Below are 144,179 nucleotides of genomic sequence, written 5' to 3' on the forward strand. Positions count from 1 at the left end.
GCACCAAAACAAGAGTCCTGCGATCCAATCAAAAACCTCTACTAGAAGTGACTAAAGACAGTAATTTTGCAGGTACGTCCCTCTATAGCAATATTATTGCTAAACAATGGAACAGCCTTCCCCCCAGTATCCCAGCCACAACTCCCACTGCCTTCTTCAAAACAGCTCTAAAGTCGCACCTACTGAACTCAAGCCTCTGTAACTGTGACAGCCCTGGGTAGTATTTCACAAATCCTACTGCTGTCTCTAACTCCTTCTCAACTAGCACATTTCCTACCCCGTCTTACTAACTCTTATTCATAGGTTTATAGGTTCATAGGTGTGTACTAGGCTAATTGCCCTGGAGCCTTTTCAAGCCTAGCCCATAGAAGTGCCCTGGCATTGTGCCACCTGATTTTAGTTACCAGTGCCTCTATCAATTAAAGTCACTGGAGTGATCCCGAGGTGAACTTTCTATTTCCCATCCACTCATCAAGATTTCTCTTGAAGAGGGCTGCTTGAAGTGTATGGGAAGTCTATTCCAGAGCATGGGCAGTCTCTGGGCTATGAATCTTTCCCTCCAGCACGTTCTGTTGATTGTGGCAATGAGATTGAGGTCTCTGGAGCGTTTGGTGTGGTGGGATTGGGATTTCTTTAGATGTAGCATTTCTAACAGAGCTGGGTCAGACATGGCTTTGTAAGCAAAGCAGAGATTGCCTCTTAGTAAATGATATGAGACAGAGAATAGCTGGATTTTTTTGAGTCTGTCTGTGTAGGACATGTGTTTAAGGCCTAGGATCCTCTTCGTGAGGTACTTTTGTGGCCTTTTGTGAGGTACTTTTGTGGCCTTCTCTTAACTCCTTTAACCCTTCATTCCACCTTTATTCATAGGTAGGTACTAGGCTATTGGCCCTAGGGCCTGTATAAGCCTAGCCAAAAAGGTATCCTGGCTTTTGTCACCCAAGAAAATTATTTTCCTGTGCCCCTGTCGAGCAGAGAAACAGAAGTGATCCCCAGGGTGAATTTCTTATCTCCCATGCAATCATCAAGATTATTCTTGAAGAGTGCTAATGAGGAGCTTTGTTTGATATAGATAGGTAGTTTGTTCCAGAGTATGGGAAATCTCTGGGATAGGAATCTATCCCTCCAGCATGTTCTGTTTATTGTGGTGACAAATTTTAGGTCCCTAGAGCATGTAGCTTGGAGGGATTGGGATTTCTTTAAGTGGAGCATGTCCAACAGCTCTGGGTTTGACATAGCTTTGTATGTTAGGCAGAGATCACCTCTGAGTAGGCAATATGAGACAGAGTAAAGCTGGAGTTTTTTGAGACAGTCTGCATAGGGCATCTGATTGAGGCCAGTAATCCTCTTAGTGAGGTATTTCTGTGGCCTTTCCAGTTGTTGTAGATGTCTTGTGAAGTGCATACCAAAAGGGGTGCTGTATTCTATAATGGGTCTAATGAGTAACAAACAGAGGGGAACAATGACCGCTTTTTTCCTGGATGAGAAACCTTTTGTGATGAGGTGTGCCATGTAGAAGAATTTCCTGACTACTATGGTGATATGATTATCAAAAGAGAGACTACTGTCTACCTGTGTCCCAAGGTCTCTTATCATACTTTTGGTGTTAAGTAGACTACCGCCAATGTGGTAGTTCATAGCGGATGAAAATGCACTTTTTGGCATTGAGCTTGAGGCCATGGCTTTGACACCAGGCATCTGTCTCAGTGAGGCCCTTTTGTATGATGTCCACATCGTTAGAAGTTTTGATTATGGCTCCTAGTTTGCGGTCATCTGTGAACTTCATTAGCCAAAGACCTTCTGTGTTAGCCTGTACTTCAGAGAAGTAGATACCAAACAGGAGAGGACCCAGGACTGAACCCTGTAGTACTCCTCTTGTCACTGGTCTGAAGTCAGATTTGGAGTCTGTTACTTTCACAGTGTGGGTTCTGTCAGTGAGCCAGTTGGCAACCCATCTTGTGACATAGGGATTTATACCTAGATTAGTGGGTTTATCTAAAATTCCAGGGTGGGAGATGGTGTCAAAAGACTTGGCGAAATCTAGACAGGCTGTGTGAACCGCCTTACCCTCATCTACGGCTTTGGTGACCGCTTCAAAAAAGTTTATCAGGTTTAGGAGACATGATCTGCCTTTTACAAACCCTAACTGAGTGGGGGTCCAGATTTTGGAGATTACCAATGTCATTGTTTATAAGTTCCATGATTATACATTCCATAGCCTTGCAGAACAGGCTTGTCAGGCTAATGAGGTGGTAGTTCCGGGGTCTGTGGTGGCTCCCCCTTTGTTGAGTGGGATAACTGTCACTGTGCGCCATTCAGTGGGCACAAAGCCTGAGGTAAGGCTATGATTGAACATGGTACTTAGGTGGGGTTCCAGTTTGTGTTGTAGTTAAGTAGAACGCAGCCTGGGATATTGTCAGGTCCCATGGATGCTGTGTTCTTGGCTTTGGAGAGTGTAGTTTTTACCTGTGCAGCCATGATTACAGGAACTTTGCATTCTTCCGGTTTAGAGATGGGCCCTTTAGGGGGTGAGAGGGGGGTAAAGTTAGCACTGAACCTATCTGCCAGGATGTTGGCAATATCAGTTTGTTCTGCATATTTAGTGCCATTGTGCTGTAACTCAGAGCAGATCTGAGTGTTGCCATTGAGATTCTTGACATAGATATAGGATGCTTTGTATTCTTTAGAAACAGTGGCATTTTTTTTTCATAACTAGCTTTGGAGAATTTAAGAGGGATCTCAGCTTCTTACTGAGGCTGACCATGGAGTTCCACAATTATGGGATTTTACTCTTTTTTTTGCAACAGTTTCTTTTTTCTGTTGTAGAGTTTTTTATGGCAGGGGACCACCAGATTCGCTCCCTTTTTTTGGAGGATAGCATCTTGGTTCTGTTAGGGATTGCACTATCCATGCATTTGTGTAAGTGCCTATAAAGTGCATTTGTGTAGGATTCAGCAATCGTACCTCTATTGTCCGTCTGCATGGGTGTCGTGAAGTTTGCCACTTCAGTCTTAAGAAGCGTGAAGTTGGCTTTGGAGAAAGTTTTTTACCGTGGTTTCCCTAACTGGGGGTGGAGTGGGATGTGAATGTCTAGGGTGATTAGCTTGTGGTCGGATATGACCAATGAGGAATTGACTTCTGGTGTGGGACTGGTTGCCCATGTTGTTAATGACCAGGACTAGGATATTGCTGCCCCTGGTGGTGATGTGGATAAGTTGATCTAAGGCATTGGAATTTATGAATTCCAGAAAATGTTGAGCAAAAGAGTTGGTACATGAGTACTTTTCCCAGTTAATGGTGGGGTAGTTGAAATTGCCCATTATTAGGGTGTTAGGATGTACCCTAATATTTTCCAGTGTATCAAGTAATGAGGAGTGGGAATCCTGGGGCATGGTGGGGAATCTGTAGCAAGCTACAATTTGGATTGCGGTCTTGCCCTGATTTAGTTGCACTTGGATAAACTCGGATGCATTATGCTGAGCAACTTGCCTGGAGGTGTGGATATCCTTAATGAATATGGACACACCTCCACCTTTAGTGTTTCAGTCCAGGTTAGGTTGCCGAAATGTGTGGTATGAATTATAGCCTGGTAATGCAGGAGTGCTCTCTGGAGCCTTGAACCAGGTCTCTGTCACTGCACAGATGTCGATGTTCTCCATTTTAAGGAGTGCCTCAAGTGAGTGATTTTGAGGTTTAGACTTCTAGCATTGAGTAGCATTACCCTCAGATTTTGATTGCTTATACCTGTTATGGTGGTGAATTTTGTCATTCGAACCTTGCCTAAAAAAGGCACTATAGCGGTGGCAAGAGCCTTAGCCAGTATCCAGAATCCCAAGGGTGATAGGTTCATGCCATCTCTGGCAAAGCATCGTGGTCTGTCGATCATTTCATCCCAGGCAGACAGATACTGGAACTCCTTAAAATGACACCAGAAGCTTAACAAATTGTTGAAGTCAATCATTTTGTCCTTGTACTGTGGTATAATTCTGAGTGATGGCAGGATGCTACTCAGGGTTAGGGTCATACCTGCCTGGGCTACAAGATCAGACAGCTCCTTCATGTCTCTTTTCATGTAGCCCAGGGAGGTATGTCTCAGGTCATTCACACCAACATGGACAATGACAGAGTCATATTAGTACTTGTTGTGGAGTGACCTGAGTGCATGCATTATGTGGTGGATCCTGGCACCCAACAGGCAGCTGACAGTAACTTTCTCCTTGTTTAGCCTGGTGAATGGGACATCAGTGTGCCTGAGTATAGAGTCATCTATGGCTAGAGTGTTGGGTACGTTGTTATGCCTTATGGGCTGTGGTTGAGTGTCACACTGAGTTTGTGGGCTATGTGTTATTTTGGTTGTTTTGGGAGGTGGAGGTTGCTTGCATTTCTGCTTTGTAGGTCATGTTGCTTGGGCAGATTTTTATTGAGAGCCTCCGTGAATGTATGTGTGTGTTTTGTGTTTCTATGTGTGTGTTTTGGTGGTGTAGGTTTTGAGGGAGTATGTGATGAGTGTGGTGTGGTGCAAGTGTTTACCTTCTCCTCTTGACTGTCTAGTCCAGTCTTGGGTGAAGAGAGCTTTGATTCCAGTTTGGCCATATAAGTGCATCTCTCACAGGTTGTAGTGTTGGGTGGTAGGAGGAGAGGATTGTCTGTGTACATGAGGCAATTGCTGCATTGCCCCAAGATGCCAAGATTCATCAGGTAGACAAGAGAAAACACCAGGAGCTGACCCTTAGACATGCCTGGATGGGTGCTTATTTGTTAAGTACTAAAAACTGTTTTCCTCTAGATAAGTGAGGAACGTTGAGTGCTGTAGTAATTTGTAGCTTATTTAGTGTTTACAATGAGTTCTGAACAAGTGCTGAGCTCAAAAATACAAATTTGATTGCTAAAACTAAAAAACTGGTTAGTTCTAAGGGAAAATTTGAAGAGCAGACTTTATGGTGCTGGGAATAGTTTAACCCTAGCTAAGCCATGATGCATAAAGTGTTTTTTTTTTTTTTTTTTTAGATAAGCTACTTAGTGCTTACCACTCCCACTTATAAGCTAGAAGGCTTCCCTCCAACATAGAAAGGCTTGGGAGCTCAGAACCTTACAAACAGTCCTACATACAGCAAATCTGTATCTGGACTAGACTACTTACAGGAAAGGCAGGAAACAAGCTTAGATTTTTTTTATAAAGTGGAAAGGGAGAATGGAGGAACAGAAGATAATTCAAGGTTAAGAAACTAAGTGGGTTGACCTTCTCAAATATTCTCAATGTATTAGGTAGAATGAGGTAATGACACTAGACTGGGAGGGGTGTCCCAGATCAAATTTGCAGTAGAGGTGGGCAACTGCAAATCCACCATGTATAAGAACAGGATACCAACAGGGAGGGAGGGGTGGGAAACAAAAATCAGAACAAACAAACCCAAACAGATGCTTAACAAATGTAAAACATTTCCAGTTAGTACCTCACGCATAGTGAAACTAGCTAGAAACGTATGCAGCAGATAATAAAAGTGCCATAAATAACTCGGAAAAATAAGCAAAACAGGATACTTAATGTTATATATCACAGATCAGTTTGCTCAGTGCCCTTCCTCCGATTAGCTCAGTGTGAAATGGCAGAAACAGTAACAAATTAACTTCTTAAGTAACAGAAAGTTGAAACCTGTAACAACTTTAAAAAAAAAAACTTGAAAGAACAAATGAGGTGCTTACTCCAAGCCGTAGTTCAGGTAACCCCAATCAGCCAATGACCATAAACACTTCCCTCTCACTGAAATGCAAGACTTGCTTTGGCTAAACTAAGATGGCCTGGAACATGTGTTCAGACACACAGCCTCTACCAACAAACAACTAGGCCCAAAACACAAGCCTGAATATGGACAATGCTACAACTACCCACACTACTTAGGTAGAAAAAACTGCAGAAAGGTTTATCACAGCAGAAAGGCAGCAGTGAGCCTTTAAATGAAAGTTTTAAACAGATAAATGATCAAGGAGACACTAGAGAATGCTTTTAACTGCAAACAAATAAGTTGCATGATACACTCCTTGGCAGGAAATCAGAACAAACAAACCCAAACAGACGCTTAACAAATGTAGAAAATTTTCAGTTAATACCTCACACACAGTTTAAATAGCTAGAAAAGTATGCAGCAGACAATAAAAGTGCTATAAATAACTCGTAAAAATAAGCAAAAACAGGATACTTAATGTTATATATTACAGATCAGTTTGCTCAATGCTCTTCCTCTGATTACCTCAGTGTGAAATTCATGATAGTTTTGCCTAAATTCTTATCTTTACAATCTTGTTTTTTTTTTATTTCTCCATGGCATACCTAAAAATGTAACTTGAAAAAACAACAAATATACATATTATAATTACTTCATGTAAGTGTATTATATTTATGAGTCGTATGTTCTATCATGTGTATACTAAAGTGTACTGCTTTATGTATACCAAATTGTCTTATGTATACCAGATATTCATTTTGTAATGGAATAGTGTTGTATGTGAAGCTTTTCTCCCCGGGCCTCTGCTGAAAAAGGACCTGTGTCCAGTCAAACTTTCCTGGTAAACATATGTAAAATAAATAATAATTATACCAGTGTGTCTGGGACTTCAGAATGCCATGCTGGAATCTTTCCTCATCGTCAGCTTCTTCTCAACTATCTACTGTAAACATTGGGCTAGTTGTTCTGTATCCTGATCTGAATTTGAATCTGAACTGCTCTTCTCCCATCTTGCATATATGGTCATCTCAGATTCTGCTGTGATGGAAATGCTGCACACTCAAAAGTCAAATGTTACACGATGCACTCACTCTAGGGATATCAACATAGTATGGGACATCGACAGGACTTGCTGGAGATACTGCTATGTTTCACAGAGGTTATCTTTTCTCTGGAACAGACTTGTAATTCAAGTGAAACAGAGCCCCTCATTGATCCAATTTAAGAGTAATTTAGATGATTGGATGGGAAACCACAAATTCACCCCGGGAGTTTCACCCGTGTCTTTCTTGGATAGGGGCAGTAGTTGTTTGTTTAGTTCTGCTTGATACATTGATATCCTAGGGAAGAGCAGTTAAACTTGGCTAGGCTTTTAATGGCCCTAAGGCCATTAGCCTAGTAACCTCCTAAGGATCCTATGATCCTTGCTCTCTACTATTTCTGTATACTTATTTATCAGTCATCCTCTCCAGAACTTTTATGCAGAGTCTGATACCTTTATACTGACCACAGTTGTGAATGTCCTGTTTCTTTTTGCATACTGGCACCAAAATCTAGGATATACCATTTCTCTCTATACAACTATGAGTACCCCGTGGAGCCATTTCTATCCTAACTCAGCCAACATCTTGAGCATATCTGCTGTGACCTCATTTGAGCCTGCTCCTTTCCCTAGCACCATTTCCTTAGTGCTGTTCTTACTTCTCGTAGCTTGAACTCCTCTTCTTTTTTCAGTGTAGGCTTTTTCTGGGGCAGTGCAGCTTCTGTTGGGATTTCTTCATTCAGAAATTGCTGGAAGTAATTTTAATGTCTTTAATGTTGTGCAGACTGGTAAGCAGGTTGCTGCTGGCATCCCTTATATAAGAAGTCTGACTATCTTCTTTATCTTTTTGTGTTTGCCTTGCAACCTAATACTTTCCAGAAGTTGGTAGAGTTTCTCTGATGCCTTATTCCTTGCTTCTGTAACTGCTTTCTTAGCCTCTCTGTTAGGCAACCAGTAGTCCTTTTTAGCCTGGTCCATCTTTTCTATCCCACACTCTATTTCTGCACTCCTTCCTTTTGGTGACTCCCTGGACTTCCACATTACACCACCAGCTCTTCTTATATCCCTTATTATCATGCCTGGCTAGGCTGGATATATGCTCTATAGTCCTCACACTTGTTTTGAGGCATTACTATGTTCTTTACCTCCACCTGTTTCCTCTTCTTCCTGAAGCACTACAGCCCTGAGTATTTCCTTGAACTTTTGCATACATATGTCCATATTTATGTGTGCATTTATTTGTTGTGTGACTGAACATGTGCACAGATTTAGTGCATGCTTTTTAGTCATGACTTGACCCGTTATATTTATAGTTAATGAGAAAGAAGTGGCAGAAAAATTAGGTTCAGCTTTGTATTCATCATCTGTGAGTGGATGTTGTCCTCTGTGCTTCTTAAACTCTTAGCACAAGAAATCTGGACAAAGCCAAAATTAATGGGGGGGGGGGCAAAGGCCCAAAAATAGAGAGAGAGAATTTAAATATTGTTTTTATTAAAAAAAAAGTTGTGACAGTAACATGATTTGCATGCATTTTTTCTGAAGAATATAAAGTCTTTATCTCAAATGTTATGTCATCATTTAATGTCTTCAATCCTCAGTGAATTGCCAGAAAACCACACGTTTTATGAGGAACAAACCAAAACAACAACAACAAAAAAAGATCTGCGAAAATCTAGACAGTTGAAAGGCATGATGTCCTGTTCTTGCAGAAGAGCAATTCTGGTATTGCAGTGCCGTCTTCAGAGTTCCATGGCTGGATGTTAAACATGAAATGATGTTTTGTATTGTGCATGGGAAGATGATGTAAGAGATAAAAATTAATCTGTAAATATGCAGGAAGGTAGCCGGTCATTACTAAATAAGCCATGAGTGGAATGTGCAGTGGTATGTCCTTAACTCTGGATTTAGCATTAATGAACACTGGTGTAGAATATGTCTCTAGTATACCTTCTGAATCGATACTGGGCATGTACTTCTTTTCAATTCAATGGCATTTGTTAAAGGATGGTAGGCCATGGCTGCAGCTTATGATTCATCTGTTCTGTCAGCTGCCAAAATATATATTTCTTTAATAATTGTTCCATGAAGCACTGTGATTCTTCTCATTGTAAAAGGGATCAAGCTACATGTATGTGGGGTGACATTGTAAAAGGGATCATGCTACATGTATGCAGGGTGATCATAAGCTTGACCAGTAATCAGGCTACAAATACAGAGTCATAACCATTCCTTCAAATGATGTCCACATGAGTGGTGAAAATGCATTTTCTTAAATAGACCTAAAGGCTGCTTAGCAGCAAAAATTATACATTCAGAGGTCAATAGGTTTGCTTAACAAACTGAAGGCCTCTCAGACCTTGACAGGTTTGATGCCCTGGATCAAATTTAAAACTTGTAGATACTTACACAGTCCCACAATTCCTTCATGAAACCTTCAACTGATGGGCTCATTTTAACTTGAGAGAGGGAGCCTATTTCAGTGCTGTTTAATGGTCCAGTTGAAATTAAACTTTTATTGAGCATTCAAGTCAACAGGTGGGTATTTTAAGCAAAGCCTTTCAAATGTTAAGGGGTCCATCAATGCTCTGTATGTGAAGCATAGGTCCACTCTAAGAAGGCAGTGAAACACAGAGAAGATATCTTGTTGCTGTAGTTCTTTGTTATAAGACAAGCTTTGAAGCCTTCTGATTCTATTTGTGGGGAATATTTGTAGTCTTTGTATCTTCTGTACTAGCTTGCAAGTGTGAAGGTTCAGTACAAGGCATAGTATTCTATAACTGGCATAATAATAGCTGCATAAAGGGGGGAAATTACCTCTCTGGTATGGCTCTCAACTCCATGGATGATGAAATGGACAATTCTGTACACTTTTTATATGTCCTGTTCAAGGACTTCAATATCTTTTCCTATGCTACTATTAGCTAAAGACAACTGTAACATTCAATTGACAGTAAAGAGTTCTGTTTCGTGCATAACAGATTGCCTTTCTGTGCGAGGTCCATACCATTGTATTTTCAAAGAACAAAGGAATCATTCCAGGATGAGAGTACAAGTTTAGTACTTGGATAAATATGTGATTGACAGAAAGTGAACATGTCAGTAACTATCACAGTTTGTTACATTTCTGAGACTATGGACTGAGATTTAAAAAAATCAAAATACGTGTTTGGTAAATCTCAGTCTGACTAAAGTGGATATATTCCAGAAAGAAAGAAGGTAAAATCCATTCAAAATGCTCCTGCCACATGTATGAAAGTACTACAGATATTTCTTGATAGGATTATTACAGAAAGTTCATGCTTAACAAAAGTACAATGTTTGCACCAGTGTCTAGGGTTATGAAAATGTGTCAGGGCAATGACTTGAGCAATGCACATTTTAGAAAATGTAAACAAATGTCACAGTGATAAAATAGGGGCATTCACAGACATGTAGCAATATTTGCAGCATGTTCTTGTATCAGAAATGAGAATGTGCAGCTACAGACAGTGGACAAAAGTATAGAGTTTAATGGCATACAAATGAAGATATGCAAATAAAGATAATGGAATTTAAGCCCTAATTCCTGGTTATCATTTGTGAAATGGAGCAGCTCGGTGTGTCTGAATATAATGGTAAATAGCACATCCAGAAAATTGTGGTGAATCCAGTATAATGTTGGCAGCAGCAGTGAGTTGTGTTAAACAGCATCTCCTAATCTTAAGTGACAGTTTCCCTGATGCAAAACACGGTCACTCAAAAAGCAGAAAGCAGTACAACCAGAAGATTACTCCCCTCTAGTTGACTGACCAGTAGGTCCAGAACTGGCTGTGTATTGACAGATACATTATACTGGCATTGGATGACACGTATGGCCCACAGACTACAACTTGAGGAAGGCATGGAGTTCCTACTAAAGCATGAATAACATTTATCACATGAAGCTTTTCAGAGACAGACTGGTGACACCTTGGCTATATTACAAGCATCAGTCTATAGCATACTGAAGACACTCCCTGATACATTGCATCTATATATGAAGAGCACGTTTGCTTTCCTAATACAACAGGGAAAAGAGCCATCACCACCATGTGTGGCTTCTGTGATATCATCCTCATCACTGAAATTTCTCGAGCCATTGATTACACCCATGTGGCAGTAAAGGCTCTAACTACCACACATGAACAGAATTGCATTAATAGGAAGGGCTATGAAGCCATCAAATGTCAGGTAGTGGGTGATGTACAGGAGCTAATAACCCATGCGTCTGTACAGCACCATGGCAGTGCTCAAGATTTACACATATATGACATACCAGTCATCTGTGATGTCACTTCTTCCATTAAGATATCCTATAGTGTCAGCTAGTAGACAGGCACAGGCAGAGTGCTGCACCTGCATATCCACTGTCACATGCTTATCATGCACGATACTAAATCTTCATCTGCCATCCCGAATGTGTTACAGATGATGAAGATAAACTTGCATTACTGGCTGATGACACTGCATTGAACCAACAAGGCAGGCCTAGCTGAACAACTATATAACATCACCTGCACTCAAAGCAAATCTGTGGCAGTATGAGTGTATATTGGTTGTCTGAACTCCCAGTTGCATTGCTTTGAGAAGTCTAGGAGTGATACTAAGGATTTATAACATGTGCATGCAGTATGGCACCAAGGCAACCTGCCTAATATTTATAGCATGTGCATGCAGTACGGCACCAAGGCAACCTGCCTGATATTTATAACATGTGTATGCAATATGGCTCCAAGGCAACCTGCCCGATATTTATAACATGTGCATGCAGTCCAACCTGCCTGATATTTAGAACACATGCATGCAGTATGGCACCAAGGCACCCTGCCTGATATTTATAACGTGCATGCAGTATGACATCAAGGCAACCTGTCTGATATTTATAATGTGTATGCAGTATGGCACAAAGGCAACCTGCCTGATACTTATAACATGTGCATGCAGTATGACATCAAGGCAACCTGCCTGATATTTATAAGGTGCATGCAGTACTGCACCAAGGCAACCTGCCTGATTTTTATAACATGTGAATGCAGTATGGCACCAAGGCAACCTGCCTGATATTTATAGCATGTGCATGCAGTATGGCATAAAGGCAACCTGCCTGATATTTATAACATGTGCATGCAGTATGGCACCAAGGCAAACTGCCTGATATTTATAGCATGTGCATGCAGTACGGCATCAAGGCAACCTGCCTGATATTTAGAACACATGCATGCAGTATGACATCAAGGCAACTTAGAATATGTGCATGCCAGTATGGCACCAAGGCAAACTGCCTGATATTTATAACATGTGCATGTGGTATGGCATCAAGGCAACCTGCCTGATATTTAGAACACATGCATGCAGTATGACATCAAGGCAACCTGCCAGATATTTTTAACATTTCAATTTTTTTTATTTAAAATTTGTTAACCAGGAAAGTCCAACATGGAACAAAGCCAGTTTTCAGCAAAGGCCCGGGGAGAAAGGCTCCAGATGCATTTCATTGTAACGAGGGGGGAAACAGGAGCACCCAGAGAAAACCCGCACGAGTGCAGGGAGGACAAGCAGACTCCACACAGAAGGAACCCCAACCGAGAATCGAACCAGAGAAATTCTTGCTGTGAGGCAACAATGCTACCACTGCACCACTGTGTCGTCCATTTGCATGTAGTATGGTATAAAGGCAACCTGCCTCATATTTATAACATGCGCTTGCAGTATGGCATCAAGGCAACCTGCCTGATATTTATAATGTGCCTGCAGTATGGAACCAAGACAACCTGCCTGATATTTAGAACACGTGCATGCAGTATGGTACCAAGGCAACCTGCCTGATATTTATAACATGTGCATGCAGTATGGTACCAAGGCAACCTGCCTGATATTTAGAACACGTGCATGCAGTATGGTACCAAGGCAACCTGCCTGATATTTATAACATGTGCATGCAGTTTGGCACTAAGGCAACCTGCCTGATATTTATAATGTGCATGCAGTATGGTACCAAGGCAACCTGCCTGATATTTAGAACACGTGCATGCAGTATGGTACCAAGGCAACCTGCCTGATATTTATAACATGTGCCTGCAGTATGGAACCAAGACAACCTGCCTGATATTTATAACATGTGCATGCAGTATGGTACCAAGGCAAACTGCCTGATATTTAGAACACGTGCATGCAGTATGGTACCAAGGCAACCTGCCTGATATTTATAACATGTGCATGCAGTTTGGCACTAAGGCAACCTGCCTGATATTTATAATGTGCATGCAGTATGGCACCAAGGAAACCTGCCTGATATTTATAACATGTGCCTGCAGTATGGAACCAAGACAACCTGCTTGATATTTATAACATGTGCATGCAGTTTGGCACTAAGGCAACCTGCCTGATATTTATAATGTGCATGCAGTATGGCAGCAAGCAAACCTGCCTGATATTTATAACATGTGCCTGCAGTATGGAACCAAGACAACCTGCCTGATATTTATAACATGTGCATGCAGTATGGTACCAAGGCAACCTGCCTGATATTTAGAACACGTGCATGCAGTATGGCACTAAGGCAACCTGCCTGATATTTATAATGTGCATGCAGTATGGCACCAAGGAAACCTGCCTGATATTTATAATATGCATGTAGTATGGCACCAAGGCAACCTGCCTGATATTCATAACATGTACATGCAGTATGGCATCAAGGCAACCTGCCTGATATTTATAACATATGCATGCAGCATGATATCAAGGCAACCTGCCTGATATTTATAACATGCGCATGCAGTATGGCACCAAGACAACCTGCCTGATATTTAGAACACGTGCATGCAATATGGCACCAAGGCAACCTGCCTGATATTTATAACATGTGCATGCAGTATGGTATCAAGGAAACCTGCCTGATATTTATAACATGTATGCAGTATGGCACCAAGGCAACCTGCCTGACATTCATAACATGTACATGCAGTATGGCATCAAGGCAACCTGCCTGATATTTATAGCATGTGCATGCAGCATGATAGCAAGGCAATCTGCCTGATATTAATAACATGTGCATGCAGTATGGCACCAAGGCAACCTGCCTGATATCTAGAACATGTGCATGCAGTATGGCAACAAGGTAACCTGCCTGATATTTATAACATGTGCATGCAATATGGCAGCAAGGCAAACTGCCTGATATTTATAGCATGTGCATGCAATATGGCAGCAAGGCAACCTGCCTGATATTTATAATGTGCATGCAGTATGGCACCGAGGCAACCTGCCTCATATTTATAATGTGCATGCAGTATGGCATCAAGGCAATCTGCCTGATATTTAGAACACATGCATGCAGTATGGCACCAAGGCAACCTGCCTAATATTTATAACATGTGCATGTAGTATGGCACCAAGGCAACCTGCCTGATATTTAGAACATGTGCATGCAGTATGACACCAAGGCAACCTGCCTGAAATTTATAAAATGTGCATGCAGTATGGCATCAAGGCAACCTGCCTGATATTTATAATGTGCATGCAGTATGGCACCAAGGCAACTTGCCTGATATTTATAACATGTGCATGCAGAATGCCATCAAGGCAACCTGCCTGATATTTATAATGTGCATGCAGTAAGGCACCAAGGCAACCTGCCTGATATTTATAACATGTGCATGCAGTATGGCACCAAGGCAACCTGCCTGATATTTATAGCATGTGCATGCAGTATGGCATAAAGGCAACCTGCCTGATCTTTATAATGTGCATGCAGCATGGCACCAAGGCAACCTGCCTGATATGTAGAACATGTGCATGCAGCATGGCACCAAGGCAACTTGTCTGATATTTAGAACATGTGCATGCAGTATGGCACGAAGGCAACCTGCCTGATATTTATAACATGTGCATGCAATATGTTATCAAGGCCACCTGCCTGATATTTATAACATGTGCATGCAGTATGGCACCAAGGCAACCTGATTGATATTTATAACATGTGCATGCAGTATGGCATCAAGGCAACCTGCCTGATGTTTAGAACACATGCATGCAGTATGGCACCAAGGCAACCTGCCTGGTATTTATAACATGTGCATGCAGTATGGCACCAAGGCAACCTGCCTCATATTTATAACATGTGCATGCAGTATGGCATCAAGGCAACCTGCCTGATATTTATAACATGTGCATGCAGCATGATAGCAAGGCAACCTGCCTGATATTAATAACATGTGCATGCAGTATGGCACCAAGACAACCTGCCTGATATTTATAATGTGCATGCAGTACGGCACCAAGGCAACTTGCCTGATATTTAGAACATGTGCATGCAGAATGCCATCAAGGTATCCTACCTGATATTTATAAGGTGCATGCAGTATAGCACCAAGGCAACCTGCCTGATATTTATAACATGTGCATGCAATATGGCACCAAGGCAACCTGCCTCATATTTATAACATGTGCATGCAGTATGGCACCAAGGCAACCTGCCTTATATTTATAACATGTGCATGCAGTATTACACCAAGGCAACCTGCCTGATATTTATAATGTGCATGCTGTATGGCATCAAGGCAACCTGCCTCATATTTATAACATGTGCATGCAATATGGCACCAAGGCAACCTGCCTCATATTTATAACATGTGCATGCAGTATGACACCAAGACAACCTGCCTGATATTTATAATGTGCATGCAGTATGGCATGAAGGCAACCTGCCTCATATTTATAACATGTGCATGCAGTATGGCACCAAGGCAACCTGCCTTATATTTATAACATGTGCATGCAGTATGGCATCAAGGCAACCTGCCTGATATTTATAATGTGCATGCAGTATGACACCAAGGCAACCTGTCTGATATTTATAGCATGTGCATAAGTAATATGTTTCAATATCACAAAGCAGGCCAGCCAGCATTCATGGATCCCTTCAGCAGTGTATCAGCAGGAGCCACTGTGACCACCACCACATCCACCAGCACCATCATCCACCTTTTTTTTCTATTTTCTATATGGGGTTGAGGTGTCAGGTAAACTGTCACTATCTTTCTGAATTCAGTGCCACTCTCCTACCTTCTTCCATAGTCATGCCTTTCATTCACAAGACTTCCCTCATACAATTCTTTCACCCTTTTGTTGGACACCCTTGTTTCCTCTTGCCTTCTTCCTGTCTGTCCCAAATCTTCTTCACTAGACTGTTCTCTGCCTTCCTGCTCATGTGATAAATCTAATATGTACTGTTTGATCTTCTTTGTAATTTGGACTACTTTAGCTTTTGCTGTAATGTACCTTTTTCCTCTTCTGTTCCACAGTGTCCATTTTGCTATCCATCTCAGGCACTTCATTGTTATCACCTCCAGCTTCCTTAGTTCTCTGCCTTCACTGCCCTTCACTATCCAATTTTCTGTACCACAAAGTAGTACTGGTCACACCACTGCTTTGTACACCTTTCTTTTCAGCATCTTTGGCATTCTTCTGTCATATATGACACCTGATACTCTGTGCCTGTTGGCTGTAGCCTATGATTCTAGCTTTGACCTCCTCATTCAGACTTCCCTTCTCCTTAACACCCCTCCCAGATACTTGAAACTGTTCTCCTGCTCCACTATTTTCCCTTCTATCTCAGTTTTCATCTTCTTCTGATTTCCTCGTTTGCTGCCATGAATGCTGACTTGTCTGTGCTCAGTTTCATCTAATGTGCCTTGAACTGTGCATTCCAGATTCCTGTCATTTGCTGAAGCTCTTGCTCAGAGTGTGCCTGTTATGTCACATCACCTGTATACAGCAACTTTGTTAACTTGTCCCCTTCAGCCTGATTGCAACTGTAGTCCATCACCAGTATGTATAGCAGTGAGCTCAGAGCTGAACCTGATACACACCCACTCCCACTGGAAACCTCTGTATACTTTGTACTTTGTACTTGTGTCGCGGGATCCTTGCACATAGCCTGTACTAATTCTATCAGTGTTTCTGGGACTTCAGATCTTTGCAGGACTGGCCATGTATTATTTCTTGGGACTTTAGCATATGCTTCCAAGTCTTGGAATGCCCATTTGGACTCCTTCCTCATCTGTAGCTTCTTCTCAACTATCACTGCAAACATTGGGTCATTTGTGCCACAGCCACCATGAGTGACACAGATATCAGTGACCATTTGGCACAGTTGACTGTTTCATTTTGCACTCATCTACCTCTACCAGTGGCTGTGAAATCAAGCAAAGTGTATCCCCCACAGACTGGGTTAGCAGTACACCATGCTGTGCAGTTTATCGGATGTCGGTTGGGAAGGCTACAGCATCATCCCAGACAGTGGGTGCACAGCCACGCAGGATTGAAGCAGACAGTGTGAATGTGCCCTGAGACTGTGACTCAATCTGCCTATTGACTTCATCATCAGACCCTGGAAGTGGGCTGGACTCAGCTTGTTCCTCTTGCCTACCTTACACTTTATGTGCAGTATACTTCATATTCTGGCTACTCTAAAAAAGAAATGAGTGCAATTAAGACTTATCACAGTACACTGAATGGCATACATTGTTTTGCATATTTATATAGTGAGAATTCAAAGACAGATTAGAAATAGCAGCCAGTTTCTAATCACACAGCAAAAAGTCACCCATACATAGTCTGTAATAACTATCATAGAGACCATAGAGATTCAAATGTCCTGCTGTTTATAAGAAAAAATACTCAACAGGGTTTCTCCTTTTGTGAGAATTTGTTTAGTCCTTTGCAGTTTTTGAAAAGGCAACCCAGTATTCCATAAGAGGGGTACATTACGGAAACATCTAAACACACCACACAAAACTATCTGCCTTCCTAGAATTTAAAAGATATATTGTACATACATCTTTTTTATGAATACTTTGTGCACAAAATTCGAAAGAGAAGTCCTAGCTCATTATATTTCCTAGATCTTAAATGATGGCTTGAAATAAGAAGACAACATGTTCCATTCAACAGTTACCTTCATCATTCACAAACCTTTAACCAATGGAGTAGGGGGCAATGGTTTAATGTTATGTATTCAGTGAAAAAAATATTGTTTATGCATCAAGACCTCTTTTTTGTGTAGAAAAAAAAATGTATGTTTCTTACAGGCTTATGTTAAAGCTGTTTCTTTAATTTCTTATGCATCCTTGTTGCTATTTTTTGTCTTGGGGGCCGTATCTGCTTGCAGCACTGGCAAAGGAAATTATGCAGCTACATAAGTTAAATAAATTTAAAGAACTAAAACTGAAATAGTAAGGAACAACTTGTTTTAATTTTGGGGGGGAAAGAATTTCCATCAGTACTCCTGGGGTAGAAAATCTAACTTGTTTACAGACAATAAGCCTTTAATGATGTTATTTGGTGAGCCTAGGAATTTTTTTAACAAAGCAGTTGCAAAAATGCAAGATGTACTGTAATAGTGGAGCCTGTATTAACTGATGTGCAAAGCCACTAAGGCTTACAACAATGATAATTTCAAGATAATACGCAGGAGGAGTCACGTGAATGCTTTGACTGAATAATGCTTTCAGGGAATTCCTGAGTAAGCCAACTTGACAGCCCATATAAGAGGAAATGAATCTGAAAAGCAAAAAGTGTTAAGGTTTGTAATACCAGCTGTAATTGCAGGAACACAAAATGCTGATGAGGCTTTAGAACTGTTTTGTATAAAGATAAACACTTTCAATAGAAGAAAGTTGCGTCTTCGGGTAGTTCATTTGTATTCTTTGTTAGTTGAGAGGGTTTGTATTGGAAAAACTCTCTATTGGTCACCCACATGTAAAATCTGCTGTCTAAGGCAAGATGAAGACAAAAAGAAAGCATACAAGACTTAACTGCTACAGCAATATGTCAACTGGAGCAGAAGATACCAAAACAAATGATTTTATATTAAAGGCAACCTATTAGTCAATGTTGCAAAGACAACAAATGTATTCCTCTGGGTCACTTGTTGATATTGTATTGATAATGGTCATGAACACATAATCAAAATGAATAAAAATATTTTGTTTCCTTAAAAGCACATTTCAGGCTACCAAAATCATTTAGAAAGAATTTTCACTGTTAATAGCCTATCTAATCATACAGTCACTGAAAGTGGAACCCACATTTCCTCAGAAAAAAGGTTGATACTTCATTATGCAAAATGTCAAATCAAAGTCCATTAGTGCATGAGAGCACCCATCAATAAATGGGTTAGCAGATGCACTCATACAAAGTTTTAAGGGAGGTGACAAGCCAGGGAAATGCCAGGCTAAATAAAAACAGTTGTGAAGCTGGGGTAATGGCAGGCTAATTGTGTCAGTTGGCACTGTGTAGTACTAGTGTCAGATTTGGCCTTAGTCATTTATTTATTTTTTTTTCCATAAGCAGTGCTACTGGTACATTTCTGAATGTAGTGTAGTTAAGCAGCATAAAATGGTGGTCTGTAGGATGACGTTGGTGATCAAGAAGAGGAGGAGGAGTGTGAAAGCAGTGCCAAGGATTAAATGGTGGAAGTTAAAAAAGGGTGATTGTGAGGTGGAGTTCAGGGAAGAGTTAAGGCAGGCACCGGGAGGCAGTGAAGAGTTACCAAATAGCTGGTTAACTACAGCAGAGCTAGTAAGGGAGACTGCTAGAAAGGTGCTTGGTGTGACAGCTGGACAGAGGAAGGAGGACAAGGAGACCTGGTGGTGGAATGAGGAAGTACATGAGAGTATACAGAGGAAGAGGCTGGCGAAGAAGAAGTGGGATTGTCAAAGAGATGAAGAAAGTAGACGTGTATAAGGAGATGAGGCGCATGGCAAAGAAAGAGGTGGCGAAGGCTAAGGATAAGGCATATGGAGAGATGTATGAGAGATTGGACACTAAAGAGGGAGAAAAGGACCTGTACCGATTGGCTAGACAGAGGGACAGAGCTGGGAAAGATGTTCAGCAGGTAAGGGTGATAAAGGATAGTGAGGGAAAGGTACTCAGAAGTGAGGAGAGTGTGTTGAGTAGATGGAAAGAGTACTTTGAAGGGCTGATGAATGAAGAGAATGAGAGAGAGAGAAGGTTGGATGATGTGCGGATAGGGAATCAGGAAGTGAAACAGATTAGCAAGGAGGAAGTAAGGACAGCTATGAAGAGGATGAAGAATGGAAAGGCTGTTGGCTCAGATGACATACCAGTGGAAGCATGGAGGTGCTTAGGAGAAATGGCAGTGGAATTTTTAACCATAATGAAATTTTGGAAAGTCAGAGGATGCCTGAGGAGTGGAGAAAAAGTGTTTTGGTACCTATCTTTAAGAATAAGGGTGATGTGCAGAGCTGCAGTAACTACATAGAGATAAAACTGATCAGTCACAGCTTGAAGTTATGGGAAAGAGTAGTGTAAACTAGGTTAAGAAGGGAGGTGATGATTAGTGATCAGCAGTATGGTTTCATTCCAGGAAAGAGCACTGCAGATGCAATATTTGCTCTGAGGGTGTTGTTGGAGAAATACAGAGAAGGTCAGAAGGAGTTGCATTGTGTCTTTGTGGACTTTGAGAAAGCATAAGACAGGGTGCCTAGAGAGGAGTTGTGGTATTGTATGAGGAAGTCGGGAGTGGCAGAGAAGTATGTAAGAGTGGTACAGGATATGTACGAGGGTAGTTTGACAGTGGTGAGGAGTGCGGAGGGATTGACAGATATGTATAAGGTGGAGGTGGGATTACATCAAGGATCTGCTCTGAGTCCTTTCTTATTTGCAATGGTGATGGACAGGTTGACAGATGAGATCAGACAGGAGGCCCCGTGGACTATGAAGTTTGCAGATGACATTATGATCTGTAGTGAGAGTAGGGACCAGGTTGAGGAGACCCTGGAGAGGTGGAGATATGCTTTAGAGAGGAGAGGAATGAAGGTCAGTAGGGCTAAAACAGAATATATGTGTGTAAATGAGAGGGAGGATAGAGGAATGGTGAGGATGCAGAGAGTAGAGTTGGTAAAGGTGGATGAGTTTAAGTACTTGGGATCAACAGTTTTGAGTAATGATGAGTGTGGAAGAGAGATGAAGAAGAGAGTACAGGCAGGATGGAGTGGGTGGAATGTCAGGAGTGATTTGTGACAGACGGGTACCAGTAAGAGTGAAAGGGAAGGTCTACAAGAGGGTAGTGAGACCAGCTATGTTATATGGGTTGGAGACAGTGGCATTGACGAAAAGGCAGGAGTCAGAGCTGGATGTGGCAGAGTTAAAGATGTTAAGATTTGCACTGGGTGTGACAAGGATGGACAGGGTTAGGAATCAGTATATTAGAGGGTCAACTCAGGTTGGACAGTTTGGAGACAAAGCAAGAGAGGAGAGATTGCGTTGGTTTGGACATGCGCTGAGGAGTGATGCTGGGTATATTGGGAAAAGGATGCTAAGGATGGAGCTGTCAGGTAAGAGGAAAAGAGGAAGGCCTAAGATAAGGTTTATGGATGTGGTGAGAGAGGACATGCAGGCGGTTGGTGTGAAAGAGCATAATGCAGAGGACAGGAAGAAATGGAAACAGATGATCTGCTGTGGCGACCCCTAACAGGAACAGCTGAAAGAAGATGTTGATGATGACTGGTACATTTCTGAATACCGTGGTGCCTTAAACTGTAGTAGAAGTTCAATAGTGAGGGACCTGTCTCTGCTTCAGTTTGTGATTCACTCCTTTTATATTCTGCTTACCATCTGCCTGCTTAGCATTCTGTGTCTGCCCCATCCCCCACTAAAGCATAAAGCTAACATATCTGAAAGCACTCCAATATCACCTTTATTTGACTGGATGCCTCTCTAGCTAGCCTGTTATTTCCAGCACAGGGCTACACTGACCCAGGGTCTTTTATACAGACTTAGAGAGGTGTGGAACTGTAAGTACCTAGCCTTTTATCAAAAATAAAGAAAATTAAATTAGTTCATTTATTTTAATGGGACCTTCATCATGCATTTTATTTAACAGTTGTGGGAAGATTGTGTTCCTGCGTTATTCTGCACTTCTATCACCACAAGTGGAATTACTTCTAAAAGCCATTTATTTGAATTTAAACCATGCTGGACCCATTGTCTTATAGATTAATTCACAACTGTGACAGAATTGCGTACTATTATTTCAAGATTTGAGCCTTAGTCATTTATTTCTTCATTTTTCCATAAATAGTATTACAAGTACATTTCTGCATACTCTGGTGCCTTAAACTGTAGTACAACTTCAGTAGCGAGGGCTCCAGTTTGTGCTTCACTGTTTTTATATTCTATTTATCATTTACCTGCTTAACATTACATTCTGTGTGTGCCGCATCCCCCACTAACACATTAAGCTAAAGTTTCTAAAAGATCTCTAATCTTGCCTTTATTTGATTGGATGCCTCTCTAGCTAGCCTGCTTGTTCTTGAAAATTTTGCACAAGCCTCCCACCCTTTTGCTGTGATGGTTTTATAAGGCTGTGTCTCTAGCCTCTGCACTTTATGGTAGCCTCATTTCCAAAATTCCTCACTCTCCTCCTTCATTGCCATTGTCTGTCGACTAAGCTATTTATGTGCTCTTCCCATACATTGTTTTTCATAGCTCCATGATATTGAGTGTCCAGCCAACAAACCAGTATTGCCATTAAGTAAACCTCTTTTACTACATATTGTCTCGTACTTATTTTTGGGGAGCTTAGCAAAACTTACAGTCCTAGTGTATATTCTAGAAGCAAAGTTAAGTACCTTTGATTGTTAAATTCCACTTGCTTAAGTTATTCTGAGTGATTGCTACTGTTTGCTGCTTTTATGTGTGCATTTGACTGAATTTTTGGAAAGGAATTGCTCTCCTTCTCGTTGTTATTGCTGTAAGACTGTCTCAAAATTGCCTTCAGCACAGGGTTTTCAGTTGTCTATTTAATTTGTTGGTAGTAGCGTTGCATTCGTGGATCTCTTTTATTGCGTTTTTACATTAGGAATACTGGGTTTATTCATCTAGTGGCAGGAGGTTTTTGCCTGGTCTATCTGAGTTGGGAAATACACAAAAGCACTCATACTATAGTAATTTTATTGGCAATAGGATTCATTAATTAGTTTTCCGTTTTTCTGTGTTGTTATAAAATTTGCACATTTGCACGAGTTTTTATTTATTTTATTTTTAATTAACATTTGTTTGCCAGTATAGTCAGACTGGACAACAAGTGTCCATTTTCAGCAGAGTCCTGGGGAGAAAAACTCCATAAGTTTACAGAGAGAAGAAAAATGTACAAAAAGAGACATCACAGAGTAGTAGCATACAGATTGTAGACTTTACAGTTGTTAGTATACAATAAGAGGATATTCCCTCTTTTGGTTGAAAATACAAGTGTACAGAATATACAATGAGAGTAGATGAGAACCTGGTAGAGCATTGCAAGATATTTCTCAATTGAATAAGAGTATATAAATGTTTAAGTTTTCCATATATACATTCAACCAAATATACATGCAAGAGTATACATACATATATATGCATACACATACATACACACATGCACACACACACACACACACACACACACACACACACACACACACACACACACACACGCACACGCACATGCACACACACACACACACACACACACACACACACACACACACACACACACACACACACACACACACACACACACGTGTACATACACTCATATATAAGTTATTGCTCAGACATAGATAGGTATAGTTAGATGGTGTTGTTAGTGTTGTCCAGGGCCAATGGGGTGCAGAAACAGTAAGTGGACGAGGCTTCAAGGGGTCAATTACAGGTGCATAGATGGTTGATGAAGAGGTATGTTTTAAGTAGGCTTTTGAAGGAGGGTGTGGAGTTACCAGTGCCTATACAGTAGCAAACAACTAGAAAGAAAATTCTCCTGCAGAAAAGTCCATAAAAATGAACCCTGTAAAGCAGCAATATAGATCATATACTTTGTGTGCTGACAAGCTTAGAGCAACTAGTTGGGTACTGAGTGACAATACCTACAGATCTAATAGAATTCAGTATTGTGTAAACATTAACATTAGTAGAATTTAGTATTGTTTATCATAATATGCCCCAATAGAGCACCTTTATTAGTCTACACTAAAAAGCACCATTAATAGCCTTCTAGCATCATTAATAGCCTTCTAACTCCAATATACCACCCACTCAAGCTCACAAATCAAATGACTGGACATTATGGATATGCAATTTCCTAATTTCTCAGTAGCCAGCTTGGTGAATATGGGCATCTTGAGACAATAGTAATTGTCTCATGTTTACTGAAAAACACTTAATCCTTATAGAAGGAGACACAATAGGGGAGAGGTGTACCTACACAATGACCCTGGAGGTTAAACTATTGCATACGAGTGCACATCAAGTTGTTGAAACCAAGCAGACAACCCCCACTTTACATAGTACATGATCGATGTATACACCAATGTATGCTGAGGAACTTGAAGCAACTTTCCTAAACAACAAAGATTGCCTAGACAGCCCATTGTGAAGGCTATGCCATAGCAAGCCCAAAGGTACACAAAAGAAACAACACCTAACACTACACATATTCTCACTCTTGGTGCAGCCTCAAACACAAAGCTTCAAAGACAAGCAATTACACTTCCCAGGACTCTCGTCGTAGGGGGCTCCATTGTAAGATATACTGATGCCCCTCTAACCAGACTGAACAAGGAGAAGATAATGGTTCATCATAGGGGACTCCATTATAAGAGGTACTGATGTCCCTCTAAACAGGCTGAACAAGGAGAAGATAATGGTTCATCATAGGGGATTCCATTATAAGAGGTACTGATGTCCCTGTAACCAGGCTGGACAAGGAGAAGATAATGGTTCATCATAGGGGACTACATTGAAGAGGTACTGCTGTCCCTCTAACCAGGCTGAACAAGGAGAAGATAATGGTTCATCATAGGGGACTCCATTATAAGAGGTATTGATGTCCCTCTAACCAGGCTGAACAAGGAGAAGATAATGGTTCATCATAGGGGACTCTATTATAAGAGGTACTGATGTCCCTCTAACCAGGCTGAACAAGGAGAAAATAATGATTAATCATAGGGGACTCCATTATAAGAGGTACTGATGTCCCTCTAACCAGGCTGAACAAGGAGAAGATAATGGTTCATCATAGGGGACTCCATTATAAGAGGTAGAGATGTCCCTCTAACCAGGTTGAACAAGGAGAAGATAATGGTTCATCATGGGGGACTCCATTATAAGAGGTACTGATGTCCCTCTAACCAGGCTGAACAAGGAGAAGATAATGGTTCATCATAGTGGGACTCCATTATAAGAGGTACAGATGTCCCTCTAACCATGCTGAACAAGGAGAAGATAATGATTCATCATAGGGGACTCTATTATAAGAGGTACAGATGTCCCTCTAACCAGGCTGAACAAGGAGAAGATAATGGTTCATCATAGTGGGACTCCATTATAAGAGGTACAGATGTCCATCTAACCAGGCTGAACAAGGAGAAGATAATGGTTCATCATAGGGGACTCCATTATAAGAGGTACTGATGTCCCTCTAACCAGGCTGAACAAGGAAAAGATAATGGTTCATCATAGGTGACTCCATTATAAGAGGTACCGATGTCCCTCTAACCAGGCTGAACAAGGAGAAAATAATGATTAATCATAGGGGACTCCATTATAAGAGGTACTGACCTCTAACCAGGCTGAACAAGGAGAAGATAATGGTTCATCATAGGGGACTCCATTATAAAAGTTACTGATGTCCCTCTAACCAGGCTGAACAAGGAAAAGATAATGGTTCTTCATAGGGGACTCCATTATAAGAGGTACTGATGTCTCTCTAACCAGGCTGAACAAGGAGAAGATAATGGTTCATCATAGTGGGACTCCATTATAAGAGGTACAGATGTCCCTCTAACCAGGCTGAACAAGGAGAAGATAATGGTTCATCATAGGGGACTCCATTATAAGAGGAACATATGTCCCTCTAACCAGGCTGAACAAGGAGAAGATAATGGTTCATCATAGAGGGACTCCATTATAAGAAGTGCTGATGTCCCTCTAACCAGGCTGAACAAGGAGAAGATAATAGTTCATCATAGGGGACTCCATTATAAGAGGTACTGATGTCTCTCTAACCAGGCTGAACAAGGAGAAGATAATGGTTCATCATAGGGGACTCCATTGTAAGATGTACTGATGTCCCTCTAACCAGGCTGAACAAGGAGAAGAGAACTGTTAGCTGCTTATCAGCAGCCAGGGTCAGTAATAACCACACATGCACTCAAGGAATTATGCCACAGTTTCCAGTATAATTCCATTGTAGTCCATGTAGTTATAAATGAACTGAGATGTGCCTCCCTGGACTATATAAAGACAGATATTATGGAGCTTTTAGGCTATGTATCTCAGGCTAGTAAGTTCCATTATTGAGCAGCATATTACCATCACTGAGGATGATACGATATAACAATATAATGTATCACTGAGGATGATGTCACAGTGCACTGAGCAGCATATTACCATCACTGAGGATGATACAATAATACAATGATACAATGTATCACTGAGGATGATGTCACAGTGCATTGAGCAGCATATTACCATCTCTGAGGATGATACAATGATACAATGTATCACTGAGGATGATGTCACAGTACACTGAGCAGCATATTACCATCACTGAGGATGATACAATGATACAATGTATCACTGAGGATGATGTCACAGTGCATTGAGCAGCATATTACCATCACCGGGGATGATACAAATAATACAATGATACAATGATACAATGTACCACTGAGGATGATGTCACAGTGCATTGAGCAGCATATTACCATCACCGAGGATGATACAATGATACAATGTATCACTGAGTATGATGTCACAGTGCACTGCGCAGCATATTACCATCACCAAAGATAATATAATGATACAATGATACAATGATACAATGTATCACTGAGGATGATGTCACAGTGCACTGAGCAGCATATTACTATCACCGAGGGTGATACAGTTATACAATGATACAATGTATCACTGAGGATGATGTCACAGCACACTGAGCAGCATATTACCATCACCGAGGATGATACAATGATACAATGATACAAATTATCACTGAAGATGAGGTCACAGTGCACTGAGCAGCATATTACCATCACCAAGGATGATACAATAATACAATGATACAATGTATCACTGAGGATGATGTCACAGTGCACTGAGCAGCATATTACCATCAGCGAGGATGATACAATGATAAAATGTATCACTGAAGATGATGTCACAGTGCACTGAGCAGCATATTATCATCACTGAGGATGATAGAATGATACAATGATACAATGATACAATGTATCACTGAGGATGATGTCACAGTGCACTGAACAGCATATTACTATCACTGAGGATGACACAATAATACAATAATACAATGATACAATGTATCACTGAGGATGATGTCACAGTGCACTGAGCAGCATATTACCATCACCAAAGATGATACAATGATACAATGTATCACTGAGGATGATGTCACAGTACACTGAGCAGCCTATTACCATCACCGAGGATGATACAATGATACAATGTATCACTGAGGATGATACAAAGATACAATATATCACTGAAGATGGTGTCACAGTGCAATGAGCAGCATATTACCATCACTGAGGATGATACAATGATGCAATGTATCAATGATGATGATGATACAATGCTACAATGTATCACTGATGATGGTGTCACAGTGCAATGAGCAGCTTATTACCATCACTGAGGATGATATAATGACACAATGTATCAATGATGATGATGATACAATGCTACAATGTATCACTGATGATGATGCCACAGTGCAATGAGCAGTTTATTACCATCACTGGGGATGATACAATGATACAATGTATTTCTGAAGATAATGTCACAGTGCACTGAGCAGCATATTACCATCACTGAGGATGATACAATGATATAATGATACAATGTATCACTGAGGATGATGTCATACTGCACTGAGCAGCATATTACCATCACTGAGGATGATACAATGATACAATGATACAATGTATCACTGAGGATGATGTCATACTGCACTGAGCAGCATATTACCATCACAGAGGATGATACAATGATACAACGATACAATGTATCATTGAGGATGATGCCAGAAATTGAGCATAAAATGACTGAGTTCAACAACTTTCAGTGTTTCTGGTGTCATTTTAAGGGGATCCACTATTTAACAACTTGGGAGATTGTTAACAGACCACATTGCTTTGCCAAGAATGGTCTACACCTTTCACCTCAAGGCTTTCAAATACTGGCTAAAACTTAATCCATGTCTATAGTACCTTTTTAGGCAATGCCAAATTGACAAAGCTACTGATGTAGCAAAATCAACTCAAAGGAACATCAAGGTGTTAGTGTTCATATGTTCATAGGTGTGTAATAGGCTAATGGCCCTGGAGCCTTTACAAGCCTACCCCATAGAAGTGCCCTGTCATCATGCCACCCGATGTTAGTTTCCAGTGCCTCTTTCAAGTAGAGCCACTGCAGAGATCTCCAGGGTAAACTTTCTATTTCCATGCATGCATCAAGATTTCTCTTGAAGAGGCCAGTGAGGTTCTCTGCTTGACATGTATGGGAAGTCTATTCCAGAGCATGGGCAGTCTCTGGATTATGAACCTGTCCTTCCAGCATGTTCTGTTGATTGTAGTAGTGACGTCGAGGACTCTGGAGCATGTGGTGCAGAGGGGTTTGGATTTCTTTAGATGTAGTATTTCTAACAGAGCTGGGTCACACATGGCTTTGTAAGTCAAGCAGAGATCGCCTCTTAGAAGATGATAGGAGACAGAGAGTAGCTGGAGTTTTTTGAGTCTGTCCATGTAGGACATGTGTTTAAGGCCTAAAATCCTCTTTTTGAGGTACTTTTGTGGCCTTTCCAGCTGTTGCAGGTGTCTAGTGAGGTACATACCAAATGGGACATTATACTCGATGACTGGTCTAATGAGGGAAGAGTAGAGAGAGATGATGACCTCTTTCTTCCTGGATGCAAAACCCTTGGTAATGAGATGTGCCACATCGAAGGACTTTCTGACCACAGTGGCAATGTGGTGGTTGAAGGAGAGGTTGCTGTCAACCTGTGTCCCCAAATTTCTTATAACACCTTCAGTGTTCAGTGGGCTCCCATCAATGTGGTAATTAGTGGGAACTGAGTTTTTCCCAAAGGGGGTGACAATGCATTTTTTGCATTAGGCTTAAGGCCATGGTTTTGACACCAGTCATTGGTCTCAGTGAGAGCTTTCTGTAGGATGTCCACATCACTTGGAGAGTTAATAATGGCTCCCAGCTTACAGTCATCTGAGAACTTGGTCAGCCAGAGTCCCTCCATGTTGGCCTGGACTTCTGAGAAGTAGATGCCAAACAGGAGAAGACCCAGGACCAATCCCTCTGGGACTCCACTCATGACTGTTCTGCAGTCTGACTTGGAGTCCACTACTTTCACACTGAGGGATCTATCTATGAGCCAGTTTGCAACCCATCTAGTGATATAGGTGCTGATGCCTAGTTTGGTGAGTTTATCAATAACTCCTGAGTGGGGAATAGTACCAAAGGCCTTGGCCAAATCAAGGTAGGCTGTATGAACTCCCTTGTCCTTATCCTCAGCTCTGGTGACTGACTCAAAGAAGTCAACCAGGTTGAGGAGGTGTGACCTACCTTTCATAAAACCAAATTACATGTGATCTAGAGTTTGGAGATTTACTATATCCTTGTTAATTAGATCCATAATGATGTCCTCCATAGCCTTACATATCAGACTCATCAGGCTAATGGGGCGATAATTCCCAGCATCTGTAATCACTCCCCCTTTATGGAGAGGGATGACTGTAGCAGTGTACCATTCGGTAGGAACAAAGCCTGAGGTGAGGCTGTGACTGAACAGGGCACACAGATGTGGTGCCAGTTCACTTTGTAGTTCATGTAGAACACATCCAGGGATATTGTCGCGTCCCATGGAAGCTGTATTATTGGCTTTGAACAATGCAGCTTTAATCTTTGGTGCAGCAATGCTGGGTGCCTGGCATTCCTCTGGTATTGTGATTGGTCCTTTTGGGGGGAGAGAGGGGTAAAGTTGGCACTGAATCTGTTGGCCAGTATGTTGACAATATCTGTTGGCTCAGTATAGGAGGTACAATTGTGCAATAACTCAAAGCAAACCTGGGTATTGCCATGGAGATTCTTGATATACCTATAGAAGGCTTTGTGGTTGTTTTTAGTGTCTGCCACAATTCTGCCTTAATAGCTAGCTTTAGAGGATTTGATGAGCTATCTCAACTTTTTATTGAGGCTAATAAGGGAGTTTTTCCAGTCTTGGGACTTCACCTTTTTCTGCAACAGTTTCTTCCTTCTGATGTAGAGTTTATTAATGTCAGGGGGCCACCAGACTGGCTTCCTTTTTATGGAGGAGAGCATCTTGGTTCTGTTCATTATGGCTAGTTCCATGCATTTATGTACGTTTTCATACAGTGCATTGGTGCATGATTCAGTAGTCATGCATCTATTTTCCATTGACATGGGTGCCGTGAAGTTAGCCTCCTCTGTTTTTAGGAGCCCTAAGCCTGCTTTGGAGAAGTTTCATGGTGGTTACCTTTGCGGGGGGTGTGGCTGAGATATGGATTTCCATGGTGATTAGTTTGTGGTCGGAGCTAACCAGGGAGGAACTGACTATTGATGTAGAGCAACGGTTGCCCATGTTAGTAATAACCAGGTCAAGGATGATGGGTAGATAGTGGGGGTAAGAATGAGCTGGACCAGGGCATTGGAATTGATGAAATCCAGGAAGCGTTGGGACAATGTATTGGTACATGAATAGTTTTCCTAGTTGATGGAGGGATAGTTGAAGTTACCTAGTATGAGAGTGTTGGGTTGGACCCTAATAATTTCCGGGGTGCTTAGGAATATAGAGTGCAAGTCTTGGGACATGGTTAGGACCTATAGCAGGTTATGACCTGAATCACTGTCTTAACCACTGTTAGTTGTCCCTGAAGTATCTCAGATGCATTATGCTGGGGTACTAGTCTGGAAGTGTACATATCCTTTATGAATATGGAGACATCACTGCCATTGAAGCTTCAGTCATTGTTCTGGGGCCGAAAGGTGTAGAATAAGTTATAGCCTGGTAGCGCTGGGATGCTTTCTTCTGCTTTAAACCAGGTTTCCATTACAGCACAAATGTTAAGGTTTTCCATTTTGAGGAGTGCTTCAAGCAAATGCATCTTGATGAGACTTCTCATGTTGAGCAGCATGACCCTCAGATTGCATTTATTTCTAGCTGTTATGGTGGTAATTTGGTCTTTGGAACATCACCTAAAATGGCACTATAGGGGTGGCAAGAGCCTTAGCCAGTATCCGGAAACCCAGGGGTGACAGATGTAGGCCATCTCTAGCAAAGCATCAAGGTCTGTCAATCATGCCATCCCAAGAAGACAGATACTGGATCCCCTTAGAATGACACTAGAAACTTAGCCAATTGTTGAAGTCAGTCATTTTCGGCTTGTACTGCGGTATCATTCTGGCCAATGGTAGGATGCTGCTCAGGACTAGGGTCATAACTACCTGGGCCACATAATCCAAGAGCTCCTCCATGTCTCTTTTCATGTAGTCCAGGGAGGTGCATCTCAGTTCATGCTCAACCAAATGGACATTGACAGAGTCATACTTGCACTTGTTTTGGAGTGACCTGAGTGCGTGTGTTATGTGTTGGATTCTGGCACCTGATAGACAGTTGACTGCTACCTTCTTCTTATTCAAACTAATGCATGGGACATCAGTGTGCCTTGTTATCGAGTCACCTATAATTAGTGTATTGGGCAAGCTGTTTTGTCTTAGGGGCTTAGGTTGAGAGGCACACTGTGTAGGTGAGTTATGTGTATTGTGGTTTGGGCTGTGTTGTGGTGGTAAATTGCATTTCTGCCTTGGAGGTCTCTGCTGTTTGGATAGATTTCTATTGAGAGCCTCCATGAAGGTGGGTGTGTGGTTTGTGTTTTTATGTGAGGGCTGTGATGGTGGGTGTTCTGGAGGGCTATGTGTTGCATGTGGTGTGGTGCAGGTGTTGACCTTCTCCTCTTGACCAGCTATTCTGGTCTTGGCTTGAGAGTGCATGGCTTCCAGTTTGGATATATAAGTGCATCTCTCACAAGTCTGAGTTTTGGGAGGTAAGAGGAGAGTGTTGTCTGTGTACTACACTGCCTCAGAATGCCCAAGTTCACCAGGTTAATAGGAGAAAGCACAGGGAACTGACCTTTAGACATGCCAGGAGGGATGGTCATTATTACTAAGTACTGGAGCTGTTTCTTTATATATTCCTTTTACAGGAAAAATGTCACTTTAGATGTCTGAGCCTGTACAGAGCACTGCCAAACACTTGAGGGGAAACTAATAAGTAGACCCTGAAAATTTAAGGATGAAGTATTTAGGCAGATATTCTGAAGTTAGGAAGAAATCAAGCAGTACTTACTGAAAACAAAGAATTAGCTTGTCAAGATTGATTAAAAGAGGGGAGTCACATGAATGGCTACTGCCTGGCTACTATTAATGCTGGTCTCAGCACACCTTCACTTTGTTGGGATGCAATACTACTTTGCTTCTTCGCTCATCAGAAGCAAAATGTTAGCACCAATCCCAAGAAGAGAAGCAGGCCACGACCTCTTTGTTGATCCACAGTTTTGCCCCAGATGTTGCATGGGTCTGCAGGCTTGTAGCTTTTTCTGGTAGATGCCTCCAATAGCAACCAGACTAATCAGGTACGTTAAGCACAGACACTCACTGTCCAACCAGAAAGAGTCAGGAATCAATGCACTCTGCTCCTACTCTCACCAGGATCAGAATACAAGGACAGATTCCAAGCTGTCACCTGTAAAGCAGTTACTAAGCTTTCTGCTGATTAGCAATCTCCAGGAAATAATGTAACTGCAACCATTCTCTCTCCAGGGGAAAACAGAAGCACTAATCCCAAGATGACTACAGAGAGGCAGAATATGGACTCTCCAATAACTGGCAGTCTTGCAATAGATGCTTAAAGGTAAGATAAAAAAATGGTTTATCCTAAACACTGCAGTGCGCAATAGAGGAGTTAGATGTGAAAGTAGGTAACATAAGTTTTACCTGTCTAAAAAGTTAAGTTTTAGTGGAGAGTCACTATTTTTAAAACAGCAAGATAGATTGAAAGGGGGTGGTCACTTTTGTATTCTGGTACTATGGAATAAAGTAAGATGGCCAATAAATTTAAATAGTTGAAGGGAAGTGATTTCACAAAATTATAATTCTGTGCTTACTCACACCAGCCAGCAAAACAGAGAGGAAATGAGACATATGGTCAAATTAACATAAGGAGCAGGCAACTAGAAAGACAGTGGTGTTTAAGAACACAACAGTAACCTGGTGGCAGGGTGGGAACATTTCTGTCTGACTCACAAGAGACAGAGCTGTGGTCTCTTTTCAAGTTTTAATATACAGTTAAAACCAGAATACAAGTAAAGCACAGTGTAAAGAAAACAAATCACAGTAAACAAAATAGAAAAAGGCAATAAAGTAATACAAAATACAGCAAATAAAAAGCAAACTAACCTTTCCCTCACAGCAAACTGTAGCAGAGTCCAGGTGAGCCTTTCCTGGAAAGTCAGGAACCTAAATAAAAAACAACACTCCCTCTAAGCCCTCCTCACACTCAAGAATATAGACATCTGTGCAGTCAATACCCCAGCCATGCAAGGTGTCAGTGGCTACCACAGTTTTAGACCAGTAGCTGCACAGGCAGGGGTTAAAGGTGGAGATGCCTCAATACACATCAGTAACAAGCGTACATCTAGGGTTGTCAAACAGGATGATGTGATGATGACCACAGACAAACTCATATGCCACATCCTAGCCAGCTACAAGTCCATGTAACAAGAAGCTCACAATGCATACTTAGATCCACACATCCTAGCCAGCTACAAGTCCATGTAACAAGAAGCTCACAATGCATACTTAGAGCCACACATCCTAGCCAGCTACAAGTCCATGTAACAAGAAGCTCACAATGCATACTTAGATCCACACATCCTAGCCAGCTACAAGTCCATGTAACAAGAAGCTCACAATGCATACTTAGAGCCACACATCCTAGCCAGCTACAAGTCCATGTAACAAGAAGCTCACAATGCATACTTAGAGCCACACATCCTAGCCAGCTACAAGTCCATGTAACAAGAAGCTCACAACGCATACTTAGATCCACACATCCTAGCCAGCTACAAGTCCATGTAACAAGAAGCTCACAACGCATACTTAGATCCACTGCAGACACTTACCATCTAACCTAACACCCTAGTAATGGCAGAACTTGAGTATTCCTCTATAGACTAGGAATTCTATATGGCCTTAAATCAGTTGGCAGAGAGATTCCTAGTCTTTGTAAATACAAACACCCTTGACCAAATAGTGAATATGCCCACTAGAGGCTCCAACATACTGGATCGCTTGCTCACAAATATGGAAGAATGTTGTAACCCCAATATGTTTTCCTCCATGTTAAGGTATGACTATGAAGCAGTCTCCTTCGAAATCAAAATCATCCCTGTAATCCCATTAAAACCAGTAACATTTAGGAACTATTCTAAGGCAAATTACCTTTTATTATGTAATTGTTCCTCAAAATTCAATGCCCCTCCAAGCCCCAAGAACACAGCAGCCAGCACTGAATTGCTCTCGGAAACTCTGTATAACCATGCCAGTGGCTCCATAGCAGCTGCTGTACCTACTAGAAGTTTGCCCAGGACTAGCTCCAAAACAAACTGCCATGGTGGCATCCCAAATCAAACAGGATATACAACAAAAGAAAAAAAATATATGGCAAAACTCAGGAAGGGTAATTCCCATAAAGATAAAAACTGTCTTATCAAAGTAAATTGGTAACTAAGAGGGCTAATTAGGTGAAGCAAAGCCAAATTTCAGGTTAAGATAGCCTCCCAGGTCAAAGATTACCACATATACTTCTGCAGTTTTGTCAAAAACATCAAGGCAGCACACAGCAATGTGCTGAACTAGTGGTTAATGGTGCCACATTCACTAACCCTGGTGATGCTACATTCACTGAGCCTGGTGACGTACTTAATGTGTTAGAGGACAAATTAAATTCCAACTTTTCCCCCATATTACCTGCAACCATCCCCCAAAAAATACCCTCAAACATAACCCCTTCAACTATAACTAAGGAACATGTAGTGGCTGCACTCACTAAAGCCAAGAAGACTACTTTAATGAGCCCTAATTACATCAAAGGATACCTCAAGAACAGTCTAATACATGACTGGAGTCACTATTTAACTATTGTCTTAAAACAAGCTTGTGTTACATGAATGGAGGACTGCACTGGTCGTCCCCCTTCATTAGTCTGACTAGTTTTATTAGCAAACTCATGGAGGGAATTATCATGGAAATTTTCAACAAGGACTTGTGAGACCTCTAGATACTGGATCCATCCCAATTTCACTTTCTCAATGTATTTATTTATTATTTTATTTTATAAATTATTTTTATATATGATTACTGGGTTGGTCTGACTGGGTATTCAGGTGCCTGTTTTCAGCAGAGATCCGGGGAGAAAAGCTTCACATACATGACAATCATAAAAATACAAAATACAAAAATATAACAGCTCCACATGCATGATAAAAATACGAAAGTCAGAGATGAATACAAATTAACAGAGCAAACAAATGGAGTAAACAATAGTATATCATGGCATAGTATGATGAGAATTTACAGAAATATACAATATATAGATTGTACAGTAATAAAGCAGAAATGATGATGTATTTGACTAAGAAGGTGCAATAATACTATATGCAGTTCTATGTGTTCATTTAAAATGTGTTTATATGTTTGACCTTTAAGTAGTGCCAGAGGAAGATTTCTCTGAATGGTGGTAGTAGGGCTAGCCATGGTCAGTACAGGTACATTGCCAGATGAGATTGAGGTGGGCTTTTAATAGGGTTTTAAAGATAGGATTGCTGTTTTGCAATCTGATATCTGGTGGAAGAGAATTCCAGATTTTAGCAGCTGTATAGGAGCAGAGGGATTCACCAGCACTGTTTCTACACTTAGTTACTTCAAGAAGGGCTTTGTTTAAGGATCTTAGCTGGTGAGCAGAATTGTGAAAGCTGAGTAAGCCTGTGAGCTCAGGAATCATGTTTGGGTGGTACAGCAAGTAATGAGCCATGGTGAGTTGGTTATAGTTTAGTAAGTTAGGGAGTTCTATCCAACCTGGTTGTTTTAATGAGTGACAGTGGTGGGTGCGGAAATTAGAGTTGGTTATGAATCTAGCTGTTTTATTATAGCACATGGACAATTTGTCTAGGTCTGTTTTGTTAAGGTTTATTAATACAGGAGATGTATTCAGCAATGTAGAGAGTAGGATGGATTTGAATATAGTAATTCTGGTGTCTTTGGTTAGATAGTTTTTGCAGTGGTATAGGGTTCCAAGTTTTTATGGACTTTGGATATGGTTTGTGCTATATATTTGTCAAACTTTAGGTTTTGGTCAAGTATTACACCAAGAAGTTAAGCTTGTGATACTGGGGAGATTTGGGTGAAGGTCATGCATAATGAATCTGATGGACTTCTTTGAAAGGGTCACTAAGGCAAGGCATGGAAGGAAATGATGCATAATGCCTACCTTCATCTGGTTAAAGCATTTGATACAATACCCCACTCAGGCATCATCAACAATCTTATGGAATTAGTTAGAACCCTATTTATAACACACTGGATAGCTGGCTGACTCACTGATAGGACCCAGGAGGTTTGAAGTAGTGAGGCTACTTCCACAAAGAGGCTGGTCACCAATGGAGTCCCTGAGGCATCTGTGCTAGGCCCACTCCTCTTGGCCATTTATTTTTCAGATATCAAAACTGGTGTGAAAGGCCTTTGGCTAACCAAGTTCACATATGACTGCAAACTGGGAGCAGTCACTGAATCCTCAGAAGATGAGAACACTCTTCAGGAAGGTCTAGGACAGACAAAAGCTTTGTGCCAAAGTCATGGCTTAAAACTCAGTACCAAGAAATGCATTATAGTACCTTTTGGGAAGTCTACCACCCCAGGTAACTACATCATCAATAAAATATGCTTAAAAGTTGATTCACTACTCAGGGATCAGAGAACTCACGTACATAGTAACCTAGCCTTCAACCAACATGTGTCCAGGGTAGTAAGAAAATCCTTCTTAGTTGCAAGAGCATGGCATCAAGGTCCACAGTTGTCATCATACCACTGTAGTCATCCCTTATTCACTCCCTGCCATAACAGACCAATAATAACCTCTTCAGTATGTACCTAGCCAGACACGTGCAGCAAATGGAATATCCACAAATGTTCTCTACAAAAATACATGGGGTAAACACAATGTCTTACTCTGATCACTGCAAAGCCCTTTCTCTTTGCTTAGTATCATACAGACTTCTGAGAGGTGATATTTGCATGAAATACAGGGCATCTGGGGACCCAGTTTTGATCAAACATCTGCACATCTGCAAAACAAACAGCATCAGGATTACTAGATTCAAAGATCTAAATTTTGCTTGCAACATAAATAGGAGATGTTGCAGAGACAGATATGCTTCTCAGAGAATTCCCATTTTCTGGAGTAGGCTCCCCATTCATGTGAAGCAGAGTTTCTCCTATCCCGACTTAGGCACAACTTGGACCAGTGAATGGGTAGTTGGAAAATTCCTGGTTTGACACTTATGTCTCTGATGGACAGAAGCAGTCAGTAAATCATCCCCAGTATAAATTAAATTTGTGGGTCCCATTTGGGTTGCACAGTGAGACTCATAAGGGTGGTTGTTAGCTTAGTATACACCTATGAAGCTATGAACTTATAAATGTAACTGAAATAAAAATATGTAAAAATGTATTTTCTTCTTCCTCTCCTCAGTTGTTCATCTTATATCAGGGTGTTGTTTCATAGCAAGAAGAATGTGTGTCTTTTGTATTTCTGAATATAAAAGAACAAGGAAGGTCTTTTGAAGTGTGTTAGATCTCCAGACTTGCTCTCACCTCATTTTGATACAGCAAACAAAGATAAAAAACTTGGAACTGTCCTTCTCCTTGGATTTAATTGCTGCAATGGCTGATAAAATTAATGTCTGACATTTCATTAAGGCATTAGAGTGGATTCAAAGGAAAGGAAACAGAATTAGATGAGTATTGGTTAACTTGTTTCAGTGACAATTGCAAAATTATTTTACTGCATGTTTCCTTCTCAGCTTAATTTCTTCAAGTATTTTGGGTTTCTATTACCATGATGGGACTGTACCCCATTCCTAACACAGGGTATGATTAGAGTTTGTGAAATTAGTATTGTTCAGTCTTTGATGCTAGCCAAGATTGCTCTACACAGCACCCGCAATGTGCACAGAATTGCCTCCTTCTTTAATTCATAAGGGCTTTACATGTATTGGTAGCCTACTTAAGTATCACTCATAAGGGCTTTACATGTATTGCTAGCGTACTTAAGTGTCACTCATAAGGGCCTTACATGTATTGGTAGCGTACTTAAGTATCACTCATAAGGGCTGTTAAGTATCACTCATAAGGGCTTTACATGTATTGATAGCATACTTAAGTGTCACTCATAAGGGCTTTACATGTATCGTTAGCGTACTTAACTATTACTCATAAGGGCTTTACATGTATTGGTAGCGTACTTAAGTATCACTCATAAGGGCTTTACATGTATCGTTAGCATGCTTAAGTATTACTCATAAGGGCTTTACATGTATTGGTAGCGTACTTAAGTATCACTCATAAGGGCTTTACATGTATTGGTAGCGTACTTAAGTATCACTCAAAAGGGCTTTACATGTATCATTAGCGTACTTAAGTATCACTCATAAGGGCTTTACATGTATCGTTAGCGTACTTAAGTATCACTCATAAGGGCTTTATATGTATTGGTAGCGTACTTAAGTATCACTCATAAGGGCTTTATATGTATTAGTAGCGTACTTAAGTATCACTCATAAGGGCTTTACGTGTATTGGTAGCGTACTTAAGTATCACTCATAAGGGCTTTACGTGTACCGTTAGCGTACTTAAGTGTCACTCATAAGGGCTTTACATGTATTGGTGGCGTACTTAAGTACCACTCATAAGGGCTTTACATGTATTGGTAGCGTACTTAAGTATTACTCATAAGGGCTTTACATGTATTGGTAGCATACTTAAGTATCACTCATAAGTGCTTTACATGTATCGTTAGCATACTTAAGTATTACTCATAAGGGCTTTACATGTATTGGTAGCATACTTGAGTATCACTCATAAGGACTTTACATGTATCGGTAGCATACTTAAGTATCACTCATAAGGGCTTTACTTGTATTGGTAGCGTACTTAAGTATCACTCATAAGGGCTTTACATGTATTGGTAGCGTACTTAAGTATCACTCATAAGGGCTTTACATGTATTGGTAGCATACTTAAGTATCACTCATAAGGGCTTTACATGTATCGTTAGCATACTTAAGTATCACTCATAAGGGCTTTACATGTATTGGTAGCGTACTTAAGTATCAGTCATAAGGACTTTACATGTATCATTAGCATACTTAAGTATCACTCATAAGGGCTTTACATGTATTGGTAGTGTACTTAAGTATCACTCATAAGGGCTTTACATGTATTGGTAGTGTATATAAGTATCAATCATAAGGGCTTTACATGCATTGGTAGCGTACTTAAGTATCACTCATAAGGGCTTTACATGTATGGGTAGCGTACTTAAGTATCACTCATAAGGGCTTTACATGTATCATTAGCGTACTTAAGTATCAATCATAAGGGCTTTACATGTATTGGTAGCATACCTAAGTATCACTTACATGTATTGGTAGCATACTAAAGTTTCAATCATAAGGGCTTTACATGTATTGGTAGCGTACTTAAGTATCACTCATAAGAGCTTTACATGTATCGTTAGCATACTTAAGTATTACTCATAAGGGCTTTACATGTATTGGTAGTGTACTTAAGTATCACTCATAAGGGCTTTACATGTATTGGTAGCGTACTTAAGTTTCACTCATAAGGGCTTTACATGTATTGGTAGCATACTTAAGTATCACTAATAAGGGCTTTACATGTATTGGTAGCATACTTAAGTATCACTCATAAGGGCTTTACATGTATCGTTAGCGTACTTAAGTATTACTCATAAGGGCTTTACATGTATTGGTAATGTACTTAAGTATCACTCATAAGGGCTTTACATGTATTGGTAGGTTACTTAAGTGTCACTCATAAGGACTTTACATGTACTGGTGGCGTACTTAAGTATTACTCATAAGGGCTTTACATGTATTGGTAGCATACTTAAGTATTACTCATAAGGGCTTTACATGTATTGTTAGCGTACCACTCATAAGGGCTTTACATGTATCATTAGCGTACTTAAGTATTACTCATAAGGGCTTTACATGTATTGGTACCGTACTTAAGTATCACTCATAAGTGCTTTACATGTATCGTTAGCGTACTTAAGTATTACTCATAAGGGCTTTACATGTATTGATAGCGTACTTAAGTATCACTCATAAGGGCTTTACATGTATCGTTAGCGTACTTAAGTATTACTCATAAGGGCTTTACATGTATTGGTAGCGTACTTAAGTATCACTCATAAGGGCTTTACATGTATGGTTAGCATACTTAAGTATTACTCATAAGGGCTTTACATGTATTGGTAGTGCACTTAAATATCACTCATAAGGGCTTTACATGTATTGGTAGCGTACTTAAGTTTCACTCATAAGGACTTTACATGTATTGGTAGCGTACTTAAGTATCACTCATAAGGGCTTTACATGTATTGGTAGCATACTTAAGTATCACTCATAAGGGCTTTACATGTATCGTTAGCGTACTTAAGTATTACTCATAAGGGCTTTACATGTATTGGTAATGTACTTAAGTATCACTCATAAGGGCTTTACATGTATTGGTAGCGTACTTAAGTGTCACTCATAAGGGCTTTACATGTACTGGTGGTGTACTTAAGTATTACTCATAAGGGCTTTACATGTATTGGTAGCCTACTTAAGTATTACTCATAAGGGCTTTACATGTATTGGTAGCGTACTTAAGTATCACTCATAAGGGCTTTACATGTATCGTTAGCGTACTTAAGTATTACTCATAAGGGCTTTACATGTATTGGTAGCATACTTAAGTATCACTCATAAGGGCTTTACATGTATCGTTAGCATATTAAGTATTACTCATAAGGGCTTTACATGTATTGGTAGCGTCCTTAAGTATTACTCATAAGGGCTTTACATGTATTGGTAGCGTACTTAAGTATCACTCATAAGGGCTTTACATGTATTGGCAGCGTACTAAAGTATCAATCATAAGGGCTTTACATGTATTGGTAGCATACTTAAGTATCACTCATAAGGGCTTTACATGTATTGGTAGCATACTTAAGTATCAATCATAAGGGCTTTACATGTATTGGTAGCATACTTAAGTCACACTCATAAGGGCTTTACATGTATTGTTAGCGTACTTAAGTATTTCTCATAAGGGCTTTACATGTATTGGTAGCGTACTTAAGTATCACTCATAAGGGCTTTACATGAATTGGTAGCGTACTTAAGTATCACTCATAAGGGCTTTACATGTATTGGTAGCGTACTTAAGTATCACTCATAAGGGCTTTACATGTATCATTAGCATACTTAAGTATCACTCATAAGGGATTTACATGTATCGTTAGCGAACTTAAGTATCACTCATAAGGGCTTTATATGTATTGGTAACGTACTTAAGTATCACTCATAAGGGCTTTACATGTATTGGTAGCATACTTAAGTATCACTCATAAGGGCTTTACATGTATTGGTAGCGTACTTAAGTATCACTCATAAGGGCTTTACATGTACCGTTAGCGTACTTAAGTGTCACTCATAAGGGCTTTACATGTATTGGTGGCGTACTTAAGTATCACTCATAAGGGCTTTACATGTATTGGTAGCGTACTTAAGTATTACTCATAAGGGCTTTACATGTATTGGTAGCATACTTAAGTATCACTCATAAGGGCTTTACATGTATCGTTAGCATACTTAAGTATTACTCATAAGGGCTTTACATGTATTGGTAGCATACTTGAGTATCACTCATAAGGACTTTACATGTATCGGTAGCATACTTAAGTATCACTCATAAGGGCTTTACTTGTATTGGTAGCGTACTTAAGTATCACTCATAAGGGCTTTACAAGTATTGGCAGCATACTTAAGTATCACTCAAAAGGGCTTTACATGTATCATTAGCGTACTTAAGTATCACTCATAAGGGCTTTACATGTATTGGTAGCGTACTTAAGTATCACTCATAAGGGCTTTACATGTATCGTTAGCATACTTAAGTATCACTCATAAGGGCTTTACATGTATTGGTAGTGTACTTAAGTATCACTCATAAGGGCTTTACATGTATTGGTAGCGTACTTAAGTATCAATCATAAGGGCTTTACATGCATTGGTAGCGTACTTAAGTATTACTCATAAGGGCTTTACATGTATCGGTAGCGTACTTAAGTATCACTCATAAGGGTTTTACATATATCGTTAGCATGCTTAAGTATCAATCATAAGGGCTTTACATGTATTGGTAGCATACCTAAGTATCACTTACATGTATTGGTAGCATACTAAAGTATCAATCATAAGGGCTTTACATGTAATGTTAGCGTACTTAAGTATCACTCATAAGAGGTTTACATGTATTGTAAGCATACTTTAGTATTACTCATAAGGGCTTTACGTGTATTGGTAGTGTACTTAAGTATCACTCATAAGGGCTTAACCTGTATTGGTAGCGTACTTAAGTTTCACTCATAAGGGCTTTACATGTATTGGTAGCATACTTAAGTATCACTCATAAGGGCTTTACATGTATTGGTAGCGTACTTAAGTGTCACTCAAAAGGGCTTTACATGTACTGGTGGCGTACTTAAGTATTACTCATAAGGGCTTTACATGTATTGGTAGCATACTTAAGTATCACTCATAAGGGCTTTACATGTATCGTTAGCGTACTTAAGTATTACGCATAAGGGCTTTAAATGTATTGGTAATGTACTTAAGTATCACTCATAAGGGCTTTACATGTATTGGTAGCGTACTTAAGTGTCACTCATAAGGGCTTTACATGTACTGGTGGCATACTTAAGTATTACTCATAAGGGTTTTACATGTATTGGTAGCATACTTAAGTATTACTCATATGGGCTTTACATGTATTGTTAGCGTACCTAAGTATCACTCATAAGGGCTTTACATGTATCATTAGTGTACTTAAGTATTACTCATAAGGGCTTTACATGTATTGGTAGCGTACTTAAGTATCACTCATAAGTGCTTTACATGTATCGTTAGCATACTTAAGTATTACTCATAAGGGCTTTACATGTATTGGTAGCCTACTTAAGTATCACTCATAAGGGCTTTACATGTATCGTTAGCGTACGTAAGTATTACTCATAAGGGCTTTACATGTATTGGTTGCGTACTTAAGTATCACTCATAAGGGCTTTACATGTATGGTTAGCATACTTAAGTATTACTCATACGGGCTTTACATGTATCGGTAATGTACTTAAGTATCACTCATAAGGGCTTTACATGTATTGGTAGCGTACTTAAGTGTCACTCATAAGGGCTTTACATGTACTGGTGGTGTACTTAAGTATTACTCATAAGGGCTTTACATGTATTTGTAGCCTACTTAAGTATTACTCATAAGGGCTTTAGATGTATTGGTAGCGTACTTAAGTATCACTCATAAGGGCTTTACATGTATCGTTAGCGTACTTAAGTATTACTCATAAGGGCTTTACATGTATTGGTAGCATACTTAAGTATCACTCATAAGGGCTTTACATGTATCGTTAGCGTACTTAAGTATTACTCATAAAGGCGTTACATGTATTGGTAGCGTACTTAAGTATCACTCATAAGGGCTTTACATGTATCGTTAGCGTATTAAGTATTACTCATAAGGGCTTTACATGTATTGGTAGTGTACTTAAATATCACTCATAAGGGCTTTACATGTATTGGTAGTGTACTTAAGTTTCACTCATAAGGACTTTACATGTATTGGTAGCATACTTAAGTATCACTCATAAGGGCTTTACATGTATTGGCAGCATACTTAAGTATCACTCATAAGGGCTTTACATGTATTGGTAATGTACTTAAGTATCACGCATAAGGGTTTTACATGTATTGGTAGCGTACTTAAGTGTCACTCATAAGGGCTTTACATGTACTGGTGGTGTACTTAAGTATTACTCATAAGGGCTTTACATGTATTGGTAGCCTACTTAAGTATTACTCATAAGGGCTTTACATGTATTGGCAGCATACTTAAGTATCACTCATAAGGGCTTTACATGTATCGTTAGCGTACTTAAGTATTACTCATAAGGGCTTTACATGTATTGGTAGCATACTTAAGTATCACTCATAAGGGCTTTACATGTATCATTAGCGTACTTAAGTATTACTCATAAGGGCTTTACATGTATTGGTATCGTACTTAAGTATCACTCATAAGCGCTTTACATGTATTGGTAGCGTACTTAAGTATCACTCATAAGGGCTTTACATGTATTGGCAGTGTACTTAAGTATCAATCATAAGGGCTTTACATGTATTGGTAGCATTCTTAAGTATCACTCATAAGTGCTTTACATGTATTGGTAACATACTTAAGTATCAATCATAAGGGCTTTACATGTATTGGTAGCATACTTAAGTCACACTCATAAGGGCTTTACATGTATCGTTAGCGTACTTAAGTATTTCTAGTAAGGGCTTTACATGTATTGGTAGCGTACTTAAGTATCACTCATAAGGGCTTTACATGTATTGGTAGCGTACTTAAGTATCACTCATAAGGGCTTTACATGTATTGGAAGTGTACTTAAGTATCAATCATAAGGGCTTTACATGTGTTGGTAGCATACTTAAGTATCACCATAAGGGCTTTACATATATCGTTAGCGTACTTAAGTATTACTCATAAGAGCTTTACATGTATTGGTAGCGTACTTAAGTATCACTCATAAGGGCTTTACATGTAATGGTAGCATACTTAAGTATTATTCATAAGGGCTTTACATGTATTGGTAGCGTACTTAAGTATCACTCATAAGGGCTTTACATGTATCGTTAGCGTACTTAAGTATCACTCATAAGGGTTTTACATGTATTGGTAGCGTACTTAAGTATCACTCATAAAGGCTTTACATGTATTGGTAGAGTACTTAAGTATTACTCATAAGGGCTTTCCATGTATCGTTAGCGTACTTAAGTATCACTCATAAGGGCTTTACATGTATTGGTAGTGTACTTAAGTATCACTCATAAGGGCTTTACATGTATTGGTAGCATACTTAAGTATCACTCATAAGGGCTTTACATGTCTTGGTAGCGTACTTAAGTATCACTCATAAGGGTTTTACATGTATTGGTAGCATACTTAAGTATCACTCATAAGGGCTTTACATGTAACGTTAGCATACTTAAGTATTACTTATAAGGGCTTTACATGTATTGGTAGCGTACTTAAGTATCACTCATAAGGGATTTACATGTATCGTTAGCATACTTAAGTATTACTCATAAGGGCTTTACATGTATTGGTAGCATACTTAAGTATCACTCATAAGGGCTTTTCATGTATTGTTAGCGTACTTAAATATCACTCATAAGGGTTTTACATGTATCATTAGCGTACTTAAGTATTACTCATAAGGGCTTTACATGTATTGGTAGCGTACTTAAGTATCACTCATAAGGGCTTTACATGTATTGGTAGCATACTTAAGTATTGCTTTTAAGGGCTTTACATGTATTGGTAGCGTACTTAAGTATCACTCATAAGGGCTTTACATGTATTGGTAGCATACTTAAGTATCACTCATAAGGGCTTTACATGTAACGTTAGCATACTTAAGTATTACTCATAAGGGCTTTACATGTATTGGTGACGTACTTAAGTATCACTCATAAGGGATTTACATGTATCGTTAGCATACTTAAGTATTACTCATAAGGGCTTTACATGTATTGGTAGCATACTTATGTATCACTCATAAGGGCTTTACATGTATCATTAGCGTACTTAAGTATTACTCATAAGGGCTTTACATGTATTGGTATCGTACTTAAGTATCACTCATAAGCGCTTTACATGTATTGGTAGCGTACTTAAGTATCACTCATAAGGGCTTTACATGTATTGGCAGTGTACTTATGTATCAATCATAAGGGCTTTACATGTATTGGTAGCATACTTAAGTATCACTCATAAGGGCTTTACATGTATTGGTAACATACTTAAGTATCAATCATAAGGGCTTTACATGTATTGGTAGCATACTTAAGTCACACTCATAAGGGCTTTACATGTATCGTTAGCGTACTTAAGTATTTCTAGTAAGGGCTTTACATGTATTGGTAGCGTACTTAAGTATCACTCATAAGGGCTTTACATGTATTGGTAGCGTACTTAAGTATCACTCATAAGGGCTTTACATGTGTTGGTAGTGTACTTAAGTATCAATCATAAGGGCTTTACATGTGTTGGTAGCATACTTAAGTATCACCATAAGGGCTTTACATGTATCGTTAGCGTACTTAAGTATTACTCATAAGAGCTTTACATGTATTGGTAGCGTACTTAAGTATCACTCATAAGGGCTTTACATGTATTGATAGCATACTTAAGTATTATTCATAAGGGCTTTACATGTATTGGTAGCGTACTTAAGTATCACTCATAAGGGCTTTACATGTATCGTTAGCGTACTTAAGTATTACTCATAAGGGCTTTACATGAATTGGTAGCGTACTTAAGTATCACTCATAATGGCTTTACATGTATCGTTAGTGTACTTAAGTATCACTCATAAGGGTTTTACATGTATTGGTAGCGTACTTAAGTATCACTCATAAAGGCTTTACATGTATTGGAGTACTTAAGTATTACTCATAAGGGCTTTCCATGTATCGTTAGCGTACTTAAGTATCACTCTTAAGGGCTTTACATGTATTGGTAGCGTACTTAAGTATCACTCATAAGGGCTTTACATGTATTGGTAGCATACTTAAGTATCACTCATAAGGGCTTTACATGTCTTGGTAGCGTACTTAAGTATCACTCATAAGGGTTTTACATGTATTGGTAGCATACTTAAGTATCACTCATAAGGGCTTTACATGTAACGTTAGCATACTTAAGTATTACTCATAAGGGCTTTACATGTATTGGTGGCGTACTTAAGTATCACTCATAAGGGATTTACATGTATCGTTAGCATACTTAAGTATTACTCATAAGGGCTTTACATGTATTGGTAGCATACTTAAGTATCACTCATAAGGGCTTTTCATGTATCGTTAGCGTACTTAAGTATCACTCATAAGGGTTTTACATGTATCATTAGCGTACTTAAGTATTACTCATAAGGGCTTTACATGTATTGGTAGCGTACTTAAGTATCACTCATAAGGGCTTTACATGTATTGGTAGCATACTTAAGTATTGCTTTTAAGGGCTTTACATGTATTGGTAGTGTACTTAAGTATCACTCATAAGGGCTTTACATGTATTGGTAGCATACTTAAGTATCCCTCATAAGGGCTTTACATGTAACGTTAGCATACTTAAGTATTACTCATAAGGGCTTTACATGTATTGGTGGCGTACTTAAGTATCACTCATAAGGGATTTACATGTATCGTTAGCATACTTAAGTATTACTCATAAGGGCTTTACATGTATTGGTAGCATACTTAAGTATCACTCATAAGGGCTTTTCATGTATCGTTAGCGTACTTAAGTATCACTCATAAGGGTTTTACATGTATCATTAGCGTACTTAAGTATTACTCATAAGGGCTTTACATGTATTGGTAGCGTACTTAAGTATCACTCATAAGGGCTTTACATGTATTGGTAGCATACTTAAGTATTGCTTTTAAGGGCTTTACATGTATTGGTAGCATACTTAAGTATCACTCATAAGGGCTTTACATGTATTGGTAGCATACTTAAGTATCACTCATAAGGGCTTTACATGTATTGGTAGCGTACTTAAGTATCACTCATAAGGGCTTTACATGTATCGTTAGCATACTTAAGTATCACACATAAGGGCTTTACATGTATTGTTAGCATACTTAACTATGACTGTAAACTAATTTTTATTTGACCTGTTTGCTCCTGCTATCTTTAGAACTGACTAAGTATATTTTACCCACTTTGTTTTGATTTCTGTTTGCAAATCCTGGTATTTTATGAGTTTGTGTCTCTCTGACACTGTAATCACTAGGTGTAACAATTTCAGTAATCAATGTTACTTTTGTATTTTTTCATGGACGTCTATATTTGGTTTTCTTGCATCTACTTTTTTTTTGAACTTTTGATAATAGCTGATCTCGTGTGATTATAAAATTCATCATTTTCTATGTTACTTTGTGATTCATGCTTTTAGTGCTTTTCAGCTATTTATGATGCCCAATGGAACAGACTTGCCACATTGTTGCACCTTTCAGTATGTAGGCCTCCTGCCACAAGTGTATCACAGCCTGCAGCAAGATGTGTAATGCTTTCCAGTTCTTGTTTTCAACACCTGCGTTTGTTTGTTTCTCAAACATTTCCAATGCTCTTTTTAAGTCAGTGTGTACATAGTCCATTGTTCTGGGGTACCATTATTAGCTTTTCTTCTTTTGGTTTCAACCCACCTTTCCTTAACCATTGCAGTGTCAAGTCTTGGTCAGCATGAGGTTTTCCAGGAAATCTCTGTAGTTACCACTATACTTACGCTTTTCCAATTTTCTTTCCTTCTGATCTGATTGTTTTCCTTATGTTCTTTCTTTTGTCTTTTGGCACATTCAGTTGCTGTGTGATTTGTCTGTCTCCTAGTTAGATTTCCATTCCTGCTTAATTCCAAAATACTTCTGCTAAACTAGGCAAATATGTCATCTTACACTTTCTTCTCCTCATGTTTAAAAATGTTCACTATGTTTACATCTGGTGAGGTCATCAGGTATATATGCAGTCCCATTACTGCAGATCTATACATATAATCGAATTTGACGAGGCCCATCCCTCCTTCAGAGTGAGGAATACATAATCTTGGTGTGCACTGATTTCTATACATCATTTGATAAGTATGAAGCATTTTTATTGTCCAATTGATCCATTGTTTTTTGGGGCCACCCAGTCACCCAGAAACTGTAAGTTAGCTCAAGAACAGAAATTACTTTATAGCTTGGACTTTATTCCCACATGTTAAGGCAGTTTTTAATATTAGTTTTAGTCTTCTAAAATACTCCTTACTGAGTTTAGTTGAAATTTGTTCATTTTTCATTGCCAATCCTTTATCTACTTCAAATACATATACACTTTATCCTGCTCAAGTTCCTTCATATCAGATTATTGTCCTAGACTGATATTTTGTTTGGTGCTGCAGTTTTCCTGTTTTAAGTCTTTCTTTTGCATATTTATCAAGTCAAAATATCATTCTTATATAATCTGAGAATGTTTTAACCATTTGTAGTTGTGACTTTAACTCTTCATCTGATGAACTATACAGCATTAAGTCATCCATAAAAAGTAAATAAGACACTTTTGTTTTCTGGGAGCCAAACTGAAACCACAACCTAATCTGTTAGGTAATCTTCCTCATCTGATTATAGATGATAACCTTAAGTTCGACCTGTATTTTCAAAATAACATAAAAAAGACTCACCAAAAACTAGGAATGGTCCACAGGCATAAAAAACTTTCTTAGCAACACCACCAAAACCACTCTTGCCACTACCAACCTTCTCCCATCGTCTTATATGGTGCATCCATCCTAACCAACCTTCAGACAACAATTAAAAAAAAGCTGGAGGCATAAAATAATAAGGTTGCAAAATTTGTTACCAACAAACAGTAGTGCAGCCACCACTGTAGTGCCCTTAAGGCTTTGAACTGGTTCAAACTGCCTCACCACTTAGATTGCATACAGCTTTTCTCCACATGAAACATTATTCAAAAAGCTGATGACTGCCCTGTTTTTACTCATGTTCTCCATTCCTATCACCCTAATAGACTACTTTGCTCTAATGGATGACATTGTCGCAGCATATATGAACCCCACAAATCCTCTGGCCAAAGTCTCTACTCATACTTTGTTGCTACAAAACAGAATTCAATCCAGAGTGGGCAGATTTCCAAAATCAAAGGTTGGTACAAGCGACCAAAAAAAAAGGTCATGATGAGCAACCCATAAAAAAGTTATTTTCGTAACCTAAGAGTCATTGGGTGGAATCAGGAACTAAATGCAGCTCCTGAGTCTCCAGAAGTTGTAGAATATGAGAACAGTTTACATACCATTGGTTCCACATATGATTTGTGGTTTTCTGGCAGTCACTAAATAATGACATTAACTTGAGTTTCAGACTTCAAATCCTTCAGAACGTGCAAGCTAACACAAATCTTGTTATTCTTGCATCCTTTTAAGTCTATTTTTTTTGGGGGGAGGGGGCTTTGTACCTCCATTACTTTAGGCTTTGTCCAGATTTCTTATATTTCTTGACAGGTGACAAGCTATGGGCTTACTTGCTTTTCCCCAGTATATCCCTGCATATAATAAAATATTCCACTTTTTATCAAAGGCATTACCTTCTTTGAGTTTGTTTTTAACCTGCTGCATTTTTTATCCCTGACATCTATTTGTCTGGAAGTAAGATCACATTCTGCTACTTTTGAGCAGTATCATACCCACACACATGTGCAAAAATGCACACACACACACACACACACACACACACACACACACACACAAAATACTTACATGTGAAATGAATATTCTTGCTGCAAATCTTTGGAAAAAGTCCAGATCACCATGACAAACACCAATGAAACCCAAGCCAAGAAAGAAGTGTTCACATTGCACTGTAACTTAATTTCTCAATGTGCTTCACATAGTGATGCTGTTGCTCGTTTAACTGAGAAGTCACTTTTGAAGTGACAGGACACAGTAATGCTGCATTGGGAGTAGAAGAGAGATTTTATATATGCTCAGTTCTGGGGCATTCTGTGGACCACTTGAAATGCTTCAGGGGTCTGGACTGTGGTCTGTGGGCCATCTTTTGGAATCCCTAGTCTTTTGCACTCATGACAACAATGGATTTACAAAACTATGTTTTCTGTAATCTGCAGTGACTGGCTTGCAGGATTCACTTTACTGGAGCGGAGCAGCTCTGCCTTAGGTTGCTAGAAACATATGATGATCTATTCGGATTTTCACAGCACAATGCAAGACTTAGGATTTGTCCGTTGAACTCGGGACTGTTCTACTTAAATCAGGATGTCTGGCAACCCTGATTCAATCCCTTTACAAATTAGATATACCTCTAACCTCTCCAACTTCAAACTACTACTAAAAGACCACCTAAATAAATCCTGGCTCTGCTCTTGCACTACCCCAGGCTGAACAAGCCCCCCTCTCGCCTTCTGCCAACAGCATACTTTGACTATGTTCAGAAAGAAAGAATTAGTAAAATCTATTTCTTAGACAAAGATGAAATATATTTTTGCCTAGACTATAATATTTTGCCATCTCTGTTCCAAAGAGCATACTTAATTGTGTTTAATATCATCTCTATGAACTGCAACTTGTGAATACATTATCTATCGACAATGTTTTCTTTCAACTTGTTATAGCTGCCCAAATATTTGTACTAGGTATGTATAAGTTCACATTGTATGATGCTAATTTTTACTTAGTTTATGTGTCATTCTTCTGTATTGGGCTTTGTAATAACTTTACTTAACTGTAACCATATAATTGGAAAATTTGCTACGTTCCCACAAGATTGATGCCATTTTTTGTGAAACATGGTTAAAGAACAATTACTGGAAACCAGTTCTGTCAGGGTATAAATGTTTTTACTGTAACAGACATTCTAAAAAAAATCAGGCGGAGGTGTTATTATAGGGATTAAAGATAAGTATGAGGCCTGTGATTATTACATGTTCAGTGATAACACCAATACTGTAGACTGTGTAATGGTGACAATAAAGACAACCCTGGAACATATAACAATTGTTGGAATGTATTAACCACCAAAGTCAAGTGCAGATGACCTAGAGGAATTCATACATTTCTTGCACGAAACACAGGAAGGAAGAATAATATTAACTGGGGACTTAAATTTACCAGAAGCAGACTGGAATAATATTGATTCTCAAAAGTACAGGCAAACACAGGAGGACTATGGCTAACCAAGTTCGCTGATGACTGCAAACTGGGAGCCATAATTGACTCTCCAGCTGACATGGACATCCACCAAAAGGGCCTTACTGAGACGGACACCTGCTGTCAAAGTCACGGCCTCAAGCTAAATGCCAAAAAATGCATAGTCATCCCGTTTGGGAAAAACAAAACACCCATGAATTACTACATAGGTGTTAGTTCCCTTAATGCAGAAGAGGTGATAAGAGCTCTGGGGACCCAGGTAGATAGTAATCTCTCCTTTGACAATCATATTGCCAAAGTAGTTAGGAAATCCTTTATGTAGCCCATCTAATTACTAAAGGGTTCGCATCTAGAAATAAAGAGGTTATAGTGCCCCTCTACTCGTCACTCATCACTCCCATCATAGAGTACAATGCCTCATTTGGGATGTACCTCACAAGACACTTCCAACAGCTGGAGAGACCACAAAAGTACCTCACCAAGAGGATTACTGGCCTCAAACATATGTCCTATGCAGCCCAACTGAAAAAACTCCGGTTGTACTCAGTGGCATATCGATTACTCAGAAATGATCTCTGCCTGACTTACAAAGCCATGTCCAACTCAGAATTGATGGACATGCTCCACCTAAAGAAATCCAAGTCACTGCGAGCCATGCACTCTAGTGAGCTAAACCTCACCACAACAATAAATAGAACATGCTGGAGGGAGAGATTCCTGTCACAGAGACTCCCCATGCTTTGGAACAAAATTCCTAACTACATTAGGCAGAGCCCCTCACTAACATTCTTCAATTGAAATCTTGATGAGTGGATGGGTAACAGAAAATACACCCCTGGGATCACTTCATTGGGTCTGCTTGACAGAGGATCAGTTAATTAATCAATGGGGAGGCGAAATCCGACACAATCTGGCTAGGCTTATAAATGCCCTTGGGCAGATAGCCTAGTACCTACCTATGAACCTATGATTCAACAACGTTAGCAAGGAAATTATTCACGGTGTATATTCAGAAACAACAATTGCTTCAGATTGTAAAAAAATCTACCAGGGGATGGAACATACTAGACATTGTTTGTGTTCCTAAATAAATTACTGTTACTTCAAGTCAAGTTTTACCAGCATTGATGTGCAGTGATCATGGGGTTATAAAGGTTAATTTGTTGCTAAATAATTCTGCAAAACTGAAATCTAAGACAATGCACAGAAGGTTAATTACAGATTATATGGAAGGAAAACAGTCGCTATGTAAAACTAACTGAAGTGAGGTGTTCAGAGGAAAAACGTCAGATGGAATGTGGAAAATTTTGAAAGAGAAATTGTTTGAGTGCAAAAAATCAAAAACATGTTTAACATCAGGATCTAGGCATACAACATCAGGGGGATATTTTTCCGTAAGACCAAGATATCTGATTAGGATGAGAGACAAAAAATATAAAAAAATAGAAGAAAGGTCAAACTGCAACTTTGAAAACTGAAATAAACAAGATGGACAGATTAAGCATAGTGTGAGACAAGTTCAAGAAAATTTTGAAGAAAATTTATATAAAGATATTGAGCATAATAGGAAACCTTTTTATAGATACATAAAATGTGAAAGGAGTAAAGATACACAAATAAACTGTGTGCAGATTCTAAAATTTATTCTCAGACACAACAGATTATAAATACATTTACAAAATTTTATGCAAAACAGTTTGGCTCTACAAAAGGGGTGGTAAGTTGTCCTAGTGACATACCCCAGATACTGTAATCAAATTAGATTATATTGAAAAAGAACTGTGCAAACTGGATCCAAACAAAGCACAGGGAGGAGACGGAGTAAGTAACAATGACCTGATAACACTTCAGCAAGAAGTTATGATACCATTATATCTATTATTCACTAGGTCATATAAATATGGGGAGATTCCTCAAGACTGGAGACATACGCTTATTAAACCTGTCTTCAAGAGAAAGGGGAGTAGGACAAACCCAGAGTCATATAGACCCTTAAGTAAACTCTTAAGCCTACTTTCATGTTGTTGAAAAATAATGGAGAAGGTAATATTGGGTAAGTTATTGTCAGAACTGGATAGGTTGGGACTTGAAACTATATAGCAGCATGCATATGTTGAAAATAGATCTAGTACCACCTATAACATGATGTTCTATAACAATATAATAACAGCTATGAATGAAAAATTGTGCTGTGATGTAATTTATATAGCTTTAACTTCAGCATTTGACAGGGTCATACACAAAACACTGATCAATAAATTAGTACAACTAGGTACTGATGTACTCTTGATAAGATGGATAGCTGCATGGCTTACAAATAGGACATGGCAAGTATCATGCAGCAACTGGACAGGTGAAATCCTTGGTTACAGTCAGGGTGTCCCACAGGGCTCTGTCCTAGACCCTTACCTGTTTAGATTGTATCTTTCAGACCAAACCTTTTCATCTGAGGTGTTCTACTGTCTATATGCAAATGACCTGAAATTGGGTAAATTGATTACATGTGTTACATATAAGGCATGTCTGCAAAATAGCTTGACTAAATTGACTATTTGGGCAGAGAGGAATAATATGCTGATAAATACATCAAAAACTAAGTATATGAGATTTGGGAGACATAAACTGGAAGGTGAATATTTAATACAGCGCACAGTGACTGAAACTGTAGACTCATTTAAGGACCTGGGTATATGGGTAGATTCAGCTATGAGTTTTTCTAATCATATCAACCAATTGATTAATGATAGTTATAGAGCTATAAGTTGTATAAAAATATATAAAGTCTAAGAAATTAAAAATAATGAAGTCATTGTTAGCTACATTAGACACAAATGTGAGTATAGAATAACAAAATGGAAACCCTATAAGAAAACAAGCATGAGTAAACTGGTAAGAGTACAGAGGAAATATACCAAGGGCATCCATGGATGTGAGAATTTAAGTTATTTTGAAAGAATATCTAAACTTGTACAATGTCTCTAATAAATATCTAAGAGGAGATATTATTAAAATATATGGGACATTTCAAGACGACCACCTCTGGGAGTGTTTGGGGTTATCAAAAAGTACTAGAGAATCGTCAGATAACCTATGTAGAAGATTCTTTAGGAATGAGAAGTGTACTAATTGGTTCTCAGACAGAGTAGCTGATGCATGGAACAGACTACCAAATTATATTAAAGCAAGTACTAGTTTAGATATTTTTAAGAACAGCCTGGATACTTATTATGAGAACAAGTGTTTTGGTATATTGGCAAGCTAGAAGGACATTAATGCCCATGCTTGAAATATTTGTATGTATGTATGTACGTCAGTCCAGAGGTTTTCTCCTTGGGCCTCTGTTGAAAATGGGATATTATCCCAGGTGGACTTTCCCGGTAAACAAATGCCAAATAAATAATAAATAAATAAGTAGCACAAGCAAGACAAAACAACAGTGGTGACAAATAATGATGCTGGAGTATCCCTCTTTGTATTGTTACTCATGGGATAATAAATTGCCCTCAGTCATGACTCATTGTATCCCTCTTTGAATCGTTACTCCTGGGATAATAAATTGCCCTCAGTCATGGCTCATTGTATCCCTCTTTGAATTGTTACTCTTGGGATAATAAATTGCTCTCAGTCATGGCTCATTGTATCTCTCTTTGAATCATTACTCCTGGGATAATAAATTGCCCTCAGTCATGGCTCATTGTATCCCTCTTTGAATGGTTACTCGTGGGATAATAAATTGCCCTCAGTCATGGCTCATTTTCAAAGTGGGTTGTCACTGTTTTATTGCCACTGTGATGTAATTGATCATTGCAGGTCATATCTCATACATCTGTATGCATTACTTTATCCATGAATGTAGGACGCCCGATACTTATTTTGTAACTTATCTGTGCCATACATTGATTCTTCCCCTTTTTGTAGTTTTCAGTTATGTCTTTATATTACAAATAATCCTTTGTTGTATATGAATTTCCCACCTTTTTTATAGTACTCTAGTGCTATCATTTATTTTTTTCTAAATGACTATAAACTTTGACTACATCAGTTCCATTATATATTGTCAGAAGTCAAGTTATTCTCTGTAGTGTTTCAGAAGGCTTGCAGGTTCACTCTTTAGGAGAGTAGAGCTTGGTGTCTATTTGAGATGTCCATATGAAAAATTATGTCTCAGGGTTAAATCTTTGTGTAAAGAAGTTAATACCTTCAGTCAGATGTTAGTTACCATGTTGAGCTTGGGGTTTTCTGGTTAGAAGGTTTTCTTAATTTTGTCTCAGTTTCTCTGGTCATGACTTCATTCTATTTTATATCCAGTACATTAGAATACCTTACTCTTTTTTTTTAATTTTGTTTTGGTCTATTCAGAATATTTATTTATTTATTTAGTTTACATTTGTTTACTAGCTGATGCCCATTTTCAGCGGAGGCCTGAGGAGAAAAGCTCCAGTGGGGTACAAAAACTAAGAGATGAATGTTGACCAACATGAAAAAATACTAAAAACAGAGTTAACTGTGGGACAAATATTATACAATAATATGTACTATACAATCCAATTCAAATGAAAAAATACTAAAAACAGAGTTAACTGTGGGACAAATCCTATACAATAACGTGTAGTATACAATCCAATTCAAATGAAAACATACTAAAAACAGAGTTAACTGTGGGACAAATACTATGCAATAATGTGTAGTATACAATCCAATTCAAATGAAAAAATACTAAAAACAGAGTTAACTGTGGGACAAATACTATGCAATAATGTATTGTATACAATCCAATTCAAATGAAAAAATACTAAAAACAGAGTTAACTGTGGGACAAATCCTATACAATAATGTGTAGTATACAATCCAATTCAAATGAAAAAATACTAAAAACAGAGTTAACTGTGGGACAAATACTATACAATAATGTGTAGTATACAATCCAATTCAAATGAAAAACTACTAAAAACATAGTTAACTGTGGGACAAATCCTATACAATAATGTGTAGTATACAATCAAATTCAAATGAAAAAATACTAAAAACAGAGTTAACTGTGGGACAAATACTGTACAATAATGTGTAGTATACAATCCAATTCAAATGAAAAAATACTAAAAACAAAGTTAACTGTGGGACAAATACAGTACAATAATGTGTAGTATACAATCCAATTAAAATGAAAAAATGCTAAAAACAAAGCTAACTGTGGGACAAATACTAAACAATAATGTGTAGTATACAATCCAATTCAAATGAAAAAATACTAAAAACAGAGTTAACTGTGTGACAAATACTATACAATAATGTGTAGTTACAATCCAATTCAAATGAAAAAATACTAAAAACAGAGTTAACTGTGTGACAAATACTATACAATAATGTGTAGTATACAATCCAATTCAAATGAAAAAATACTAAAAACAGAGTTAAATGTGGGGCAAATAATGTGCAATAATGTGTAGTATGAAATCCAATTCAAATGAAAAAATACTAAAAACAGTTAACTGTGGGACAAATATTGTACAATAATATGTAGAATACAATCCAATTCAAATGAAAAAATACAAAAAACAGATTTAAAATGTGTGACAAATACTATACAATAATGTGTAGTATAAAATCCAATTCAAATGAAAAAATACTAAAAGACTTAACTATGGGACAAATACTATACAATAATGTGTCGTATACAATCCAATTCAAATGAAAAAATACTAAAAACAGAGTTAACTGTGGGACAAATACTATACAATAATGTGTAGTATACAATCCAATTCAAATGAAAAAATACTAAAAACAGAGTTAACTGTGGGACAAATTCTATACAATACTGTGTAGTATACAATCCAATTCAAATGAAAAAATACTAAAAGAGTTAACTATGGGATAAATACTATACAATAATGTGTAGTATACAATCCAATTGAAATGAAAAAATACTAAAAACAGAGTTAACTGTGGGACAAATTCTATACAATACTGTGTAGTATACAATCCAATTCAAATGAAAAAATACTAAAAGAGTTAACTATAGGATAAATACTATACAATAATGTGTAGTATACAATCCAATTGAAATGAAAAAAATACTAAAAACAGAGTTAACTGTGGGACAAATACTATACAATAATGTATAGTATACAATCCAATTCAAGTTGAACATAAAATATATATACATTCCAAATACAATTTCACACAGTACTATATACAAAATAGAAACTGATTATACTAGATAGTAGACAGCTATGACAATTCCTGTATGAAAAAGAAAAAGATGCAGGATGGCATTGTGAATACAACAATAATAGACTGGTGAATATAATTCTTGCACAGACAAAGCTCTGCTACAGTAAATATTTAAGCTATTCCAGGACAGGCAATAACAGATAGTAGAATAAAGGGGGAGAAGAGGAGTGAGATTGAGGTCAAAGATGGAGAAGGGAAAGTGTGCTGAGAATTAAATAAGGAAGAGGAAACAAGTGAGAGAAGCAGAGTTACTGCTTGGTACGCAAGGTTTGGTATGAGGTGAGCAAAGGCAGGAGACACGGAGTTTGGAGACAGTGGGAAGTAGTGTGAGCTCAGCCTGGAGTATAACAGGAGCATAACCCATTTTTGGCCAGGTGATCTCTGAGAAGTGTCTTAAATCTGGCCTTGTTAATGACATTTCTTATGTACTGTGGTATTGAGTTCCATTGTTTAGATATCTGATTGGAACAAAGGAGGGAGTCTTCAAAGCTGTTGTTGGACCTTGTGACTTTTAGTAGAAACTTGTCAGGGGATGTCAGAGTTCTGGAGTTAGAGTATGGTAGAATTAAGTTTTTGGGTGCAGGGCAGTTGTCAGATTGGTACAGCAGGGAGCAGGCAATGTTTAATTAGTTCAAAGAAAGTAGACTGGGCAACCTGAGCCAGTTTAGTATGTGCAGAGCAGAGATGAGTTCTGGATGGAAGGTGTGCAGTGAATTTTGCTATTTTATTATAACATGTCTCCAGTTTGTTCATGCCAGTTTTTCTTAGGTTTGTGAAAATGGGGAGGCATAGAGTGCCTAGTTTCACAGGGACGTTTTAGATGGTGAGAGTTAGATGTTTGTTGAACTTTAGACATTGATCTATTGTTACTCTGACAAGTTTGGTGTGTTCAACAGGTTGAATTTTGTTTTTATTGAAGGAGAAGATGACAAAGGGGGGAGGTGGTAATATGATCTGTGATTTGAGAAAAACATTAGCTTTGTTTTGTTTGGATTAAGTATGAGTTGGTGTTCTGTGAGGTAATTCTCTATATCAGTATAAGATTTGGGGATACTTTCTAGTAGAGGTGGGAGGGATGGGGCTAAGCAAATCAGGGTGGATTTGTCAGCATATTGTAATATGGTGGCTAGATTTGTAGTAGTGCACAGCTTGCTGGTAAAAATACTGAGTAGCAGTAGGCCAAGTATGGACCCTTGTGAGATGGCAGCAGAGTAGATAGATCATTTTGCCATTTTTTAAAGGTGTGATAGATAATTGTGAAACCAGGTTAGAGCAGGTTGAAAAAGATTTAAGGAGGCTAGTTCAGAGACATGTTGAGAAAAAAAGAAGATACTAGCATTGATGGCATTGATGAAATTTATTAATGCAGTTGTGGTGCTGTGTTTGGGTCTAAAACCATGTTGAGCTTTAACGAGCAGCTTGTTACTTAATAGGTAGTCTAAAAGTCATGCAAGAATAAATTTTTCTAGGATTTTAGCTAGTGGTGAGAGTATAGCAGTTGGTCTATAATTAGAGAAGTCAGTTGATGTGGATCTGTTTATGAGTAGAGAGATGGGATAAGCTATAGCATCTGCTACTAGCCTGAGGAATTCATTCGGAAGTAGGTCAGCAGCTAGGGTAGTTGGCTTTAGCTTAAGTAGAAACTTTTTGATGGCACTGGTTTGCATTGGCCTGGTAGAAAAATAATTTGTGCTGGGTGTGGATTCAGGTGGGATTTGTAATGGGGAGTTGCTGTCATCTTTTAATAGGGATAGTACTGAATTTACAAAGTGTTCATTAAATTGAGTAGCTATATTATCTGTCCTATTTATAGAGGTGGGAGATGGAGTAGCCATTTAACCAGGATTAAGGAGTTGTTTTATGGAGCCCATAAATTTGGGGGGATTGTTTTGGTGAGTCTGTTGAATAGTTGTATAATAGGCTTTTTTGTCATTTAGGATTTGTTTTTTTGGCTCTGTTTCTTAATTGCTGGAAGATGATTAAAGAAGACTGATTTTTGATGGCTTAGTATTGTTACCAGGCTCTGTCTCTCTCTTTGAGGAGGTGTCTGATCTCTTTATGTAGCCATGGTATATGCCTAGTTTTGACGCGGATCTTCCTAGGTGGTGCCTGTCTATTTAGAATATCCAGGAAAGTATTGCTGAAGTATTCAACTGCTGAGTCAAGTTGAAGGTGTTTTAGAGTGGCCCAGCTGCAGTGTTGTAGAAGGTTGTTAAAGGTTTCAGGACAGTAATTTCCTTTGTTGTGGATATGTTTGCATATGGTGTTTTTTGTGGGTTAGTCTTGTGTCTTGTTAGGTAGGAGGGATGATGGTTGCTTAGAGTGTCAGGGTGGCAAACAGCACTGTAATCTGTAGAGGACCTGTTTGTTAGAATCCAGTACAATACTGACTGCTTGTTGCTGTGCTTATCTATTCTGGTGGGGGACTGCATTAATTGGGGGAAACCATAAAGATTAATGAAGTTAGACGGGTTTTCTGATGAGCAGGTAGATCAGCCCAGGTTGAAGTCTCCCAAAATAATAGTTTCTTGTTTAAAGGTGGAAGCAGAGCAGTTGAGTAGGATTTCTATAATGGGGGGTTGTTACCTGGAGGGATCTAAGTACCGATTACTATAATGTGTTTTTTTGAGTTTAGCTGTAGCCAGGTGATTAATATTTCTGAATGAGTTAGGTCTGGGGTTTCACAAATAAGGTGTTCTAAATTGAGTGTGTTCTTATATACAGTGGGGACACTACTGCCACACTTAGGTGTTCTGTCATGTCTTTGCATGTTGTAATCCTGGGTTAACATTTCGATGTCTTTTATATGAGGTTTGAGCCATGTTTTTTATAATAATGTCAGGTTGGTATAGAGTAAGGACTGCTTGGAATTCATAAATTTTACTTAGTATGCTTCTTTGATTCATGTTTAGGATTATTAGGTCTGAATTGCATTGTTTTGGGATGATAATGTTATGAGATTTTACACTGTCTAGATTTAGAGTTCTTGGTTGTTGGGGTAGAGGGCCTGGATTGGGCTGTATGTCTCCACATAGTTTCCGCTGATCCACTTTAAAGGGAAATATGTGTGTTACTTTGAGAAGGAATCTGGTTAATTTATGGAGCAGTTAATTTTTGTTATTGTAGCTTGGTGTATCTGAGTGAGAAGAGTTCTAAACTGGAGGGATACTGATGAGGAGATATGCTAAAGTAATAGATACTATTGTTGGGTGGGGTTTTGTTTAGATTTGATGGAGAGTTAATGTTGGTGATGTGATAATTATTGTAAGAGGTGATGAGTAAGCTTACTAGTAAAATTTGCTGAAATAATATTTTAGTTTAGGAGTAATGTAGAGTAGATGGGTTCCTGTGAGGGGTTTGGTGGTATGATTAACTTTGTGACATTTCACTAAGAGAAGATATACCTAGAATAACATATTAAAGAATAGGATAGTGAGAGGTGTGGGTGTAGTAATAGGCTAGAAAGGTGAGTTGTGATAGGTTTATGAGGAAGAGGTGTGGTTAAAGGCTTAATATAAGTATAAGGGTTATGGAGGTGGGTGAGATTTGGGGTTAGGAAAGGGGAGCAGAGTGAGCCCAAGCAGAGTGAGGGCAATCGGAGAGAGAAGGCGGAAGGAACCTTGCTTTCTCTTAGCCTAATCAGCTGTGCAAAAAAGACAATATGCAAATTTAAATTGTTTGATTGCTAGAGGTGTTTTAATATAAGTCTGCTAGTTTGGGTGTATAGGCCAATTTCCACAGGGATGGGATTGTAGACACTTACATAGATATGGCCAAAATAAGAACAACTAAAAAATAGGTTGGTGAAAGGTGAGGGAGAGACAGACGGTGAATAATAGTTTTACTGATGTGCAGCCAATACTGAAATGGGATTAGCTTCAATTTTGTTTTATTTTCTCTCAAAAAAACTCAGAAAACAATAAGCTGAGGCCAACATACATTTCTTTTTGAAGGGCAGTCACTCGCTGTAATATACAGTGGGTGGGAGCCGTTATGCGAGTTGTTGTGCAGGAGATGAATCATACTTTTTTTGAGCTGTCTGTGGGAGGCAGAGGTCTTAATACCTAAAATGTAAAAGATAAAAGAGAGAGAGAGAGAGAGAGTGAGAGAGAATGCTAGTTAGATTGTTGTATATTGAGGAGGAGAGCAAGGCAGTGATGGAGAGAAGGGGGAGATTAGGAAGACTGGTATAGATCAGCAAAGGTTAATGTTAGACATGGCAGAAAGAACCAAAAACTAAGCTAAGTTTTAGCATACAGCTCTAAGAATGGTCAGCGCAGAAAGAAGATAGATGTGAAGTATAGCTATATGCTCAGTTAGCTAAGCAGTAGAAACAAAGTCAGAGACATAAAATACATTTAACATTAGTAAGAAATAAAAATACGCAGTACAGCTTTCCACTCAGAGCATAGAGTATAGAAATATATGTAAAAAACAGTTGTATGGTACTGCCTTAAACCCAGCATGAACTACAAAAAATGAAGTTAACAGAACAGCAATTATCCCTTGTTGCATTTAACTAGCAGTCATAGATCTTAAAATATGCCATTAGCTTTACAGCTTTATAGATCTCAGAGGGCATTACTATGTTCAAACAAATTTTCATAAATAGTTCTATGTCCAACAGGGTCTTCAAAAATATTTCTCTAAAATGTGTCTAGTTATTTGTTTTGGTGGTGTTTCTATTCCCTTTGTTCCCAAGGAATGCATTTTGGGTCATCAATAAATTGCTTATTTTGTACTTTTCATTTCTATTTATCTGCATGTCATCTGTTTGCTTGTATTAATATTTTTAGTTTATTATTGGCAATAGTGTGTGGTAGATCATGGCGTAATTTGATAACTGTGCACGTCTATCTTTCTCAGTATTTCTGATGACCTTTTCCCTTTTCTATATTCTTCTAATGGTGATACTTCTTGTTTTTATTGCATTGTAGTTTGCTCTAGTCGATGTTTTCATGGTATTTTATGTGCTCCTTTTCTTTCCTTTTTTACTCGATGTTTTTGTGGTAACACTTTATCCATTCTTAGTTTGCCTGCATAGTACTATATCCTTTTTATTTCTGTTAAATCACATGAATTTCTCAAAGTAGTCCTGATTACTATGTTCATCTGTTTTACCAATCTTCTAACATTTTAGCTATTATTTAATTTTGGTAATGTATTTCTTTCGTCTATCTTAATATGTCTATTAGTCTATATTATATCAAACAGCTCTTCCATTAGATCATTTTCTTCTAGTTGGAGAGCACCAGCATTGATTTCCATTTCCTGTGGGTATTATACGGCAAGTTCCAGAGCATTCATTTTATTTATTTTTCTATTATTTGTTTACCAGGAAAGTCCGACTTGAAACGAGACAATTTTTAGCGGATGCCCAGGAAGAAACACTCCAGACTCGCGTCTTTGTAACATCTTCTAGTGACATATACTCTTTAGATGCACCCAGCTTCATCTGCTGTTCCTTCATATGGAGACCCATTGGTCCATCACTCTGCAACACCATCTGCGTCAGAGCTGTCAATGTTTCCTGCTCCTCAGCTTGCTGTGCAACTTCAACTGGACATTCATAGCAGTCTCCTAGAGAAGGCTCTGTAGCATCACCACAGCATCCGCAGATACCTTGTGCTCAATGTGCTGCTCCTTAATCCGGGTACCCAGTGTTCCATCATGCTGTGACAATGACTCTGCTGGATTATCCACATTAAATCCTTCATTTCACATATAACCCATAACTTCATTTGCCATCTTTTAACTTACATGTTCCTAATTCTCTTTTCTACATTCACCTTTTGTTTTTATTTTTTGTATTGTGAAATTTTCCATAACCAGATATCTTTGGCTGTATTTCTTTTATTATAGGTTCATAGGTGAATAATAACCTAATTGCCTTTGTGGGTCATTTTAAGCGATATGCTGATTATCCCATTAGGTAAAATTATGCATACTGAGTTCCAAGGTCTATATTTATATACTACTCATGGGATAGTAATTAGTTCTAGGTGAGGTACTGATTATTTCTAGAGAATACCACTCAGTGTTTATAGGGGTCATATTGTAGGAAGAGTATTTTGGTGTGTCTTCTGTCCTAACAGGGGACAGTCCTGTGGCATATTTCCTCATTTCCATACATGGATCTATGTTACGCTAGAATATGAACAGAAATGAATTTAGCTTTACATGAAGAGGCAGTCTGTTCCAGAGTAGTGATGTACATGTTACTCCAAAGTGTTCAAAGTTACAGAAGAGGTTTAGGTCCCAGGAATGAGTATTTCTAATGCCATTTGACTTGTGGGTGTGCAATACGTCCATCAGTATAGGGTCAGAGGATGCTTTGTAAGTCAGATATAACAGTTTGTAGGATACTGAATACAGTAACAGTGCTTTGAGGTAGTCTGTGTAGGATGTATGCTTTAGGCCTTGCATCCTATTTGTGAGAAACCTCTTTGGGTGTTTGAGCTGCTGCATATGCTTGGCATAATTTTGGAACTGCTTTTTTGTACCGATTAGTTTGACTTTCTCCTGGGCATAAATATTGCACAATACCGGTTCTCTTTTTCTTTCCTGCATCCATGTTGCTTTTTTATACCTTTCTAAAATCTCTGGGCTTTGTTCTTTATATTTTCACACTTCCTCTATCACTTCTTTTTCAGGTGACCCAAGCTTTCTTCTTCTATGTAATGTTTTCATGGAACTATTGTATTAACAAATAAAGATGTTTAGAAAACATATGTGAATACCAGCCTAAAAATGAACTAACTGAGAAACAGGCAAGGATAGCTGATGATCAATGAAAGCCGGAGAAACGTACTTTAGTGAACAGAAAATTTATTAAACACTTTCATCAAAAATGACTTCCTCAAAATAACACATACAAAACCATTCTACCAGTATATACACTAACCAATAAAAATCAACTAATTAATCAGTTAAACATGTCATCAATTAAATAATTCATTAATCCATTTAATTCTAATAAAAATCAGTTTAAAAATTAATAATAATTTGTTGCAAAATACGTCTATAAATCTACATACACATTAAATACAAATTGATAAAGTCGGTTCTTCTTAACGCTTGATTCCGGTATCTGTAGTTTATTTAATTTTTGTACCGGATATAATCTCTTAAAGGGTGTTTTTTTTAAACATTTACCATTAGCTATATCTAGATTTTTAATAGTTTGTCACAGTTTCTTTATCTGCTCTTTTAACTTTTGTTGACTATCCTTAAGTCTGCTAACGACCGAATCCTTTTCCCGTTCTTTAGCCTCACATATCCAATCAGTAAAAGCTGCCCAGCACGACCCTGGTATTTTTACTTTCTTTTTAAACTTTTTTCGTAAATTAGTCAGAACATCTTTATTAAAACTACCATTTTCCAGAAAAGCAAGATCGCCGTCATCCTTAGTAAGGGCGATCCACTGATCTAAAATCATACAACTGTCCCGGGACACCCGAAAAAACATATAACCAGCTGGTGTACCTTTTTCTGGATCATTTATTTTTCCCGCACTCGCTCCCATTTTCACTCAGTACCCCACTATTACTCGATAAGCTATACGTGTTTACCACAGGTTTAGCTAAGGCATTATGAAAATGTCTTGTTACCCCACTCTCATACAAGAAGCTATACCTGTTTAACACAGGTTTAGCTAAGGTGTTATAAAAACGTCTTATTACCCCACTCTCATACAAGAAGCTATACCTGTTTACCACAGGTTTAGCTAAGGCGTTATAAAAACATCTTATTTTCTACTCTCATTCCTCCTTTCATACGTATGACACCAGTTTATTTTCCGTATTAACCCCACTCTCATACTGCGTATCCAAAGCAGAAAAGAAATGCATGCCACTTACCTTAAAATGACTGAAGGAGAGAAATCATCATTTTGTCAGATAAAATAAAAAAAAAAATTGTTCATAAAACTTTAGAAGGCAGACAGGGACAGAAAAATGAAAGAAATACTACAGAAACAGAAAAATCTGTTGTGGGCCCTTTTAGCAGTATTTCATTCAGTTCTCAACTGCTGCAACTTGCTCTTAATTCAGATTCGAGTCATGGCACCAATTGTTAAGTCGTACATTACTTTAAAAATGAAGACAGATACAGCTCTTTCTCTCTTTCAGTGGCTTTTATTAACTAACAGTACACATGTGCGGTAGCCTCATGGAAAGCACCAGGGAGACTCCCAGAACAAAGGAATAAACAAGCTTAAATACTGGCGATATTGCTGACAGAACAAAAATATAAAACTGAACCAATTAGATCATTACACAGAGCAATTAACCAATCAAAGGTTTACCCATAAACATAAGACAATTCACATCATCATATTTCTAGGTAGAAGAGAAAATCGGATACACTTCCATAAAAGGTACATTTCCTGCTTTCAGGCAGACTCTTGTTTGTTCAGTATTTTTCCATTATTCACAGTTCAGAGTTCACAGTACTCAGTACATCTCAGTTTATGCAAACTGTCACATACTCAATTCCCTTGAAACACATGCTTTGGCTGTTCATATTCTACAAGACCTACAATGATAAGACCAGCAAACCGCTCAATTTATTATGAGAAGGAGAAGTGGTAAAGATGAAACATCCAGAGGTTATGATCGGATTGGTGTTGTGAAAAGTATTTACCCAGAGCCGAGATCATACATTGTGGAATCACAAGGAGAAGTCTTTGGGAGGAATTGGAAGTATTTAATACTGGTGTTTGAGCTTATACCACAGCACATAGCATGTGAGAAAGATTTTTTATCTCAGAGTGAGTTGTCTGGTATTCCAACTCCTGAGGAAGTTCCAGAGGACATTCCCATTCCTGTGAATCAGAAGTTCCTGATATGAGTTGTGCACCGAAGACTGTCTCTGTTGCTTAATTTGGTCCATATTATTATGTTTTATACAACAACCCCCCCATTAATATTCCAAAACGTGCACAATAATTGGTCAGCATGCACGTTGTAAATCAGAGTTATAGTAATGGAAAAAGGTCCGGTCGCCTGGACTTTTTCCATTAGTATAACTCTTTATTTTTAAAGCAACTGAGAATGCAAGATCTCCATTACTTTTTACACAGCAAGATCTCCATTACTTTTTACACACTGTCTTGCTATGTTAAATGAGTTTAACATAGCGAGACAGCTTTAAGAAAAGTAACGGAGATCTTCCTATCTCTGTTGCTCTTTTTAAAGGTGTCTCGCTATGTTAAATGGGTTTAACATAGCGAGACAGCTTTAAAAAAGCAACGGAGATTCTCCATTGTTTTTTTTGAAGTTGTCCCGCTATGTTAAACTCCTTTAACATAGCTAGACACTTTGTAAAAAGCAACAGAGATCTTGCTTTCTCCGTTGCTTTTTTCAAAACTGTCTTACTATGTTAAATGGGTTTAACACAGCGAGACAGCTTTAAAAAAAGCAACAGAGATTCTCCGTTGTTTTTTCTAAAGCTGTCTCGCTATGTTAAACTCCTTTAACATACGAGACAGTTTGTAAAAAGCAACAGAGATCTTGCTTTTTTGGTTGCTTCTGCCCACAGCTCTGATGTACTGAGTAAGCATATGCATGCACAGTACACAGAAGTGCCGCAAAATACCAGACAGCTGCAGAAGGGCAGCAAGGAGGCATTATACAATGCCATTATTTAAGAAAAGTAATTATTTTTATTTTTAAATAATGCCATTGTGTAATAGCAATAATCCACTTTTGGGAGTGGGTAATGCTGGATTTACTGACAGGTGTCTTTGTTTGGCCACTCGGGCTTCGCCCTCGTGACCAAACCACACCAACCATGGGTAAATCCAGCATTACCCACACCCAGGCATGGGTTATTGCTATAATGAGATATGATTACATCTCTAAACCCTGTAACAGATAAAAAGCATTTGGACATGGACATTGTGTTTTGTTTCTAATGTCCACAGTAATGCATGTCTAACTGTAATGTTGTTTTTACAAAGGGCAATCTTTTTTAAGATGGAGTATATAGATCAATGTGTGTGCATATACCTTTAAAAAGCTATCCAAGGGCTTGCACAAGTGTAGAAATACTGAGCACGTGCAAGTCTGACTGCCATTTTGTATTAAGTTGTTGAGATGTAAGTATGTATGTATATAAGGTCTGCCTGTTAGCCACTTCATTTGTATTTTATGATGCTGCTATCCATCCTGATGTCTTTCTATGTATTAAAGCATCTAAATGAAATACCCACCTGCCTGTCATCATTATTACAGAGGGACAAGTGACACTGGACCTCATGCTCACAAATATGGAAGAATGCTGCAGCCCCCAATGTCTCATACGTAACTGATAAGATATGACCATAAAGCTTTCTCCTTCAAGATCAAAATCAACTACATAATCCCATTAAAACCAGTAATAGTTGGGCACTATTCCAAGGCAAATTATTAAATGATGACATGTCAAAATTAAACTGCCCTCTCCAAACCCCAAGCACATGGCAGCCTACACTGAACAGTTCTCAGAAACTCCGTACAGCATTGTCAATGGCTGCATAGAAGATGCTGTACCTTCTAGAACTAAGCCCAGAATTAGCCCAAGAAACAATCGACCCTGGTGGCATCCCAATTTAAACAGGATATACAACAAAAACAATATGGTAAAAAATCAGGGTAATTCCCATAAAGATTAAAAGTCTCTCATCAAACTAAAAAGGCACCTAAGAGGGCTAATTAGGTCAAACAAAGCCAACTTTGTTTTTAAGAGAGCCTCCCAGGTGAAAGATAACCAGAAGGCTTTCTTCAGCTAGGTCAGAAATCTCAATGGCAGCACACAGCAATGTGTTCAACTGGTGGTTAGTGTTGTCACATTCACCGAGTCTGGCAATATAATGAACCTGTTAGTGGACAAATGCAGTTAAGGCAATGGATGAGGGGGAAAAGTGATGTATAATGCCTACCTAGATCTGGCTAAAGCATTTGATACAATACCACACTTGGGCATTGTCAACAAACTTATAGAACTAAACAAAAACGTGATCTAAAGATCTTAGATCTGAGGAAGCTTGTATAGCGAAAGTGCTTATCTGTGGATATCTGTCTGGAATAAATTCATATGAACTGTTTTTGAGTTTATTGGGAATTCTTGTTAATACTTGCTTCACATATATCCCATCATGTTTTTGTTTAATTATCTATTCTGTTGTCTGGGATAGCAACGTTTACCTGATCCAGCAGTGGTTGTGGTAATTTTTACAAACTTATAGAACTAGACATAAACCCCTTCATAACATGCTGGATAGCTATGTGGTTTACAGATAGGGCTCAAGAGGATTGGCTCAGTGAGGCTACCTCTACAAAGAAGTTGGTTACCAGTGGAGTCTCTCAGGACTTTGTGCTGGGCCTGCTCCTCTTTGGCATCTACTTCTCGGAGGTCAAAGCCAGTGTCAAAAGTCTCTGGCTGGCAAAGTTGTGCAGATGATTGCAAACTGCAACCTATGATTGAATCCCCACAAGATCAGAACACCCTTCAGGAAGGCCTAACTTGGTGCCAAAGCCATGTCTTAAAACTCAGTGTCAAGAAATTAATTATAGTAACTTTTGGGAAGTCAGCCACCTTTGGTAACTATGTCATCAAGAAAGCACCCTTAAAAAGGTGATTCACTAACTGGGGATCTGATAATTTATGTAGATAGTAACTTAACATTTGAAAAACATGTATCTAAGGAAATGATAAAATTCTTCTGTGTTACTCAACTTATAAGTAAGAACATGACATCTAGGTCCAAAGAGGTCATAGTACCACTGTACTAAGCCCACAACAGACCCGACCTAGAGTATTATGCTCCTTAGGTATGTACCTGAGTAGACACATGCAGCAACTGGCATGTCCACAAAGGTTCCTTAAAAAAGAATGCAAGGCGTAAACACAGTGTCCTGTGCTGATCTCCTCAAGGCTCCATCTCCTTATTCTGAGTCATACAGATTACTAAGAGGTGATTCTTCCTGGCATAGAAGGCATCCCTGGACCCTATTTTGATAAATGTTTTGCACATCCACAAAACAAACAGCATCAAAACTACTACACCAGAAGAACAAAATGTTGCTTGTGACATAAATAGGATGAGTGACAGGTATGTTTCTCAGAGATCTACCATTCTCTGAAATAGGCCCGCCATCCATGTGAATCAGAGTTCCTCCCTAACCCTATTAAAGCATAACTTGAACCAATGGATGAGTAATCAGAAATTCTCCCCTGGTCTGGCACCTATGTCTCTGATGAACAGAGGCAGTCAGCAAATCAGATTTGTGGGTCACATTTGGGTTGCAAAGATAGGCTTATAAGGGCCCAAGGGATCATTAGCCTACTACGCACCTATGAACCTATGAACAGGTGACAGTGGAAAATGCTGAATGTTAATAAGACAGTACAATGATGTGCTACAGTCTGCGTTCCTTCCTCAGAGGGCCTGGCTCTAAAGTTTTGCTCAGCAGGAGTGTCTTCTGTGTGCAGGCTGTACATCCTCCTTATGTCCATTTGAGTTTTTTCCTGATGCTCTGGGTTCTCCCATATTCCATACCAAAACTGACCTTAAGTGTCTGAGTGTACCCATGTATATATACTATCTATATCTATAGATATATATATATATATATATATATATATATATATATATATATATATATATATATATGTATATATACTGCATATGTATGTGTGTGCATGTGTGTATATATATATATATATATATATATATATATATATATATATATATATATATATTTATATATTTATATATCTGGGTTCACTTCAGAATTTCAAAATACCAAAATCCCGAGGATCAGAATATCGAACTCAGAACCTCGAGATCTTGGAATCTCAAAATTCTGACCCCCACCAACAAAGCAGTCAACAAAACACAAAACATGTTTTGCCCTCCTGCACCCCCAACATGAGGGGCTGCCCCCCGCTACTTAAATATACCAGCTCTGAGATCGCACTGCAGTGAGGAAAAGGGAAATCTCTCATTCCGCACTGTATTCTGATCTCCATTCAGGATTTTGAAGTTTTAAAACTTTGATCATATGGTCTTCGATCATATGACCTTCGAAGTTTTAAGCTTCAAAATTCTGAAGGGGACCCATATATATATATATATATATATATATATATATGTGTGTGTGTGTGTGTGTGTATATAGATATATAGATAGGTAGATATAGATATATATCTATCTATCTATATATATATATATATATATATATATATATATATATATATATATATATATATATATATGTGTGTGTGTGTGTGTGTGTGTGTGTGTGTGTGTGTGTGTGTGTGTGTGTGTATGTGTTATGGCTAGTGCATGTGTCCTGTGTGACAGTGAAGATGTGCATTTGTCCTATGATGGTTCATCATTTAATTCAGAATTACTACTGCTCTCTTGTGTCCAGTGAGTGACAAGACAGGCTCAGGTACTCTGCAGCAAGTTGTGGTTAGGCATAATTTTTGTATTCTACTGAGTACAGTTTTCTCTACTTTACTCAGAAAAATGCATGGCTTTTTAAGGCCATATTATGTCCACAACTGTAAAAATTAATGCTTCCAATATGAGTTTCATAGATTGAAAAAAAAATCTATTTAATGGTTTTACAGGGAAAGTACTGCAAACATTTAAGTGAGGGGGGGGGTCCATTTTTCAAACAACAGGTGGATTGGGGGCAGCAATAAGAGACCATGATTACAAAATTATATTCTCTGCCTACACCCCCGCTCTGCGGCTAAAAAAGTGGAATGAGTGGGTAATTGGGAAATGAATCAATTAAATGAATGAACGGTTGCTTATATAAATAAAAACACAGTTTGCTGATTAGATCAGCATATGGCCAAGCAATGAGAATCTTCTTACCTTCCTAGATTCCCAAATACCTCTCAGAAATCAAATTCCTGTAGCAGATATGATGCAGAAGCCATTTAAAATGGGATTTAGTAAAGCCATTACCATCCAGCAAGGGTCCACCCATCTTTAAAAACTATGTTTATAGGTGTACTATAGCAATAACTGATGATGTGGGTGTGGTATATTGAAGATTTACCTACGATTGGTGTAGCTTAATCACGAGGGTGAAGCCCGAGTCATTAAACAAAGTTAACCATGAGTAAATCTTCAATATACCACACCATGGAGTTAGTTATTACTATTATACAATGACATTATTTAAGAAAAAAAATGACATATTTTTTCTTAAATAATGCCTTTGCATAATGGCTCTGTGGTATTCTAGTGCTTTTTCTCGGTATCCTGGGGCTTTCTTGATGTACTGCACATGTGCAAGCTTATGCAAAACATCAGTGCTTTGGAAAGGAAGCTACAGAGAAAGGAACATATCCATTGCTTTTTTTTTTTTTTTTTTTTTAAATAAAAAAATAAATAAAGTTTGAGATCCAGATCATTGACAGGTATGAGAGAGACTGGATTGAGGAATTACAACGAAAATCAGGTACTTTTTTAGTTTTTCATAACAAACTTGATTTTCCTTGTATTTTCTCTGTCCTGTCTCGCGTGTACCTCCATACTGTCTGGATTTCATTCTTTATTATTTTTTTTAAGCTGAAGAAAAGTGAAAAAGGTATAGCATATATTAATGGAAAAAACTCTGGGTGACTGGACTTTTTCTATTTGATATATGCTCAGATTTACAATGTGCATGCTGGTTGGACTGACCAATCAGCCAGTACTTTTGGAATGTTAATGGTCTGTCATTGTGTAATTCAAAGTACATCACATTCTTAGTGTCATATACTGTTCCAATTGATTATGCAAAACTCATAATATTCTTACACTCAAAGCCTTACTGGGAGCATGGTATATATCTTCTGTAACCTTGCAAACCAAGTAGGAAAAACTTGAGAAGATGTAATAAAGATATAATACTATAAAATATGAAGGCACATTAAGCAAAATGATCATTTTTATCAGTTACAAAAGGATCCTTAATTATGGTTAAGAAATCTGCTTGAAACAATATAAGAGGTACTGTTATCCCTTAGTAGAAAAGCATACCACTGTAAAAATTGAACCATTTGGAATGGGATTAGTATTATATTCTTTGTCTTGTAGGTTACTTTGATGGGACAGACACCTGGTCTGTAAGACAATGTCTGATCCATTTCTCCTTAAAGATTCAGGTCTGGAACATGTCTCTGGGTGCTAACACATGATCATGGAATAAAACAATAATATTTTAGTGATGAAAAGGTTACAAATATATTATACCATGACCCCCCATTAATATTCCAAAACGTGCACGCTGATTGGCCAGCGTGCACGTTGTAAATCGACTTATACTAATGGAAAAAGGTCCGTCGCCGGACTTTTCCATTAGTATAAGTCTCTTTTAAAACACTGTCTCGCTATGTTAAAAGAGTTTAACATAGCGACACAGGTTAAAAAAAAAAGCAATGGAGATCTCCGTTGCTTATTTTAAAGCTGTCTCTCTATGTTAAACAAGTTTAACATAGCGAGACAGGTTTAAAAAAAAAAGCAACAGAGAAAGCAAGATCTCCATTGCTTTTTACTGTTTCGCTATGTTAAATGGGTTTAAATGGCCGTTGCTTATTTTGAAGCTGTCTCGCTATGTTAAACCCATTTAACATAGCAAAACAGTAAAAAGCAACAGAGATCTTGCTTTCTCCATTGCTTTTGGCCACAGCTCTGATGTACTGCATAGGCATGCGCAGTACATCAGAACTGCCACGGAATACCAGACAGCTGCGGAAGGGCAGCAAAGAGGCATTATACAATGCCATTATTTACGAAAAGTAATTATTTATTTTCTTGAATAATGTCATAGTATAATAGCAATAACCTACTTCTGGGTGTGGGTAATGCGGGATTTACCCACGGTTGTCTTTGTTTGGTAAATCCCGCATTACCCACACCCAGGCGTGGGTTATTGCTATATTATTCCATGGATAAAAATGGAACTAGCTTTCCCTGACATTGAGAAAAAGTCATTCATTAACATTCTGCAAAATTTATCTTGATATTTGTATTCATAGCAAAATGCATTATAAACCGTATAAACTGTATTATAAACCATATTTTAGACTGTGTTATAGAAAACTCATTCTACCTGATTTAAGTTATTCTGTGAACTTAAAATTGTTTAAGCACTCAGGAATATGATCTCAAATTGCATGGCTGTGAACCACTTTAACCTGTAGTCCTGGATTTTATTCACTAATGTTTCTATGAAAAGGAGAGACACGTGTTTTCATTTATATGTTGGTTGATTGCCCAGGAAGGTTGACTAGCTTATGCATATATTTTCAGTTAGCCTGGGGAGGTTCATGTTATAATACAATATGTTTCACAGAAAATAATAAGGAGAAAAGATTCAGTAATATGTAAGAGTAGTTTATGAGCAAATTCGAAAATAATGACTTATATGAATAAAACATAAACAAGTGGCTTGCAGTTGCCGTAGGTAGGAAATACAGTTCAGATGCATTAGTGATCCATTCAAAACAAAACAACACATAGTATTAGCTAACCTTTTTGTAGATGCAGGGAAAAGACTGCAAGTCAAATGATTTTCAACAGTGATCTTACTTTTAAGACTAGAACATGATTTTATGTGAATAATTGCAAAGCTGTGGTACTAGGCATAATAGAACACAATGAGATTGCCATTTCATTTTCTGGCACTAACACGGTATACAGTACATGGAAGAGATAACTTTAAAAATTGTAGGCCTTGAAGTACATGAAGGTTTCAACAATGTGGACAGAGATGTTTACAGACTACTGTTCAAAAAATACTTGCTAGAAATTTCCTGCAATTCCATTATGCTGCAACATACCCTTTTAAAAAATTTAGAGCAATGCGACTTTAAATCATAAAATAAGCTCTGCAAAAATGTTGTTAAGTTTCAGGTGTTGTTTTCACTAGTGTGCAAGTGATGTCTGCAATCAGCAAAGCTATCGTCAGATAAAAAACTTGAGGTTACGTGGCCATGGATCTGCTCTGCACAGTAACACATGCAATGATAATGCTTACCTTTCAATACATGCAAAGCAGTAAACTAGTTTGTTTGCAGGAATATGAACAGTTTGTCTCCATTAGGGTCAAGCATACTATTAGATGTCAAACTACAACTCCCAGGAAATCTTACCTAGATGTCATAGAACAACTCACAACACACGCATTATGTAGATGCCATAGTACAACTAATTGTACAATCTATTACCTTGATGTGACTGTACAACTCTCATTACACATATTGCCCAGATGTTGTAATACAACTCACTGTAGAACCATAACTTAGATATCATAGAACAACTCACAATACAAACATTACCTACATGTCATACTATAACTCACAGTACAACCATAATCTAGATGTCATTTTACAACTTACCACACAAACATTGCCCAGATGTATTAGAACAATTCACTTTACATACATTACGTAGATGTCACAGTACAACCCACATTACATGCATTGCCTAGATGCCATTATAGCATTCCCAGTGAACACAATACCTAGATGCCATAGTATAGCTAACAGTACACACTATATCCAGATGTCATAACACAACTGCCAGTACACACATTACCTAGAAACTGTAGTACAACTTACAGTACCCACATTACCTGGATGTAAAAGTACAACTCACAGTGTAAACGTTACCTAAATGTCACAGTACAACTCACAGCACAAACATCACCTATATGTCATAGTACAACTCACAATACAAACATTACATAGATGTCATAGTATAACTCACAGTACACACATTACTTAGATGTCATAGTACAACTCACAGCACAATCATTACCTAGATGTCATAGTACACCTTACAATACACTCATTGCTTAGAAGTCATAGTACAACTCACAGCACAATCATTACCTAGATGTCATAGCACAACTCATGGTACGCACATTACTTAGATGTCATAGTACAACTCACAGCACAATAACTGATCCACTGGTATGCTGTAGCCATACCTATTGAGATGTGTGTACAGTTTGTTGTCACTGATATGGTGGGGGTGACAGTGATGTGTATTAAGAACTGTGATAACCTTGCTGCATGACCTGCTCACACCTGTGTCCATCTTTATGTCTTTTAGGCACGATGTCTCATGCAAGGCTGCCAGCCTACTCAGCAGTGAAAAATGACATCTTGCTGGATGGACTAATTCATCACTATGCAACCTTGTTTGGCTGGGCTGCCCATGATCAGCAGGAGTGGACCGCCCTGTTGAATGACCTAGTCCACAGGGTCAGTTATGTCGGACTGCACATCTTCCGTTATGAGGAGGTCCGGCATCATTGTTCTGACCTGCTTCATAATGCCCATTGACATGTGGCTGCAGTCCGGGGGATCACTGCGCTACAGTGGGGGCCATGCCATTCATCCCTCCGAAACATGTGGAGGAGCTTTTGGCCAGCCTCGTGGCACCTGCTTGTCTGGCAACATTCCAACCACCAGACACCTTTGTGGAGGTGGGTGCCACCCACATACCGGCTGAGATACACTATGGCATAAGGCATTACAGTGGTCCACATTATCAGCTGGGACTAGGCTGTAACATGTGGTGTTCAGTGTATAGAACACTGCAAAGTGACACACATGTGTAGGGCTTACTTGTCATCCATCTGCAAAAAGGCTGAAGGCTGGGGGAGGAGTGTCAGCATGACACACCAGTGCACTGCAGCATGGATCCTAAGGATGCTAAGAATGGCTGTATCTGCACATAGTCAGGTTCAGGACCTGTGGCAGCTGTGACCCTACCTACACAGCAATAGTGATGGCTGTGTGTGAATACCAAGGAATGTGCCATGAGTAGACCTTGCAATCATGCAGAATAGGGGGACATGTGTAGGGCAGATTGAACATACACTGGCAAATGCTGATGGCCCACGCTGGTATACCCCTGCCAGAAGTAGTGACTGCTGTAGTGCACACAACAAGAGGAACGACGAACCGTCAGGATAAGGGTGTGCACACATATGCCCACACGGTGTGTATGCATTGTGGTCAGCATCCACACACCTAACACATTCCATAGACACTGCATGTGAAAGTACAGGACATATGTCACTTATCAGGCTCATGTAGTGATACAATATGCGGTGATATGGTCCCATGGCAGATCAAGGATGGATGCGTCATATCAATAAGGGTGTGTACCCCCCCCATAGTCACAGTATGCTCTGATGGTTGTCAGTATAAGAGTATTGGATTGGTCATACATGGTCTGCTGATGTTGAGAGCTGTGCATTAGACATCAGGCGTTCACAAATGACATCTGTCCACATATTACACCAGGTATGTGTTGCTGGAAAATGCAGGGGCTGTGAGCATTAAAGCTGACATAACCAACACAGTAGTACACATTCAGCAATGAGCTGTACACCTGTGAGGTGTGGTTCACAGTACATGGCAGGGTGCAGAACAGTTGCACAGAAATAAAGTTATCATGGGCGCAGTTGTATCCAGGGGAAGGGGCTTCACCTAGTGACACAGCACATGCATCACACACATGTATACTGCTGCTAGCATAGATTGACTATAGCTGCACCGCATGCTGTCGGGTACCATATGTTATGCATGTTGACAGAGGGGTAATAGGAGGACTGTGTGTACTATCATTGTGCAACCTCACATGTATGTGTGTGTGTGCATCCTGGTGGGTAGTTAGTTTGTCTGTAGGGTCACTCTGGTAAAGTGGAGGGAGGTTGATGCATATAGGATGCTTGTGTGCATGTGTGTGGGTTTGTGTGGCTGGCCATGTATGCACATGTGTGATTGTGGGGTGTTCATACAGCAGTACCTCCCTCTGAGATCATCCAGTGCATGTACATGGACTGCCACATTACACATGAGGAATACCTGTCATGTGTGTAATCACAGGACAGCTAATAGTATAATATGATCTGTAGCATGGAACAGGCATCGAAAGGAAAGGTAGCCACCAGGTACACCCTTAATATCACATTCAGCAGAGAGGTCACCTACAACCCACGTATGCAGCATTACAGATACATTTGGGAAGTACTAGTCAACACCAGGGAGTGTATCCAAATATTACATTTGTCACATGATAGGCTGAATGAGCAGCATATCTGGCATGTACTGAGCATTACATACACATGACACACCAGTGCATGATATTATGGAAACATAGTAGCCCACACATATAGAGGCCATGCTCATGATGTCCAGACATACACAGGGTGAATACCGAATGCCAGCAGTGAGGACATCTAAAACCACTACACACAGGTCAGACAGGTAATGTAGTAACAGGTCTTGTGTTGTGACTGCTTGTGTAGGCATTTAGAGGACTGATATGTTAATGAGTGTTATCAATGTGTGTATGTTAACAAGTGTGATGCAGGTTGCAGTACCACATGGACATATGCATGGGACTGTCTGTAAAACCATGGACAGGTAGGTAATATAGAGGTGTGTCTGTGTGTGTGTGTGTGTGTGTGTGTGTGTGTGTGTGTGTGTGTGTGTGTGTGTGTGTGTGTGTGTGTGTGTGTGTGTGTGTGTGTGTGTGTGTATGTGCGTGCGTGGCGTGTGTGTGTGCGTGTGTGTGTGTGTGTGTGTGTGTGTGTGTGTGTGTGTGTGTGTGTGTGTGTGTGTGTGTGTGTGTGTGTGTGTGTGTGTGTGTGTGTGTGTGTGTGTGTACAGTTAGGCAATGCTGTACAGGTTTTAAAGTGCATTTATTGTTTCTTCCCACAGGTGGCGAGGTGGGTCAGGGTCTCTCCTACATGCAATCTGATGTTGGTGTCCATACAGATACCAAAGATGATGATAGTACTGTTGAAGCACAGGTGGTGTTGTCAGTGGCTGATACTGTGCCATCATTTGACATCCCCCTTTTAGCCACCCAACCACGCACACAGTTTCAGTGCTTATACATACCCCATCACCAGTGGCCATAGCAGAGGGACAGCTGGCCTTTGGTGGGAGTGCACAGGAAAGTGTGGTAACCATGCCTACTGTATCCAGTCGCAGCAGGCATAGCTGGATGTCCAGCAGGGCACCACATAGGCAGATGTCCCAGGGTACCCATGGCAGGGCTACTGGACATCATGCTCCTGGCAGAGGCGACATAGCTGGTACCAGCAGGTGCATGTTTCAGGCTGTCATGGTGGTGCAGGCATGTATGTAATGTGACACAGACAGGGCCTGAGGCTGCAGAGGGCTGCTCTCACATCTGTAAGTGACAACATCATGAACTGTCTGGTGCCATCCGTGCTTATACCGAGCTCATAGATAGACAGCATGGTGAGATGATGGCCCTCATCGACCATGGTGTGTCCGTGCTTGAACATGTGGTGGGAGTGTGGCAATGGGCATGTGGACGTAGGCCAGCAACACCAAAAGCTGGCAGTCAATGTGGATGTGCTAGGACACCAAGGGGCTCCCGTAGTGGCAGTACCAGCATCAGCAGTGCGGGGGGTGCTGTCCACACCACACCACAGCAGGACACATGCATGTGGTCCTGGCCAGTCCCAGGAGGGGCCTGGTACCAGCGGACATTTGTCATTAGCAGATGAGAGTAGCACATTGAGGCCTGTACCTGGATGTCCCCATGGAACCCCTGGCAGGCACAGTCCATGTGTCCATGGCCAGAGGCAGTGAACTGCACACCCTGCCAGGTATGGTCTGCAGCTGTCCATAAACACCTGTGTAGGGTAGCCACATGGCAGAACTGTGTGCATGCATAACCACACACTATACAAACACACCCAGGGCACCCCCCATACCTACACACACTACAGCACCACACCAAGCTCACCGCAGTACACCCCTCACCCACACATATGGTGTCAAATGTATGGCCCACCCTCGGCCTCTGGCAAACCAACATCACACCCTGTGCATATGATGATACCTGTACCACATCCCTGTCATCCATACCATCAATGCAGGGACATGCTAATATGGTCCCGATGCACACAGTGATGATACTACAGTGTACAACAGTACTGCAGTGTAACATGTAAGGAGTAAAGTATAATGCATATATGTCAGGTAGTTTAGCCATCCCGCAATGATGCATTATAGCTGTTAGTAACACTGGTTGATTGTGGTTTCTATAATGTTATTCATTTGTGTTGTAGGTGCACATGTGTCAGCACAAGGATGCCCTGTGCATATGATGATACCTCTGCCACATCCCTGTCATCCATACCATCAATGCAGGAACAGGCTAATATGGTGCTGATCCAGGCAAGTGACAAGTGGAGTACCTCAGTGTTCAGTCCTGGGACCTCTCTTTGTTTTGCATCTAGTTCTCTGAAGTACAACCCAACACTAAGGGACTCTGGCTAACAAAGTTTGCAGATGACTGCAAACTGAGAGCCATTATTAAATCCCCAAATTATGTCAATACTCTAAAAAGAGCCTTACAGAAACAGATGCTTGGTGCCAGAGCCATGTGCTCAAGCTCAGTGCCAAGAAATGTATAGTTATCCCCTTTGGGAAAAAAACATGTACCCATGAATTACCACATAGGTGGCTGTACACTAAACACCAAAAGTGTGATAAGAGCCTTAGGGACACAGGTGGACAGTGGTCTCATCTTTAATAATCACATTGCCACAACAGTCAGGGAATCCATCTATGTGGCACACCTCATCACTAAGGGCTTTTCATCCAGAAAAAAGGAAGTCATTGTCCCACTGCACTCATCCCTCATTAGACTCATTATAAAATACAATGCCCCATTTGATATGTACCTCTCAAGACATCTGCAATAACCGGAAAGGCCACAGAAATACCTCACTAAAAAAATCACAGTCCTAAAGTAGATGCCCTATGCTGACTGCCTTAAAAAAATCCAACTATACTCTGTTGCATATCATCTACTCCGAGGCAATCTTTTCTAAACATACAAGGCAATGTCAAACCCAGAGCTGTTGGACATGCTACACTTAAAGAAATCCCAATTCTTCAGAGCAACACGCACCAGAGATCTAAACCTTGTCATCACAATAAACAAAACATGCTTGAGAGATAGGTTCCTGACGCAGGGACTCTCCAGACTCTGGAATAGACTGACCGTACATGTCAAGCAGAGCACATCTTTGGCCCTCTTCAAAATGAACCTTGATGATTGGATGGGAGAAAAGAAATTCACCCCAGGGATCACGTCAGTTGCTCTGCTAGAAAAGGGTCCAGGGAAGTAAATAGTGTGGGAAGAAATTACCAAGGAAATGTTATGGCTAGGCTTGTAAAGGCCATAGAGCCGATAGCCAAGTACCAACCTATGAACCTATGATGCACAAGGTGACTGTACTACAGTGTACCACAGTACTGCAGTGTAACATGTTGTAAGGACTGAAGTGTAATGCATATATGTCAGGTAGTGTAGCCATCCAGCAATAATGCATTATAGCTGTTAATAACACTGGTTGATTGCGGTCCCTATAATGTTATCCATTTGTGTTGTATATTCCACAATGGGGTATGGCACTGTGATGACACCATGGCTGTGACATATCTGGGGTACAGTTGAACACATGTCACAGGTTACTAAAATGGTTATTACCTGTGCCACAAGGACAGGTGACCCGCTGAGTCATGTATACCCTGCAACCTGATGTAGACCCATCCACATACATGCACACTGTTACTTGGCAACACTAGGACTAGACCCCTACATAGCTATGTAGTGATATTGAAGTGTGTGGCTTACATTGCACACACCATACAGTGTTTAGAGTGAGGTGTCCCAGGTTACATGTTGCATGCAGACCATCTCCAGACATGTACAGTATGCTAATGGGTGATGTAGTGGGTGTATATGGACAATATGTAGAGTGACATACCTTCATATGCACATTAACAGACACATAACAGGTAGACACACATCCGAGATAATAGGGCCTATCGCTGCTAACTAACTTGACTTTGTGTCCAGTGTGTTACAGGTAGACTGCACACAGCACATGCATAACTGGCCTGGATTGTGGTATTAGTTACCTGTATGGTTGATGACACTGGTAACCATAATGTGGTACATGGGACATATACCAGGTGTACCTTAGTGTAATGACAGTGTACACAGCACCCACATCCCCCAATGGATATTGTACTCCCTCAAACCCATGATGACACTCTGCTATACCCACCATCACACATTGACCATGACTGTGATACAACCCATAGTATACCCCAACAGTGGCACTACAGGGATATGCATCTAATGCACATGCCATATACGTAGTAGGGTATTGTATTGTCATGCCTCAAATATGGGCAGCAGCAACACTATCTGTACTACTGTGTGGCAATGGGTATTGTAATAGGAGTATGTGGCCTTGGAATGCTGTACCCTACAGATATATGGACATGCACAACTACACACACATGCCGGAACACAATGGGTATCCCATGCCTATCAACCCTTTTGTACAACACTTTTGTGCTGGTACTGCAAGGCTTGTGTATCCAGTATTGGAAGGAGCTTAACAGGGTACATGTAATGTCCCATACAGCAGCAGCCACAACTGACTATGGCAATGGGTGTTACATTGGTTGTGAATGCTCCTGGCAGAGGCGACATAGCTGGTACCAGCAGGCGCATGTTTCAGGTTGTCATGGCAGTGCAGGCATGTATGTAACATGATACAGACAGAGCCTGAGGCTGCAGAGGGCTGCTCTCACATCTGTAAGTGAAAACATTGTGAACTGTCTGGTGCCATCTGTGCTTATACCGAGCTCATGGATAGATGGCATGGTGAGATGATGGCCATCATCGGCCATGATGTGTCTGTGTTTGAATATGTGGTGTGGGTGTGGCAATGGGTGTGTGGACGTAGGCCAGCAACATCAACTGCTGGCAGTCAATGTGGATGTGCTAGGACACCAAGGAGCTCCTGTAGTGGCAGTAGCAGCACCGGCAGTGTGAGGGGTGCTGTCCACACCACACCACAGCAGGCCACGTGCACGTGGTCTTGGCCAGTCCCAGGAGGGGCCTGGTACCAGCGAACATTTTTAATCAGTGGGTGAGAGTAGTACATTGAGGATTGTACCTGGATGTGCCCATGGAACCCCTGGCAGGCACAGTCCATGTGTCTGTGACCAGAGGCAGAGAACTGCACTCCCTGCCAGGTATGGTCTGCAACTGTCCATACACACCTGTGTATGGCAGCCACATGGCAGAACTGTGTGCATGCATACCCACACACACTATACAAACACACCTAGGGCAAACCCATACCTGCACACACCACAGCACCACACCAAGCTCACCGCAGTACACCCCTCACCCACACACATGGTGTCAAATGTATGGCCCAAGCTCAGCCTCTGACAAACCAACATCACACCATATGCATATGATGATACCTGTGCCACATCCCTGTCATCCATACCATCAATGCAGGGACAGGCTAATATGGTTCTGATGCACACGGTGACTGTACTACAGTGTACAACAGTATTGCAGTGTAACGTGTTGTAAGAAGTAAAGTGTAATGCATATATGTCAGGTAGTGTAGCCATCCAGCAATGATGCATTATAGCTGTTAGTAATACTGGTTGATTGTGGTTTCTATAATGTTATTCATTTGTGTTGTAGGACTACATGTGTCAGCACAAGGATGCCCTGTGCATATGATGATACCTATGCTACATCCCTGTCATCCATACCATCAATGCAGGGACAGGCTAATATGGTGCTGATGCACAAGGTGACTGTACTACAGTGTACCACAGTACTGCAGTGTAACATGTTGTAAGGACTGAAGTGTAATGCATATATGTCAGGTAGTGTAGCCATCCAGCAATAATGCATTATAGCTGTTAGTAACACTGGTTGATTGTGGTCCCTATAATGTTATCCATTTGTGTTGTATATTCCACAATGGGGGTATGGCACTATGGTGACACCATGGCTGTGACATGTCTGGCGTACAATTGAACACATTACAGGTGACTAAAATGGTTATTGCCTGTGCTACATGGACAGGTGACCCGCTGAGCCATGTATACCCAGCAACCTGATGTAGACCCGTCCACATACAGGCACACTGTTACTTGGCAACACTGGGACTAGACCCCTACCTAGCTATGTAATGATATTGAAGTGTGTGGCTTACATTGCACACAACACACAGTGTTTAGCGTGAGGTGTGTCCCAGGTTACATGTTACATGCAGAACATCCCCAGACATGTACAGCATGCTAATGGGTGATGTAATGGGGGTATATGGACAATACTTAGTGTGACATACCTTCATATGTACATTAACAGACACAGAACAGGCAGACACACATCCGAGATACCAGGTCCTATCACTGCTAATTAACTTGACTGTATGTCCAGTGTGTTACAGGTAGGCTGCATACAGCACATGCATAACTGGCCTGGATTGTGGTATCAGTTACCTGTATGGTTGATGGTGACACTGGTAACCATAACGTGGTACATGGGACATATACCGGGTGTACCTTAGTGTAATGACAGTGTACACAGCACCCACATCCCCAGTGGATATTGTACTCCCTCAAACCCATGATGACACTCTGCCATACCCACCATCACACACTGGCCGCGACTACAATACAACCCATAGTATACCCCAAAAGTGGTACTACATGGAAATGCATCTAATGCACATGCCACGTGCATAATAAGGTGTTGCATTGTCATGCCTCACTGATGGGCAGCAACAACACTATCTGTACTACTGTGTGGCAATGGATATTGTAATAGGAGTATGTGGCCTTGGAATGCAGTACCCTACAGATATACGGACATGCACAACTACACACACATGCCAGAACACAATGGATATCCCATGCCTATCAACCCTTTTGTACAAAACTGTTGTGCTGATACTGCAACACTCGTGTATCCAGTATAGGGAGGAGCTTAACATGGTACATGTAATTTCCCATACAGCAGCAGCCACAACTGACTATGGCAATGGGTGTTGCATTAGTTGTGAAGGCCCTCATGGAATTCCCAAGTACAGGTGTGCTAACACACAGACACTGCTATACTCAATCATGCACACATACACATGTGTCTGTACAGGGATGTATTGCTGCAGGTTCATAGGTTCATAGGTTCATACTAGGCTATCTGCCCGAGGGCATTTACAAGCCTAGCCCATAGTTTTGTGGCTTACGCCACCCCTTTAGTATGGGGAACTATACCCATTATTTTGCTGTGCCTCTGTTGAGCAGTGACACTGAGGTAATCCCTGGGGTATATCTGCGATCTCCCATCCATTGGTCAAGATTTCTCTTGAACAAGGCCAGCGAGGTGCTCTGCCTCACATATACCGGATTTTATTCCACAGCATAGGAGTCTTTGGGTGATGAATCTATCCCTCCAGCACGTCCTATTAATAGCCATGTCGAGGTTTAAGTCTCCGCCCTTGTGGCTCTGACGGATCTAGATTTTTGAGGTGAAGCATATTCATCAAATCTGGGTTTGACATGGCCTTGTATGTTACGCAAAGGTCACCTCTGAGCAAGCCGTAGCCGACTGAACAGAGCTGGACTTCTTTCAGTCCGGCTGCATAGGACAGATGTTTGAGACCCTTTATCCTTTTGGTGAGGAACTTTGTGGCCTCTCCAGCTGCTGCAAGTGTCGGGTCAGATACATTCCGAATGGGGCATTGTACTCAATCATTGGTCTGATGAGTGATGAGTATAGGGAGACTATGACCTCCCTTGATCTAGATGAGAATCCCTTCATGATAAGGTGGGCAATGTAGAAGGTCTTCCTAACTACTTTAGCTACATGGGTGTCGAATGACAGACTACTATCAACCTGGGTCCCCAGGTCCCTGATAACTTCTTCTGTACTCAGTGGATTGCCACCTATTTGGTAGCTAGGGTAACCTTGTTTTTCCAGGGTATGACTATGCATTTTTGGCATTTAACTTTAGGCCATGGCTCTGGCACCAGTTATCCGTTTCTGTGAGACCCTTCTGAAGGATATCTGTGTCAGATGTGTTTTCTACTATGGCGAGTTTGCAGTCATCTGCAAACTTTGTCAGCCATAACCCTCCTGTGTTTGCTTGTACTGAAAAGTAGATGCCAAACAAGAGTGGGCCCAGGACTGAGCCCTGTGGTACACCACTTGTGACAGGCTTTGAGTCTGACATGGCGCCAGCAACTCTGACCCTGTGGGTTCTGTCACTCAGCCAGTTTGCAACCCATCTTGTGATGTATGGGTTAACATTTAAGCTGATGAGTTTTTCAATGATACCAGTGGGGTATTGTATCAAAGGCCTTCGCCAGATCGAGGTAGGCTGTATGGACTGCCTTTCCCTCATCAATGGCTTTGGTGACTGTTTCAAAAAGTCAACCAAGTTTAGAAGGCATGATCTGCCTTTGACAAAGCCAAACTGGGATGGATCCAAAGTCTGCAAATTCCTTATGTCTTTATTTATGAGGTCCATTATGATCCTCTCCATGGCTTTGCAGATAAGGCTTGTCAAGCTAATGGGCGGTAATTTCAGGGTTGGTGGAGGCACCGCTTTGTGAAGTGGGACCACAGTTGCAGTGCGCCACTCCTGGGTGCGTATCCAGAGGTAAGACTATGATTAAACAGCTGTCCTAGCTGTGGGTTTAATTCTCGTTGAGTTCGTGGAGCACACAGCCGGGGACACCATCAGGTCCCATGGATGCTGTGTTTTTGCTTTGGAGAGCAGTTCTCACTTGGGCATTGGAGATGTTTGGGGGCTGCAATCGCTTGGTATAGATATCTCTCCTTTGGGGGTGAGGGGAGAAGTTTGCACTGAACCTGTCAGCCAGTATGTTGGCAATGTCTGTAGGATCAGTAATCTTCACATCATTTTGAACTAGTTCTGAGCATATCTGGGAGTTTCCTCCCAGGTTTCTAACATAGCTAAAGAAGGCCTTATGATTGTCTTTTGAGTCTTTAGCTATTTTTCTCTCAAAATTTGCTTTGGATGATTTTATGAGAGCTCTTAGTTTTTACTTATAGTGATCAAGGGTGTCTTACCTTTTAAGGATTTTGCTCTATCTTGTAGTAGCTTCCTCCTTTTGTTGTAGAGTTTGTTTATGGCTGGGGTCCACCAGTGACGCTTGCCTTTGGTACAAAGAGTCTTTGTTTTGGGATTGCCTTATCCATGCAGTCCTGCAGGTGCTGGTAGAAGGCATTTGTAAGTGATTCAGCTTGAGTACTGTTTTCCGTCGGCTCGGGGCCTTAAAGGAGACCACACTAGTCTTTAGAAGTGTGAAGTCGGCTTTGAAGTTCTTTACTGTGGTCTTTTTTATTTCAGGTGGGGGTGGGATGAGGACCTCCAGCGAGATTAGTTTGTGATCTGATCTCACCAGTGAGGGGTATACTTCCGGTGTTGAACATTGTGCTCCCATGTTCGTGATGATGAGATCAAGTATGTTTTCTCCTCTTGTGGGGATGGTGACTAGTTGTTCCATGGCATTTGAGTTTATGAATTCCAGGAACTTTTGGGCTAGGGTGTTTGGGCTTGAGTAGTGTTCCCAGTCTATATTAGGGTAATTGAATATAGGTGATCAAAGCTGTGTACCTAGCTATTGTCCAATGAGAGATGGGTTGTGTAGGGATTGTGTATACAGTGGTATCCTGCCACCTGCCAGGTGGCAGCAGGCAATATTTAGACAGACCCTACTGTGGTGACCCTCAGGGTGAGAATGACATGCATCAGCTAATCCTCCAGGTGTCTCCTGCACATGGCCACTGAGGTGATCAAGTTGACATGTATGCAACATTTATTACTACACATGGTTAGTGTATGTGATGGAGACCTGAACCCAAGCATGTTCTGTTGACTGTGGTAGTGTAGTGGTGGTACCCGTGGCATGTGGTGCATACAAGGTAACATCTCCTATATGTGCCAGTTCTTACACAGCTAGGCAGACATGTCAGTGTCAATCAAGCTTAGGTTGCCTGTACATATCCCAGCTGGATACCTGCCATCTGCACATCTATACAAGGACTAACAGTCATCAGCTTGGCAAGTAGCTATGCAGTAGGATGACTGTATTGACAAGTAGACTTTGACAACAATATGTATGCCATAACTACATGTCAGAAGCCATCACTAACATGTGCTGTACAGGCCATAGTCTACAGTTACATTCCACAGGTCGGATCATTACCCAGTAAGGAGTATATACTGTGATACAGCTCACACACCAGGGATACAACAGGGAGGCTTCTTTGTCCAGCTATGCCTGCAGGTGTGCCTGTTGTCAGTACTACATTTAGCACACTTGCCTGGGTAAGCATTGTCCACTGTAGTACTGTCATGATAAACTACATGCCAGGGTGACATCACATACTCTGGGCTACTACCCCTGTATGCAACACATTCATATGGATAACAGTGCTGTACAGGCCTCATCTACGTCTGTGTCCCACACATGACACTCACACCCCTTGCTACTGTAATGGCAACACATAGGCAGATGTATTGTACATGGCATTACATACACATATTACAGATGTCATTACCCTGCTATGTTATCAGATTGGGTGGTGTGACCTGGTTACCAGGGCTAAGCCATGCTTAGCAGGTATCAACATTGCGCCAGTTATAACAGCTAAGCTGCTTTGCATGCTGGTACATGAAGCCTACACTGTGTAAGTGCCTGTACATTTACCCATAGCTTAGCACCACTTAGCTTCACGCAAACCTGTGCAAATGCACTTAAAGCTGTTCAAAACTGCCTTAACCACTCTGTATTCAACAGACCTTGTTCTGCCCAGCAACAAAATGGACAGACCTTGCAGGTCTTGAACCCAGGACCCTGTAAACTACAGTTACAACACTTAACCACTACACCATGACCACTGTGAAGACAGCTGTTGTTTTACCAATATAACTGTCAATACACATATTGAGTAGTGTTGAACAATTGCCTTTACTTCCAAAATTGTGTTGATCTTGTTATTAATATGACTGTTGCATCACATATGTTGTTTTATCATAATGTACACATAGCAGATGCATACGGTGAGATACATCTGGGAGGGTATACACAACCGTGAGGTTTACACATGACAGGAGTATGGTTATATACATATAATAGGTCGATATATGTCTACATGTACATACACATGTATACTCATACTTATGTCTGTATACACATCTGTATAGTGCAACATATATATGGCCATGTGTCCATCTCTTCATATGTACACACACACACACACACACACACACACACACACACACACATATATATATATATATATATATATATATATATATATATATATATATATGTATGCACATCCTATTGTGTACAGATATGCCTAGTTATGTTGGTTTATATGCAGATATCTATAACTATAGGTGCATACATATCTATTCTGATATACCTACTACTGTCAATATATATGTAGATATTCATGCGTATATGTGCATATGTATATCTATCTGTATATGTGTAGACATATATTGCTCTCTATATGTATATATCTGAGTGTTTATATGTATATATCTGTACAGATATGTATCCATCTATGTATGTCGATATGTATATGTGTATATATCTGTATAGATATATAGATAATTATATATTCATATATGTTCACCATATGTCCAGAACATGGAGTGAAGCCTTACCTCAGCCCCAATAGTCCCAACCTCTTAGTGCAAGGGGATGTCAGGTATGTATTGCAGGTATATTTGTAGACTATTGCTACGGTAATAGGGATTGTCTTCACAGACATGGTGTGTATGGGAGGTCACATCTGCTTTTAATTTGTGTGCCATTGGCTACTGACAGACATCCTAAGGACATCATAGTACAGTACCACTTCTAGCACAGTAATGCACCTGTGGACTACAGAAGAGATATGGTAAATATATGTGGACAGTCTGACACACTTTGGACAGTCCAGAGGTATACACAGAACCACTTAGTGCAAGACATGTGGATCAAGCCTGACAATGTGGATGTCAACAGCTATATAGACGGGTCTATCACGTAACTACTGGTATACATTTTCCCCCAAAGGTTATGCATTCACACACCCCTGTCGTTCCTGACACATAATAACCACCAGTACGGAGGTGCCATGGTCACATGCTACCCACTAGCTAGTGAAATACATCTGTACAGCATCCCACTGCTTTGTCTGACATACTAGACTGTTATGGTGGCCCGGCAGCAGTACATCTGGCAAATATCTGGACATGGCATCTCACTGTGTAAGTGCATTAAGCTGCTAGGCATATAACAAAGCACTGTGCAGGCTACAGGCAGACTGATTCAACATTGGCCTACATTTCCTATGGGGGAATACATATGTACCTGCATATATAACAGGCTCTACAGGAAGTTCACAGCACAGAGTAACAGACACCTGTGTGAAAGTGCATAACCACAACCAATGTGAACACAGCCACAGCCACATATGCTAGTTAGTGTAATATTACAGTATATGGACTATCTGTTCAACACCATCCTCATATGTGCCACTCACACACTAACCCTACATAGACTGGGCTGCTACACAGTGTGGTCCGATGCCTGTCTGTGGTATGGGACATGTGTGTGTTTGGCCCTACAAACATATAAGCCAATAGGGTAACATACAGTGGAGCAGCATGTAGCATCAGATAGAACAGGACCAAGAACAATGACATCTACCACAGTCTGTACACAGGCCATGGTACATATTAACAATAGACACACTGTCGACAATCACCATAAGTACACAGACCTCAGTACTGTACACACAACCACAGAATATCCAGGTTATTTCATCAAATATAACCCCTATTATACATAACATGTGTAGCAGTCTGATATCTCACTGGCTTGTTATCAGATATGATGTCAGTAAATAATGGTGTACAGAACATATGCACCTCTTACTGCATGACATATGTACATGGTTGACAGAGTTGTGGCTGGATGCACAAACACAGGGCCAATATTGACATGTTGCTGTGATAACCTCATACATTTACTGTTGTAACAGGGTTTGTTGCAACATATGTCGTATGAGGTATATGAAGTCAGTAACTCTCATGGCTGTCACCATCTACTGACTGCAATCCTCACACTACCTTCTGCAGTTCACAGATAGGTGCTGTGTGGGTAACACAAGAAACAAAAGGCACCACACACTGCCCAGTCTGCAGATGACCTTACAGATGGGGGTTTCCTCATAAACATAGCACTGACATGACAGGTATTAAAACATGTAGGACAGCCATATCCACATACACCCTGTTAAACCAACATTACTCCAAATGCAGTATAGCAGCACTTACAGTCTGTAGTCAAGTCAGGCACATCCCCCTCCTGTGTGTTGGCCTGTTTCCACAGTGTATGTTGTTAGAGGTAAATCACCAATCCATCTGTGATGCTGTTTGCCAAACAACAAATCTAGTTCTTGCTCACAGTGAATGAAAAGGCCCAATACCAACATGATGTTCCTAGATACTGGAGTGTGTTTCCATAAAATTGGCTATGGGAATGTTACCACAGCTGTTCCACATGCAATCAGCTAGAGGAGGCCTACAATTCGTGCAGAGGCCATCAGCTGATCATAAGCATCACTTACAATACACATGCTGCTGCCTAAGCAAAGCAGGTGTAAGTCTCCACATCCACCAGAGACGGAGTGAGAGAGGCAGACAGAGGCAAAGATAAGTCAGGGAGGGGTGGGAGAGTAAAACTTAACCACGTTTGTGTCATACACCTACCAGTACAGGGTATCAAACTCCTGACTGACCATGCATTGCTATCACATCTATGCACTTATTGGATGCACCACATAGGTTACATGTTGAGATGCCCTCCAAACGTATATGTGATGGTGAGTGACATCTGCAACAGTGATATGGTAGCTATATGGTAGGTGTAGTACATGTGACAGTCCACATGAACAGGTGCCAGTGTCAACACAGCCATACTCTCACATGAACCCACACACATTGACACACTTGGCAGGGTCAGGAATTGAACTCATCACTAGTTAGATTGCCAGAACACAGTACTGTGCAGGTATCAGATGCACCTCAGGGGTTATACAGAGGTTATATGGGCAAAGGGAATGCAGGGGTGTCTGACATCAGACAGCATGCTTCAGTATGCCAATGGGGGTTGTAGTGAGTGTGACTGTGGTCATAGGCATCATACACCACACACACACAGACACAGGGTGCCAGTACTGACATGCATGGGTGCATTGCTTCACAGGTGTGTAGTGGTCGACTGTGCCAGATGGCTATAAAAGGCTAGGTGATGGGTATACATTGGCATCAGGCCTCATGAAAATGGTCTGCAGTGTGGCTCAGGGGTGTAGTGTCTAGATTTGCCCACACAGGTGGGTATTGTATTCTCCATCCAGTCACCTGTGTAACTATTGCGTGTGGCCATTGGTGTGCATTGCTTGTCATGTATGTGTTCCTTAGTCCATGACATGTCTTGGATGTGCACACCTCCCACATGCATGTATAGTGGCATGTGGAACTGTGTCTTGGGTGTCTGGCACATGTTGTGTACACAGACTGTTACCATCAGATGTGCCAGTCCTGGGCTCATGTGGTGGGCACTGTTAATGGACAGCAGGTTGACCCTGCACCTACATTGATAGTATGATAAAGGTATTCCCTGGTGTCAGTGGTATCTGTCCATACAGAGCATGTGTTTCAGGCATGGTATGTCCTTTGTGGGTCACATTTGATGGCATAACAGGTGTTGCAGGTGTCCAGTGGGGAACATAGGAAGGTGCACTGTCTGTATGCGCATGCCTATTGGACTGATGGACAGGGTGCCATGCCCTCTGTAGCCTACTGAAATCACACCATGGTTACTATCAATGGGAAATATGCAGGGTACTACCAACATAGCGGTTGTTGCCTAGGCAAGTATGTGTGTGTATGAGACATGGGTTGAAAGTGTTCTCTGGGTAATACATGGGTTGCAAACTTTTTGTTCTCCTGGCCTTGATTTCACATGTAGGGGTACAGATTTGCACCTGAGCCTCTCAGCTATTTCACATCTGTTATACCTGTATGGTGGACATTGTGACATATACTAGGGCTAGCATATAAGAAATTTGCAAAACACGCTCCACAATGAGTCCAGTTGTTACACAATCACAGCCACCTCCACACAGGATACAAATGACAAACATAGACACACACACACACACACACACACACACACACACACACACACACACACACACACACACACACACACACACACACACACACCTGCCATGTCTGAGATTAGAACTCTTACCTAACTAGTTTATTAAACTACACCACTATGCAGTTATAGGATGCACCATGGAGATTATGGGAGTACTCCTTCCCCAAAGTTGTATTTCACAGTGAATGACATCAGCAGGATTGCCAAGGTAGGGCATTTGAATTGTAGTGAGTGTAACTAGCCTAAAAAGCATTGCTCCCTACACAGACATGGAAACACACACACATATATCAAAAACTGCCATGTGTGTGAATAGAACCCCTACCAGTGTTCTATATCACACTACAGCATTACACTGTTATAGGACATGCCAGGGAGGTTACTGGAGTACTCCTTCCCCAAAGGTGTATTTCACAGTGAACGACATATGCAGGATTGCCAAAGCAGGGCATTTTAATTGTAGTGAGTGTGACTAGCCTAAAAGGAAATTGCTCCCTACACATACATAAAAACTCACACACAACCATCCACATCTGCCATGTGTGGGAATAGAGCCCCTACCAAAGTTCTACATCATACTACAGCATTACACTGTTATGGGATGTGCCACGGAAATTACTGGAGTACTCCTTCAAAAATGTGTATTTCACAGTGAATGACATCAGCAGGATTGCCAAAATAGGGCATTTGAATTGTAGTGAGCATGCATAGCCTAAAAAGCACTGCTCTCTACACAGACAGAAACACACACACACAGTCATCCACACACACAGTTGCCATGTTTGGGATTAGAACTCCTACCTAACTAATTTATCACACTACAGCAGTGTGCAGTTATAGGACACACCACAGAGCTTACTTGGCGACACCTTTCCCAAAGGTGTATTTCACAGTGAATGACATCAGCAGCCTTGCCAAAGTAGGGCATTTGTATTGTAGTGAGTGTAACTAGCCTAAAAAGCATTGCTCTCTCTCTCTACACACACACACACACACACACACACACACACACACACACACACACACACACACACACACACACAGAGTTGCCATGTCTGGAATTAGAACTCCTACATAACTAGTGTATCACACTACAGCAGTACGCAGTTATAGGATGTGTCATGGAGATTACCGGGCTACACTTTTCCCAAAGACATATTTCACAGTGAATGACATCAGCAACCTTGCCAAAGTAGGGCATTTGAATTATAGTGAGTGTGACTAGCCTAAAAAGCATTGCTTTCTACACAGACACACACATGCACATGCACACACACACAAACACAGCTGCCATGTCTGGGATTAAAACTCCTACCTAACTAGTTTATCACACTATAGCAGTACGCAGTTATAGGACACACCACAAAGATTACTGGGCTACACTTTTCCCAAAGGTGTATTTTACAGTGAATGACATCAGCAGCCTTGCCAAAGTAGGGCATTTGAATTGTAGTGAGTGTGACTAGCCTAAAACGCATTGCTCTCTACACAGACAGTGGTACACACATACGCACATGCACACACACACAGTTGTCATGTCTGGAAATAGAACTCCTACCTAACTAGTTTATCACACTACAGCAATATGCAGTAATAGGATATGCCACAGAGATTAGTGTGCTACACTTTTCCCAAAGGTGTATTTCACAGTGAATGACATCAGCAGCCTTGCCAAAGTAGGGCATTTGAATTGTAGTGAGTGTGACTAGCCTAAAAAGCATTGCTCTCTATACAGACAGGGACACACACACACACACACACACACACACACACACACACACACACACACACACACACTTGCCATGCCTGGGATTAGAACTCCTACCTAACTAGTTTATCACACTACAGCAGTACACAGTTATAAGACATGCCACAGAGATTACTGGGCTACATCTTTCCCAAAGGTGTAATTCAAAGTGGATGACCACAGCAGGCTTGTCATAGTAGGGCTATGGGGAGGGCAGTGTGTGTGCGTGTGTGTTTGTGTGTGTGTGTGTGTGTGTGTGTGTGTGTGTGTGTGTGTGTGTGTGTGTGTGTGTGTGTGTGTGTGTGCATGGGCCAAAACCCATTCATCTAGAGGTTTACTCACCACATGCGGGCACACGCAGGGTTATATTCCGCCAGTATGTGTATCCAGCTGCTTGATGACTACTTCCTTGTACAGTCATGTTGCACAGCTGGCACTTGCACCACATAGTCTGTAATGCTGATGGATGCCAGTGGCTAATGTCTTCAGTGAGTGACATTTACACTTCTTGTTGTTGTAGCCATTTGGCTGTGTGCTGGGTGGGACAGGCCTCATAATGGATGGCTCCTTGTCACAAACACTCTCTTCCACACATCTATGTACATCTAACTTTGGCTTATTAAAGTGTGCTGTCCTTGGATATATTTCTGTATTCCTATCCACTGTGTGTGCAAAGCATGACAGGTACATACTGAGGAGTGTATACACTAACATCTGCAACTGCCAGATATGTATGGTCCACTGTTGTTTGCAGACATGGGATTCATTTGTTTAAGTGTATAAGCATGCCCAGTATGACCTTTCAGTATGTTGTTGTCTGACATTGCCTTCATTTCTCTAAGTGTGTGAGCATGCCCAGTATTCTCTTCTGTATTGAATGTGTGGATCGATTCCAAGTAGTTTTTACTCCAGTGCAGACCTTTGTGTTCTACACCTACAGGTAGCAAACTGTTTCTGCAGGGTATTTGTTGATCACTTGGCAATATGGGGACAAACTGTGCAGGGGCTAGTGTGTACTGTAGGTGATTGTGTCTGTGCTGCTTCAGCTGCATGGTACTATTAGCAGAGATATTTAGACATGTGTACTGTTATACACTGTGATGTTTTCTGTCCTCATGTACTGGCAGGTGGACATTCTTGCTCACAGTGATGTCTTGGGGAACTAGGGTGACTGCAGCTGTCTCCAGTATTGTGGGCAGATGCCTACATATTCATGGTGAGTTATGCCATTCTTGAGGGGGAGCTGCAGATACTTTCTGCTGGGTCTGTGTATCCAGTTCAACACCTTGGTGCAGTGCTGGCAGAGGATCCCATATGTGTAAATCCATCGACATGACAGTATGGCTTTATTTTGCTGTGGTAATACCTCACAGCTATACAGATTTGCAAAGGTTACCCAGAGGCAGGGGCCATGAGTCAGGACATTACCCCTATTGTGGTGGTACGGGCAGGTATTTAGCCACGTTTTTTATGTGTTTGCAGCTAAGGATAGTGTGTGCACACAGCTTTGTGTTGGACCTTGCATATTTCATGCTGCACATGCTCCCACCCCACCCCCCTGTTATTCTATCCTCTTCCATACATTATGCATACATTCTCTGATACTTTCCTTAAGGTTATCACCTTATCACAGCTGTGTGTTGGGGTTAGTCCACAGTTCATGCAGTGGGACATGGTGCACATGTTACTGTGGTTTGTCCACATGACCTTGCATATGGCTTATGTGGAGTGTGTTATGTTGTTCTTTGGATGTCCATGACATAACATGCATTGGAAGTACATGTGAGACACAGGCCTTTGGCAGAGGCCTGTGGGCCATTAGGTGTTGCTGTGGGGTACATGTGGCAGGCCGTTGCATTCTGAAAGTCCTACAGTCTCAGACTGCCATACAGTATATTCCCCTGGGGGGACAGGGTAGATGTGCTAGGTGTTCATGCCAATATCTTCTATCAGTCTTGATCAGGTGGTGTGGATGTTGACAGGGTGCTACCTATGGCTAGGGACACACCTGCATAGGACACCTGCACTGCATGCTGCATTCCTTTGCTATTGCCATGTACAGGTGGAGTCATATGGTACCCATTCCCCGCAGCAGGGATACAATCAGAGATGTACCTGTGGGTGGTGTTTGCGTGAGCTGGGTGCATGTGGGCTATGGACACTACTTACATCTGACACACAGATATGCATGGGGCATTGCAGTTATACTGGCATGTGCAGGTACATCAGTTGTTTCCCAATACATCAGTCCTATCTCCTTTGTGATCTGCATGTGTTCGAGCAGACAACACCGGTATCCCCTACTACAGGACCAGATAATGTGATGCATACCTGTATGTACAATTCTAAGAGTGTCTCCATTTCACAGTGACACAATATATATTGTATGTCTGGGGTACTTTCCCCTGCGTACTGTTTGTATATCTAGCCCAACAACCATGCCATGTCAGTCGTTCAGATGGTGACACATATTACCACCATCATTTTACAATGGCTTACTGCTAGCATGTGTTAAAACTGGTGGGAATTGTCTTTGGCACTGCAGTTGTGAGGACTTGTCCCTGTCATCAGCAGTCATAGGCAATGACCACCAGGTCTTACCTCAACATGCATACATACTGACCATTCTCTCACAATATGAAACACACAGCAACCCAACATACACATACCTGCATATTGTGCAAGTTCTACAAACTATCCTGCTGCCTTGGCCACCTCTGGGCATCTGTGCTCCACTGCTATTATGCCTACACATACATGTTACTAAATTTCTACATAGGGTTGTGGGGGGGCACACCTGACTGTTACAACATGTGTACATCAGATTGGGGGGCACACCAGACCATTACTATATTTCTAAATAGGTTTGGGGGGCACACCTGACTGTTACTACATTTTGAAGTTGGGTTGGGGAGCACATCTGACTGTTTCTATGGTCCTACACAGGATTGGGGGAGAGGGGCACACCTGACTGTTGCTACATTTCTACACAGGATTGGGAGGCACACCTGACTATTTCTACATTTCTTCACAGGATTGGGGGGGCACACCTAACTGTTACTACATTTCTACACAGGATTGGGGGGACACCTGACTGCTTCTACATTTCTACATAGGATTGGGGGGGGGGCACACCTGACACTCGTACACATTTGCAATGACTTGTACTGGTATGTCAGGTACTCCATTTCAATCTGTATTCTAACCTATCATGCTGACTAGAGGCATCTCAATGTACTACAGGTCTTAGCTTTGATTGACCTACATATTAGTTTCTGACTTCCTACCCTTCAGAGCTAACATCCCACTGCCTGACCTGCTGTAGTCTGTCTGTGTAGGCCTGGGGGGGAGGTTACCCATAGGCATCATTCAGAGGCCATATCACAGCCTTTGTTTGTGTTTGACTACACCTGTCCTGCTGGCTGAGACTGTTGTTGGGTATGTGAACCTCCTTGACTGGCATGTGTGAGTCATATGGACACACGTGTGACCCAGTACATTTCCTGCAGTGGGTTTTGTCACCCTGTGTAGTACTGGCTACTACACAGGGTGACAAAACCTGTGTAGTACTGGCTACTATGGTGACACCAGTATTTGTTACAGATCTCATGGTGCCACTATAGGTGTCTACTATCTGCTGGCATACAATTCGCCACCCTATTCCCTTGCCTGCTCACATCCATACCATAGATACAGGTAACAACACATTCTACTCCATTTGGCAATTGGTAGGTTGAGTGACTTACCTTGTGGGTGTCCCAGCATTGAGGGTGGTGCTGCATGGCTGCCTATGTCAGACGCACATAGTACACTCCCTAACATGGTTGAGCACAGGTAGTGTCATGTTTGGCATCCCTTTTACTGTATGTGCGAGGCAGCGAGAGGTATCATTCCTTGGGTCCCTATGGGGTCAGTGTATGTGCTATGTGTTGCCTCTTTGCCAAGGCCAGGGCATACTGGGCATGCCTCCTTCTGCCTACTGGGGCAGGCTCAGGTTGTTCCTTCTCTGAGTCACTCTGTGCCTGTGCAGGCCTTGACAATGGTGGGTGGCTGTGTGGCCCTACCCCATGCTGTTCCTGCTGCAGCTGTTTCCACAGGATCATATTGTGTAGCATGGCACATACAATGACAATTTAGGTACATGTAGCTGATGAGTACTCTAAGGCTCCACCGGATGTGTCCAGGCACCTGAACCATGACTTGAGCATCCCAAACACATGCTCTATTATAATTCTGGTCTGTGTGTGTGCCTCATTATGGAGTTCTTGTTCAGGTGTGTATGCATTTCTAATGGGTGTCATCAGCCACGGCTCCAGTGCGTAACCAGCATCCCCCACTAGGTGACTGTAAGGGATGTCCCCATTGGCAAATCTGTGGTACATTAGATGCCAGATGTGGGAATCGTGATAGCTTCCAGGGCAGCTAGCACACACATTCATTATTATGCCCTGGGCATCACACACGATCTGGCAGTTGATGTGGTTGATGTAGACCCTACCCCGCTCACCAGGCGGTGCTTTGCTGCATATGTGCATGCTGTCTATAGCACCCACTACCTCAGGGTATTATGCTATTTAGTGGAACAGTTGCATTTTGCTGGCCAATGCCTCAGGGGTGTTGGGGAAATATACATGCTCACCGGCATGTGCTGACATGGCATCCAGGAACTGGTGGAGTACTCTGGATGCCGATGCCTGTGAGATCCCCATCATATCCTCAGTTGGCCTTTGGAAGGTATCTGTACCTAGTATTCTTAGGTCTACATATACCTTGGTATCCACTTGGGATGGGTTTCCCTCTGTTAGGTCTTTGTGTCAGGCGTGGCCAGCACAGCTCAACAATTTGCTGTAAGAGGTCCCTGTCCACCCTATAGTGCTCCACTATCTCCAGCTCATGTAGCTCCTGGTAGGTAACCCTGGGTCTGTGCCCTCTTCTCTGTCTCTTCACTGTGGGTTGGTCAACAGCATTTACATCCTCACCACTCTCAGCCTCTTCCACATGTTGTTGTATGATAGCTATTGCAGTCCCTATCATTTTGTTGTTTTTTTTGTTAAAACGTTACCAGCTTGTATACACCGGTGGTGTAGATTAAAAAAAACAGAGGGAAAGGTGTTTGCATGGTTTATAGTAGTCTCTGGCTGGGCTGCTGCCTGTGTAATTGGCTGATTCTGAAACATTTCATCTGCCAGCTATGCTAGTTCTCCAAGATTACCTTCCTACTGCAGTTTTCTCTTCCCATTTCCTTCCTGTTTAAGCCTGGGGGCATGCCATGCAAACACAGTGCTCAAATGTGTACAGAGCTGCTATTTCCTGGTTTACTTTTTTTCCTTTAAAACCCGGTGCGTGCCGCGCACACCCACTTAGGCAATGTAAAGAGTGCTATGCAGCCTTAGACATAACCCCTTGCTTAGCTGTGCTAAGCTAGGAGCAAACCCAAACCACAGTGTTCCAATCTACTTACAGTATGCCTGACACCCCCCTCCCCATGATGTCAGCTAACTCCTAGGCTTGCACCAAGCTATTCCTGCTCTTATACTGTTGGGAGCTGCCTAGCATGCAGGGGAAATCTGGGATTCAATATTATTCCCCTCATTTGCATAGGATTGTCTGCTAATGCATAGTTACATGTCGCACACTGAGCCTCCCCCTTAGCAACCACTATTCACTAGCAATGTTGTCTTCTGCCTACCATTGAGTATAATGGCAGAATAGTGATTTTGGTTAGGATGCTTATTTAAGGTATTTCTTCTTATATTCCCCGCAATTGCCCTACGATTATACAGCTGAGATCGGCTAAAAAAAAATAAATAAAAGTTGATTTTTTTTCCAAGTGTTTTCCATGCCAATGGCCTTATAGTTGGCCATTGGCATGCTTTATACATGATATCCACCCTTTATTTGGAGCTGTCATGGCTCTGTTTTGTAATTTACAGAAATGTTCTCCGTTACTGGCGGAGTATATTTCTATAGGTTACACTAGTCCTGCACTGCCGTTTCCAGCTTCCTGTGTCGCAAATTCACATCATGTGCATGGATTTCTCCTGCAAATGGGGTAATTTGCATACAGGGTCTGAGTCCGTGCAGGACTAGTGCAGGACCGCTCATGCATGCCTCTATAGGTTATTCCTGGATTGCATGGTAGACATATTGCCTGCTGGAGCTGCTGCACTAGTCCTGCATGCCATGCAGGGCTTGCAGAATCCAGGGGATTATCTAGATGTCATACTACAACTTCCAGTGTGTACATTATCTATGTGTCCTAGTACAATTCACAGCATACACATTACTTAGATGTCATAGAAAAATTCAAAGTACAGTACAAACATAGGTTCATAGGTTCATACTAGGCTATCTGCCCTAGGGCATTTATAAGCCTAGCCAGAGTGTGTTTGGCTTTCGCCACCCATTATAAATTAATTTTGCTATGCCCTTTTTCGAGGTTAGTGTACTGTGCCTCTGTCTAACAGTGACACAGAAGTGATACCCGGTAAACCTACGATCTCCCATCCACTCATAAAGATTCCTCTTGAAGAGAGTCAAAGAGGGACTCTGCCTAACCTGGACTGGGATTTTATTCCAGAGTGAAGGGAGCCTCTGGGTTATGAATCTGTCCATCCAGCATGTCCTATTTATTTCAGTGCTGAGGTTCAAGTCTCTTGAGCATGTGGCTTGATGGGATTTGGATTTTCTGAGGTGCAGCATGTCCATTAATTCCAGGTTGGACATGGCTTTATACGTCAGGCACAGATCGCCTCTGAGCAGGCGGTATGCCACTGAGTAGAGCTGGAGTTTCTTTAACTGGGCAGCATATGGCATCTGTTTGAGCCCTTTGATCCTCTTGGTGAGGTACTTTTGGGGTCTTTCCAGTTGCTGCAGGCATCTGGTAAGGTACATCCCAAAAGGGGCATTGTACTCAATTATGGGCCTGATGAGGGATGAGTAAAGAGGCACGATGACCTCCCGTGATCTAGATGTGAATCCCTTCATGATTAGGTGGGCTATATAAAATGTTTTTCTAACCACTTTGGCCACGTGGTTGTCAAATGAGAGATTGCAATCAACTTGGGTCCCCAGGTCCCTAATTACTTCTTCTGTACTTAATGGATTACCACCTATGTGGTAATTTGTGGGCACTTTGTTTTTGCCAAAGGGGATGACTATACACTTTTTGGCATTTAGCTTGAGGCCATGGCTCTGGCACCAGTTGTCTGTTTCTATGAGGCCCTTTTGGAGGATGCTTGAGTCAGCTGGAGAGTCGATTATGGCGCCCAGTTTGCAGTCATCTGCGAACTTGGTCAGCCACAGTCCTTCCGTGTTGGCCTGTACCTCTGGGAAATATATACAGAACAAGAGAGGCCCCAGGACTGAGCCTTGTGGGATGCCACTTGTAACTGGTTTGGAGTCTGACATGGCTCCAGCAATTCTAACCATGTGGGTTCTGTCCTTGAGCCAGTTTGCAACCCATCTAGTGACATAGGGGTTTATATTTAAGCTGGTGAGCTTATCTATAATGCCCGAGTGGAGTATTGTATCGAAGGCTTTTGCGAGGTCCAGGTAGGCTGTGTGGACCACCTTCCCCTTGTCAATGGCCTTGGTGACTGTTTCAAAGAAATCAACCAGGTCTAAGAGGCAGGATCTGCCCTTAACAAAGCCGAACTGGGTAGGATCCAGTGTCTGTAGGTCCCCAATATCTTTATTTATGAGGTCCATGATGATCCTTTCCATAGCTTTGCAGACCAAGCTAGTCAGGCTTATGGGGTGATAGTTTCCAGGATCCATTGAGGCATCACCTTTGTGGAGAGGGACCACTGTTGCTGTACGCCACTCTTTGGGTACATATCCTGTAGTAAGGCTGAGATTGAACAGTAGTTTTATGTTTGGGTTTAGCTCTTCTTGGAGTTCATGTAGGACGCAGCCTGGGACACCATCTGGTCCCATTGATGCTGTGTTATTTGCTTTGGAGAGGTCTGCCTTTGGAGGATTGGGTCTTGGTTTTATTTGGGATTGCATGATCCATGCATTCCTGAAGGTGTTCATAGAATGCGTTTATAAAGGATTCTGCGGTCTGGGCCATATTTTCCACAGGCCTGGGAGCTTTGAAGGATTCCACCTCAGTTTTGAGGAGTGTGAAATTTACTTTAGAGAAGGTTTTCACTGTGGTTTTCTGGGCAGGGGGTGGGGTTGGGATGTGAATATCCAGTGAGATTAGTTTATGGTCTGATCTTACCAGTGAGGGATACACTTCTGGTCTGGAGCATAAAGTCCCCATGTTGGTGATGATCAGGTCAAGTATTTTTTCCCTTCTTGTGGGAGTGGTAACAAGTTGTTCCATAGCATTTGAGTTTATAAATTCTAGGAACCTTTGGGCTAGGGTGTTGGAGCTAGAGTAATGCTCCCAGTCTATGTTTGGGTAGTTGAAGTCGCCCAATATAATGGTGTTTGGAGAGACCTTCATATTTTCCAGTATTCTCAGGAAGGCCGAGTGGGGTTCCTGGGTTTGGGAGGATGGTCTGTAGCAGGCTATAAACTGGAAGGCAGTTTTACCCACTGTTAGTTGCACATGGATAGCCTCTGATGCTTCGTGCTGTGCCACCAACCTGGAGGTGTGGGTATCTTTGAAGAATATTGATACTCCCCCTCCTTTTGTTTTTCTGTCCAAATTTTGGGCCTGAAAAGCATGGTATGAGGTATAACCTGGTAGTGCTGGGGTGCTCTCGGGAGCCTTGAACCAGGTTTCTGTTACTGCACAGATATCGATGTTCTCCATGCTAAGGAGAGTTTCGAGTGCATGCATCTTGAGGTTTAGACTTCTGCCATTGAGTAGCATTACTCTTAGTTTCTTATCCCTTGTGATACCTATGGAGGTGGGTTTGTCTTTTGAGCCTTGCCTAAATAAGGCACTATGGGGGTAGCAAGAGCCTTTGCCAATATCCGAAAGCCCAGGGGTGACAGGTGCAAGCCGTCCCTAGTGAAGCATCGTGGCTTGTCGAGCATGTCATCCCAGGCTGACAGGCATTGGATCCCCTTTGAATGACACCAATACTTAAGCCAATTGTTGAAATTGATCATCTTGTCTTCATATTGTGGCATCATTCTTGGTGAGGGTAAGATGCTACTCAAGGTCAGGGTCATACTGATCTGGGCTACATGCTCAGAGAGCTCCTCTATGTCTGTTTTCATGTATTCCAGGGAGGTACATCTCAGGTCATTCACACCAGCATGGACAATGACTGAGTCATATTTATACCTGCCTTAGAGTGACCTGAGTGCTTGTGTTATGTGGCGGATCCTAGCACCCGACAGGCAGCTCATCATGACCTTCTCCTTGTTCAGCCTGGTGAGCGGGACGTCAGTGTGCCTGATGATAGAGTCACCTGTTACAAGTGTATCAGGTGTGTTGTTTAGCCTTAAGGGTTGTGACTGTTCGGCACACTGGCTTTGTGAACTATGTGTTGCACGTGTTTTGTTTTGAGGTAGCGGTTGCTTGGGTGTCTGCTTTGGAGGTCCCTGCTGCTTAGGCAGATTTTTATTTAGAGCCTCCGAGTATGTTTTTGTGTGTTTATGTGTTTGGTTTGCTGTCATGGTAGGTCTATGTGAGACTGGAATTGTAGTGAGTGTGGTTTCCTTCTCCTCCTGACTGGTTACGCCAGTACTGAGTTGAGAGAGCTTAGCCTCCAGTTTGGCTATATGGTTGTATCTCTCACATGTGTTGGAATTTGTTGGGAGGAGGAGAGGGTTGTCTGTGTACATGAGGCAGTTGTAACATTGCCTCAAGATTCCCAGATTCACCAGCTGGACCGGAGAGGAGATTGACAACTGACCTTTGGACATGCTAGAATAGTATTGGGAATTCCTTTATAATTGAAAAAAGGGCCAATGGGGAACAAGGTACTCAAGGGGAGTTTGTGAGGGTGTAGTGCTTTTAATTTTTTTAGTGCTGACTTATATAATTGCTTTAGTGAGCAAGTGCCAGGTAATTTAAATGCAATGTGTTACAGGTAACTTAAATGCAAAAATGACAAACAGTAACTTTCTTTCAAGTGAAACAAGGAAATAAGTACAGTAAGCAATGCAGATATCACTAGGGATCCACAGAAGCATTGAAAAGTCGCGTTTTAGGTGGAATTAGCTTTTCAGGGAAATAACAAGCAAACAAACAACAAGCATACAAACAAAGCTAGATTCAGCAGGCCTGGATCTAGTCTATGCTACAGCAAACAAGGTGTACCAATTACAGTAAGAAGCAGTTCAAATATGCAGGCACTATAAGCCTTTAACTAGAAATTCCCAGCTCAGAAGGGCAGAGTCCAGCCTCTCCTCCCACAAGAGTGCAAACCATGAACCCTCTTAATGTAAAATAACTGGCCTGAAGCCCAAGTGCTTAAACCAGAACTAATACACTTTTAGAATAACAGACACTGAGCCCTCAATCAGCAGTTCCCAACTTAGAAGGATGTAAGCTACCTGTCCTGCCACCACAGTGCAGGCCACAAACCTTCCTAATGTAAAACAACTGGTCTGAAGCCCAAGTGCTTAATCCAAAAGACTTAGAATGATAGCTACACTTTAATCAAGTTACTACCAAGCAGTAATAAATACAATTGAATACTTTAAAGAATGCCTGGATTAGTGCTCAAGTTATACAAACAAAGCTAGATTCAGCAGGCCTGGATCTAGTCTATGCTACAGCAAACAAGGTGTACCAATTTCAGTAAGAAGCAGTTCAAATATGCAGGCACTATAAGCCTTTAACCAGAAATTCCCAGCTCAGAAGGGCAGAGTCCAGCTTCTCCTCCCACAAGAGTGCAGACCACTAACCTTCTTAATGTAAAATAACTGGCCTGAAGCCCAAGTGCTTAAACCAGAATTAATACACTTTTAGAATAACAGACACTGAGCCCTCAATCAGCAGTTCCCAACTTAGAAGGATGTAAGCTTCCTGCTCTGCCACCCAAGTGCAGACCACAAACCTTCTTAATGTAAAACAACTGGTCTGAAGCCCAAGTGTTTAAACTAAAAGGCTTAGAATGAGTTACACCAAGCAGTAATAAATACAATTGAGTACTTTTAAGATGATGCAAAAGCAGAAATAAGGAAGAAACACAAATACAGTAAAAGCAGATAATTTTTTTTTTTTTTTTTTTTTTAGTGGAAAGAGAGAAAGGAGTAGCAGAAACTAAGCTGATTGGCCTTCTCAAATGTTCTCTAAATGTTTAGGTACAATCCACAGTACATGCATTTCCCAGATGCCATATTACAACTGACAGTACACACTGTATTCAGATGTCATAATACAACTCCCAATACAATCATTGCTTAGGAGTCATAGAACAATTCCCAGTACAAACACTACCTAGAAGTCATAATGCAACTCCCAGTACAAACACTACCTAGATGTCATAGAATAACGCACAGTACAGTCATTACCGAGATGTCACAGTATAACGCACAGTACAGTCATTACCTAGATATCATAGTATAACGCACAGTACAGTCATTACCTAGATGTCACAGTATAACGCACAGTACAGTCATTACCTAGATGTCATAGTATAACGCATAGTACAGTCATTACCTAGATGTCATAGTATAATGCACAGTACATTCATTACTTAGATGTCATAGTATAACGCACAGTACAGTCATTACCTAGATGTCATAGTATAACGCACAGTACAACTGTTACCTAAATGTCATACAGCAACTCACAGGAGACACATTACCCTGATGTGATTGGACAACTGTCATTAGACATATTACCTAGATGCCATTGTACAGCTCTCAGTACACATATTATAGGTTTGTAGGTTCATAGATGCATATTAGGCTAATGACAGTTGATAGCCTTTTAGGCCTAGCTGAGCAACCCAAATGTGACCCACAAATTTGATTTCTATAGGGGCTTATTTGCTGACTGCCTCTGTCCATCAGAGACATAGGCACCAAATCAGGGGTGAATTTCCGAATACCCATCCACTGGCTCATGTTGTACTTAAATAGGGAAAGAGAGAAACTCTGCTTCAAATGGATGGTGAGACTGTTCTAGAGAAGGAGAACTCTCTGAGAAACATATTTGTCTCTCCAACATACCCCATACTTCATTTAAGGTAACACTTTCTAAGGGTACCCACATTGGTCTGGGCTCCAAATGTTCTCTTCCACATTCACTTTTAGATTCCACTTTATAGTATGTCACAAAATATGGGAATAACATCCCACTATATCTTATAGAGGTAGGATAAGCTTTGTCCTTTGTATTCTGGGATGTGCCTCATCCCACAAAAAAAAAAAAAATCAGAAGCCAGTGACTGAAATTTATTCAGATATTTAAATTTGTGAAAATCCTGTAGGTGTTGGACGTTAGGAAAAAGATACATCTTTATTATTTGTACCATTGTCTAGTACCTTTGTCTAACTCATGACTTTAAATCTTAAGCCACCTAATAAAGGTTTTAAATTTGTATTTATCAGACTAGCCACATCGTATGCCATTATAATCCCCAAATACTAACATTTGAAGGATTCTCTACTTATGTTCTCAAATATTTTGTTAAAGGGAATATTGTTTTCATTCAGTTCATTGCCAGGCCTGAAACTGAATGCAACTGCCAAATTACTTCCACTTCTACAATCTATCTGAGAAGTAAGCTAGATGAGGATGAAAATATATTGGATTTAAATTGAGTTTTTTTTTCCTCACTGGTTTAAGAATGTAAGACAACAAGAGGGAAATATATTGAAATAACTTTTCCTTAAGTCAAAAGTGAAATGTAGTCTTTGGCTACATCTTCATGATACAAAATGAGAGATATAATTTTGAGTAGATATAGCTTAAAATATTCAGAATATTGTTCCACAAAAAATTGTCAACTGACAAATATTTACCTAAATTTAAAAACAAATAAATAGGATGTCTGAAAAAAAATAAGACAAGCAAATCATTCTGTCTAGAATATATTAAAAAATCTGTTTCAATGTCTTGATAAAATGTAAGTAATGTATGATATAATAAAAATAGAAGGCTATTTTCAATTTGTATATCAAACATAACTTTGAAGCATAGAAAAAAATACCTCACACACCTATCTGATACGGAGTGTCTCGATGTTACAGAGTATGTGTTTGGCCTGCTCAAGTAACATTTTCACTCCCTGGATACTCCTGGAGGTGCCCTGCAATATGACCCTGTCATGTCTACCAAAATACTGACTGTATGTGACATCTTACATATTATTGTACTTAGATAATAGTTACAATAGGCTGGTCCAGTATAGGGACCACACGTCTCAGTGACACAGGCAGCAGTAGATGATACAGATGAGGGGTCAAAGGTGGAGCCACCAGCAGGGGACAACCATGCCAGGTAGAGGTGGGTACAATATGCTATAGCACAGTCTAACAGGCAGCAAACTGCACATGTATTCACCAGATGCAGATGGTAATACTGATGCATACAAACAAACTATACTATGCTTACCCATGTCCTGGATGTCAGACTACGGTCTGCTAATGATTGACAGTGGATTTCTACAGTGCCGAGTTGCCAGCCCAACACCTAACCTTCAAGGAAGGCCCACCCATTCACACACGCACCTACCTGCATGTCTTTAAACGTCACTTGATCTCGGGGAGTATAAGCAGCCATGCTAATACTAATGCTAATGCTAATACTAATACTAATACTAATACTAATACTAATACTAATACTAATACTAATATAGAATGTAAACAGACTTAACCAGGAGGGTAATCCAACTATACTACACAATTAACTACTAATACTAATACTAATAGTAATACTAATACTAATGCTAATACTAATGCTAATACTAATACTAATACTAATATAGAATGTAAACAGACTTAACCAGGAGGGTAATCCAACTATACTACACAATTAACTACTAATACTAATACTAATAGTAATACCAATGCTAATCCTAATACTAATACTGAATGTAAACAGACTTAACCAGGAGGGTGACTGAGTTATCCTACACAACTAACTACTACTAATAATACTAATACTGAATGTAAAAAGACTTAACCAGGAGGGTGATCAAGTCATTCTACATAACTAACTACTAAGAATATTACTGAATGTAAACTGACTTAAGAAGGAGGGTGATCATGTTATCTTACCTGACTAACTACTAATACTAATAGTAATACTGAATGTAAACATACTTAATCAGGAGGGTGAGCCAGCTATTCTACACAGCTAACTACTAATATTGATACTAATATTGAATATAAACAGACTTAACCAGGAGGTGATCAAGTTATCTTACACAACTGACTACTAATACACAACTAACTACTAATATTATTACTGAATATAAACAGACAACACACATTAAAATTATGAGGTATATACACCAAAAACAGAACTTACCTACCCATACGTTAGCTAATCCACTCTGTGCAGCAGTAACAGGCAACTGTCAGTCACAGGTTATACAAAGGGCAGGGCACAGTCATTATCATCTGCACAGTGTGTGTATGTGTGTGTGTGTGTGTGTGTATGTGTGTGTGTGTGTGCGCGTGTGTTCGTGTGTGCCTGTGTGTGTGTGTGTGTGTATGTGTGTGTGTGTGTGTGTATGTGTGCATGTGTGTATGTGTATGTGGGTGTGAGTTATCATGGGTAGTATAGGGTGCAGAATGTACTATGTGCATCTGCAGGGACACAGCGACAGCACATGTGCTAGCACTACACCCTGGCACACTGGATAGGTCAGAGCCATGTAGGGAAGTGGATCAAGTGTGGTATGGATGCTCCTGCCCATGCAAATTGTCTGTTAGCTGTTGCACTACTAGTTGCATGAACCTTGTTGGACATCTGAGTGCTCCCTAACTGTGAACATTGTAAACTGGATGAGCTGTCATCTTGACCATGTCCAAGGCCATGATCATGTGTATGACCTTGCCTGAGTGTAGACAAGTCCACTACTGATGTAGCAGTGAAAGTATTGTTACCGAGAGTGCAGGATGTAGCATGTCCATGGCCACATCAGTTGACATCTGAAATTGTAACAGCAGACTTGCCTCATCGATGTTGTCCTCCATAACAGATTATCCAGAACAGATACCTCAAGGGGCAGTGTGTCATTCATCCTGTCCAAACAGTCCCAGACATGGTTCATGGAGTCCCATATGTCAGAATACACAGCATGCAATAGTCTTATGACCTCTTCCATGGCCCTGGTGGAATGAGCCTATGTCTCCACTATGGTGCTCCACATATGGTGGTTGGTAGCTGCTGACACACGAACCTTAGGGAGTCGGGGGTAACCATTCATTCTTTGTGTATCTCTACTGACACCCCTGAATGCTACCTCCCACTCATGATATCTTGGGAAAATTTTCACCATGTGTGCACCTGTGGCTACCACACTTCTCTGAACTGAGTCCCAATCAGCCCGTCCACTCTCAGATGGTTAGTTTTCAGGGGTATGCAGAGGCATAATGACTGTGTCCATACTGTGATTAGGGGATATGGGGGGCACACTCCCTGTGTCAGACATGCCCCTACATTCTCAGAATGTGCCTGTTTATCCTATGTATCATCATTAAGGGCTAAGGATCCCCAATATCAGATGGAGTTAGGTCCAAAATGCTTGTGCCAGTCAGTGCTTCAGCAATAAATACAGCAAATAATAGCAACCCCCCCCAAAAAAAAAAAACAACATACCCTTAATGCTTATGCCAAAGTACCTCAACCATACAGGCAGGTACTATAATTTCAGTGTGTACTACCCTTACATAATCTGTTTAAGTGCTCTAACGATAACTAATCTATGTAAATGCACTAACGATAACTAATCTATGTAAATGCACTAACGATAACTAATCTATGTAAGTGCACTAACAATAACTAATCTATGTAAGTGCAATAATGATAACTAATCTAAGTGCACTAATAATAACTAACCTATGTAAGTGCAATAATGATAACTAATCTAAGTGCACTAACAATAACTAATCTATGTAAGTGCACTAACAATAACTAATCTATGTAAGTGCACTAACGATAACTAATCTAAGTGCACTAACGATAACTAATCTATGTAAGTGCAGTAACAATAACTAATCTGTGTAAGTGCAGTAACAATATATAATCTGTGTAAGTGCACGAACAATATTTAATCTGTGTAAGTGCACTAACAATAACTAATCTATGTAAGTGCACTAACGATAACTAACCTGTGTAAGTGCGCTAACAATATCTAATCTGTGTAAGTGCACTAACGATAATTAATCTATGTAAGTGCACTAACGATAACTAATCTATGTAAGTGCAGTAACAATAACTAATCTGTGTAAGTGCACTAACAATAACTAACCTATGCAAGTGCACTAATAGGTTCATAGGTGTGTACTAGGCTAATGGCCATGGAGCCTTTACAAGTCTAGACCATAGGATTACCCTGGCATCTTGCCACTAATCTATGTAAGTGCACTAACAATAACTAATTTATGTAAATGCACTAATGATAATTAATCTGTGTAAGTGCACTAACTCTAACTTTTCTATGTAAGTGCACTAACCATAACTATTTATGTAAGTGTACTAACACTAACTAACCTATGGTGACTAATCTGTGTAAGTGCTCTAATGATAACTAATTTGTGTAAGTGCACTAACAATAACTAATCTATGTAAGTGTACTAATGATAATTAATCTATGTAAGTGCACTAACGATAACTAATCTATGTAAGTGCAGTAACAATAACTAATCTCTGTAAGTGCACTAACAATATCTAATCTGTGTAAGTGCACTAACAATATTTAATCTGTGTAAGCTCACTAACAATAACTAATCTATGTAAGTGCACTAACGATAACTAACTTGTGTAAGCGCGCTAACAATATCTAATCTGTGTAAGTGCACTAACAATAACTAACCTATGTAAGTGCACTAATAGGTTCATAGGTGTGTACTAGGCTAATGGCCATGGAGCCTTTACAAGTCAATCCCGTAGGATTACCCTGGCATCTTGCCACTAATCTATGTAAGTGCACTAACAATAACTAATTTATGTAAATGCACTAACGATAATTAATCTGTGTAAGTGCACTAACTCTTACTTTTCTATGTAAGTGCACTAACCATAACTATTTATGTAAGTGTACTAACACTAACTAACCTATGGTAACTAATCTGTTTAAGTGCTCTAATGATAACTAATTTGTGTAAGTGCACTAACAATAACTAATCTATGTACGCGCACTAATGATAACTACTCTGTGTAAGTGCACTAACAATAACTAATATATGTAAGTGCACTGATGATAACTAATATAAGCAAGTGCACTAAAGATAACTAATCTACTTTATGTAAGTGCACTAATGATAACTAATCTATGTAAATGCACTAACAATAATTAATCTATGTAAGTGCACTAATGATAACTAATCTATGTAAGTGCACTAACAATAACTAATCTATGTAAGTGCACTAATGATAACTAATCTATGTTAAGTGCACTAACAATAACAAATCTATGTAAGTGCACTAATGATAACTAGTCTGTGTAAGTGCCCCAACAATAACTAATCTGTGTAAGTTCATTAACAATAACTAATCTATGTAAGTATTGCCACACAATCAGCAGGTGGTTGATTCACATCAGTGTCAGATGTATCTATATACAACAGGTGAGAGAGGTAGTATGAGCATACATGTGACTATCAGCTGCAAAGGTGGACATAAAAATATTTATGTGACATTCCGGATGCAACAATAGTTGAAATCGTCTGGGGAATGTCCATTGCTGCCCAAACATCTGGCCCTACACTGTGAAACCCTGATGAACTGGCTGCATCCTGATTAATGTTTCAAACTCCTCTAAATCAGTAACTGGTGGTTCAGTCAATGGCCCACCACCAGTAGCCCTCTACTACCATGCTGCAGCCTCTGCTCCAAGCTTGGCCTTGTGAATCATGTTACTGGCCCTTCATTGGATCATTCTGTATATAGCCCTGACCACCAAAAGCACTGATACCCTTGACCACCTGCTGTCATGCATGATCCCATAAAGGCTTATCTGAGGCAAGTGTATTGAGGACCTGTCCACCCTAGAGACAGAGGGCCTTTAGTATCACCTCATTCTCTGCCTCTTAGGTGAGGATGTGACATTACTTATCTTGTGACAGAATATAAATCAGACTTCACAACACACATTAACACACAAGGTAATGCACACACTTTGGGGTTATGGAACATAATACAGCAATGCAACAGTGAATAAACAGCATAGTCAAGTGAAATAGAAGCATAGCTGCATTGTCCAGCATAACACATATAAGCTGTAACCTATAGAAATAAAAACACTGTAATGGCCTGATGCTTCCCAACCACCACAAAAAAAAAAAAAAAATCACAAGATGAGAAGAAACAACAGATTTTGAAAAGTCCACCTACGAAGCAAATAACATCATAAGCATGTCAACAATATGGTCAATGTAACAAAATGTATAACTCACAGTGACAACATTGTCACATACTTGTTCAGTTGCGTACCATTGCAGTGGCATTGTCAAAAGGAGTAGCTCTCCAGAAAACAAATGCCTGACATGTTTGCCTGTTTATACAACTGAGAACTTCTGTACACATTAGCATGTATTGCCCTTACCCCACCAATTACATTCCAGATGACTTTGACAGACTATAGTGAAACAATGCAAGTAGACAGCATAAAGTAATACGTATCAGCATATTACAGCTGCTGGCAGTGCCGGTTAGCTAGGGTTAAACTATTCCTGGCTCCACAAAGTCTACTCTTCAATTTTTCCCTTGGAACTAGACAAAGTTTCAACTTAAGCACTCAAACCATTCATTTCACAGCCCAGCACTTGCTCAAAACTCATAGCAAGCATTAATTAACCCTAGCACTAGACCCCCTATACTGTCCAAAAGGAAAAGGCTCTGTGTTCGTCCCTACCAGCCAATCAGTAAAACAGCTCACTTTACCTATTCAGGCATGTCCAAAGGGCAGTTTCAGGTGTACTCTCCAGTCCACCTGGTGAATCTGGGCATTTTGAAGCAATGTTACAACTGCCTCATGTAAACAGACAACCCTTTCCTTCTACCACCAAACACTAATATATGTGAGAGATGCAATTATACAGCCAAACTGGAAGCAAAGCTCTCTCAACCCAAGACTGGAACTGACAGTCAAGAGGAGAAGGAAAATACTTGCAACACACCACCAGTCTGACATAGACCTACTAAACCAACACCGGCAAATAACACACATAATACACGAAATCATACTCGGAGGCGCTAAATAAAAATCTGCAAAAGCAACAGAGACCTCCAAAGCAGACACCCAAGCAACCTCCACCCCCCAACACAAATCATGAAACACATACTTCACATAATCAGTGTGCCACACAATCACATCCCTTAAGGCAAAATAACATACCCAACACACTAGTAATAGGTGACTCTATAGTCAGGCACACTGATGTCCCACTAACTAGGCTGGACAAGGAGAAGGTTACTGTTAGCTGCCTGTCAGGTGACAGGATCCACCACATAACACAAGCACTCAGGTCACTCCAGAACAAGTACAAATATGACTCTGTCATTGTCCATGTTGGTGTGAATGACCTGAGATGTACCTCCTTGGAAAGGGAAAAAAGACATGGAAGAGCTCTCTGATCATGTAGCCCAGGCAGGTATGACCCTGACCCTGAGTAGCATCCTGCCCTCACCAAGAATGATGCCACAGTATAAAGAAAAAATGATCAATTTCAACAATTGGCTAAGTTTCTGGTGTCATTCAAAGGGGATTCAGTATCTGTCCACCTGGGATGACATGCTCGACAAGCCACGTTGCTTCGCAAGAGATGGCTTGCACCTGTCACCCTTAGGCTTTCGAATACTGGCCAAGTCTTTTGCCACCCCCATAGTGCCTTTTTTAGGCAAGGCTCAAAAGACAAACCCACCACCGTAAATAGCACAAGTAACCAAAAACTGAGGGTAATGCTACTCAATGCCAGAAGTCTAAACCTTAAAATGCATGCACTCAAGGCACTCCTCAGCATGGAGAACATAAATATCTGTGCAGTAACAAAAACCTGGTTTAAGGCTCCAGAGAGCACTCAAGCACTACCAGGCTATAACTCACACCATACGTTTCGGCCACAGAACCCGGACCGAAGTACAAAAGGCACAGCACACTGCCTCAGAGATCATCCATGTGCAACTAACAATGGGCAAAACTGCAATTCAAATTGTAGCTTCCTACAGATCACTCACCATGACCCAGGACCCCCATTACACGTTTATGGAGACACTGGAAAATATGAAGGTCCTACCAAACACCCTAATATTGGGTGATTTCAATTACCCAAACATTAACTGGGAGAACTACTCAAGTGCTAACTCCCTTGCCCAATGCTTCCTAGAATTTATAAACTCGAATGCCCTGGATCAACTGGTCATCACCCCCACCAGAGGTGACAAAATATTGGACCTAGTCATCACCACCATGAGAGATTGGTGTTCTACACTGGAGATCAACCTCTCGCTGGTTAGATCAGACCATAGACTAATCACTCTGGATATCCACATTCCGCCCCCACCCCCAATCAAGGAAACCAACATGAAAAACTTTTCAAAAGCAAACTTCACATTACTTAAGACCGAGGTGGAAAGGATCACAGCCCCCATGCTAAAGGACATCGCTGTCCAAGCTGCTGAATTCCTTACAAAGGCATTCTATGAGCACCTGCAAGAATGCATGGATTGTGCTATCCTAAGCAAAACCAAGACTCACTCCTCCAGGAAAAGGAAACCAGTCTGGTGGAAACCTGCCATAAATAAGCTATATAATAGAAGGAGGAAACTAGTACAGAAAAGAGCAAAATCCCAAGAAGGAAAGACATCCCTGATCAGTATCAGCAAGAAACTATGATTCCTCATAAAATCATCTAAGGCCAGCTTCAAAAGAAAAATTGTCAAGGACGCCAAAGATAACCACAAAGCATTCATTAGCTATGTCAAGAACCTAAGTGGAAACTCTCAGATCTGCTCTGAGTTAGTGCAGAATGGCCCAAAATAAACTGAACCAACTGATATTGCCAACATTCTGGCAGACAGGTTTAGTGCAAAGTTCACCACCCTCTCACCCCCTAAAGGGCCCATAACCATACAAGAAGAATGTAGAGCCCCAGCAATCACTGACACAAAGGTTAAAACAGCCCTATCCAAAGCCAAAAATACAGCTTCAATGGGACTGGATGGTGTCCCAGCCTGCGTCTTACATGAGCTCCAAAATGAACTAACCCCTCACCTAAACACACTGTTCAAACTCAGCCTCTCTACAGGCTATGTACCCATAGAGTGGCACGCAGCTACAGTTATCCTGCTTCACAAAAGTGGAGCCACAATTGACCCCAGGAACTATCGCCCTATAAGCCTGACGAGCCTGGTCTGCAAGGCTATGGAGTGCGTCATCATGGAACTCATTAACAGAGACATTGGGAACCTCCAAACATTGGACCCTCCACAATCTGGCTTTGTTAAGGGCAAAGCATACCTCCTAAACCTGGTGTACTTCTTTGAGATAGTTACCAAGGCTTTAGACAAAGGAAAGGATGTCCACACAGCCTACCTAGACCTCACAAAGGCTTTTAACACCATTCCCCATTCTGATATTATAGACAAGCTCACCAGCCTGAACATAAACCCGTACATCATGAGGTGGGTAACCAATTGGCTCATGGATAGAATGCAAATGGTAAGAGTTGCAGGCTCTAGGTCCGACTCTAAACCGGTTGCAAGTGGCGTCCCCCAGGGCTCAGTCCTGGGACCCCTCCTGTTTGGTATATACTTCTCAGAGGTACAGGCAAGAACAGGAGGACTATGGCTGACCAAGTTCACAGACGACTGCAAACTGGGAGCCATAATTGACTCTCTGGCTGATACAGACATCCTCCAGAAGATTCTCACTGAGACGGACACCTGGTGTCAAAATCATGGCCTCAAGCTAAAATCCAAAAAGTGCATAGTCATCCCCTTTGGAAAAAAACAAAGTACCCACAAACTACCACATACGTGGTAGTCCCCTAAATACAGAAAATGTAATAAGGGATCTGGGGACCCAAGTAGATAGTAATCTCTCCTTTGGTAATCATATTGCCAAGGTGGTTAGAAAATCCTTCTATGTGGCCCACCTAATCACAAAAGGGTTCGCATCTAGAACAAAAGAGGTTATTGTGCCTCTCTACTCATCACTCATCAGACCCTACATAGAGTACAATGCCCCATTTGGGATGTATCTTACAAGACACCTGCAACAGCTGGAAAGACCACAGAAGTACCTCACCAAGAGGATTACTGACCTCAAACAGATGCCCTGTGCAGCCCGACTGAAGAAACTCCAGCTTTACTTGGTTGCATACAGCTTACTCAGAGTTGATCTCTGCCTGGCATACAAGGCCATGTCCAACTTAGAATTGATGGACATGCTCCACCTTAAAAAAAAAAAAAATCCCCAAGAGCCACATGGTCTAGGGATCTAAACCTCACCACAACGATAAATAGGACGTGCTGGAGGGATAGATTATTGTCCCAGAGACTCCCCATGCTTTGGAACAGGATTCCAATCTACATTAGGCAGAGCCCCTCACTAACACTCTTCAAGAGAAACCTTGATGAGTGGATGGGAAACAGATAATTTACCCCGGGGATCACTGCAGTAGCTCTGCTGGACAGAGGCACAGGGAACTAATGGCTCTGCTGGACAGAGGCACAGGGAACTAATCTAAGGGGGCGGCGAAAGCCAACACATTCTGGCTAGGCTTATAGATGCCCTCGGGCAGATAGCCTAGTACTTACCTATGAACCTATGAACGAATGAGCAGCTGGATGAAGGCAGATATACTTTACGATATTTATTGACAGTTTACCCTCCCTAGCTGTGGAGTAAAATTGTGGAAACAAGTTAAGTTTCACCAGCACTTGAGAAAGAAAGCGATTTTCTACAGCATGATGTAAGCTCCATAACCCCCTCACTGCAATTATATGGTGTAGGCAAATCTGTCTTTGCAGGCTGAATATGCTAATCACCTCTCATCTCATTAGACTTTGTGATTCACTCAATTTGTGCAATGAGCAATGGCGATAAACAGCGCATTGGTTTCTACAAGATGGCACACTCTTGTGCATCACGGGAATGTGGATTAAGCATTTGGCAAGCTAATGCCTTCCAAGTGTGCCTCATTAGCAGTATTTTTCAGTTAATGAAGTGCCAAGGATCCACTTTCATCAAAATCACACTTTCAAAGGTTGCATGAAACAAGTAACTCTTAAAAATATATTTAGGTTACACTCACAGTGAAATATAAATAAACCTTTGTCACTGGCCAGGTCATCTCAAATTTATACAAAATGGCTGTGCATACATCTCAAACATGGGGTGAAGATGCAATGCAAATGTGGCTTAAATGTAAAGCATATATATATATATATATATATATATATATATATATATATATATATATATATATATATGTGTGTGTGTGTGTGTGTGTTTGTGTGTGTATAATATATATATATATACACACACACACACACACACACACACACACACACACACACACACACACACACACACACACACACACACACACACACATTAAAAACAATCGATTTATATTCATAGCAGCTTTCATGCATTCCATGAACAAAGGTAATATGGGTAATACTTCACAAAGAGGATGGAGTAAGTCTACCTTGCAGAAGATGTTGTTAGCTTCACCTTTCTTTTCATTCTCATATTTGTGCTAGCCCCCTTGTATCACGTCTGACAGAAGAAGCATCAAGCAGACTACTTGCCTATTGTATAAGTGAATTACTTCAATTTGTAATTAACTTGCTCCGGTTTATTTAACAGTACATTTGGAGCCAAATCTTTATGATGTTACTATTTCATTGCTGTGCTAATGGTGCAGAGTTCAAATCCTATGAAGGTGCCTTTAATTGCAAGTTGTGATACCAGAAAATCATTTTAAAAGTAGAAACCCCAAGTCTTGACTATTTCTATGTCTTATTTTATTGATGTCCTCTTCATATGCTGCATGATATTTGCCATTCTGCATTAGTGCCAGTCGACTATACCCCTTATGGAATCACAGTTCCCCTCCTATGTGGAAAAACTGAAAAAAAAAAATTATGCATGTACATTGACGTAGCCATCAGTTGCACAAACAACAATACCGTTAGCGTGCATATCGGACATTAGTTAAGTCACAAAAGCACTTTTCCTGTAATTACCTTAATGGTTCAGTGTGTTACTGATGTTTATACTCAATTCAGTCACAGAGCAATAGGTGCAGTGTTTGAGCCCAAATAAGGGATATTCTAGCTGTAATCTCTTTTGTGATGTTTGACAGGTGAAAACTTTTCATTTGTACCATACAGCTAAACAAATGCTTTCCAATAAAGTTAGTACTTTGCATGATTTTTTGTTTATATTTTGTGGGTATGCATCACAGATGTGCTGTACCAGTGTTACTCACCCAACCCAATATTAGTTCACATAACATCTTTATAAAAACAATGATATAAATATAGACATCAAAACAGCCTTGAAAACATATAACACACTGCTTCAGTTGCATTTCTGAATATTGGCCATTTGCAAATATGCCTGGGATATGCTTCAGTTCAAATCCAGTCGTACACTCTATATGGCCAGTACTGTATATTTGGAGCACTCTTAAATAAAACTGATGTTATTTCTGACACAAGCACATCAAACCCATCCACAATGAGGGTTTTGTAAGCTGCAACTGACATTTTGTGGTCAATCTTTATGCAGTTGTTAGCATGGAGCAGAAACTTTGGTCAGCGATTACTGTACAGAAATGGCACTTCTTGGCCAAAACTCAAAACATAATTACACATTCACTAAGAGTTTGCTACTATCCATTCACCTGAGCTTGGCATCAGCACCCCGTCAGTTAGCATTTAGGATCTAAACCAAACTAATGCAAGGAGAAAGTATTCCATGTAAAAGCATTTCGGCCTAAAATTATTCAGGCAGTGACGGAGCCCTATAATGTAACAGTTACACGGCTGTAAATCATGGAACACATCTACATTTGAGTATTACTGTGTACATTTGCAGATGTACTACTACATCGATACAGAACAATATCTCAGACCTGAGCAGATGACATACAAGGACACGACAGACATGACGTATGCGCATTATTGCTGAATATAATGTCTATGTCCTGATGCAGTTAAAAAGAAAGGCTATGTTATGGATTTATATACCCAGTCATGTACACATTTGTAGTTCCTGCCTTACAAGATTGCAGTGTTAGTTCCTCTGTGTTATTTCTAGTTCATACACAGAGGTCAGAAGTTCATGTCTTATTTTGTTATGAGTTTAGTTCCAATGCCCTATACATAATCAATCACAAAATACTGTTTACATCACAGCAATGCATCCTGTAATACTGTTACAAAATGTACACCACGACAATACAGACAGAAACCGATATCATGCGTGTGAATGCATATTTCTGTGGAAGACTGTTAACCTTATAAATGTTGAGAACCAACCCCAAAGCATGCTCAGAAGTTGGAAAATGTCAGATGAGGTGTAACTGAGATATCATCAGCAACTCAGTAACTAGCATGAGTTGGAGTCACTGTGTAGCATATAAATACACACACACACACACACACATATATATATATATATATATATATATATATATATATATATATATATATATATATATATATATATATATAGATACTGGGCAGCACACATGGTCAAGTACGACTACAGTGTTTTGCACCTAAAGTGGACAGGACACAAACAAAAATATAGCATTTATAAGCTAGTTATTTGTTATCTTTTCAGCAAATGCTTTTGTCTATGGAGGTTATCATTGTACATTGGCTGGAGCATGCGTGATTTGGTTTGCATACCAATTCCCTGCTGTTTTTCCTGAAATATTATTGGGAAAAAATGGCAGGTGTCGGTGAAGGTAGTGCTCTATTAGAGCACAGAGGTGGTGTGAGGGGGAGTCATGCATACTTGTTCATCTTCTTGTGAGAAATTACAAACAACGGTTACTAAGGAGGGGGCTATACTGGGTGTCAGTACAAAGCTGAGGCTTGGAATAGTTTGTTCAAGGCTGTTACCTATGTAATTAGCATCCCACGCACAGAAAATCAGTGCTGCTGTCATCACAATGACCTGAAAAGGTGAAAAAGGACCTCCTTAGCTAATAGGAGGACTATTATAGGGCCCACTCACCACCTCTGTACTGTAAGTATATACCCCACACCCCCAAAACTTATATATACCAACTCTGTGGTCTCTATACCTTGGAGAAAAGGGATTATTCCAGAAAAATGGCATCTCATACTTGGTATATACAAGTCTAATTTTTCGTCCATTCAGTCTCCAAGTTTGGGGACTTGCCTTAGCAAGGTCCTGACATTTCAAATGGTTACTGATCAAAAAATAGATTCAAAAACCATGCACAAGGCCATGAATGGCCGATAAGCAGGAATTTCTGCTTTTATACTCAGCATTTAGTTGATTCTTGCCACTTGAGCAGCAAAGCCGACTGCTAGTTCTAATCTAAACGCAAAACTCAAAAAATAATTCTGCATATGCAATAATACTGTGCCATCAGCCGTGCAACTAAGTTATTATTGTACGTATAGCAGGCCTGATGGTTTAATGTACTCCTTATGTGATGTTGAAACTAATGATACAGTATGTTGTGAATTCTGATCCATACATTGCTGGTGTCTGCTTCATTAAACACATTGTCCATTCTTCCAAACACGTCACACTCCCTCCAATTGTGTGACTTCTGACGACTATGATATTACTTCTTCTGTGATACCAGTAGCTAGTGCACAGGTTTAGATAACTTTGGAGGTAGGCAGGTCTTTGAAGCAAACAATGTGTACCTAGTGTGAATGTTTCCAAAGAAACTAGTAACAGGCAGGACTGGCTTCCTCAGCAGATGTGGTGTGTACAAATCTTCTTAGTGATAACAGTTACACAAACGGAGAGTTTTGATCCCTCAAGTGTTGTACTCTGTTTTAAAGGAGGCCATGTGCATTCAAAGACACTACTCAAGCTGACCCTTCAACTGTGCACTTTCTGACTACTATGACATGAATTCTTCTGTGACATCAGCAGTTGCTGCATAGATCTGGAAAATACTGAGTTCGGTAGGCAGTTGTTCACATTTGTCAGTGTGTGTACATATTTTGAGAGTGTACAAAAGAAACTAATAACAGGCAGGACAGGTTTACTGATGTGTACAACTTTATTCAGTGGTAATATTTACACAGATGGAATTGACCCCTTTTTTGTGCTGTCAGCAGCTGGTGTACAGACGAAGCAAAGGTTGAGTTAGGTAGACAGGTGTTCAGCTCCTGCAGTATGTACCTACTATGAGTGTGTAAGAAAAAGGAATTGGACATATGCAGCAGTATCTTCATCAACAGGTGTTATGTCAGATATTTTATTCTGCTTTGATGAGTGAGGGATGTTGATTCCTTATGTGCTGTATTTTGAATCTATAAGTACTGTGCTTCCTTGCAGGCATGCCCAGTTTCAAAATGTATAATTCTGTATTTTACTTTGGACGACTGTTAGCATCAAGCAGCATCACTAGTCAGCTTAAAGAAATATTAATTCTCATTTGTTTTTTTATGGCAAAAACTGCTCAGAATTTGCCTTTGGACATAGAGCTGAGCTCCCCATCTCATTATACAGTCTAGATTCAATGCAAACAGGCCAACAATAGTGATATAGACCTGTGCAGACTTTTATTATGTCAATTATCACAGTTCTAACCCTGATGTGATCTTTCAGTTGTCTGTAAAGGTATGCTGAGGGTTATGATCTACTGATACTGTTATCTGTTGCAGAACGCTCATTCCCCTTGTCAGTTTTCCACAATGTTGTCGCACTCCCTTCAAATGTGTAGTTCTTGTAGATATAGTTCTGTGACATCGGTAACTAATACACATGCCATGTAACAGTGATTTGGGTGGGCTGGGTTTTGAATCATGTCTGGTATACATGGTAGCAGTGTATAAAACAATTGGTGATAGATAATAATGATTAATTTCACAGAAGTGTTGTGATAAATTGCACTATATGACACTTTCAAAGGGGTGTTGTTTGCTCTCTTGTGTGTTTTGCTCACTTTTCACCATGTCCATATTCATTCACACATATACATTTTTATGAATTTCTTCTATATGTGTGATTTCTGACAAGGCTTGCATAACTTGTTCTGTGGTGTCATTAGCTAGTGATCTACTCACATGAACTTGAGTCAGGCAGGCAGAATTTGAATCTATGCTGATCTCCCGTGTGAAATACTGACAACTGTCATTGTCTTATGATAATAATGCTGTGTAAGTATAAAACGGTGTTAGCTTGCAATGATAATCTGACAGATTCTGTGCCTTGCTGACAGCATGCCCTGATTCATACATTGGCTCTTGGCTTCCATTCCTCACCTGCATTATACAGATCTAGTTCAGATGATCAACTTTTTAAAACATCAAACTTTACATGGCCATTTGATTGATATTTTGAAAAGTCAAAAAACTCACACAAGAGTCATTGTTTTTGCAGCCCCACCCCCATACCACCCATATCATCTACTACTATATATTCCAGGAAATTGTACTTCTGTGGGGAAAAGGGCAAATTTCCTGGACATCACTGTATATCTCAGTATACACAATTTGCCTTTTTAAAATGTTGATCGTAAGATCTCAACCATATGCAGTTCAAGATTTAAAAAGTCAATCTTCTAAAGTAGATACGTGTTATACATATTTTCCCTGGGCATTTTACATTCCATGGCATTAATTCTAAATGTACACATCTCTGGTTTATTCACACTTCCTCTGAGCACCTTCTCTTTGGAATATTACATCCATCCATCCACCACCCATTTTCCTATTTTGCACGTGGGGTTGGGGTGTCACTTCAACAGTGACAGTCATCTAGAGCCAGGTTTTACACCACAGGGTGGCTAGCCCTGCTGTGGTAGTTCTTCCACATCATTCACTCACACCAATTTAGAATGTCCAATCCACCTACTGCAACCATACAGGCACAGGGAAGACATGCAAACTCTGCACAGAAGACACAAAGACACAAATCACGTCAAGGAACCTCTTGCTGTGAGGTGATAATGCTATCTGTTGTACTACTGTGCTCCCCTGGCATATTACTCATTCCTATAAATTTCCATTATCAATGCTGAAGGTAATAATTTTGAAAAAAGACAATTGCATTTTGTTTACCTGAAATCAGGTTGTCTACCATCCTGAAATGTATTTGACAGCTGCTTCTTTCTTGAAAAATCTGTTAGCATCCCTTGATAATATTCTATCCTGGTGAATACATCTTTGCATAAAGTCATGAGTTCCATCCTAGCTAGGTGCATAATATCAAGCTGTTCAGTCCCTCTGGAAGGCATTTGAATCTAAGTACTTTGTGAGCATGTCTTACTGATATCCTACTGTTTCAAATATATAATTTAACAGAGTCATGTGTTCAAATACAGCCATGTACATTTTGTTTGCCTGATAGCAACTGTTCCACAACCTAGCAATGTGTTGTTACATTCATCTCTGCTCCCACTGATTCTCTACCATTCCATTATTCAAGTGATCTGAAATGTGTCATTGACATCAGCAGGGGCTAAATGTCATCCCTAATTTGGGTTTCTTTTTATACATATGTCTTGTGTTACATTCCCTCACATGGTTGGCTATCCTGTATTATCTTGACATAACGTATTTCTTTGGAATCCTGTACCACTACTGTAATGGCCATCTTGGGGACATGTGTCAGTAATGGCTATGTAAGTGATCAGTGTAAATCTGCAGATTCATGCTGAGGTCTGGGGAGACTTGTATCAAGACTGCTTTACAGTTAAGCATTATGCATGTTAAATTTATCATGTGATAATTATGGGTTCACTTCCCATGGGGTCTGTTATTTATTGGCCCTTTTTTATTGCAACTGCCCTGCAAATGTGAGAAATGTCGCAGATTGTGTTCTCATGCCCCATTGCATTATGATGTGTGTTTAGTGTCTCACAAAAACATTACAACATGGTTATACAGTATGTGACCGGCAGTGCTGGATTGAGCCACTTTGAGATAATCCAGCTTCCATTTGTAAAACACATTAATGGTATGAGTGCACTGCTCACACTCCATTGTTGTTAGGAAAGTACGTGTTGTTGTCTCATAATACAGGTTTCCTAACATAAGCCACATAACCCGTGTGCATAATTCACACCTGTCATGATTCTCACAGCTTGTCCACTTTATGCATCATAGAAAGTTACATATTGCTCCTCCTGGTGTCTGTGGTTTGTCTCATATATCCTACAGTGTTACAACCACTAATGACACACCTTTTCTGTATTTGACTTTATACCCTTTAGAACATGCATTTTACTGCCACAACGATTATTCTATCCATTTCACAATGAATGGGACCAATATTTACAAATTGACCCTACATTTGTGGCTTTGTCCCTACATTATTTGTGTGTTTATTCATCATTCTTGCATTGAGAGGTTGAAAAGTGTGCCCGTGCATAATTCAAAATGTCTTAAATGGCCATGTGTTCCTCTAACAGTTTTCCATGCTGCACCTTCCATGACTGTTTTTTAATGTGATTCACACTGCCAGTGATGTTAAATATCACCATGCTTAATGTAAATCACACTACAAGTGATGTTATCGCCATGCTTAATGTGAATCACATTTCCAGTGATGTTGAATATCGCCATGCTTAATGTGAACCACACTGCCACTGATGTTGAATATCGCCATGCTTAATGTGAATCACACTGCCAGTGATGTTATCACCATGCTTAATATGAATCACACTGCCAGTGATGTTGAATATCGCCATGCTTAATGTGAATCACACTGCCAGTGATGTTATCACCATGCTTAATGTGAATCACACTACCATTGATGTTGAATTCCACCATGCATAATATGAATCACACTGCCAGTGATGTTATTGCTATGCTTAATATGAATCACACTGCCAGTGATGTTGAATATCGCCATGCTTAATGTGAATCACACTGTCAGTGATATTGAATATTGCCATGCTTAATGTGAATCACACTGCTAGCGATGTTGATTATCACCATGCTTAATGTGAATCACACAGCCAGTGATGGTGAATATCACCATGATTAATGTGAATCACACTGCCAGTGATGTTGAATATCACCATGCTTAATGTGAATCACACTACCAGTGATGTTGATTATCACCATGCTTAATGTGAATCACACTGCCAGTGATGTTGAATAATGCCATGCTTAATGTGAATCACACTGCCTGTGATGTTGAATATCACCATGCTTAATGCGGATCACACTGCCAGTGATGTTGATTATCACCATGCTTAATGTGAATCACACTGCCAGTGATGTTGATTATCACCATTCTTAATATAAATCTCACTGCCAGTGATGTTGAATATCACCATGCTTAATGTGAATCACACTGCCAGCAATGTTGATTATCGCCATGCTTAATGTGAATCACACTGCCAGTAATGTTGAATATTGCCATGCTTAATGTGAATCACACTACCAGTGATGCTGAATATTGCCATGCTTAATGTGAATCACACTGCCAGTGATGTTGAAAATCACCATGCTTAATGTGAATCACACTGTCAGTGATGTTGAATATCGCCATGCTTAATGTGAATCACACTGCTAGTGATGTTAATTATCACCATGCTTAATGTGAATCACACAGCCAGTGATGGTGAATATCACCATGCTTAATGTGAATCACACTGCCAGTGATGTTGAATATCACCATGCTTAATGTGAATCACACTGCCAGCAGTGTTGATTATCGCCATGCTTAATGTGAATCACACTGCCAGTGATGTTGATTATCTCCATCTGTAATGTGAATCCCACTGCCAGTGATGTTGAATATCGCCATGCTTAATGTGAATCACACTGCCATTGATGTTATTGCCATGCTTAATGTGAATCATTCTGTCAGTGATGTTGAGTATCACCATGCTTAATGTGAATCACACTGCCAGTGATGTTATCGACATGTTTAATGTGAATCACACTGCCAGTTACGTTGAATATCACCATGCTTAATGTGAATCACACTGACAGTTATGTTGAATATCACTCTGCTTAATGTGAATCACACTGCCAGTGATGTTATTGCTATGCTTAATGTGAATCTCACTGCCATTGATGTTAAATATCGCCATGCTTAATGTGAATCACACTGCCAGTGATGTTATCATCATGCTTAATGTGAATCACTCTGACAATGATGTTGAATATTTCCATGTTTAATGTAAATCACACTGCCAGTGATGTTGAATATCACGATGCTTAATATGAATCACACTGCCAGTGATGTTGATATCACCATGCTTAATGTGAATCACACTGCCAGTGATGTTGGATATCACCATGCTTAATGTGAATCACACTGCCAGTGATGGTGAATATCACCATGCTTAATGTAAATCGCACTGCCAGTGATGTTGAATATCACCATGCTTAATATGAATCACACTGCCAGTGATGGTGAATATCACCATGCTTAATGTGAATCACACTGCCAGTGATATTGAATATCACCATGCTTAATGTAACTCACACTGGAAGTGATGTTATCACCATGCTTAAAGTGAATCACAGTGCTAGTGATGTTGAATATCACCATGCTTAATGTGAATCACACTGCCAGTAATGTTGAATATTGCCATGCTTAATGTGAATCACACTACCAGTGATGCTGAATATTGCCATGCTTAATGTGAATCACACTGCCAGTGATGTTGAAAATCACCATGCTTAATGTGAATCACACTACCAGTGATGTTGAATATCACCATGCTTAATATGAATCACACTGCCAGTGATGTTATTGCTATGCTTAATGTGAATCACACTACCAGTGATGTTGAATATCGCCATGCTTAATGTGAATCACACTGTCAGTGATGTTGAATATCGCCATGCTTAATGTGAATCACACTGCTAGCGATGATGATTATCACCATGCTTAATATGAATCACACTGCCAGTGATGTTAAATATTGCCATGTTTAATGTGAATCACACTGCTAGTGATGTTGAATATCACCATGCTTAATGTAATTCACACAGCAAGTGATGTTATCACCATGCTTAATGTGAATCACACTGTTAGTGATGTTGAATATCACCTTGCTTAATGTGAATCACACTGCCAGTGATGTTGAATATTGCCATGCTTAATGTGAATCACACTGCTAGTGATGTTGAATATCACCATGCTTAATGTGAATCACACTGCCAGTGATGTTGAATATTGCCATGCTTAATGTGAATCACAATGCCAGTGATGCTGAATATCACCATGCTTAATGTGAATCACACTTCCAGTGATGCTGATACCACCATGCTTAATATGACTCACACTGCCAGTGATGTTATTGCTATGCTTAATATGAATCACACTGCCAGTGATGGTGAATATCACCATGCTTAATGTGAATCACACTACCAGTGATGTTGATTATCACCATGCTTAATGTGAATCACACTGCCAGTGATGTTGAATAATGCCATGCTTAATGTGAATCACACTGCCTGTGATGTTGAATATCACCATGCTTAATGTGGATCACACTGCCAGCGATGTTTATTATCACCATGCTTAATGTGAATCACACTGCCAGTGATGTTGATTATCACCATTCTTAATATGAATCACACTGCCAGTGATGTTGAATATCACCATGCTTAATGTGAATCACACTGCCAGCGATGTTGATTATTGCCATGCTTAATGTGAATCACACTGCCAGTGATGTTGATTATTGCCATCCTTAATGTGAATCCCACTGCCAGTGAGGTTGAATATCGCCATGCTTAATGTGAATCACACTGCCAGTGATGTTGAATATTGCCATGCTTAATGTGAATAACACTGCCAGTGATGTTATTGACATGCTTAAGGTGAATCACTCTGCCAGTGATGTTGAATATCGTCATGATTAATGTGAATCACACTGCCACTGATGTTATTGCCATGCTTAATGTGAAACACTCTGCCAGTAATGTTATCGCCATGCTTAATGTGAGTCACTCTGCCAGTGATGTTGAGTATCGCCATGCTTAATGTGAATCACACTGCCAGTGATGTTAGCGCCATGCCTAATGTGAATCACTCTGCCAGTAATGTTGAATATTGCCATGCTTAATGTGAATCACACTGCCAGTGATGTTGAATATCGTCCTGCTTAATGTGAATCACACTGGCAGTGATGTTAAATATCGACATGCTTAATGTGAATCACACTGCCAGTGATGTTATCACCATGCTTAATGTGAATCACTCTGCATGTGATGTTGAATATTTCCATGCTTAATGTGAATAACACTGCCAGTGATGTTATTGACATGCTTAATGTGAATCACTCTGCCAGTGATGTTATCGCCATGCTTAATGTGAATCACTCTGCCACTGATGTTGAATATCGCCATGCTTAATGTAAATCACGCTGCCAGTGATGTTGAATATCACCATGCTTAATATGAATCACACTGCCAGTGATGTTATTGCTATACTTAATGTGAATCACACTGCCAGTGATGTTGAATACCACCATGCTTAATGTGAATCACACTGCCAGTAATGTTGAATATCACCATGCTTAATGTCAATCACACTGCCAGTGATGTTGAATATCACCATGCTTAATATGAATCACACTGCCAGTGATGTTACTGCTATGCTTAATGTGAATCACACTGCCAGTGATGTTGAATATTACCATGCTTAATGTGAATCACACTGCCAGTGATGTTAAATATCGCCATGCTTAATGTGAATCACACTGCCAGCAATGCTGATTATCACCATGCTTAATATGAATCACACTGCCAGTGATGGTGAATATCACCATGCTTAAAGTGAATCACACTGCTAGTGATGTTGAATATCACCATGCTTAATGTGAATCACACTGCCAGTGATGTTGAATATTGCCATGCTTAATGTGAATCACACTACCAGTGATGCTGAATATCGCCATGCTTAATGTGAATCACACTGCCAGTGATGTTGAATATCACCATGCTTAATGTGAATCACACTACCAGTGATGTTGAATATCGCCATGCTTAATATGAATCACACTGCCAGTGATGTTATTGCTATGCTTAATGTGAATCACACTACCAGTGATGTTGAATATCGCCATGCTTAATGTGAATCACACTGTCAGTGATGTTGAATATCGCCATGCTTAATGTGAATCACACTGCTAGCGATGTTGATTATCACCATGCTTAATATGAATCACACTGCCAGTGATGTTAAATATTGCCATGCTTAATGTGAATCACACTGCTAGTGATGTTGAATATCACCATGCTTAATGTAATTCACACAGCAAGTGATGTTATCACCATGCTTAATGTGAATCACACTGCTAGCGATGTTGATTATCACCATGCTTAATATGAATCACACTGCCAGTGATGTTAAATATTGCCATGCTTAATGTGAATCACACTGCTAGTGATGTTGAATATCACCATGCTTAATGTAATTCACACAGCAAGTGATGTTATCGCCATGCTTAATGTGAATCACACTGCTAGTGATGTTGAATATCACCATGCTTAATGTGAATCACACTGCCAGTGATGTTGAATATTGCCATGCTTAATGTGAATCACACTGCTAGTGATGTTGAATATCACCATGCTTAATGTGAATCACACTGCCAGTGATGTTGAATATTGCCATGCTTAATGTGAATCACACTGCCAGTGATGTGGAATATCACCATGCTTAATGTGAATCACACTACCAGTGATGTTGATTATCGCCATGCTTAATGCGAATCACACTGCCAGTGATGTTGAATATCGCCTTGCCTAATGTGAATCACACTGCCAGTGATGTTGAATATCACCATTCTTAATATGAATCACGCTGCCAGTGATGTTGAATATCACCATGCTTAATGTAAATCACACTGCCAGTGATGTTGAATATCACCATGTTTAATATGAATCACACTGCCAGTGATGTTATTGCTATGCTTAATATGATTCACACTGTCAGTGATGTTGAATATCACCATGCGTAATGTGAATCACACTGCCAGTGATGTTTAATATCGTCATGCTTAATGTGAATCACACTGCCAGTGATGTTGAATATCGCCATGCTTAATGTGAATCACACTGCCAGTGATGTTATTGCCATGCTTAATGTGAATCACTCTGTCAGTGATGTTGAATATCACCATGCTTAATGTGAATCACACTGCCAGTGATGTTATCGCCATGCTTAATGTGAATAACTCTGCATGTGATGTTGAATATTGCCATGCTTAATGTGAATCACACTGCCAGTGATGTTATCGACATGCTTAATGTGAATCACACTGCCAGTTATGTTGAATATCACCATGCTTAATGTGAATCACACTGACAGTTATGTTGAATATCACTCTGCTTAATGTGAATCACACTGCCAGTGATGTTAAATATCGCCATGCTTAATGTGAATCACACTGCCAGTGATGTTATCACCATGCTTAATGTGAATCACTCTGCCAATGATGTTGAATATTGCCATGTTTAATGTAAATCACACTGCCAGTGATGTTGAATATCACGATGCTTAATATGAATCACACTGCCAGTGATGTTATTGCTATACTTAATGTGAATCACACTGCCAGTGATGTTGGATATCACCATGCTTAATGTGAATCACACTGCCAGTGATGTTGAATATCGCTATGCTTAATGTAAATCACACTGCCAGTGATGTTGAATATCACCATGCTTAATATGAATCACACTGCCAGTGATGTTAAATATTGCCATGCTTAATGTGAATCACACTGCTAGTGATGTTGAATATCACCATGCTTAATGTAACTCACACTGCGAGTGATGTTATCACCATGCTTAAAGTGAATCACACTGCTAGTGATGTTGAATATCACCATGCTTAATGTGAATCACATCACACTGCCAGTGATGTTGAATATTGCCATGCTTAATGTGAATCACACTACCAGTGATGCTGAATATCGCCATGCTTAATGTGAATCACACTGCCAGTGATGTTGAATATCACCATGCTTAATGTGAATCAAACTACCAGTGATGTTGAATATCGCCATGCTTAATATGAATCACACTGCCAGTGATGTTATTGCTATGCTTAATGTGAATCACACTACCAGTGATGTTGAATATCACCATGCTTAATGTGAATCACACTGCCAGTGATGTTGAATATTGCCATGCTTAATGTGAATCACACTGCTAGTGATGTTGAATATCACCATGCTTAATGTAATTCACACAGCAAGTGATGTTATCGTCATGCTCAATGTGAATCACACTGCTAGTGATGTTGAATATCACCATGCTTAATGTGAATCACACTGCCAGTGATGTTGAATATTGCCATGCTTAATGTGAATCACACTGCTAGTGATGTTGAATATCACCATGCTTAATGTGAATCACACTGCCAGTGATGTTGAATATTGCCATGCTTAATGTGAATTACACTGCTAGTGATGCTGAATATCACCATGCTTAATGTGAATCACACTGCCAGTGATGTTGAATATTGCCATGCTTAATGTGAATCACACTGCCAGTGATGTTGAATATCACCATGCTTAATGTGAATCACACTACCAGTGATGCTGATACCACCATGGTTAATATGACTCACACTGCCAGTGATGTTATTGCTATGCTTAATATGAATCACACTGCCAGTGATGGTGAATATCACCATGCTTAATGTGAATCACACTGCCAGTGATGTTGAATATCACCATGCTTAATGTGAATCACACTACCAGTGATGTTGATTATCACCATGCTTAATGTGAATCACACTGCCAGTGATGTTGAATAATGCCATGCTTAATGTGAATCACACTGCCTGTGATGTTGAATATCACCATTCTTAATGTGGATCACACTGCCAGCGATGTTTATTATCACCATGCTTAATGTGAATCACACTGCCAGTGATGTTGATTATCACCATTCTTAATATGAATCACACTGCCAGTGATGTTGAATATCACCATGCTTAATGTGAATCACACTGCCAGCGATGTTGATTATTGCCATGCTTAATGTGAATCACACTGCCAGTGATGTTGATTATCGCCATCCTTAATGTGAATCCCACTGCCAGTGAGGTTGAATATCACCATGCTTAATGTGAATCACACTGCCAGTGATGTTGAATATTGCCATGCTTAATGTGAATCACACTGCCAGTGATGTTATCGACATGCTTAAGGTGAATCACTCTGCCAGTGATGTTGAATATCGCCATGCTTAATGTGAATCACACTGCCACTGATGTTATCGCCATGCTTAATGTGAAACACTCTGCCAGTAATGTTATCGCCATGCTTAATGTGAGTCACTCTGCCAGTGATGTTGAGAATCACCATGCTTAATGTGAATCACACTGCCAGTGATGTTAGCGCCATGCTTAATGTGAATCACTCTGCCAGTAATGTTGAATATCGCCATGCTTAATGTGAATCACACTGCCAGTGATGTTGAATATTGCCCTGCTTAATGTGAATCACACTGGCAGTGATGTTAAATATCGACATGCTTAATGTGAATCACACTGCCAGTGATGTTATCACCATGCTTAATGTGAATCACTCTGCATGTGATGTTGAATATTTCCATGCTTAATGTGAATCACACTGCCAGTGATGTTATTGACATGCTTAATGTGAATCACTCTGCAAGTGATGTTGAATATCGCCATGCTTAATGTGAATCACACTGCCAGTGATGTTATCGCCATGCTTAATGTGAATCAATCACCACCGACCAGTGATGTTGTGCTTAATGCCTTGCTTAATGTGAATCACACTGCCAGTGATGTTATCACCATGCTTAATGTGAATCACTCTGCATGTGATGTTGAATATTTCCATGCTTAATGTGAATCACACTGCCAGTGATGTTATTGACATGCTTAATGTGAATCACTCTGCAAGTGATGTTGAATATCGCCATGCTTAATGTGAATCACACTGCCAGTGATGTTATCACCATGCTTAATGTGAATCACTCTGCCACTGATGTTGAATATCGCCATGCTTAATGTAAATCACGCTGCCAGTGATGTTGAATATCACCATGCTTAATATGAATCACACTGCCAGTGATGTTATTGCTATACTTAATGTGAATCACACTGCCAGTGATGTTGAATATCACCATGCTTAATATGAATCACACTGCCAGTGATGTTATTGCTATGCTTAATGTGAATCACACTGCCAATGATGTTGAATATTACCATGCTTAATGTGAATCACACTGCCAGTGATGTTAAATATCACCATGCTTAATGTGAATCACAGTGCTAGTGATGTTGAATGTCACCATGCTTAATGTAAATCACACTGCTAGCAATGCTGATTATCACCATGCTTAATATGAATCACACTGCCAGTGATGGTGAATATCACCATGCTTAATGTGAATCACACTGCCAGTGATGTTGAATATCACCATGCTTAATGTGAATCACACTACCAGTGATATTGATTATCACCATTCTTAATGTGAATCACACTGCCAGTGATGTTGAATATCGCCATGCTTAATGTGAATCACACTGCCAGTGATGTTGAATATCACCATTCTTAATATGAATCACACTGCCAGTGATGTTGAATATCACCATGCTTAATGTAAATCACACTGCCAGTGATGTTGAATATCACCATGCTTAATATGAATCACACCGCCAGTGATGTTATTGCTATGCTTAATATGAATCACACCGTCAGTGATGTTGAATATCACCATGCGTAATGTGAATCACATTGCCAGTGATGTTTAATATCGTCATGCTTAATGTGAATCACACTGCCAGTGATGTTGAATATCGCCATGCTTAATGTAAATCACACTGCTAGTGATGTTGAATATCACCATGCTTAATGTGAATCACACTGATAGCGATGTTGAATATCACCGTGCTTAATGTGAATCACACTGCCAGTGATGTTGAATATCGCCATGCTTAATGTAAATCACACTGCCAGTGATGTTGAATATCACCATGCTTAATATGAATCACACTGCCAGTGATGTTATTGCTATGCTTAATGGGAATCACACTGCCAGTGATGGTGAATATCACCATGCTTAATGTGAATCACACTGTCGTAATGTTGATTATCACCATGCTTAATGTGAATCACACTGCCAGTGATGTTGAATATCGACATGCTTAATGTGAATCACACTGCCAGTGATGTTGAACATCACAATGCTTAATGTGAATCACACTGCCAGTGATGGTGAATATCACCATGCTTTTAGTCACTGAATGGTGCACCATCATCCTTCATTGTCTATTTGCTGCTAGGCTTTTCCTTGCTCATGTATTGTTGGTTTAGTTATTTGGATGCTGTTATAGGTATGTGCGCTCTCTTCCAAATATGTCCTTCCTTGCACACATTTGTTTAACATTGTGTACACAGATATGGATGTGCTCTTGATTACCATGAGATGGCAATGAGTCCATGCTGTCTTGCATGATGCTAGGCACCTCTCTGGGCTGTGTGCCTTGGCTGCATGCATATTTGATTAACAGTGCTACTTATTGCACTGACATGATCGATCATGTTAGCATGGACATGAAATTGATACAATGTTAATGAATCCCCAGGTTTATAATACACATAAACCCAGAGATATAATTTTTGCTAAATTTTCACAAATAAATTGTCATATCTTGTAAACTCTATAACATAGACATATATTGATAAAATAGTTTCTTTAATAAGACATTCTTCTCTGAGTGCACGGTTATTGAGATATTTACATAAATATGAAAACATATGCTTGACTGTATAATTAATAATATAAATAACACTAAATATCTCTCAAGGTGTGCAACTTGTAGTGCAAATATCAATGACAGCTTTCTTCAGCAGTATCTAAAGTTTACCTGATGCTAGGCAATAGTTTGTAACTCACTTTTTTATGTATTAGGTGTGTATAAAAACAATGCTTATATTCATAATTAGTAGTAAAGAAATAGCAGGATCTCCAGTCTTATATCACTGAAATGAATTTTCCTCTTTCCTGTCATGGCATTTCACACCATATCCCCTCATTACCATGTAGGTCTCTGTATTATGAAAATATGATCATAAATGTGAAAATATTAATTATAAGTGCAAATAGTGATTAGTTTCTCTCCTCTAGGACATCATAGATTCACAGCCTTAGTGTTTGTTTTTTTTCATTTACTGCTTGTCATTTCTAATACTGCCTACGATTAACTAGTACGTCAGTTAAAGAAGCCACACCCAAAAAAGAAGGTATTAATGCCATACTGAGGTATAGGTTTACTAGGAGTATACAGAAAAGTGGTATAAGCTTGAATGAGTTATAATAAATATATTGATATTGATAATATTGATATATTTAGTTGATATTAACTGTCAAAGACTCACTAGTGTGAGACTCAGAATAGCAAGACTGACAAAGCAAAAATCATGTCTATATCACATAGTCAAAGTTTAATAACTTCAAACATGTAATGTTCGAACTGTCCTGTTTGAAGTTAAAAAACTTCGACTATGGATAAAAAACAAAAAAATAAAGAAAAGAAAACAAAATAAACTGTTGTAAGCAGGGGGGCTGTGCCCCCCCACTACTTAAATATACCACCTCTGAGATTGCACCACATTGAACAAAACGGAAACCTCCCCTTATGGAGATTTTTTTGATGAAATGTTCAAACTTCTGCAAATTCAAACTTATGGTCTCGACCATATGAGGCTCGAATTTGCAGAGGTTCGACTATCTGATAGGAACCCGCAAAAATCTATAGACATCAAACAAGTTCAAGACTGCCATATCTCAATGTATTCCATTTTATAGTATTGCAATCTCAGATTTGGAATATGTAAGTATGTGGGTTAAGAGCAACATATGAAAGTAGTAAATTTTAAAGTGAAGTTTAAGTTATAACTGAAATTTTTGTAGTGTGAAATGATTCATGATATACATGTATTAAAAATGTATTCTATTTATTATTTGGAAACAGTCAATTTATTCTTAATGAGTCTAACAACACATTTTTTTAATGCAATAAACAAATTTGACTTTGAGTTTTTTTACTGCATCTGCATAATTTTCAAGATCACTGAAGTAGTTTTCTTTGTTTGCTGCTCATATAATAAATCAAAAGGCTACACAACTGAAATCATTCAAATTACTATTGAGACAGTATCTGAAATGATGCATTCTAAGCTGTCAGTCACTGAAATGACGCATTCTAAGCTGTCAGTCACTGAAATTATGCATTCTAAGCTGGCAGTCACTGAAATGATGCATTCTAAGCTGACAGTCACTGAAATGATGCATTCTAAGCTGACAGTCACTGAAATGACGCATTCTAAGCTGACAGTCACTGAAATGATGCATTCTAAGCTGACAGTCACTGAAATGACGCATTCTAAGCTGACAGTCACTGAAATGATGCATTCTAAGCTGACACTCACTGAAATTATGCATTCTAAGCTGACAGTCACTGAAATGGTGCATTCTAAGCTGACAGTCACTGAAATGATGCATTCTAAGCTGACAGTCACTGAAATGATGCATTCTAAGCTGACAGTCACTGAAATGATGCATTCTAAGTTGACACCCACTGAAATGATGCATTCTAAGTTGACAGTCACCAAAATGATGCATTCTAAGCTGACACTCACTGAAATGATGCGTTATAAGCTGACAGTCACTGAAATGATGCATTCTAAGCTGACACTCACTGAAATGATGCATTCTAAGCTGACAGTCACTGAAATTATGCATTCTAAGCTGACAGTCACTGAAATAATGCATTCTAAGATGACACTCACTGAAATGATGGATGCTAAGCTGACACTCACTGAAATGATGCATTCTAAGCTGACACTCACTGAAATGATGCATTCTAAGCTGACACTCACTGAAATGGTGCATTCTAAGCTGACAGTCACTGAAATGATGCATTCTAAGCTGACACTCACTGAAATGATGCATTCTAAGCTGACACTCACTGAAATGATGCTTTCTAAGTTGACACTCACTGAAATGATGCATTCTAAGCTGACACTCACTGAAATGATGCATTCTAAGCTGACACTCACTGAAATGATGCTTTCTAAGTTGACACTCACTGAAATGATGCATTCTAAGTTGGCAGTCACTGAAATGATGCATTCTAAGCTGACACTCACTGAAATGGTGCATTCTAAGCTGACAGTCACTGAAATGATGCATTCTAAGCTGACACTCACTGAAATGATGCATTCTAAGCTGACACTCACTGAAATGATGCTTTCTAAGTTGACACTCACTGAAATGATGCATTCTAAGCTGACACTCACTGAAATGATGCATTCTAAGCTGACACTCACTGAAATGATGCTTTCTAAGTTGACACTCACTGAAATGATGCATTCTAAGCTGGCAGTCACTGAAATGATGCATTCTAAGCTGACAGTCACTGAAATGATGCATTCTAAGCTGACAGTCACTGAAATGATGCATTCTAAGCTATCATATTTTGTTCTGTGCATCAGCTGTCATAGTTATTAAATAGCTGTGATAATGTGCATCTTATCTGATATTTTTAAAGACTCTTACAGTTATTCAAATTTGAAGCTAAAAAAAAGGTTGTGCTAGACTGAATATCATACATTTTTCCAGTTAAACAATACAAGCAGATACTTTACTGATTACATGATAATCAGCCTAGGTGAAAAGCTAATAATAAGGCCGGAGATGGATGTGAGTTAATGGTGTGCGTGTGTGTGTGTGTGTGTGTGTGTGTGTGTGTGTGTGTGTGTGTGTGTGTGTGTGTGTGTGTGTGTGTGTGTGTGTGTGTGTGTGCACGTGTGTTTGTGTATACTGGAGGTGCTAGTCTTTACAGTAGATGTTTTATGATATTGAGTCAGAATTTCCCTCAAACTGTAAAATCCTACAGGTAAAATCTACAATCTTCATACTAGTTTAATGCATTTCTATTTTACATTTTATTCAGAAATGACGTTTCAGATCACATGGAAGATAAGGATGACATTTTTGGCAATATAATATAATGACTAGGTCTCCTACAAAAGATGTAGAAAAGGCATGCCAGGCTTTGGCAAGACTGGGGAAGCTGTCTAAAGCAGAGCAGCTAAATTCAGTACAAAAATGCAGTCTAAAGCATCTAGGAAACAGACACACAGGAAAGAAGTATTGCATCTGTGGAAGAGGGAGCAATGAACAATGATGCAGATGAGCTTTGTGTGAGCAAGCATATTAGAGGGCAATAATGCAGGCCAGAAAAATACTCAAATGCACAGGAAAGTGCATGTTCAGTAAGTAACAAGCAAAACATCTGCTCTCTGTAGGAATGGGGCAACACTTCTGTACTATTCCTCACTGTAGTTGATGGTGGTGAAATTCCTTTTGTAGTACTTTGTCAACCATTTTTGACACCTTCTCGAGACCTAAACAGTATAATGGCAGTTTGATACAGAGGTTTAAGGCTAGCTTATGGTTAAATTAAAACCCTGAAGAAGTCGTGAGTTTGATTCCCTCAGCCTCCAATGCTTTGAGCATCAGTTTGCGAATTGCCCTTGAAAATAGACTGTATGAGTAACCTGGTATCAAGTATCTACATATCTATACCCATCCACCCATCTCTCTCTCTTTTCATATCGAAAACTCACTTTATTGAATCCCATTTCAGAAAGCATCATTTCATCGACTGTCAGTATATTGAACTCTTGGAGCAACGAAAAGTAAACCCTTTGGAAAGGAAACAGTCAGCCATCATGGTGAACTTTGCCCTTACCCCACTGTAGAGTGATCTCGGAGTTGGTATATTTAAGTTGGGGGGGGTGTGGGAGCAAAGCCGCCGACTTGGAGGGTTTTTGTTTTTCTGTTTGTTGTTTTTGTCCTGTGGTTTAGTGGTTCCTTTCCAGGGGTTCCTTTTCGTAACTTTGGAAGTTTGATAATGGAAGTTGATGAAATGAGGTTCGCCAAAATGGGATTTGATAAAGTGAATTTTCAATAATTTGATGTAAATTCATATATATATATATATATATATATATATATATACACATATATAATCTATATTTATGTGTATACCACATTTAAAATAAACCATCCAAGATCAACTGCAAAAATATTGCCTGCAAAAGATTAAAAACACTGCACCTGACACACTACTATGCATGCATCAGGAAACAACCACAGTGCATGCAAAATCTACATTTAAAAACAATTTGAAAACATTGTTTTTTGCAAGGGGACAAACCTACCTGCACCTCCATATTGGAGAGATGCTATGCCCCCGCACTATGTTTTAATTAAATATGCTAATTTCAAGATCTCACAAGCATGGTGTAAGAGCAAATTTCCCAACCTTAGATCATTGCTTGAAACAATTATAAAACAGTTTGGAAGAAAACAGGAAAAGAAATCAATATAAAAAACTATTAAAAAGGGAATTATGTAAACTAAAAACCCAACATCAAAATAGATCAGGATTTGACTTACACCGACTATAACAATAAATACACAGTATACTAACCTCGAAAAAGGGCATAGCAAAATAAATTTAAAATGGGTGGCGAAAGCCAAACACATTCTGGCTAGGCTTATAAATGCCCTAGGGCAGATAGCCTAGTATGAACCTATGAACCTATGAACCTAAATTAAAAATCTCTGCACAGGTTGAAAAATGTAGGTGATGCACTGAGAAATACAGAGAAGAGATACAAAACAGTTTACGGATGACCCAAAAAATTCTACAGGGAGATAAGAAAGAAAGGAGCAATGTTTGAGATACCATCAAGAGCAGGGAATTAATACATTCTAGAGAAACACCTACCACGAAGAGCAGGGAAATTAATACATTCTAGAGAAACACCTACCATCAAAAGCAGGGAAATTAATACATTCTAGAGAAACACCTACCATCAAGAGCAGAGGAAATTAATACATTGTAGAGAAACACCTACCATCAAGAGCAGAGGAAATTAATACATTCTAGAGAAACACCTACCATCAAGAGCAGGGAAATTAATACATTCTAGAGAAACACCTACCATCAAGAGCAGAGGAAATTAATACATTGTAGAGAAACACCTACCATCAGGAGCAGGGGAAATTAATACATTCTAGAGAAACACCTACCATCAAGAGCAGGGAAATTAATGCATTCTAGAGAAACACCTACCATCAAGAGCAGGAAAATTAATACATTCTAGAGAAACACCTACCATCAAGAGCAGGGAAATTAATCCATTCTAGAGAAACACCTACCATCAAGAGCAGGGAAATGAATACATTCTAGAGAAACACCTACCATCAAGAGCAGGGAAATGAATACATTCTAGAGAAACACCTACCATCAAGAGCAGGAAAATTAATACATTCTAGAGAAACACCTACCATCAAGAGCAGGGAAATTAATCCATTCTAGAGAAACACCTACCATCAAGAGCAGGGAAATGAATACATTCTAGAGAAACACCTACCATCAAGAGCAGGGAAATTAATACATTCTAGAGAAACACCTACCATCAAGAGCAGGGGAAATTAATACATTGTAGAGAAACACCTATGAGGGCTGAGCTGTGTACAAAAAGGAGGCTGAGTGTATAAAAGATGTAAAAGAACAATTGAGAGACCCTGATATAAAAGATATGGATTTGAATGAGTTAATTGCTACTGAAGCAGAGATAAAGTTAATCAGGCTCCCAAATGGAAAATGCCAGGTCCAGATGCTGTACCTAACTTTTGGTTAAAGGTATTAGCATCTTCACACTATGATTTAGCCTTGTATAAAAAGTACTTATTTGTGCACCCAGAAATGACACACGGCTAGCTAACAAAGGGGAAATCCATAACTCATTCTAGAAAGTGAACCCTGCAAATCACCTTAAGAACTATTGACCAACAAGCAGTTTCACAACAGCACATAAATTATACACAGGAATTGTTGCAGACAGAGTATATAGTTATTTAGATAAAAAATGTAATTGTGGTCATAGAATAGAAGAGGAATAAATGACATCCATATGGAACAAAGGATCATATTTTGTTAAACCAAGCCATAATGGATACATGAAAAAAGAGCAGGAATCTTAGTATGGCATGGGTAAATCCTAAAAAAAATATTTGATAGTATTCCTTTCTCCTGGATTATAGAATGCTTACAAACATATAAGATCAATCACACATTGTTTAATTTTATTGAGGTTAATATGTAGAAATGGTAAACTTTGCAGCTGAACCACAAAAAAGGACAACTTGCTATCCAGGGTGTGAAAATATGTCATGGAATACTTCATTGTGATACTTTGTCACCATTACTGATTTATCTTTTTCTGAATCTGTTAAACCCTTTACTCAACAGCTTAAGTCATGGATTCAGTCTGACTCCGAGAAAATCATCAAGTAAAATTACGTATACCATCTAATTTTTGTGCATGACCTAAAGTTGTGTAGTTCATCAGATAAACACCTGGAACAGTAGCTACAAGTCATTAAAACCTCCTCAGATGACATAGGAATGTCATCTGGTCTTGACAAATATGCAAAAGCAACATTTGAAAGAGGAAACCTGAAGAATTAAAAACATATACAACTTGGGGAATAATGTGATATAAAACATTTGAAACAAAAAGAGTGTACAAATATCTTAGACTAGATGAACGGGCAGCTATTCAGTATAAAAGTAATTAGAACAAAACTCAGTAGAGAATATTTTAAAAGAATAAAATTAATACTGAAAACTGCCTTGATATATAGGAATAGAGTTCAAACTCTAAATCGATTTGCACATCCTGTTTTAACTTACATCTCTGGGATGATTGATTAGCTACAAAAACCACTGGATAAGCTTGATAGGGAAAGAACAGCATTGCTTCATGCCCATCAAAAGACATACAATGACCAGTCTTTGCCAAGATTATGCATCCCTTAGTCTGAAGGACACATGGTCCTCACTGAAATCAACTATACATATAGATCAGTGACTGTAGAATTGCATACCTATTTTTTAATACCATCAGATATCTTCAGATTCAAACATACTGACATTTCTAAAATATGAACAAAATAAGTCTAAGATGACCTTTTTGCTTAGGTTAGCAGAAGTTAAACAAGCAGACATTGAAATCCAACTAAATGGGGATAAAAATCACAGAAGTGCAAAAAAGCAAAAGGAAAGATGCAAAGAATAGGATCAGGAAAAGAAAAGATAAAAGAAAGATCCCAATAAAAAGATAAAAGAAAGATCCCAATAAAAAGATAAAAGAAAGATCCCAATAAAAAGATAAAAGAAAGATCCCAATAAAAAGGTAAAAGAAAGATCCCAATAAAAAGATAAAAGAAAGATCCCAATTATGCCAAGAAGTATAGAGATCTACTGTAACAACTGCATGCTGACCTAGAGTTAATGTACAAATGGCTCAGGTGAACACAAGTTCAAAGGTTACTATTGTCAGCTCAAGACAGTGAATTACATATTAAATAGTGCTCAAAATTCACATGGAGATAGACAATACAGACAAAGATATGTTCTGCAGTACAGAACTAGAAACAGTTACACATCTTGTCGGTGGTATAATAAACTTATGGCCGAAGGTTTGTATACTAAAGGACATAGCACTGGGGCAAGGTCATTACACTGGAGACTTTGTAAACATTACAGCGTAGAATCAGCTGATAGACATTGGAAGGATGAACCACAGCCGAATCTAGAAAATGATGAAGTCATGTTTACACGAATCATCCCATACCAG

This window comes from Protopterus annectens, chromosome 8.part1, assembly GCF_019279795.1.
Source record: "Protopterus annectens isolate FY-2018-M chromosome 8.part1, PAN1.0, whole genome shotgun sequence".
NCBI classification, from domain to species: domain Eukaryota; kingdom Metazoa; phylum Chordata; order Ceratodontiformes; family Protopteridae; genus Protopterus; species Protopterus annectens.